Source organism: Sinohyriopsis cumingii, chromosome 15 (genome assembly GCF_028554795.1).
Source record: "Sinohyriopsis cumingii isolate HCF-2022 chromosome 15, ASM2855479v2, whole genome shotgun sequence".
Lineage (NCBI taxonomy): Eukaryota > Metazoa > Mollusca > Bivalvia > Unionida > Unionidae > Sinohyriopsis > Sinohyriopsis cumingii.
The window spans coordinates 60,441,144-60,566,963 of NC_142975.1; the positions used below are offsets into that span (position 1 = coordinate 60,441,144).

Sequence of the window (125,820 nt, forward strand, 5' to 3'; positions counted from 1 at the left end):
TTGTCTAAGATTCAGTAATAACCTTAGAGATACTTGATCTTAAAGTTCAGAGCATTTAATCAAGCTCGGTATTTGAAGTAACATGACGTGTGTGGCCTGTATCTGTATTCACAAAGGCTAGAAAGGGCCCTGGCCTTGTATTCTCGAGGCATTGTCATGTTTTCGCAAGGCCTGGTATTGTATTCTCAAGGATTAGAAAGGTATTCTCAACGCCTTGCCTTGTATTATCGAGGCATCATCGTGTATTCTCAAATCCTGGTATTGTATTCTCAAGAGCTAGACAGTTATTATCAAGGCTTTATATTGTATTCTCTAGGGCTTGGAAGACATTCTCAAGGCATGGCCACGTTATCTCAGGCCCTGGAATTTAATTCTCAAGGGCTATAAAGCAGTAGCGTGATAAAGGGGGAAGGGGAGATTCCCCGGCCGCCAAAGGTCTTGGGACGCGAAAACAGCTGATAATTTTTTCCCCGAAAATGACCACAATTGTGTGTTTCTAAATTTGTTATTCTTGAATCCCGACCTTTCAGCAAATTACATAATACATCTGTATCACAAGTTTTTGTAAACTCAGTTCTGCTGCTAGTGTGTGCTTCATGAACAAACTGCATCTCTATCCAACGGCGCCCACAACTCCCTGCTAGTCCTCCTTCGCATCACAGCGAGTGACAGAGATACAGACATCGAACAAAGCTATCGCCTGGGCACAAATCAGTAAACAATATACATCTTTGATTCCGTCAGACAACTAGTAGTAAGATTGATTGGAAGGGGTATGTGGGGGATATATTTTTTTAAAGGTTAATAAACATCGTTATTTTCAAATAACGCCGATTTCTTTAATATCAACATTGGCATTTTAAATGTGCATCAGCTCAATTTGCAGATATCTTTCAGTTGATGCCACTAAAACACTTGTGTGCTCATTAGTACTTTCAAGACTAGACTATTGTAACTCAGTTCTCTCTCTGGTTCATCTCAATATCTGCTCCAGAAACTTCAAAAAGTTCAAAGCACAGCTGCTCGGATCATACTTAGAGTACCACGATCAGAGCACACCTCCACGCTGCTCTGTACCCTACACTGGCAATCCATTCGATCCAGAATCAAACACAAAATTTGTTCTCTGTGCTACGTTTCACTGTCGGACTCTAGTGCAGCATACCTATCCGACCTCACCCACGTGTACACACCAGCAAGATACTTACGCTCCTCTTCTGACAATCGTTTATTCATTATTCCAAGTATGAAAACAAAGTCATATGGATAGCGTTCTTTTGCATACCAGGGCCCAGCAACGTGGAATGAATTGCCCACTGAACTTAGACACAAAGACACAGTGATCACATTCAAGAGGGCTCTCAAAACTCACTTATTTCGACTGCAAGAACAAACTTAAAGACCTAATAATGTTTCCTACCTTAAATATTTTCAGCATCTTTTTTTAATGTTTTCTAATTTCATGGTGTTTGTTTTTGTAATCATATCATTATATGTTTTTTTTTTTTTTATCTTATAGGTGTTGTCTAATGTTGTAAAGCGCTTAGAGCTTCTAAAGATTAGGCGCTATACAAAGTCCTCATTATTATTATTATTATTATTGTCGGTTGTGATTTGGTTTGAATCGTGTGTGTATTGCCAGTTCTGTATTGCATTCGGTAATGATCGACGACTTCAAACTTCGAAACGTTACAGCGGTTGTTGCTGAAGGATTGTGTTTCTCGAGTTAACTTCATTTGCATTATGTTTTATTAAAAAAAGAAAGATGACTTGTTGATGTGCTGGGGAAAAGGTTGTTTGGATTCGGCGAAAATTTTTCACATCTTTGTACTTTTACTATTGTAGAACAACATGCATTAGATTTCATTTTGGTTTTAAACCAGCGAAATTCGGGGCGCTGTTTTGATGGAAAAGTAAGTTTTAGTACTTATATTTAAAATGTGAATTAACTGCCTCTATTGTAAGGCGTCTTTTTAAATATGTAATTTGTAACATGAGTATTCACTTCGATTTGTGGGCATAGTATGGAAATGACATACATGCATAAAAATGGAACTTGATTGTTTTGTGTGAATGATAGAATTTACGTGCCAGGAAATGCTTGATTGTTTTGTGTGAATTATAGAATTCACATGCCAGAAAAAAAAGACCAAACGACATTACATTGCTGGAAAATCAGTGACGGCGAGGGCTCTTCTCCGGGCACCGCTGGGGGAGCTCACAGCACTAGCCACCTCCCTAAATCCCTCTCCTGACTTCGGCCTTTCGGGTCCTGTTTTCTTGCTCTTTGGACCATCATCGCTTTCCAGGGCGCCATTTACGCCACTGTCATTGTGTTCTCAAGGGCTGGAAAGATATTTTGAAGGCCTGACATTGTATTAAGCCCACTACCACCCCGCCAAAATAACAGTTCAGTTACTTTAGATACACGTTCGTCAATGAAATTATGAATGTTAGCACATGCGAGTAAGTCAGAGAAACAGACTCAGAAAATTGTGGTTTTCGGATATTTGCTTTACCATATGCATATTTTGTAAAACGGCATGACTTGCTATTTAGAACATTTACTGGGACCCTGTCCACATGAAAAATAGGTACGGAGATATGAATGTCTTTTGCATAAACAAATATAAACGAATTATGTTGTCGGTGCCAAAAATGTATACCAGCTTACATATTTTGTATGTGGAGTAGACAAAATGAATATTCTGACGGTATAGGTCAAACCGATAGGCCTAAACTTAACATTAACACTTCTACCATCTGATTTAAAATTCAGATCTCTGACGTAATGGAGAGACTAATAAGAATAATGTTATGTTGATTTTTCGATTCGCCAATAAAATTAGGGCGTTCCCATGTATCAAAGTGATATACATCCTTCGGAACAAAATGTTTCTAAAGATAACGCTCACTAACACGAAATGCGATTCTTTATCTGTTATGCTAGGTGGGCTGGGAATTCGAAAGGGCACCTGACAAGCCCTCTTATTGGTTTCTGTCAGATCTGCTAAATATAAGTACTGTATATACTCACTTAGACCTCAAGACCAACCACAAACATCATAGACCCAAAGTTGCCGTACCATAATGCAACGGCATATATGGCCTATGCAATTTGTTAGGAGTAATCAGTTGAACAAAAATCATAGGCCCTGATCAGCCGGCGCATGATGCAACGGCACATCAGGGTCCGTGTTTTTCAGATTGCTTTTGACTCAGCTAGGGCCAATAAAATCCCTGTATCGTGTAATATCAGTGTACAGATTCAAGGGCGCCAGCAGAAATCGTGAAAGGGGTTGGGGGGGGCACACATGTAGTTAGGCCAAACATATTTAGAGGTTTTGCCCTCCTCCTCTTACCCCCCCCCCCCCCCCAGTAGGTTTCTAGTGGCATCAAAACATGACTGAGAAATTAGTATCTAGATTGTTCGTATATCTTTAAGCGTGCAACAAGTCCAAGACTGACGCTAATTGCTACCAATTTCTAGCACTGGTATATATCTTTACTACTGTATTGTGTACTAGCACCTGATAGGCTATTGTAATTAATTTTATAGGGTTAGTGGGTTTCATGCTAGTTTAACTGCCCACGCGCACGTTTAAATTTACTGACAAGCGGATAGACAAAGAGAGAATTATGTTATATTCTGTTCATAGCAAAAGGTTTCCCTAATCAATGCGACAACACACACTGTTGCACGCAAACAAATTCTAAGGGAAATAACCACTTTTAAATGCAGAATAATGCTTCTAGAGTATGTTCCCTTCAACCTGAATTGGTCACTTTTGGCTTACTCATCATTTGTTAAGACATTAACTCCTATAGCTTTTTGTCATTTTCGCCTGAAAATCGAGTAGGAAACACATCTGAAAGCTATTTCTGAATAGACTCGAAAACACCAAATCCCCGGTCACCTTTCAATAACATACTGTCTAGTTGTGTTAGAAACATCGTTTTTCATTGGCTATTTGACTCGCGCATGAGCAGGAGGGTAAAAGGTGGATTTGTTTGGTTTTTTTTGGGGGGGGGGGGTTGTGGTGCTAAACGGAGCCATTATTTATTTCAAATGCCCATCTTATCCTACTTTTTGCAAAGGCTCATCTGTCTGTTTGCAGTTCATACCGGTTTGCTTTAGAGCTGAGACCAAAACGTCTAAAATCCGGACACAAAACTGGATTCTGGCCACGGGCGAATTTTCGGTTTAAAAATGTCGGGTCCAAAAATGAGATTTTTTAAATCTGTATTTTATAGTGCAACTAGATATTCCAGATTATTTGGTATCATTGTAGAGCTACATCTGTCTACCTTTCTATAATACCACCCACTTTAGTGTATAATGCATGACCATGACGCTACAGAGCTCGGCAATAGGCTACTACCTCCTGCACCGTTAAGTCGTCGCTAGGGGTTAATGGGTTAAAGGAGATGAATTAATGGGAAACAGAGGCCTACACAGCAAATAGAATACTTTTTTTTGTAGCACACTATTGGTAATCAGCTTTAAATAAGTTGTTATATCACACACACACACACACACATCAAGGCCAGTCACTGACCTTCTGGATTTTTTAAGCCCCCTCCCCCACAACACTTGAACTGACCAGGATCTGAATGTGCAATTTTCTCTTGACTTGAATTTTCGATAAAATCATTTGCATTCCTTTGATGTGTGCGACTGGTACTGGTTTCTATGCAATGTTTATATTATAAATTCCGTACAATATGACCACATAATTTTAACTCACTCAGATCTTAATTTCAAATGTTTTAAATCCATCGAGGCTACTCCACGAAACCTAAAAAGTCATTTTCAGAATTCCATAATAGCAGATGAAAGTTGTTAAAACCTCAATTATAATGCATATCACCACCACCATAGCAACAGTTAGCATTATCATCACCACCATGATTGCTATGTATGCCAACTCTAGCATCATTTTATCACTAATACCACTGCAACGACTATGACAACGATGTCGTCGAATATAGGTTCCAGCTCACGTGAGGGTTTTTTTCCTCAAAAATTGAAAAGATGCCCTCACAAAGCACTCTACAGGCTGACAATATGGTAGTCAATCAGTCGGTTGGTCATTATGACATACAGACATACAAATAAAGAGATAAATAGAGTCAGGAAAACATAAACACACAAAAGCACACATATAATTTAACCTTAACATTACGTCGATCTGATCCTTGGTCTGATTTGCGTATAATGACGTAATGTTTGAATATGATTTCACTATTAACGGCAGAGAAACGTTAAAAAATCGATAGTATATATATATATATATATAGAGAGAGAGAGAGAGAGAGAGAGAGAGAGAGAGAGAGATGTGTCCTATTAAACTAAGATAAGAAGAAATGACATTGTTTACTTTGATATTTACCACAAATGTTTCTATGTGGGTGATCGAGCATTGCGACTTCAGTGACCCAGATCAGCAGTATTATGATGTATTAGTAGATCGGAGTGGCATGTCCAGGTTAGGTCGATTTTCAATACTTATATTGGCTTGATGTAGGTGTACGGGTAATGTATAAGTCGATAGCAATCTATTCACTGTGGATGACACATTCTTGATTCGTGTTAGACCGTTTTCTCACACCAAGTGTTGTAATTGTATACAGAATGCACACGTCATTCCCTCGATTACATGGCATATCCAATTATTGACCTGAAATGCTAGTTTAGTAACTTGTGCGTAGTTGTGTCTGGACATTTTATACATACAGGCTGATATACAGTATACGTTAGATGATATACAAGTTTGCCCACTGGAGACTCCAGATCACCGATGAACAACTCCAATAACATTTTTTTTTTCTTTTTCTGGATAAATTGGAATTAGTTCATTATAATCGAGGTAAGTTGAAACTAAGTTGTCAGTTCTCATCCATTTTGCAAATGGTTCTGTTCGTTTAATTTCACGAAAAACGACGATCTTGCATAGCAGTGACATGTTCATAAAGTGATAAGATTCATCTGAAGTTCATTTGAGTTTCACAGAAATAAAAAAGATTTTTGATTTTGGAACCTGGTGAATCTTACTGTTGACTAGAGTTTGTATTATTATCAGTAAACAACTTAGTTAAAACTTACAAACATGACACAAAACACGAGAATAGCCTTTAAAGACACTCAAAGATCAAACATATAAAACAAATTAAACATACATAACAATAAAATACTGAAGAAACTTACACGTATTATTAATAGTGATTAAACTCCAACGGAGTAAGCTGATCTTGGAAAGTCAATTTCTCTAAATTGTCGAGGTAGCAACGACAAACTGAGCAGATCGAAATCTTCTGCGCCGTGACCCATCTGATACAGACAAACTAGAAAAGTTTAATTTCATGACAGTCAGATGTGTATATCAAGAGAGCATTAGTAAATATTGTTATAAGCCAGGGGTCTTTACTTGACCGAGCGTTGTCAAACCCTGGCGCGATTCCCACTAGAAGTCACAAGTTTACCCCAAATTTTCAAAGACTTCCATACAACTTCAGTTGTACATTTGAAACCCCGACGTGTCCGTTCTATACATAAATTTCACTCTAATCAACGCAAGACCACATATCTCACAATCTGACATATATCTATCAACCGCACATCTTGATGGTTTCTCTTCGGTAGGTTTACGTACCGCCAGCAGTTCACGCCGTAGAAACTATACAACTATCCCCTAACACAGGGACTATTTTAACTACGTCAACTTAGGCCAGTCAATGCATGGTTTCGAGGCAAATTTCGCCTATACAACTGCATCATATGAGCCACCATAGCGACATAAACAGTATCTGCTGAATCCCTTCTTATTTATTCATTTGTATAATTTACAGGCTTCCTACCGTAAATACGGCCACTGCAATCACACCATAAATGAACACCATTATATTTTAATAGGAACTACGGTACGACAGGACACTCATTCGGTTTTGACCTGAATTCACTCCTAGTAAACCATGGCATCATGGAAACTCACTAATACTTCGCACCGTGACGTTTGGTCATAGTAATTGGTTAATTATTTCGGGCTAAGGAATATTTCCATTGCACCGAATTCCAATAATCAGACAAGTAATCACAAAAGTCAAAGAATTCCTTTAAACGGGGTGCTATAACCAAATGCGCATACTCCAAATTTATTACAACATTTCTTATTTGAGCTTTAAAAATATGAGCAACAGGTAACAAACACACGCGCGTTATATTCTTCTTGTAAACAGGATCATGCAAATGGCGGTCGGGATCTACAAGATTTTAAATCCGTATAGGATCTCAACGCGTGGGTGTGTGTGGGCTAAGCCTCTGTAAATACCCATCATCCGATAAAAAATAAATTTTCAATAAAGCAGCCATCATAAAGAATCTTTCCTAGAGTAAGTTCTCTTTACAGTTAAACGGTTAAAAGTATGCACTGGAAATGTTACCAGCCTTATATATCTGCACGATGAAACAAAAGGCAGCAATATTTTTGAACATGGAAACATGGTAGAAATACCAAGATCAAAACAGCCAGGCATGCAAATATGGTATAAATAGCAAGGTCAAGAACAGGCAGGTGTCTAAATAGAGTCAGCCTGCAAATAGGCTACAAATAGCAAGTTCAAAGGCAGGCAGGCAAGTATGGCAGAACTACCAACATGAGCAACAGTTAGGCATGTGAGTTCGTACATCGAGACGACGAGGACCAGTTTAGTCATCCAATTTTGAGAGGGATCAACATTTACCGATCTCTGTAGCTAGCTTGAACTTGATTCAGTATAGAGACCCATGGACTTGTCGATTTACAAAACATCAAACGAGAAGAGCGAAGTTATTCAGTCAAGAATAGTGAATTTTAAACGATAACCGTAGCTTTGGATCACATCCATTGATCAAGTCTTGTGAATTGCTAGCAATGAAATTATAAAAACGATCCTTTAAATATGGGTCAAAAGTCAACGGTCACATTACCATCATACCACTGATGGAGACAGCGTCTGTAAAATAACTATAAGCACTGAGACATAAGTGTACCCATTTTTGTGAATGGTTTCTGCTATGAGAAGATACACATGCTGGGGTTAACAGTTCACGATCAAGGTCACATCGACGTCCAAATGAAACTGGTTTCTAAACTTCATAAACGGGTTGCTTTTTGGACAAGGAAGTAGCATATTTATGTTGGATCTAGAGGTCAAAATTCAGATCACTGCAACCCGTATACCAATGTTAACCTATGTCAGAAATGTCCTGCCATTAATATATGACTTGCAAGCGCAAAACTTAAGCACTAGGCGGTCAGTAGGCGTATCATGCACTTTTTGCGGTACTTTTCATCTCTAATTATTGTCAGCCCCGTACTAATATATAAGCGTAGTTAAATATATGATTTACGGCGTCACACCAAAGAAAATTTGTTGGAAATTTTATTCCTAATTTCTAAAAATAGTTGATCATTTTTTCCATTATTGATATTATCACTTCCCATTTTTTCACTTTATTACAGACTAGTTTGGATGTACGCATTGGAATACATAACGTACGATTTGAGAAAGCGTGTATTGATTTGACTGTTATGTATATTTGATTTAATTTATAACTGATTAAATTGTTTGTAAGTTTTAATATAAAAAATTTTCATTACTTATGAAAATAATGTAGTTCTGTTTATTAAGAACTCGATACTTTTCCAGAAAATAGTTTGACCTTGACTGTTCATTTTAGTAAACACATAAGGCCTGGTTCCCGACTTTAATTCAAAATTAGTAACAGTCACGTCAACAAGTTTTTTATTATTTATTTTTATTGTGGGAATAATAAGGTTGAGATCGAGGTTGTGTTGGATTCGTGACCCTCGACTTGTAAATGTTTTTAGTGAAGTAAACAACTTTGATTCTCGCAGTAAAGTGATTGGTTCTTATCAAGGACATACAGGGGCTAAGTGATTTTTTTAAATATGTCAACATGATCACGTGACCCATATCCGGACATCTATTTTGCGTAAAATTCAAGTTTTAAACCAAGCATTGTTTTAGAGAAATAATCTCAGTTGGGCTTGAAAACACTGAGACGTAAAGATTTTTCTTTTGTTGTGTCATTTTGGGAATTACATTTTAATGTTTATTCAGATTATTTGGATTCAAAAGGATTAATTCGTTTCTCTGGAAATATTTTTGAGTGCTCATACAGAATTCTAGAACAAAGACATTTCATACAAATTTTATTTGGATTTCCAAAACAGGAGGATTATTTCTTGTGTTTCTACAAGGAACTGTGAACAACAACATTAAACAGGATACAGCAAACGTCATCGCCTTCCATGTTGGATTCTTCGCCGGGTCTCGAACATGAAATCATTAGAACAGTTCATTATTAGGACTCTTAAAATTTTATTCGTGGATTATTCCTTGATTATTTTTGGATTTGATTCTTAAAACAGTAAGTTCTTGTTTTTTATTTCTTTCATTTTTTACAGTATTTTTCCAGGGAAATAAATGATTTGTTATATTTTTCAAAGCTTGTTGTTTTCACTCTTTCTTGTGTTACTGTTTATTCGATCCTAAACACGTAACATGACATACAGGAAGAATATAATATGAGAATATATATTTGCTTCTTTGGAAAATATTTTTTCAAGCAAACATGTTCATGTATGATCTATAATAATATCATCTGTATTGGATTCAGTAGCAAGATGGAAGCTTGTTGAAAACTGTCTCCCCTATTACAGAGAAATTTTAATAATCAATAATTTTGTCTACCGCTTCGAAGTCGATAAATCATATACAAATATGAAGGTATACTTGGTCAGGTCTAGTCTATGTAATCGTTGCAAAAATCATTTAATGACAAATATAGATGGACTATCTTTGTGAGGTTATGGCCTGTGTGTTGACTTAAAACAGTTTTGATAATGTTTTATGAAGGCTTGTCTAAATAGGGATAACATTGGTTTATGGGTTGCATAAATATGTGCGTATTAATATTGTCAAAATACATCGCATTGCGGGAAAATAATGACTTGATTGTAAGTCGAGCTGGTAATATGAAGACAACACAATGTCTGAGAGCTGTATATGTTAACATTCTAACAAAGTGCTAACCTGTTTCTACTGGTCATCACGTGAAATAACCTATTGTCAGACACATTACTTGGGAACAAGTCTTTGCCTAAGCTACTGCGTTTGGTTCTCAATCGGTTATGCTGAAAATTATCCACCCGATCAGCAACAAAACAATGCAACGGAATGTTATGTTTATCTCGATTCAGGTCATTTTTACGATTTTGAATGGATGGGTTATTAAATATTTCAATAAGAAACGTGTTCCACAGTTGAATTGTGGAAGGCAGAAATGATTTTTGATAGTGTCGCTCGGCACAAAGGAGGTCGAATGATCAAATAGAGTAGTATCATTGTTAAAAACAAGATGTTAAACTACCTCTTGTGCGTAATTTGGGGGGGGGGGAACATGGTACATTTTAAACATCTAAATTAATTTATGCTTATAGCGTCCATGATTATGGCTGTCCCACTCTGTTTCCTCATATAACAATGCCCGAGCCACACTCGTGGTAGCAACGGTTACTGTCTCATAGCCTCCGAATTGATTATTTCTCTCCAGTGATTCATTTTCTTGCTTATTATAGTTAATCCGGATACAATCAGCGTAGTCAAACACGGGAAGTATAAAAGAGTTATACATTTTGTCCAAGGACAAGTGATCCAGTCTATGTTTCAAAATTTCAAAATATGAACTTTCTAACAAGCCATGTCAGATATTTGCTTGGCATGCGCCATCACAAGACGGTACTATGCCTAAGTGTTTATGTTGAACACTTCTCTAATGTGTTTACTTGATAACTACAGTTTAGGATGGCTATTTTAATTTTTCTTTCGTGTTATTGGCATTGACTCTGATTTGTCTGGGTTTAAGGTCACTAACGAAAGACGGGACCAGGCCTGTAATTTTTGATTGTCCAAATGTACAATTTGGCTAGCCAGCCTCATTTGGATTTTCAACGATTACATATAGTTTAGTATCATGAGCGAATATTCTTAGTGGTGACTGTATATCATTCACGACATCATTGATATATACTGTTATTAATAATGGACCAAAGATCGATCCTTGAGATACTCGTGCATATCTAGATTGAAATTACGAAAATTCAGGGCAACTCTTTGTTTTTTCTTCACAACAGGTAGACCTAATGTTTTAACCGCAACAGTGAACTACCTTAAACACCGGTCTTCTTAAGTTTAAAAAGTAATCCAGAATGCCAAACACAATACAATGCTTTACTTATGTCAAAGAAAACAATTTTAACATCCTTTCCATGGTATAGAGCGTAACAAATCGTATTATAAATATATAATAACTGATTGTTGTTGAAAAGTCATTGGGTGTAAAGCCCGATTGACTACGTGAAATCAATTTTTTTTTAAACAATGTTATTATGCCAATGTTTGTAGACACATTTTTCAAACACCTTGGACACAATGCAATATTTGTTCTACATCGTCAATTACTGGGATCACATTTGACAATTTCCAAGAATCTGGAAATCTTGAGGTATTAGGAGAAATGTTACAAATCCAACACGTTGGATACTTAATTGTACATGCAACTGTTGTGAGTAACTTGGGATGCTCTAAGTCTTAACCACACGCCTTGGATTGATTTAAATCAATTAAACGCTATATATACGTCGTCTTCACAAATATTGATGCACGAGATAGCGGGGTAAAGTGTCTTGTTCAGCAAGCTGAATGATGTCATATTATCAATTTGTATTCTAAACTGTTCGCAAATGAAACCATTCAATAGGTTAGCTTTCTCTCCATCATCTGTCACATTAGCCCCGTTTATGAACAATGAATCAAACAATTTCTTAGTGGATTTTCCCCGGATGTCTTATTAGAGTTGCTCGAAAAGTTTTAATTTTGTCAGCCGAACGCTGATTGTGGAAAGTTTTAGATTCACGTGTTTCACTAATATTTTTTTTTTTTTTTTTTTTTTTTTTTTTTTTTAACGATATAGCAGTACGGTTGTGGGTTTTGCAAGAGTTTTGCTCGATCATACGCCGCCTTTTTCGTCTAATGAGTTTTATAATATCATTTTTCATACATGGCTGGTCTTTAGCAAGTATATTAACCGTCTTTTGTGGCATACGTTTACCTACTGCATCCCAAAGTCAACTTGTGAATTTAGTAACGACATCATTAATATCGTTATTTTCAAATATTTCATCCCACAGACCATTCGGTAAAAAAGTATGGTCTTCTTTATCATATAACCGTATCACTGTCTTATAATCTCACAACACTCGAATTTGGGATCGTACATTTTAAGGTGGCATATACTGGGCAATGGTATCTGACCCCGTTTAAATGAAATAGATCAAGAACACCAGCATTACTTACAAATTCGGGGTCTGGCATGACTAAATAAGTATATATTAACTCTCTAAGATAGTCCTAATATTTCTTTTAATCTGACAATTGGTTTATTAGGTATCATATGGATGTTTTTATTATGAGGACTAATGCCTGTACGTCGTCTTTAATACAACCAATACATTCCGTCATTTTTCATAATTAGCAATTTACTTCGTCATTTTTCATAACTGTCAATAGCTGATGTCACCTTTTATAGAATAAGCCGTCAGCTTTATAATTATCACTTGATTACGTTACCTTTCAAAAGAATCAATACATTCCGTCATCTTTTACTATTAGCATTATACTCAGCAATGCACACTCAGAAGTGAAATCATTCAAACTGTCGCTTAACAGCCGTAAGTTGTCAATAATATCAACGTAAACATTTATCACCTGTATTTCTGTATGTAAATTAACCTCCGGACAGAAGATTCATATACAGGTAAGTAGAGTTCAAAATAGATTTCAAAACTATAGAGTTATTTGACCCCTGACATCATAGTCTCAAAAGTATCAATACAAATCTCAAGAGTGTAACTTAAGTTTCAGTAGTCTTTAGTTTTAACTTAACTGTTGTCTTGAATATACACACTGCGCGCACGCATACTTATCGGGCATTGAAATAACACTTTAAGACAATTTGAAGAAAAAAAATGTATTAATTTATTGATTCAGCGATCTATATTGCAACCTAACACATAGAGAGGATAAAATTTCGGTTTTCCCAATCGACTGATTACGACCTAACGTCTAGGGCAGATGTCCTTTTTGTTATTTTTAGAAACAGGGAGGGGCTGGGTTTTTTTTTTCAAATTGCTTTTTATATCGTCGAATCGACTTCAAAGTTTTAATGATAAACATATAGGACACTGCGATAAATGGAGTGGCAATCCGTGCTTGGTGTTCATTTCTATAGGGCGGTGGACAGACAATTTTCCCAAGGTATGTGTTTTCATTAATTGTTTTTATTAAAAAAATACGCAAACGTACTGTTTTTGTTATAAAGTTTGTAATGAATCGTGTCAAAGAAAAACAGAAATTGTGAGACAAAAATATTTGCACATTTGATCCAATGAAGATCTTGTATTACTCACATACAGGTGAACATGTACCATATCTTCCAGGTAAACATGTACCATATCCTGATATTGGCATTACAGCATTAACACGGACCAATCAAGAAAATACAATATTGTTTGTCAGTGTAGAGTTAGTTTAGTAGCAAGGTGATATTATTTTTTAAACTAAAATAAATTTCTTGTGTAGTGCCGTTTAGTATTTTATTTTTAAGTTTCTCTGGACAGGTAACGTACGTATGACAGCATTGTTCATTTCATCTAACTTTCACTTTGCACGGAATTAGTAGGTAATACACAATAAGAATATTATCCGTATACACGCAAAGTTGTGTATATCGACAGCCTACATACAAAGTGTGCCTGGTAACAAAAGTCACGTTTAGTAGTGCCCGGTAACGTTAATATTCAGTTCACTTTAAACTACCCACGTTTGTCCTACAAAGTTTAGACTGTTTTACATGATTTATATTATATAAGGAAATATATCCTAACATCCAGATTTTAAAGAGACTACTTTACCAAGATCTTAAAGACTGCATTGTTGCAATTCCATTTTCCTAAAACTGGAACGTGTATTGCAGTGTTAAGTAATTACGTGTATATTAACTCTCTCTCTCTCTCTCTCTCTCTCTCTCTCTGATATACTTGGCATGCTACATACGTGGCTGATTTGCACGTAGTCTTCTTCTTTGGTCACATACACTACGCACAGAAGATGATTACAAGTTTTATATATATCAGCGCTCTTTCCCAGTGGCGTCACTCGGGTTGGTGTCACCCAGTGCGGTAGCTCATGGTGTCACCCCCATGGTCCTCCTTCCGTAACAGACCATACAGAATCCTTAGCAAAGTCATTTTGGTGTCACCCCCTCTGATGGTGTCATCCGGTGCAGTCCGCACCCTCCCCCCCCCCCGCATCCCCCTAGCGACGCCACTGCTGTGCCTGCTAGTCATGTATTTAACTATGATCGGTTATTCGCTTATGAAATCCGACTAGACCGAGCAGTGTGTGCTCTGTACAATTTTCAATTTTTCATTTTGGTGTCACCCCTCTGAGATGGTGTCACCCTGTGCGGTCCGCAGCCCCCGCACCCCCCCCCCCCCCCCAGCGACGCCACTGCTCATTCCGTTGCCTCGAATCACTCTATTCTGTACATTTCAACTAATCTGATTGTATGCTAAATGTATATGTCGTACTAGCGACGGTATATATATATATATATATATATATATATATATATATATATATATATATATGAGTTTCAGGTCATACTAATATAATGAAATATATTTGTTGAGATTATCATTTGTGTAATGAAGGGTGTGAACGTTGATCCATTATATCACTGTGCTTTAAACAACCAACTTGTCAAACTCACTTTGAGCAGTAAACAAGGTATCATGGCTCCATTCAAACAATCATTGCATGAGGGTTGTGATTACATTTTAATAATAATACAACAGGCTAATTGGATGGGCATGCTTCAGGCAGGCCGATGAATCAGCTCGACACCTGTAACGGTATTGACGGGCGATTGTCCATCAATATCAACATTTTTTTTTTTGGTGGGGGGTTATCGGACTATGCTTCGGGATCAACATGTTCGCTAAAACTGATATATTGTTGCAACAGCAGATGACTGAGCAGCGTCTTTTTTCTTTTCGATCTCCCCCGGCCATTCCACTCCCACCCCATCTTTTCATCATAAGCATTGAAATCATCAGAACGTGCCAAGATCCTTCGATTTTAAAAGCAATGGCTTTTCTATGTGCTCCGTTTTTCGTTCAGATCAATTTCTTTAATACATTCGAGTAATATCCTTTATCGTGCTAGCCGTTCTTGTTATATTTTCATTAGCATAGTCTTATATTGATTAATGACATTTTTACAACGATTAAAATAAAGGTGTGTCTCATTACGTTAGTCAACTACAGAACAAAGCTGACCATTCTCTAAAAGCACTGTTTATTTTAACACATAGACAGGGCCGACAAGGGGGGGGGGCTACCGGGGGTATATCCCTGGGGCCTCGGGCCGAACAACACTTTCTAATTTTATCAAAGAATTTTTTTTGAACAAGAACTAGGAGAAGCCCGGGTGTTTCTTACCCCAGGCCCCTGATAGCTCTCTACGGCCCTACACACAGACACGCGAGAAGCACTTCCATGAGCCTCAGTTAGAATTTTCAGATAGGGTTATTACGCAATTGTCAAGGTGAATAAGCAGAAAGCCCCACCCTTTGTTAACAATCCATGGCTTTTCAGACAATGAGCAGTCGCACTCCGACTCATGTGATTATAATTTATACAATTTTGTTTTTTAGCGAATCTTAAATAATAATGAAACCTGGCACAGATTTAAAAATAAAATAAAAGCATACGCATTCAATAATATATATTTAGAAATAAAGTCTATGCTACTTTCATTTTCTCTCATTGTTTTCTTGCTTTGCTTTGATGTTGGGCAGTTACCAATGGACCAAGATCTACAATGTTTAGAGGAATGTGTGAATATAAACCAGATTACACAGTTGGAAATACATTATTGGCAATATTTGACATTGGAAACATCTTGTAATATTTTGATGTTTAAGTCTGATATCTACCTTGTAATTATTGGTATCGTGTAAGTGTTGATATATCGTTCATCGTAAGACAACATGAGTTGCGAACTTAGCCACTGTAGCTATGTAGATTGGGTCTATAGGTAGATATAATGCTTTCAGAAAGTCCGGGTCAGGTCAAGTGTTGGAGGAAGGGGGATGGTCCAAAATTTCAGAAGAGCCCTGACTTCGCTCAAAAGGGCACTAAAGCAAAAAACTATGTGTCTGTTTACTCAAAGTGTGCATAATACCCAATAGATGTGCGCAAAAGAATAAAACTATGGTCAATTTCCAAGTGACAAGAGTGTGTACGTTTGTGTGTACGTTTTTTTTTTTATAGCGGGACGGGGAGGGGGCTCACCCCCACCCCCATTTGGTCCTGATTAGTCCAAGTTTCCTCTGACCTTTCCCATCCCATTTTTGATGTTTAGACATTTATGGTGGGGTGCACATAAATGTAAAAGTATCTATAAAAAAATGGCTTTGGAAGGGCCAGAGGAAGCTAGGACTACCTGGCCCACCGGACATGAAGAAGAAAGAAAAAACAACAAGAAGGCGGGAAAAAACTCGTTGGTGGGGCCCCGAGTGGCCGAGTGGTCTAAAGCGCTCTTTGTTACGGATCACTGCCATCTCACCTCTGTGTGCGTGGGTTCGAGTCTCGGATTCGGCTGATGTGGGTATGTGAGAAAGCTTGCCAGTAGCTTATCGTGGGTCGGTGGTTCTTTCCGGGGTTTTCCCGGGTTCTTCCTCCACTATTAATACTGGCCGCCATGTATAGCCTATCTTGTGCTGAAAATGGCGTTAAACCCTACAACAACAACAACTCGTTGCTGTCTTTGTGTGGTTGTGTCATGACTAATTGCTATTTGATGATTCTACCTAAATAAATTTATTTTTCTGTATCTTCTTTTTATTATTATCTTAAAGTATGACTGGTCATATTTTTTTTTATATATAAAAATCCCCGTTTTGAAAAACAGATGTATTCGGGTTACATGTAAACAAGTATACTCAGTCTATTTTTAGAGCACATGTTCATGCCTAATGGTGGTGATGATCATGATGCATTAGTTATATTTAGGTGTTCTTTGTTTTAATTGAAAGACAATTGTTTAATTTTCAGTACAGGTGCATTAAGGTGGTGTTGTGTGTCATTGTATTCTGGCGACAGAGAACAGTGAGTGGGGTATTTATATTGGTCCTGAAGTGAAATTGTAACCACTTTAACGCACAGGGGCTTGTATCGTTGCTTACAATTTACCTGTCATAAATGTACTATATAATAACTGTATGACAGGTAAATTGTAAGCAACGATACCAGCCCCTGTGACTTTGTTGTGTATAGTCCATCCTCTCCAAAAGTACCGGATACTCTTTGACAAGACTTTCATCGTGAGTTTATCTGTGAAGATATTTCAGAATAAGATTTCATTTATTGGATTTGGACACATTGTCTGCACAGTATAGGGGAAAAACTAAATGCGTGGCCGCCATATTTGTTCTTGGCTGTATCGATTTAGTAGGAAGGAAGGATTTTATATATCGACTTTAAATTGAAGTTTAATACTTCAGTTAATCGTTGATGAATAGCTAAGGTCATGTCTTATCAGCAACAATGAAATTAAATTTTAACTTTTCAGGTGCCCATCGTGGTCTCTTCATCGTGTATTATGGTCATATGATTGCAAACGAGCTATATAGAACTATGGTAATAATTTGTAATTGATAACCTTTTTTTTTAAAAATAAGATCACTTTGGTTATTATACCAGTAAGTAGATTGCCTTTTTCTCGCCTTACGACACTAGTAATGTCAGAAAAAAGGCGGAGAGCTACTTGTTAGTAACCTAGGTTACATCGTTGTAAACTATACAGACAGATGCTTCCCCGTAAGTTTACTAACAGATGATTTTCTGTCCATTTTACCTGGACGATGGGCAACCTGGCAACTTTCCCCTTTATGAGACCAGCACAGTTGACCATTTTGAACAAGGCACACTGAAGCAAAATAAATTACAAATAAAGATACTTAAAGAAAGCCTGATTTGAAGTATTTATGTTTTTAACATTATCTTGAGATTCAGTGAATTTATTTCTACTTCCAAACACCATATAAACTCGACTGTAATCAACCAGCATACAATAAATATGGCTGCTGATGACGTCATTCGGGATCTTTCTATAGGTATAAATAGTTGATAAGTATTTTTACCTATTTTTAATTACAATAATGTAATCCAGGTGCACATACTAATTTAAATTAATGTCCAGTTTCTGCAGTGCTGTTTTGAAGTCTTATAGCATGAAACGATGCATGATTTTTTTCTTATGCAAACATAAATTTTCAAGTATTATAAACATCATATGAATATGTTATGTTCTTAGTCTTAAAAAATCTTATAACTGTGAGAATTGTTCTACCTGACAACAATGTACTGCATAAAAGCAAAGTTAAATATAAATACTCATAATGAGAAATAGACACACACACACTTGCTTTTCTGTTTTTCTTGTCCATCTCTTGTCTGTTATGTTGAAAAGAAGTCACTTTTTCCTAAATTTAAAGTCTAATATTTTAAGCTTGACTCCTGACAGAGGGTCAGTATTACCCTGCATATTTTCCGAACAGTCAGTGGGGGAAAGCAAAGGGTCGATATGGGCAATATCAGGTCAGGTACGATGGAGAAATTAAGTCAGTCAGTGAAAGAATTGGACAAAAAATACTTTCTTTTAGCAATAAAAGTGAAAAGACAACTTGATCATTAATGAATTAGCATGATATATCTAATTATTTTGTGATAAGAAAAAATAATTTAGTCTTGTTATTAAGATGTCAACTCAGTTATTTACTAATTCTGGTCATCCCGAATTATTTATTTGTTGTTATACATGTAGTTTGATTCAAGTCTCTCTTCCTCAGACATACAGCTGGTAATACTGTCTGGTTCACTCAGACACCATTTTTTCACTGTCTGGTTTACCCAATCATTAGGTATCGCTGCCTGTTTTACTCGGGCATCAGGTATCACTGGCTGGTTTACCCAGACACCAGTTATCAGTTCCTGGTTTACTCAGAAACCAGGTATCAGTTCCTGGTTTACTCAGACACCAGGTATCACTGTCTGGTTTACTCAGACACCACATATCACTGCCTAGTTAATACTCAGACACCAGGTAGGCAGAATTATCAGAAGATATCAAAATGAAATAAAGTGGAACCAAAACAAGGCACAACAAAAATATAATAGAATCAAACCTATGTATGTATGTATGTATGTATGTGTGTGTGTGTGTGTGTGTGTGTGTGTGTGTGTGTGTGTAAGTATGTATGTATGTATGTGTTTTAACTTCATGAACTACATATTTTTCTTGAAGTACAAGGTGTCACTCAATGAATATACTTTCATTATGAAAATACACATTAAATTCATAGTAAATTTTTAATTTTTTAAATTTTTTTATCATCTTAGCTGAGCTAGTTGTCAGTTGTCAGTTTGTGATGAGGGACGTTATGGTGTCCTGGATATAATGGTAAATCAGAACCTGTCTTGAAAGACCTCCCCTTTTGCCCAACAAGCTCTCTCAAGACAGCTGGTCTCTCATAACAGGTCATAACACTATAAAATCAATAAATCTGTGCATGGAGATCATGGTCTCTCAAAACAGGTGGTCTGTCATAGCAGTGGTCTCTCAAGACAGGATTACTGTAATATGAAACATGAGTTAAAATATATTCAGGTTCTATGGAGATTTACCAGTGTCACTATGAGGGTATATGGAAGTTTATGGCATGTTATTGAAATTTAACACTACAGTTAGGTTACTTTGGGGCCTGGTGGAGATTTAACATTATGTCTGGGACACTATGGGGCCCTTTGAAAATTAAAGAAGCCTGGGACACTATGGGGCCTAAGAGAACATTTAACTTTATGACTTAATTGCAGACATGAACCACACTGAAATATCCCACAACTATGGATAATCACAGCAGTGTATCACTCTTTCATCAAGGTCACAGTTCATCAATTGCTGTTCCCAAATATGGTTTAGTTTGTTGTTGCTTCACTTGAACTTTTATGACATTATTGGCTTTATCAGGCAGAGGGCTTTTTTCCAAGGACACATTGAAGCAGCCAATGTGGGCTGCCCTGGGTGGTATCCCACCCCATGATCCATGGAATACAAATCAAACAATATACCATGGTTCCCTAACCAATGTGGCATTCAGCAGCCATACTAATGTGAACAAACTTGAAAACATCCATGAAAGAAGTCGGAGATTTATCTTTAGGGAATTTAAAGAGATAAACTTGCCACATCCAAAGGTTGAAGACAATCATACTTGAAGTTTTAGAATATTTAAGCAAGCAGTAGATTGCAACAAAGCAATTTACAAATGAAATCGGCCACATCCTGAATGCCTCTGGTCTACTAAAGTTGCATGATCCCAGGTGTCCATCAAGGGCAAAAGCTACAAATTCATTGCTTTATTGATTGTTATGGGTGAGCAATACACCTGTGCTGGATGAGCGATACACCTGTGCTGGGTGAGCGATACACCTGTGCTGGATGAGCGATACACCTGTGCTGCATGAGCGATACACCTGTGCTGGGTGAGCGATACACCTTTGCTGGATGAGCAATACACCTGTGCTGCATATCTATATGAGTCACCATACACAACCTATGATATGATACATTATCAGTACACTAACATATTGAAGGTTACGTCATCATTACATGGCTTGTCATTGGTAGAGTGGTGTCATTTCAGATGTGTTGACATATTGGTGGTTGTATTTCTAGGATGCAGATTATGGACAGACCTAAACTTATCATCTGGTCATAGGTCATTTTCTTCCTAGACACGATGACAAAATATTTCAAAAGATGATCTGCTGGTCATCAAATGGTATCTACCTTTTCAGCCATTTAAGACTCTTCCATGTGATACTGTAACATTACCCTTTTTAAGTAAGAGGGGTAACTAATTGGATTTTACTGGTGTTATCTAGAGGATGACCTCCCTTGATATTACAGCCTGGGGGAGTGAAAGAAGAATATAATTTCAACAGAGAACTGTGCGAAAATAGTGGGAAGAAATAAAGCAATACGAGCCCCCTTTGACAAGAAAGTAACAAATTTAATCAGAATAAATTAAGAACGGCAATTCCAATTGAAGTTAGATTATGTTAATAGAATTGAACAGGAGTATCCAGTTTAGATTTATTTCAACATCATAACGAGTGGTAAAAAGAGCACAATGTCCACAACCGATTTGCATCACCTTCCTTCCTTGACCGTATATCAATGTCCTCCTAGTTCATTGTCTTCCTAAGCTCTATGCTTTGTCCCTTCATGGACTTCCTGGTCCTTTTATTCTGACCTTGTCCCAGCTCTTTTTCCTTGAACTTCTGTCTTCAGACTGTTCCGTCTCTCTCCCAGAAAGTTTTTCCTTATTGCTGTTCTCTTTCAGAACTTGTGCATCTTAGCACTAAAACCTGTCTTTCTTATTACAAGATGGCCACCTGGTCCCTTTCTTGTTTAACAAGGAAAGCACTATTCTCTTTAGTCTTCCAAGGAGTCAAGACTACTTTCCTCTTTCAGGAAGTTTCAGGGGGCCCCGAGTGGCCGAGTGGTCTAAAGCGCTCTCCGTTACGGATCACTGCCATCTCACCTCTGTCTGCGTAGGTTCGAGTCTCAGATTCAGCCAATGTGGGTATGTGAGAAAGCTTGCCAGTAGCTTCTCGAGGGTCGGTGGTTCTTTCCAGTGTTTTCCCGGGTTCTTCCTCCACCATTAATACTGGCCGCCATGTATAGCCTATCGTGTGCTGAAAAATGGCGTTAAACCCTACAACAACAACACAACAAAATCAGGAAATTTCAGACTAAAAAATTTCGAATAAGGTCATAACTTTAAATTCTGATTGCTTCTAAAGTGTACGCCTTAATTTATTCTTCCCATCGTAGGCAGTGGTCCCTAATTTTTCCCAAAGAAATAATTCCTATCATCAGATTTAGACAGCTCAGAATCTGTGAATGATGGTGCATAACAATTTCCCTATGAAAAAATGATAAGTTGACATAAGTTCCTACCAAGTGGTTAGGGTTGGTAACTCAAATGTTTACTTTTTAAGGACCGTGTGAAGATACCCCGGTCAATTTCACTGAGTTGGAATGCTGCCCCTTTACACTGACATGGGGGGGGGGATGATTGAAGAAAGGTCGAAGTGACCCATCACAAAGACTTTCTGGCTTAAATGCGATAAAATTTTAATGCTTAATGCATTCAACTTCAGCGTTCATTGCAATTCAAAATTTGACACTTCACAAATAGATTAGATGAAGGACTATATTTGCTCACCATGCCCTTTGTTTTGTATTGCATGAATGCTTTAGAAGACCTTATTACCAATTTTATGTCTTTGTTAAAATTTGAAAGCCATTATGATGCTATCTTAAAAGCAGACAAAAAATGTGCCATTTCCTCATGCAAGGAAAAGTTTATATAGAACAGGTTCAAGTACAGGAGAGGAGAGGACCAACAGCTAAATTTTTCACATTGCATTGCCTGAAAATGCCAAGTAGATGCTATGACCACAAGAACTCATTTCTGTCAATTAAAAGGGAAAACTATTGACAACACCTACTCCCCTGGTACAGGTTAACACCGGGTGACTAACCATGATGTTTAAATTGGCCCCATTGTTAATTCTGTGCCATTTTGTTTTCCTATTCAATTATAACACATCTGAGCTTAAAGGAGATGTTCCAAACATCTTCCCCAATTTGTACGATTTAAGTATTCTACTGATCATTTAAAAGCCAATCATATACATGTATGAAGTTTCTTTGTTGCTTTTTATCAACTAGGGGCCACAAGAGGCCAAGTGGTTTAAGGTAGTCGCATTTACAGATCACTAACGTCTCACCTCTGTATGCTAGCGAGTTAAAGTCTCATGCTTGGCCAAATTTGGGTATGTGAGAAAGATTGTCAGTGGCTTCCATTTGGTTTCTGGTTCTTACAGGGATTTTACAGGTTTGTCCTCAACCAGATATACTGTCCACCATGTAATAACCAGTAGATGCAATTGAATGTAGCATATTTAACTGTGCAGGCATCCATACCTCAATAGCAAACTGAATCCTATGGCTGTTCTATGAGAAACAATTGGCACCAAACAATTAAAACCTACCATTCCATGATCACTGGTGCACTGCATTTGCATGGAAGAGAGGTTATGAGACAAACCAAAAACCTATCAGATCTTCTGTCCTTTTTTGTCCAGGTCCTTGTCTTAAAAATGTCCAGTGATGTTTGATCCTTGCCTTAAACATGTCCAGTGATGTTTGATCCTTGCCTTAAACATGTCAAGTGATATTTGATTCTTGCCTTAAACATGTCCAGTGATGTTTGATCCTTGCCTCAAACATGTCCAGTGATGTTTGATCCTTGCCCAAATGAAATCTATAATGGGTACTAACCTGGCTGAACAAGATCCCATCTGAACCACTCTCAAGGTCTTTATTGGTTCACCTTTCATATAAAACCTACTTCCTCACAGCATTATTGATCAACAGGCAGAATGAGCAAAATACATGCTGTAAGTTGACTATCAAGATGGGTCATTATCACTAATAACAGCCCCTGCTTTCATTGCCTTAAACAGGCTACTATTCATATCAAGGTCATCAAAAGGATCTAGTTTGAGCTCTGAAGTGGTTCTTAAGGAAGATGGGGCTATTATAAGATCACACCTCCTCTTACCCCTGACAGTTTGAAATGATGATATATCAACACAGACACTTTTATCCTGGATAAAGTGGGTTATTTGTTAAACATATTGAAAAAAGCCACACACCAATGAATATGCTTTGCAATTTAGCTCACAAAATTAGGACAGTCACCACAAACATTGTAAGTTAGTGAAACTACTCTCTCTTATTATCCATTCTGTGGGATGGAGATCTGAGTACAATTCTCCAGCTTTTATCCCAGAGATGTTTCATTCTAACAGGCTCAACCCGATCAGGTGGGAGCCATGGTGTAAAAGGTTACCTTCATGGGTCAATCAGCAGTTTCAAAATTATGCAGTTTCATGACTTGTGCTGGATTTTCAGGAGAGATATTTATTTTCCCTTTTGAAGCCACTCCCTGGCATTGATCCTATTTTCAAGTCAGGTATTCTTGAAGCTGTCCCATATACCTTAAGGTACTGAAGATCGTCTCTCTGGGCTAAAGAGAATCACCCTCCAGATTTTACCTATTCTCCTAAGGTATTATGATTGGGTAACATATTTAAAGAAGAAACCAAATTTTTTCTAGTAAAATATGTATCGTCGATGCTTACATGCTGGTACTCAATCATAATTACCCTCCTAGCTTCTTTGCAGTGATATCTATATAGAGAACAGCCTTCCACTCAAGTTGCAACTGAATAATTCATGGGATTTAGAACCAATCCATCTATATCAAAGGGCAATCACTCTAACTGCAATGCAGGTGTGCAGATAACTTTTAGCTTTTAGGGGGCGCTCACCAGTTATTATGTGCTTTTGAGAGAGTGACATATGTAAGGTGAAGTTGTTTGCATTTAAAACATGCACAATGGAGAGAATGGTGGCATACCTCTATGCTACATTAATATAATGTGGATGATATTTCTTTGGATATAGTACTTTGGAAATTGTACATGATTTAAACACATTGCTAACTAAACTGAATTCTCCCTTGTGCTAAAAAAATCAGCCTGAATTAGTCTGAAGTACATTATCCATAGCAGCTATTAAAATAGGGAAAATGAATTTTGCCAGACTAGACTAGACAATACCAGCTTCTGAAAGTGCAATGAATGAATTACCAAATATATAAAATATTAAAAAAGTTATCGGCTCTTTTTTATACAGTTAATCTCTGAAGTTCAGGAAGTGAAAATGACCAAGTGGAGCTAGCACTTTTTTTGAAAGGTGCACATCTGGAGTAAGGCCAATCTGTATACTCTGTAACCCATATTACACCCATCAATCATATACGAAAATAAAGGGAATTAAAGGTTCTTTGAATTATATATAGATATACAAGGTCTTTTTTAAATAGCCAGTATAACCAGTGAGGAAAGCTGGAGAAATTCTTTTTCTTTAAAATCCTAACCCTATGCAAAATAAGAAACTGTACTAGAAAATATTGGTTTCTTTTGTCATTGTGCTTACATTTGGTTGATTTTCATCTATTTTTTGCACAGTTTGGATAGTTTTTAGAATTTAAGAAACTTTCATTACTTATTATTAAAAGGTCAGATGTTTAATGATCATGATGATAATTCTAGCTAATCTCAACATAGCCTCAGTAAGAAATATGTTGCTGTTAACTGATGACACACCTGATTTTTCACAATAACTCCTAAAATAAAAAATAAAAAATCAATATATAAACCAAGTCTTTTGTTTAAACAATATCATTAAGTACAACTTAAATACTGCACACTATTAAATGTGAGAGAAAAGGTAATTGACATGCCTTTTTGTGATAATTGACTTGCCTTTGTGTGATAATTGACTTGCCTTTCTGTGATTTCACTTATATGAAACACCATTTAAAGACATGTGCCTACATTGTAAACATATACACTGATGGTATCTTATGTCCAAAATGGGTGTAGTTTGTGAAATTTTACATATGATTCTTCAGTAATCTTAGGTCAAAATAAAGTGTTTCTTGATCAATATTAAAGCATTGCTTTTATTTTTTGGTATTTCAGATCTAAAGGATCTGAATGAACTTGATGTATTCAAATCACAGATAGAACCTTTTAATGATGGAGCCAGCCAACAGAGCAGTAAATTTAGTAAAGATTGTTTGTTCTGCTTCCCATCTTATGATTGCCAGTATGGTGCTGTATCAAATACTCATTGTGGATTGTGAAACATTCCCGCTTTCACAATCAGCTCAAATGTACAATACATCAGATGGCAGATCGTGTTATATGTGTGCCGCAGGACAACATTTGGTGGCAGATTGTATTAGATCTGGCGAGGTGGCAAGATGTCAACCATGTGCAAAAGGTTTTTTCCAGACAGTTCAAAATGTTGCTCACACCTGCCAACAGTGTACCAAAGACTGTACTCAACAGAATCAGGAATTAATTGGAGTCTGTAATAGCACAACAGACAACATTTGCCAGTGTTCAAGTGGATATTTCAAGTTAAATGATGAAGGATTTTGTAAAAAGCATGGAACTTGTGCACCTGGACAGGTGGTAAAAAGTCCAGGTAAATTTAATACTGCAAAACTCATGAAATAAGACCACTGTCCTTGAATCAGTATAATAACACAGTTAAATAGGCTCGCTGGCCTTGAATTGATATACATGTGTTGTAATAACACAGTGAAGTAGGCCCATTGCCCTTGACTCAATAATAATAATAACAGTGAAATAGGCCCACTGTCCTTGAATCAATATAATAACACAGTGAAGTAACCCCACTGTCCTTGAATCAGTATAAATAACACAGTGAAGTAGGCCCACTGTCCTTGAATCACTATAATAACAGTGAAATAGGTCCACTGTCCTTGAATACTATAATAACACAGTGAAATAGGTCCACTGTCCTTGAACCACTATAATAACACAGTAACATATGTCCACTGGTCTTGAATCAATATAATAACACAGTGAAATAGGCCTACTGACCTTGAATCAGTATAATAACACAGCAAAATAGGACCACTAACCTTGAATCAGTATAAGAACACAATGATATAGGCCCACTGGCCTTGAATGAATATCATAGCACAGTGAAATAGAACCACTGTCCTTGAATCATTGTAACAACACAGTGAAATAGGCCCACTGGCTTTGAATCAATGTAATAACAGTGAAATAGGCCCACTGGCTTTGAATCAATGTAACAACACAGTGAAATAGGTCTACTGGCCTTGAATCAATATAATAACACAGTGAAATAGGTCCACTGGCCTTGAATCAATATAATAACACAACACTGGCTTTGAATCAATGTAATAACACAGTGAAATAGGTCCACTGGCTTTGAATCAATGTAATAACACAGTGAAATAGGTCCACTGGCTTTGAATCAATGTAATAACACAGTGAAATAGGTAAACTGGCTTTGAATCAATGTAATAACACAGTGAAATAGGTAAACTGGCTTTGAAGGCACTAAATATTCTCTAACTTAAAAACTCTTATTATTATCCAGAGCTCTAGATAAGAATTTAATATAGTGGGAATAAGTTTATCTCCTGGATTGGAACTAATTGTGTGTTTTAAATTTTGAATGCTGATTAATACAAACTTACAGGACTAAACTGAGTCTTAATCATCAAGATGCTAAACATATCTGTGAGAATACATCAGTTAGCTTAGTGACTGGGACTGTGTATTTGATTATGATTGTTTCTATTTCCATAGTTCTCAAGCATATCAAGGCCTATCAGTGTGAACATGCATTGAATGTATGGAAGTTTTCATTACAGTAAAGTTCACACTGATTGAATATGCAATCTAAAAAATGGATAGTGCTATGACAGGATCAGTACATGTGCAACTTTGGACTAAATGCCTAAAATTAAATTGTTTTGCATGATTTTAACATATTTAAATACCTTCTTTTATTGCAAATATACTTATCTATAACTCTAATTATCCCCAATCTGTAATGTTATTGATATTATGATAATCATTCTCTCTGTCTTTTAACATATCGACCATCAAGAATTTATGGTGGAACTTCAAGAAGCTTGTGTTTATTTTTTCCATGCAGAAAAGTGTGCAAGAGTGTATTATTTTGTGATTCCTCCCTGGGAGAAGGTCAGAGGTTAAATTTTAAAAAATGTTGATGATCTTTTTATTCTCCGCAATGAATGTGGAAGTGGTCATAATGTGTAACCCTTGTCCATTTGCATCATTTATTGGTTATTTTCCATTTATTTGTCAGAAACTTTGAATTTAAATATGTGTCAGTGAGTAATGAAGATATCAGCAAAAAGTAGGTTAGTGTGATTTAATTTTATTCGTTCTTGAGTGAATTTGGTTTAATGTTGCAGTTGGGTCAGTTTCTCAGGTATTTCATAGTTGTCCCAGAGATAAACATTTTGGCCTCTAGATGTATCATTTTCCTACCAAGATTAAGTTAGTGTGAACTATGATTTAACTTTGCACTTAAGTGACTTTGGTTGTGTATTTAGGTGTTTTACAGATATTATTGGCTAGAGGGTCATTCAGCTTGGTATGTACTTGTATATTCATCAGTAGAACATCATCTTACCAAAAGTAGACCACAGTGACCTATATTTAACACTTTAGTGAGTGGTTAAATTTTGCAGTTAGGTTGTTATCTTGGGTGTTACTAGTCACAGGAATGGAGCTTAGTCTGTGGATGTCTTGTTGTATGAGACACTATTTTACCAAAAAACAGGTCACTGTGCATGGGTTACTTCATTTGTGAATCTTGTTGGTGAAATAGTTATTGTTTTGAGTTGATCAATAATAAATGTTGAATTAGAAACTGAACTTACTACTGTTTCATTTTAGCAGGACCAGTGAAATTTAGGCATCCTCAATGTAAAAGTTTTTTTGTTGAGATCCTGTGGGTTAGTAATGCACATACAGATCAGGGTATTTATTGTTTACAGTTAGACTTCACTAATAAATGAGTGGATATAGTATTGATTATGAGCCAGAAGTTGATGAGTGGATATAGTATTGATTATGAGCCAGAAACTGATCTTTCTTCATAAATTAAATTGTCAGATCAATAAATTATCTTACCATGTGCATCAACATATTTGTAATATTTCCTGAGTAAACTTTTAAGTATATTTTGAGTAGGCTAAATAGCTAAGAAAGGTTTTGAATCTGAGATTTTACCGTGACTTTTTAATCTAGACATATAATTTCCTACACATTCACACACAGTTATTTATATTGAGGAAGGTGTTTGGAGTAATTTACCATCACTGATGTTGACTTCAACTTTTTCAGGTAACAAAGACAGGGACACCATCTGTGAAAGCTGTATAGAAGGAAAGACTTTTTCTGATAATGAATCAGCCACAGAAGGTTGTCTCCCCTGTACTAGGTGTGATGTCAAGGGACTTGATGAGCTGACTCCATGTACAATTAAGAGTGATGCACAATGTGGTAATTTGACAAATACACACATATTGATATCACATGATACTTAACTGGTTTTTGTTCATTTGTTTGTTTGCTTCTGCAGTTAATTTTCCAGAGAGGGTAGAGTCTACATGTAGGGGTCATAATATTGTCTTTTACTTCTTATCACCATGTCCTCATTATTTTGTGAGAAACCATTGGAATTATTGCCTATTATGTTGTGTATGCTTGCATTTGGTATTTATGGATGAATGTAATTTCACTGAACCCTTTATCTAGTGTCCATATGGTTCACTTGGTTGACATTAGGTATGTTGTTGGAGCTCATGTCACATGGCAGCAGAGCAATTATTTCAGTTCACATGGTTTTATTCACCCTCTTTTTTTAGAGTGACATCACGAGAGTCATGTGACACAAACATGGTTCCTTACAGACCAGATAAGCTGATCTCAAAAATATATCAACAGACACTGGTGATCAAAATTAAAATTTTCTCAAAATAGCAATGGTTACCTCATTACACCTGGTACTTTCTCCACTTTCATGTTTAAAAGGCTAACATTATTACACCCAAACATATTCATAGCTGAAAGGTCAACTGTTCATTTGGCATATATGTATCACTGATTTTTCACAACATATTGAGCAGGATTAGATGCATAAAATGAATGTATATACTCACCTACTGCTGCTTTATAAATACTTTTACGAGAATAATGGCAAAATGTATAGGAATGTTTGACTCCTGAATTTTGTCACTATGATAGCAAGAAGAAAGGGTCTTCCAGGTATGTGCCTACATACAAATTGAAACTGATGAAAACCATATGACATATATTCGGTTGAATAACTAACAAAATTTTAATTTTATGGGAAACATTATATAAGCGTAATGTTATTTGCTGTACTAACCTTATTACAAAATTTTAGTATATTTGTTAAAAAGAAATTGTGTAATATAATTTCAAGTGTGACTTGATACATGTGACTGTGAGAATTAGTGACACGTTATCAAACTCAGATCATCAATTCTAGATAAGATTCTCATCTAGAGACAAAATTGTAGTACTAATGGTAGTAGATTGTAAAAGTATAACATACAGACCCTTGGTTGCTCAAATGCACCATTCACCCAATTTTCACCTTGTTTGCATTTGCGTTATTTAGTGAGGCTGTGGCAATAATTATGTAACTACCCACATATGAGAGATATCAGTTTTTACATTGGTAGAAAAACGTTTTAGAATCACCTGGCATGAGGCCATTTAAGCTGTTTTTGTTGTTTTGCATTTAGTGCCATTTCTAAGTGCAAGATAGGATTATACATGGTGGCCAGTATAATTGGTGGAGTGGAGTAAGAACCCAGGAAATTTTCAGTAAGAACCACTGACCCATGGGGAGCTACTGGCAGCTTTCTTACATACCCATATTGGCCAAATCTGAGAGTTAAACCCAGATAGGCAGAATAGGTGAGATGGACATGATTGGTAAAAGTGGGCACTTCGGACCAGTCTCAGCCCCCACCCAGGCCCCCATTTCAACATACGACTTGTTATGTTGAGGTTGTGTGTTGATCGACATGCACTATTGTTTACTTGTTCTAAACCAGAAAAACCACAAGAATAACAACAGCAGCAATAATAATAATAATAATAATAATAATAATAACCACGTGACTCAAACTGGAGCAACTACAATGGTAAGTATTGCATATCCCCATGTTTTTTAACTACATATTCCAAACTAAACCTCATTCCTCCTCTTCCCAGGGCACTAATTCCTGCCCTTCTCAAGCCTCCAGAAAGTGATCTACACTAGGTCATAATACAAAATCTGTCACATATTTGATGTTCTTCTGCAATGACTGTCCCTCAACCACCCCAGGCATTCCCCACTCCTCCAGATGGTGATCCAGGGGTCATAATACAAAATCTGTCACATATTTGATGTCCTTCTGCAATGACTGTCCCTCAACCACCCCAGGCATTCCCCACTCCTCCAGATGGTGATCCAGGGGTCATAATACAAAATCTGTCACATATTTGATGTCCTTCTGCAATGACTGTCCCTCAACCACCCCAGGCATTCCCCACTCCTCCAGACAGTGATCCAGGGGTCATACTACAAAATCTTTCACACATTTTGATGGGTCTTCCTGCTGTGGCTTCCCATCACCACCAAACCTGCACTTTCTGTTCCTCCAGACAGTGAGCCAGGGGTCATAATCCAAAATATGTAGCATATTTTAATTGGTCTTCCCTCTATGAATGACTGCCCCCACCCATCCACAGCACATCCCACTTGTCCAGAAAGTGAGCCAGGGGTCATAATCCAAAATATGTCGCATATTTTAATTGGTCTTCTTGCTATGAATGACTGCCCCCACCCATCCACAGCACATCCCACTTGTCCAAAAAGTGATCCAGGGGTCATAATCCAAAATATGTCGCATATTTTAATTGGTCTTCCTGCTATGAATGACTGCCCCCATCCATCCATAGCACATCCCACTTGTCCAAAAAGTGATGCAGGGGTCATAATCCAAAATATGTCACATATTTTAATTGGTCTTCCTGCTATGAATGACTGCCCTCACCCATTCACAGCACATCCCACTTGTCCAGAAAGTGATCTAGGTGTTATAATGAAAACTATGTCACATATTTTGATTGGTATGCCAGCTTTGATACTGTACATCATGAAGTTTGGTCAGAAAATATTTTAACTGAAAGTTTTATATACTGGACATTTGACCCCTTCACAGGGACTTCAAGAGTGGAAACATAAGATGACATATCTGCAGCAGACAATACCAAAGAGTCAAGATCACTACAAAGTTTCATGAATTTCCAGCCAATAGCGTAGGAGAAGATATGGTTAAAAATAGACGAAAAGAGTGTACAGTATCACAATATTCTTTATCCTTTTTTAAAAAGCATGGGGTTAATGATAGGTGGTATTTTATAATACTGTTTGTAGTAGTAGTAGTGTGTGCTTGTGTGATTTGGATTGTTAACATAGCTTTAACAATTTTTCAGTCATATTACTATGATGTCTGCAGTGTGACAGTTTATAGTGATGTCTAGCACTGGGGCATTACCGCAGACATGTAGCATGATGTCCCGTCCAGTTACATTAACCTGACACCAGGCCGACCAGTCCTAACACTAACCTCTAAATGCTGAGCACCAAGCGAGGCAGCTGTTAGTACCATTTTTGTAAGTCTTTGATATGACTAAGCCAAGGATTGAACCCATGACCTCCTGCATCTGAGGCAGATGCTCTAACCACTATGCCACCAGAGCGGTCCAATATTAGTTGTAGTAGTAGTAGCAGCAGCAGCAGCAGTAGTAGTAATCACTCAACGTCTTTTACTTAACTTGTACCATATTGGATGGTTTATTTGCAAGAGTACTTTTAAGAGATCATCAGACATAATACACTTTTTCTGTCTTTTTACAGTGACCTCTAGTCCATCTGATGGATCACACAATATAGGTGCCATTGTAGGAGGTACTATCGGTTCTTTGGTTTTGGTAACCATCATAGTCTTGGCTGTAGTCTGGTACTTCAAAAGACATCGACAGAAATTGCAAAGCCCTGAAAATGGGTAAGTTTGTAAATTTGGTGAGGGTAACCATACTATAAAAGTTCTTCTTTGTTATTCCCCCTATATGTAATAGGATATGTCATACAGCATTTCATATTTTATGGTCTTTAATATAGTACAATGTGACCCGCTATAATGTGCCCTGTGATAACATGAATTCAGATATAACACGGTCATGGTGTGGCTCGCAAAATATCATATATTCATTTGAACATGAAAAAATATTTTTTGTTCAAAGCACGTGAAATAGTGTAAAAATAATTTATTATCATTTTTGGGAAGAGATTGCGTATGAATTCGAATATAATACGATCATGGCATGGTACCTGAAATTGTAAATACATGTACATGTATTTTTCTCGTACCTGGAAAAATATTTTTTTAAAGTATGAGAAATAGTGTGTTAAACATTTATTATCATCTTGGGGAAAAGTTCATGTATGAATTCAAATAGAATACAATTGTGGCATGGCTTCTGAAATTTAACAATTTCATCAGGTTCTTGAAGTGTTATGTCAAAATATTATCAGAAATGTTACTTATTGCTGATCCATGAGTAAAGCCAGTAAGTCGTCTTTGTGATTGTCTTCAATTAATTCTGTATACAATTGTTGCTCAAACAATAGCTGACATCTGTTTATTCTTTAACTGCATACACAACCAAGCAGCAGACAATGTGGTGGTTGATAAAAGATTCTCATAATTTAATAAACATCAAAAGACAAAAGCTGCCAACATGTTTGCTGGGCTTGGCAGTGTTATTAGATGCAATCAATTGACCAGTAAATAATGTCCGCTTTATTAGCTGGATCTGAAATTGAAAGGGTGTGAAATTGTACATGCATTCAGCTTGAAAAACTTTATAAAAGTGACTCATGACCATTGCAGGCCCACTGCACTTAGTTCTCAAGTTTTACATGTGTATGGTGTTTACCTATGAACTCGTTATTAATTTCCTATTTTTTTATATAAAAATATTTTACCATTATGGAAAAGCAAGTTCACAAACACAAGTCTTTCTCTGCCCAAGTGAAATTGTATGCCCTGGATCAACTAAAGATGGGCAAACAACAAACTCAGCTTGCCAGAGAACTAGGAGTTAGCGAGACTGGTTTATGCTTTAAAATGTTACCAGATTGCATGCTCGCAAGCAAGACTGATAGCCACAAATGAGAAGGCTTTAAGAAGGAAGGACTGAATCACTCTCTTGTTTTGCATCAACAAGTCTGGCAGCCACAACGTCAGACCTCTGATGATTGGAAAATTGAAGTTTCCCAGATGTTTTCATCATGTTAATATGAGGGCCCTTCCCTTTGAATACACTAATAGCAAGAATGCATGGATGAATAGCTCCATATTTTAAGACTGGTTCCATAAAATATTTGTCCCAGCTGTTTGGGTTCATTTGCAAAAACTCAAGCAGGAGGGAAAAGCTCTCCTCCTGCAGGATAATTTCCCTGCCCACCCACCAGCAGAAAATCTTGTCAGTTGTGATGGCAAGATTAAAGTCTCTTATCTCCCAAAGAATACTATGTCAGAAATCCAGCTGCTGGACCAAGGCATCATATCGTTATTTAAGCAAAACTATCATTGTGAAATGATCAAGCGGGTGGTAGCGGATAACAAATCCTCCTTCGACACATCACTGGCATCACTCAACTTGAAAGAAGTCTGTCACCTTGGCAGGAGAGCCTGGGATGCTATCTCTGCACATTGCACCGAATGATGCTGGATAAAGGGTCTTGGTCTTTTCTCTCATCTCACACAATGATAGTGATGACAATGAGCCTGAATTTATAGGATTCAATAAAAATGTTGTACATTTAGCCAAAGAAGCACTCAGAGAATATGAGCACAGTCATCATGATATCCTCAACTGGTATTCAGCAGATGACATCTGCCCCATATATGAGCACATCTCTGATGACAAAATTGTTGCAAATGTCAGCGGGAAGAATGAAACTCTGCACAATCAGATCCCAAAACCAGTGACACTAATGACAACAATGATGATGATGATGGCAATCCAAATCCCCCACCAAAAGTGTCAGAGGCAGTAGAGCACATAAAAGCCAGTTTGAGGTGGCTGCAAACTCAAGATGTGGACAGCATTATTCTCCAACTCAGAAGCACTCTCGACTTTTCTAGAAACCAACAGCTCATAGTAAAGAAGCAGACTGCACTTGACAGATTTTTTAAGAAATGATGACATTTAAAATATGGAGTCATGCAAACAGATTGACTTTGCACTTTGCTCAGTGATTAGTATAGTAGTTTTCACAAGTTTCTTTCATTTATATTCACAAAATCCTTAGTAAAAGTAATATATGCAAGCTGAAAGCGTTTGTTGATTGTTAAGTGTCCTAGCTGCAGTCATTCAGATGAATAGGCGTACATTAGTGTTGTATAATGGGAATTTACAATGGATAAACGTACACAGAAACACATATTAGAAAATTTTAGCAGGAAATTTGTTCAGACACTGTTCATAGACCCTGGAATGTAATGAACCATACATGTGCTTCATCTTTCTTAACCTAATTTTGCTGTTAATATTTCCCATTGAATTCATAATGACCTGTGACAAAATTATTGAATAGTTTAAGTATGTATACAGTTTTTGCAATGGAATTACATGTATTATGGATTAACTGCACACCATGTTGGTATGCTCTCAGACTGTAGGTAAATGGTGTTAATACTGTGTTAATGCTGTATATTAGACATTGAATTCAGACACAATGATCTGTGACAAAACTATCGAATAGTTAAAATCTGTGTGCAATTTTTCAATGAAAATACATGCATTATGGATGAGCCGCATGCCATGATGCCATGATAATAAACGATGTTGATACCCTATTCATGATATACATTAAACACGAATACATGTATATGTGCCAATGCGTTGTTCTCTGAAAAAAGTAAAATAATGTAAAACCCTGCATTAACGTGACCCTACTATTAATACGATCCAATTTCTTTTACCCCAATTATTACGTTATAGTGGGGTTCCACTGTATGTGATGCAGGCTATGACTATGTCTGTAAATATTTCTTCATAACTCTGAATATGTTCAAGGTATTTCAGCTAAGCATGGTTGTAGTAGTAGTAGTAGCACATTTTTGTCAGGCAAAATTTGTAGAGGTATTGTTTTATACTGAAAATTTTCCACATCTATAGTTTTTTTTTACATTGGAAACAAAGTGTATCATAATTAGTATATCAGTTGAGAGTGATTAACCCTTAGAGTCTCTACATAAGCATGGGACTTGGGGCCGTAGGAGTCTCTACATAGACAGGGGACAAAGGTACCCTAGGAATCTCAACATAAACATGGGACAAAGGGACCCTACGAGTCTCTACATAGACAGGGGACAAAGGTACCCTAGGAATCTCAACATAAACATGGGACAAAGGGACCCTACGAGTCTCTACATAGACAGGGGACAAAGGTACCCTAGGAATCTCAACATAAACATGGGACAAAGGGACCCTACGAGTCTCTACATAAACAGGGGACAAGGGGTTTATGTATATGACTCTTCCTTGTCTAACTAAATGGGGATATTAGAGTTCTTTTGACAAAGTTGAAATTGTCATACATGTAAATTTTGAGCAGTATAGTTTACCATTTTGTAACCAACCCTCATTACTCCTGTAAGTAAAGCAAGATCTCCAGAATTTATACATTACAGCTAAAAATGTTTTTATACAAAAGATTCAGTATACCTCATTACAGCTAGTAGATTCTGGGAATAAAAATGAATGGACCCAATATCAGTTATGTCCACACTCATATTAAAAGTGACTAAAATCTAATTGTATCATAATGTACAAATTGTAAGGATGTCAACCTGTCAGCTATATAAGTATGCTTGCCAGAGCCTTTTGGAAAATGTTTTGTTCACTCCACTTACTAGTATAGAAAGCTTGACTTAAATATTTCATTTCTGAGCTGTTTGGCATGTGCTATATGGAAACTTGTTGTAGTCAACACAGCACATACATATATGTACATTTACATTTTTTTTACTGCTGCCTTGCATCAGTTCAGTTCAATGCAGTAATGTAAGAAATTATAGATAATTTGAACTTGAGTGGTCTTAAATAAGTAATAGAAAAGTGTGAGAAGGAACAAGCTTTGTAAAATGCAACAATTAATTTATTTCTCTAGAATTGAAAGGGAAAATGTAGAAAAAAGGAACCTACAGTATTGCATATTAAATTCCAGATAATCCTTTAATTATAGACACAAGTCCTATTGATTAAAGTTCTGAATAAACTTTGGTGGAAATCCAAATTAAATCCAGTGCTGGAGGTGTTGATGTGCCTGTGATGGCCCATGTTGTGGTGATGTGCCAACTCTTTTTTTTTGGATCACAATAATACAATCCAAGAATTAAATCCTTATTTGAAATTTCATCATAAATTCAAATCTCTATTTCCAAGAATGTTTCATTTGAACAGCTCTTTGTATTTCTAGAGAAGAATCACTTGAATTAAATAATTTGAGTAAATAAATTCCAGTTCAAATGAATTTCTGGACACAACATTGATGCAATTGACTCTGTTGGGATCTTAAAGCATGAATAATTAATTTCTAAAAATAAATATTTTCTAATAGAAAATAACTTTCTGGAAGGCTCCAAATGTTTACAAGATAAAATATTAGTTACAATCAGAAGTCTGTTTTGAAAATTAAAATATAAAATGTGTAGCAAACAACAGCTACACATGACAATTCATGAGGATTTTCCAAAGTTCTAGACTCAGATTGAGATAATCAATGTTTACTACAAAAACCCAAATCAGGCCATTACCTTTGCTAACTATAAGTTATTGTTTCACTCAGTGTGCATTCTGTGTCCAAATATTTTTTGAAAACTTAAAAACATTAAGATCTCTGTGAAATTAAATTAAAAAAGACCTTGAAATTAAAAACAGATTTAGTTTGAAAAGATAATGTAATCTTTAATTTGCATAGATCTATGAGTGTTGAAATAAAATGATGTTGATGGTAAAATATCCATGACATTTTTAAAAAATCGCCAAGGCTGCGCTTTTGTAAGCTGTATAGTCTCTGCATGGAGTAGAATTACATGGTTCTCATCAGACAGTATATCAGCAGTGTTTCCTTTAACCCTCATTTGTGCATCAGAGACCCCATAATTTTTAATTTTACCCACTGTTTTGACACTAAGGTTTATTTTAAAAACAGCCTGACTCCAAGTTTTGACACCTATATAAGTTTTTACTCTCAATTTTGTACCCCTAGGGGAAACATTGAGGTCAGCTATGGTAAAAACTGCTCCAGTGGCCTACTGGTTAGAGCATCCGCCTCAGATGCAGGAAGTCGTGGGTTCGATCCCCGGCCATTAGTCATACCAAAGACTTACAAAAATGGTACAGTCAGCAGAGGTTAGTATTAGGATTGGTTGGCCTGGTGTCAGGATAATGTGACTGGGTGGGACATCATGCTACATGTCTGCAACATGATGCCCAATGCTAGACATCACTATAAAGTGCCACACTGCAGACATTGTATCAATATGACTGAAATTTTTTTAAAGCTACGTTAAAAGTCCAAATCACACACACACACACACAGCCATGGTAAAACAACTTGTATTACATACTTTTAGGATCAACATATCTGGCATGAAACATTTAACCCATGTCTTAATCCTTATTTATAAGATGCCTTCATTTAACCCATGTCTTAATCCTTATTTATAAGATGCCTTCATTTAACCCATGTCTTATTCCTTATTTATAAGATGCCTTCATTTAACCCATGTCTTAATCCTTATTTATAAGATGCCTTCATTTAACCCATGTCTTAATCCTTATTTAAAAGATGCCTTCATTTAACCCATGTCTTAATCCTTATTTATAAGATGCCTTCATTTAACCCATGTCTTAATCCTTATTTATAAGATGCCTTCATTTAACCCATGTCTTAATCCTTATTTATAAGATGCCTTCATTTAACCCATGTCTTAATCCTTATTTATAAGATGCCTTCATTTAACCCATGTCTTAATCCTTATTTATAAGATGCCTTCATTTAACCCATGTCTTAATCCTTATTTATAAGATGCCTTCATTTAACCCATGTCTTAATCCTTATTTATAAGATGCCTTCATTTAACCCATGTCTTAATCCTTATTTTTAAGATGCCTTCATTTAACCCATGTCTTAATCCTTATTTATAAGATGCCTTCATTTAACCCATGTCTTAATCCTTATTTATAAGATGCCTTCATTTAACCCATGTCTTAATCCTTATTAATAAGATGCCTTCATTTAACCCATGTCTTAATCTTATTTATAAGATGCCTTCATTTAACCCATGTCTTAATCCTTATTTTTAAGATGCCTTCATTTAACCCATGTCTTAATCCTTATTTTTAAGATGCCTTCATTTAACCCATGTCTTAATCCTTATTTATAAGATGCCTTCATTTAACGCATGTCTTAATCCTTATTTTAAGATGACTTCATTTAACGCATGTCTTAATCCTTATTTATAAGATGCCTTCATTTAACCCATGTCTTAATCCTTATTTATAAGATACCTTCATTTAACCCATGTCTTAATCCTTATTTATAAGATACCTTCATTTAACCCATGTCTTAATCCTTATTTATAAGATACCTTCATTTAACCCATGTCTTAATCCTTATTTATAAGATACTTTTATAAAGAGTGTTTCAAAGTAATTGGACCAGGACAAAGTTTTATTATTAAAGATGCCTAAATGTTTGGAACATTTGACGGTTTAAATTATTTTACTATTTACTTTTACATTTGGCTGCTTTTTGTACAATTTACTTCCAATTACAATTCTGTACATTTGGCTACTTTTTGTACAGTTCAACTTCTAAGTACAATTTTCTACATTTGACTGCTAATTGGACACTTTAGTTCTAAGTAAAGGTCTCTATATTTGACTGCTAGTTGTAGGCTTTACTTCGAGGTACAGGTCTATAGTTATATGCTCCTAACTACAATTCTCTGCATATGACTGTTTTTTCTGTCGTGCAGATAAGCATTTTCTGCGTTATATGTAAACTGGGGCTAAGTTTATTGTCATACACCCATTTTAATAATACATTGTAAATCTTTATCTAGTTTCTCCCAATAGTGCTGAAATCTTTCTTACTAACATATTAACATAGATAATGAAGAATGTTTCACACTTATTGATATATATATATATATATATATATATATATATATATATATATATATATATATATATATATATATATATATACCAGACAGAACAGAAAGTGCTATCCCTGGATTCTATAGAAGAATCTTGATAATAATAGGCAGAATTAATATTTAATACAAATAATACTATCATACAGGTTAGATAAATTTTAATTCATACTCTATATAGATTCAATCCCAAGTCTGCAGGTAAATGGCACCCATCAGCTTGCCTGCATACACAAGCCCATATTCCCTCACGACCAAGCACACATCTCCACAAAATGATGCTACTCAGTCTGTGTTATATGCACTCATGTGTATCAGACACGCTTGCATGACGACCTAGTAATTAATTCTCATGTATCCACAGTCATTTCGGATTTCTATGAAAGAAATCAAGGTATATAGAAATAATTATAGAGAATTATAAATATACACCAGATGGAATGGAAAGTGCTATCCCTGGATTCTATAGAAGAATACTTTTTAATAGTAGGCAGAATTAATATTTAATGCAAATTATACCATCATACAGGTTAGAGAATTTTTAATTCATGCTTTACGGAGATTTGAACCCAAGTCCATGAGTAAACAACACCCATCATCTTGCCTGCACACATGAGCCCATATTCCCTTATGACTAAACTCACATCACCAAAAAGTGATGCTTCTCAGTCGGTGTTATATGCACTCATGTGTAGCAGACACACTTGCATGACAACCTAGTAATTAATTATCATGTATCTACACAGTCATTCTGGATTCCTATGAGAGAGATCAAGGTATATAGAAAAAATTATGGAGAATTCTAAATATACACAAGAGATAGCACTTTCCATTCTGTCTGGTGTACCATTACAGTGAAAACAGCTATAATGTGATACAGTGATACTCATCACAATGAGATAGAGTGATATGCATCACAATGAGATACAGTGATACTCATCACAATGAGATACATTGATACTCATCACAATGAGATACATTGATACTCATCGCAATGAGATACAGTGATACTCATCACAATGAGATACAGTGATACTCATCACAATGAGATACAGTGATACTCATAACAATGAGATACAGTGAAAACCATCACAATGAGATGCATTGAAAACCATCACAATGAGATGCAGGGAAAACCATTACAGTGAAAACAGCCATAAAGAGAAACAATGATACAGACATGTTGCATGATGTCCCACCCAGTCACATTATCCTGACACCAGGCCAACCAGTTCTAACTCTAACCTCTTAATTCTGAGCATCTAGCAAGGCAGCTGTTATTACCATTTTTATATGTCTTTGGTATGACTCAGCCAGGGTTTGAACCAGTGACATCCTGCATCTGAGGCTAATGCTCTAAGCGCCAGGCCACCAGAGCGGTATCAGTTCAGATAGCATGTCAAGATTATTACATAATTTTAATGATAGTGGCAAGAAAGTACATGAGAAAATCATGCAGTTTTCTCAAACAAGACAGGAATATTCAAGTTTTTATCATGAACATGCAAGAAAAAGAGTGAATTATTTGTTGTGCAACAGTTGTTAAGTGGAAGGTTCATGTGAGTACACCATATGATGTAGAATTCAATTTGAAACACATGCATTTACAATACGGCCCATGCAACAAAGTAATTTCCAATTTGTCATGGGACCATGCTGGAAGAAAATATTGAGACCAATTTGACCATTAATTACTGATGATTCACTCTTTCAAATGTTGCTTTGTTATGCCACCTTGTTAAATGCCCCCTAGTCCTTGCTATATCACTGTGAGAAATGCCATGGCTCTGGTATACTACTGTGGGAAATGCCCTGGCTCTAGTAAACCACTGTGGGAAATGCCCTAGCTCTGGTATACCATTGTGGGAAATGCCCCAGCTCTGGTATACCACTGTGGGAAATGCCCCAGCTCTGCTATACCACTGTGGGAAATGCTCCGGCTCTGCTATACCACTGTGGGAAATGTTCTGGCTCTGCTATACCACTGTGGGAAATGCTCTGGCTCTGGCATACCACTGTGGGAAATGCCCTGGCTCTGGCATACCACTATGTGAAATGCCCTGGCTCTGGTATTCCACTGTAGGAAATGCCCTGGCTCTGGCATACCACTGTGGGAAATGCCCTGGCTCTGGCATACCACTGTGGGAAATGTCCACAAAGATTATCTAAATCTGTCTTGTCAATAAATTTCCTACTGTTTGAAAAAAACTACAATATAAATGCTAGATTTATCATATTTTGCCTGGCTAATGTGTTGGTCTTCAGTGAGTGAATACAACTTGTTTTCTTAAGTAGGATATTTAACATTCTGTATTTGGCACCATGCAAATAAAATGAGTGATAACCACACATATGGCTTGCTTTTAAAAAAATGGTCTACTTATCTGAAACATACAAATCTTTCATATTGCACTTGTTCTGTCACTGAGTATTTATGGAACCATCAAAGTGTGGACTATTGTGATACAAAATATATCGCAGAATAAGAGTAATATGAAATCATTACAGTATGGTGCTCAAGTGGTGCTACTAATCGATGATGTCATCAGCATGCATTGTACTATGTGACCTTGATTGTTTTGCATCCTGGCTGTTGGTTATTTCTATTCCCATTTCTGATAGCTCTTTGTTATCCTTCATATATTTTTCTCCCTGCTCAGCCTGCAGCCCTACTTGGATTTTTAAAAAATGGTCCCCTTTTTCAAACATACATATATTTTATAGTATTTAGGGAACCATCAAAATTCCTTGCTACTCATTCATGCAGATGAGAAGACATTGGAAGCTGTCCAAGAATTGTAGTGGCCGAGTGGTCTGAAGCACTCACCGTTATGGATCACTGCCGTCTCACCTCTGTGTGGTTCGAGTCTCGGATTTGGCCAATGTAATTATGTGGGAAAGCTTGCCAGTAGCTTCTCATGGGTCAGTAGTTCTTTCTGGGGTTTTCCCAGGTTCTTCCTCCACCATATATACTGGCCGCCATGCATAGCCTCTCATGTGCTGAAAAATGGTGTTAAACCCTACAACAACAACAACAACAACCAAAAATTTATATTAACATCTTTAAGATTCACTTAACTTTCTTTTCCCATTTTTTTTTTCACATTCCAAGAAAAGCTGAATTTTTAATTTAAAAACAGGAATAAGGTGAAATTTGCCATGTGCTATATTATTTGGAAATGCTTCTGTCAGTTTAACATATTTTTGACACAAATCTGCCAATAATTTTTTTCATGTCTCTTTTTTATGTTACCAAAAATGTTACAAAAATTTCAATTAAATTCACTTGTATAACATAGACATTGAATAGAATAATTATACAAGTTTACAAGCATTTTATTTTGAATAGCAAGATGCAGTCTGCATGTACTGTTGGAGGACTGAATATAGGTACAAGGGAGTTGTGGAAATCCACTGTGGGAAGTAGAATTTACACCTTAACACATTAACCCCTGGAGGGTTTTGTTGTTTTTGCCTGAAATTCAAGTAAGAAACACATTTTTGAAAGCTATTTCTGAATAAATCCTAACTGATCAACTTCCAGTTGATTTTCCAATAACATAATACCTAGCTTTGTTAGAAACATTGTTTTTCATTGACTATTTGGCTTATGCATGAGCAGAAAGATAAAAGTTTTCTTTTTTTTTTGTTGCTTAGCGGACCCATTATTTTTTTTATCGAGACCACTCTTTATTCCAAATGCCTATCTTATCCTACTTTTTACAAAGGTTCATCTGTCTGTTTGCAGTTCATACCAGTCTGCCTTAGATCTGAGACCAAAAAGACTAAAATCCGAACACAAAATAGGATTCCGACCACAGGTGAATTTTGGGTGGAAAAAAATCAGGTCCAGAAAATGAGTTATTTTTCCCTCTATATTTTGTAGTGCAACTAGAACTTCAGATTATTTGGTATCATTATAGAGCTACATCTGTCTACCTTTCTATAATACCACCCACTCTATTGTATCCTACATGACCTTGAAGCTACAGAGCTTGGCAGTAGGCTATTACCTTCTGCCATGTAAACTCGTCAGCAGGGGTTAATGTGTTAATGTAATTAGGCATTTGTTTACCTTGGCACAGTCTGTGAGAATCACACTCAGATGTTGTGGGTAATCACAGCTGGTGAAGTTACCACAGCTGTGGGAAGTTGCATGGGAGTCCAATGAGGTACAGTAGGAATTTACAATCCCACATATGGTGTACTGTATTGTATATTACAGACAGAATATGAAAACCCTTACCGATATTAATGATAAAGTTGGGAAATAGAATTGCAGATGAAACCGTGAAATTATCTTGTATACCTGCATATGAATCCAACTATAAACAGCACAGACGCAGATCTGCCATTGGATAATACACTGGTAGATCTGGGTCTGTCCAGTTTGTTAGGAGTAATTAGTAGAACAAATAACATAGACCCAGATCTGCTGCATTGTACTACAGCAGATAAGGATCTTTGTTGTTTGCAGTTTGAATCGGCTTATAAGTGAGTATATATGGTTTGTGTCTTATAATAAAAGTAAATTCTTATAAAGTTTAGTAACAAAAAATCAATTTGAGCTAATATTAGTTACAAATATATATATACAGTGTATGTGTGTGTGTATATATATATATATATATATATATATATATTTATTTCTTACAGCTCAGAGGGAGATCACTTTATAGGCCAACCAGGACCTACCACTTTGGATGGCATTAATTCTAATCCTTGCCCTCAAGAATTACCAGTTAAGGAGTACATGGATAAAGTTACCTGCATCAAAGATGATGAAACGGAACACATGAAATCAAATGAAGTCCTGTCTAATTCGAAAAAATCAAGTTATAGTGCATCAAGTCACAAAGGTTATTATTACATTATTTTTGCATTTTTATTGTTGAAAATTGTTTTCTTAAGTAGGATATTTAACATTCTGTATTTGGCACCATACAAATGATTTTTTTTTTGTTGCTGTAGGGTTTAACGCCATTTTTCAGCATGCGATAGGCTATACATGGCGGCCAGTATTAATGGTGGAGGAAGAAACCGGGAAATCCCCGGAAAGAACCACCGACCCTCGAGAAGCTACTGTCAAACTTTCTCACATATCCACATTGGCCGAATCCGAGACTCGAACCCACGCACACAGAGGTGAGATGGCAGTGATCTGTAACGGAGAGCGCTTTGGACCACTCGGCCACTCAGGGCCCCACCATACAAATGATATCTTCTTGATGAAATAGTTTGATGGCACACTTTACATTTGTTAGATGAATTCTACCTTGAACACATATAACTGTCTGACCTTTAATATCAAGAATACATGAGCTTTCAAAACTGGTAGATGATCCTTTTAAAGTAATATGCACATTTGCTGTTAGCTGCTGTTTGGAACAGTTCAGTTGTTATACTACAGATCAAGTAGCAACAGGTGTAGCGTACATTCAGTTTGTATCCATAGTGACAGGTCTAGGGTATATTCAGGCTATATGTATAGCAACAGGTCTAGGTTATATTAAGGTTGTGGATGTATCAGCAAGTCTGGGGTATATAGGTTATAACTGTAGTGGCAGTTCTATGATATATATTCAGGTTGTGTGTGACAGGTGTACGATACATTCAGGTTACATGTGTAGCAAGAGGTCTAGGGTATATTCAGGTTATATGTGTAGCAACAGGTCTAGGGTATATTCAGGTTATATGTGTAGTGACAGGTCTAGGGTATATTCAGGTTATATGTGTAGCAACAGGTCAAAGATATATTCAGGTTATATGTGTAGTGACAGGTCTTGGGTATATTCAGGTTGTATGTGTAGCAGCAGGTCTAAGGTATATTCAGGTTATATGTGTAGCAACAGGTCTAGGGTATATTCAGGTTATATGTGTAGCGACAGGTCTAGGATATATTCAGGTTATATGTGTAGTGACAGGTCTTGGGTATATTCAGGTTGTATGTGTAGCAACAGGTCTAGGGTATATTCAGGTTGTATGTATATCAACAGGTCTAGGGTATATTCAGGTTATATGTATAGCAACAGGTCTAGGGTATATTCAGGTTATATGTGTAGCGACAGGTCTAGGGTATATTCAGGTTATATATGTAGCAACAGGTCTAGGATATATTCAGGTTAAATGTATAGTGACAGGTCTTGGGTATATTCAGGTTGTATGTGTAGCAACAGGTCTAGAGTATATTCAGGTTGTATGTGTAGCAAAAGGTCCAGGGTATATTAATGTTATATGTGTAGCAACAGGTCTAGGGTATATTCAGGTTGTATGTGTAGCAACAGGTCTTGGGTATATTCAGGTTATATGTGTAATGACAGGTCTAGGATATATTCAGGTTGTATGTGTAGCAACAGGTCTAGGGTATATTCAGGTTATATGTGTAGCAACAGGTCTAGGGTATATTCAGGTTGTGTGTCTAGCAACAGGTCTAGGGTGTATTCAGGTTATATGTGTAGCAACAGGTCTAAGATATATTCAGGTTATATGTGTAGTGACAGGTCTAGGATATATTCAGGTTGTATGTGTAGCAATAGGTCTAGGGTATATTAATGTTATATGTGTAGCAACAGGTCTAGGGTATATTCAGGTTATATATGTAGTGACAGGTCTAGGGTATATTCAGGTTATATGTGTAGCAACAGGTCTAAGATATATTCAGGTTATATGTCTAGTGACAGGTCTAGGATATATTCAGGTTATATGTATAGCAACAGGTCTAGGGTATATTCAGGTTGTATGTGTAGCAACAGGTCTTGGGTATGTTCAGGTTATATGTGTAGTGACAGGTCTAGGATATATTCAGGTTATATGTGTAGCAACAGGTCTTGGGTATATTTAGGTTATATGTGTAGCAACAGGTCGTGGGTATATTTAGGTTATATGTGTAGCAACAGGTTCAGGGTATATTCAGGTTATATGTGTGGCAACAGGTCTTGGGTATATTTAGGTTATATGTGTAGCAACAGGTATTGGGTATATTTAGGTTATATGTGTAGCAACAGGTCCAGGGTATATTCAGGTTATATGTGTAGCAACAGGTCTAGGGTATATTCAGGTTGTATGTGTAGCGATAGGTCTAGGATATATTCAGGTTATATGTGTAGCAACAGGTCTAAGATATATTCAGGTTATATGTGTAGTGACAGGTCTAGGATATATTTAGGTTATAAGTATAGCAACAGGTCCAGGGTATATGCAGGTTATATGTGTAGCGACAGGTCTAAGGTATAATCAGGTTATATGTGTAGCAACAGGTCTAGGGTATATTCAGGTTGTATGTGTAGCGATAGGTCTAGGATATATTCAGGTTATATGTGTAGCAACAGGTCTAAGATATATTCAGGTTATATGTGTAGTGACAGGTCTAGGATATATTTAGGTTATAAGTATAGCAACAGGTTCAGGGTATATTCAGGTTATATGTGTGGCAACAGGTCTAAGGTATAATCAGGTTATATGTGTAGCAACAGGTCTAGGGTATATTCAGGTTGTGTGTGTAGCAACAGGTCTAGGGTGTATTCAGGTTATAAGTGTCTTGACAGGCCTAGGGTATATACAGGTTATATTTGTAGCAACAGGTCTAAGATATATTCAGGTTATATGTGTAGCAACAGGTCTAAGATATATTCAGGTTATATATCTAGTGACAGGTCTACGGTATATTCAGGTTAAATGTGTAGCAAGAGGTCTAGGGTATATTCAGGTTATATGTGTAGCAACAGGTCTAAGATATATTCAGGTTATATGTGTAGTGACAGGTCTAGGATATATTCAGGTTATATGTATAGCAACAGGTCTAGGGTATATTCAGGTTGTATGTATAGCAACAGGTCTTGGATATATTCAGGTTATATGTGTAGCAACAGGTCTTGGGTATATTTAGGTTGTATGAGTAGCAAAAGGTCCAGGGTATATTCAGGTTATATGTGTAGCAACAGGTCTAGGGTATATTCAGGTTGTATGTGTAGCGACAGGTCTAAAATATATTCAGGTTATATGTGTAGCAACAGGTCTAAGATATATTCAGGTTATATGTGTAGTGACAGGTCTAAGATATATTCAGGTTATATGTGTAGCAACAGGTCAAGGGTATATGCAGGTTATATGTGTAGCAACAGGTCTAGGATATATTCAGGTTATATGTGTGGCAACAGGTCTAGGGTATATTCAGGTTATATGTGTAGCAACAGGTCTAGGGTATATTCAGGTTGTGTGTGTAGCAACAGGTCTAGGCTGTATTCAGGTTATATGTGTAGTGACAGGTCTAGGGTATATTCAGGTTATATGTGTAGCAACAGGTCAAGGGTATATTCAGGTTATATGTGTAGCAACAGGTCTAGGGTATATTCAGGTTATATGTGGAGCAACAGGTCTAGGGTATATTCAGGTTATATGTGTAGTGACAGGTCTAGGATATATTCAGGTTATATGTATAGGAACAGGTCTAGGGTATATTCAGGTTATATGTGTAGCAACAGGTCTAGGATATATTCAGGTTGTATGTGTAGCAACAGGTCTAGGGTATATTCAGGTTATATGTGTAGCAACAGGTCTAGGGTATATTCACGTTATATGTGTAGCAACAGGTCTTGGGTATATTCAGGTTATATGTGTAGCAACAGGTATAGGATATATGCAGGTTATATGTGTAGCGACAGGTCTAAGGTATAATCAGGTTATATGTGTAGCAACAGGTCTAGGGTATATTCAGGTTGTGTGTGTAGCAACAGGTCTAGGGTGTATTCAGGTTATAAGTGTCTTGACAGGCCTAGGGTATATACAGGTTATATTTGTAGCAACAGGTCTAAGATATATTCAGGTTATATGTGTAGCAACAGGTCTAAGATATATTCAGGTTATATATCTAGTGACAGGTCTAGGGTATATTCAGGTTGTATGTGTAGCAACAGGTCTAGGATATATTCAGGTTATATGTGTAGCAACAGGTCTAAGATATATTCAGGTTACATGTGTAGTGACAGGTCTAAGATATATTCAGGTTATATGTGTAGCAAAAGGTCAAGGGTATATGCAGGTTATATGTGTAGCAACAGGTCTAGGATATATTCAGGTTATATGTGTAGCAACAGGTCTAGGGTATATTCAGGTTATATGTGTAGCAACAGGTCTTGGGTATATACAGGTTGTGTGTGTAGCAACAGGTCTAGGGTGTATTCAGGTTATATGTGTAGTGACAGGTCTAGGGTATATTCAGGTTATATGTGTAGCAACAGGTCCATGGTATATTCAGGTTATATGTGTAGCAACAGGTCTATGGTATATTCAGGTTATATGTGGAGCAACAGGTCTAGGGTATATTCAGGTTATATGTGTAGTGACAGGTCTAGGATATATTCAGGTTATATGTATAGCAACAGGTCAAGGGTATATTCAGGTTATATGTATAGCAACAGGTCTTGGGTATATTCAGGTTATATGTGTAGCAACAGGTATAGGATATATGCAGGTTATATGTGTAGCGACAGGTCTAAGGTATAATCAGGTTATATGTGTACCAACAGGTCTAGGGTATGTTCAGGTTGTGTGTGTAGCAACAGGTCCAGGGTGTATTCAGGTTATATGTGTCTTGACAAGTCTAGGGTATAGACAGGTTATATTTGTAGCAACAGGTCTAAGATATATCCAGGTTATATGTGTAGCAACAGGTCTAAGATATATTCAGGTTATATATCTAGTGACAGGTCTAGGATATATTCAGGTTATATGTATAGCAACAGGTCTAGGGTATATTCAGGTTATATGTGTAGCAACAGTTCTAGGGTATATTCAGGTTATATGTGTAGCAACAGGTCTTGGGTATAATCAGGTTATATGTGTAGCAACAGGTCTAGGATATATGCAGGTTATATGTGTAGCGACAGGTCTAAGGTATAATCAGGTTATATGTGTAGCAACAGGTCCAGGGTATATTCAGGTTGTTTGTGTAGCAACAAGTCTAAGATATATGCAGGTTATATGTGTCTTGACAGGTCTAGGATATATACAGGTTATATATGTAGCAACAGGTCGAAGATATGTTCAGGTTATATGTGTAGCAACAGGTCTAAGATATATTCAGGTTATATGTCTAGTGACATGTCTAGGATATATTCAGGTTATATGTATAGCAACAGGTCTAGGGTATATTCAGGTTTTATGTGTAGCATCAGGTCTTGGGTATATTCAGGTTATATGTGTAGTGACAGGTCTAGGATATATTCAATTTATATGTGTAGCAACAGGTCTTGGGTATATTTAGGTTATATGTGTAGCAAGAGGTCTTGGGTATATTTAGGTTATATGTGTAGCAACAGGTCCAGGGTATATTCAGGTTATATGTGTAGCAACAGGTCTTGGGTATATTTAGGTTATATGTGTAGCAACAGGTCTTGGGTATATTTAGGTTATATGTGTAGCAACAGGTCCAGGGTATATTCAGGTTATATGTGTAGCAACAGGTGTAGGGTACATTCAGGTTGTACGTGTAGCGATAGGTTTAGGATATATTAAGGTTATATGTGTAGCAACAGATCTAAGATATATTCAGGTTATATGTGTAGTGTCATGTCTTGGATATATTTAGGTTATAAGTGTAGCAACAGGTCCAGGGCATATGCAGGTTATATGTGTAGGGACAGGTCTGGGGTATATTCAGATTATATGTGTAGCAACAGGTCAAGGGTATATGGAGGTCATATGTGTAGCAAGAGGTCTAGGGTATATTCAGGTTATATGTGTAGCAACAGGTCTAGGGTATATTCAGGTTATATGTGTAGCAACAGGTCTAGGGTATATTCAGGTTGTGTGTGTAGCAACAGGTCTAGGGTGTATTCAGGTTATATGTGTAGTGACAGGTCTAGGGTATATTCAGGTTATATGTGTAGCAACAGGTCCAGGGTATATTCAGGTTATATATGTAGCAACAGGTCTAGGGTATATTCAGGTTCAATGTGGAGCAACAGGCCTAGGGTATGTTCAATTTATATGTGTAGTGACAGGTCTAGGATATATTCAGGTTATATGTATAGCAACAGGTCTAGGGTATATTCAGGTTATATTTGTAGTGACAGTTCTAGGATATATTCAGGTTGTATGTGTAGCTACAGGTGTATGGTATATTCAGGTTATATGTTTAGCAACAGGTCTAGGGTATATTCAGGTTATATGTGTAGCAACAGGTCTTGGGTATATTCAGGTTATATGTGTAGCAACAGGTCTAGGATATATGCAGGTTATGTGTGTAGCGACAGGTCTAAGGTATAATCAGGTTATATGTGTAGCAACAGGTCTAGGGTATATTCAGGTTGTGTGTCTAGCCTCAGGTCTAGGGTGTATTCATGTTATATGTGTCTTGACAGCACTAGGGTATATACAGGTTATATGTGTAGCTACAGGTCTAAGATATATTCAGGTTATATGTCTAGTGACAGGTCTAGGATATATTCAGGTTATATGTATAGCGACAGGTCTAAGGTATAATCAGGTTATATGTGTAGCAACAGGTCTAGGGTAGATTGAGGTTGTGTGTGTAGCAACAGGTCTTGGGTGTATTCAGGTTATATGTGTAGCAACAGGTCTTGGGGGTATTTAAGTTATCTGTGTAGCAACAGGTCTTTGGTATATTTGGGTTATATGTGTAGGAACAGGTCCAGGGTATATTCAGGTTATATGTGTAGCAACAGGTCTTGGGTATATTTAGGTTATATGTGTAGCAACAGGTCCAGGGTATATTAATGTTATATGTGTAGTTACAGGTCTAAGATATATTGAGGTTATATGTGTAGCAAGATGTCAAGGGTATATGCAGGTTATATATGTAGTGGCAGGTCTAGGGTATATTCAGGTTATATGTGTAGCAACAGGTCTAGGGTATATTCAGGTTGTGTGTGTATCAACAGGTCTGGTGTGGTCAGGTTATATGTGTAGTGACAGGTCTAGGTTATATTCAGGTTATATGTGTAGCAACAGGTCCAGGGTATATTCAGGTTATATGTGTAGCAACAGGTCTAGGGTATATTCAGGGTATATGTGTAGTGACAGGTCTAAGATATATTCAGGTTATATGTATAGCAACAGGTCTAGGGTATATTCAGGTTATATGTGTAGTGACAAGTCTAGGATATATTCAGGTTGTATGTGTAGCAACAGGTCTAGGGTATATTCAGGTTATATGTGTAGCAACAGGTCTAGGTGATCTTCAGGTTATATGTATAACAACAGGTCTAGGATATATGCAGGTTATATGTGTAGAGACAGGTCTAAGGTATATTCAGGTTATATGTGTAGCAACAGGTCTAGGGTATGTTCAGGTTATATGTGTAGCAACAGGTCTAGGGTATATTCAGATTATATGTGTAGAAACAGGTCTAGGGTATATTCAGGTTATATGTACAGCAACAGGTCTGGAATATATGCAGGTTATATGTGTAGTGACAGGTCTAAGGTATATTCAGGTTATATGTGTAGCAACAGGTCCAGGGTATATTCAGGTTATATGTGTAGCAACAGGTCTAGGGTATATTCAGGTTATATGTGGAGCAACAGGTCTAAGGTATATTCAGGTTATATGTGTAGTGACAGGTGTAGGATATATTCAGGTTATATGTATAGCAACAGGTCTAGGTTATATTCAGGTTATATGTGTAGTGAAAGGTCTAGGATATAATGAGGTTGTATGTGTAGCAACGGGTCCAGGGTATGTTCAGGTTATATGTGTAGCAACAGGTCTAGGGTATATTCAGGTTATATGTGGAGCAACAGGTCTAGGGTATAATCAATTTATATGTGTAGTGACAGGTCTAGGATATATTCAGGTTATATGTATAGCAATAGGTCTAGGGTATATTCAGGTTATATGTGTAGTGACAGTTCTAGGATATATTCAGGTTGTATGTGTTGCTACAGGTGTAGGGTATATTCAGGTTATATGTGTAGCAACAGGTCTAGGGTATATTCAGGTTATATGTGTAGCAACAGGTCTTGGGTATATTCAGGTTATCTGTGTAGCAACAGGTCTAGGATATATGCAGGTTATATGTGTAGCAACAGGTCTAAGGTATAATCAGGTTATATGTGTAGCAACAGGTCTAGGGTATATTCAGGTTGTGTGTTTAGCAACAGGTCTAGGGTGTATTCAGGTTATATGTGTCTTGACAGGTCTAGGGTATATACAGGTTATATGTGTAGCTATATTTCTAAGGTATATTCAGGTTATATGTGTAGCAACAGGTCTAAGATATATTCAGGTTATATGTCTAGTGACAGGTCTAGGATATATTCAGGTTATATGTATAGCAACAGGTCTAGGGTATATTCAGGTTGTATGTGTAGCAACAGGTCTTGGGTATATTCAGGTTATATGTGTAGTGACAGGTCTAGGATATATTCAGGTTATATGTATAGCAACAGGTCTTGGGTATATTTAGGTTATATGTGTAGCAACAGGTCCAGGGTATATTCAGGTTATATGTGTAGCAACAGGTGTTGGGTATATTTAGGTTAGATGTGTAGCAACAGGTCTTGGGGATATTTAGGTTATATGTTTAGCAACAGTTCCAGGGTATATTCAGGTTATATGTGTAGCAACAGGTCTAGGGTATATTCAGGTTGTATGTGTAGCGATAGGTCTAGGATATATTCAGGTTATATGTGTAGGAACAGGTCTAAGATATATTCAGGTTATATGTGTAGTGACAGGTCTAGGATATATTTAGGTTATAAGTGTAGCAACAGGTCCAGGGTATATGCAGGTTATATGTGTAGCGACAGGTCTAGGGTATATTCAGGTTATATGTGTAGCAACAGGTCTAGGGTGTATTCAGGTTATATGTGTAGGACAGGTCTAGGGTTTATTCAGGTTATATGTGGAGCAAGAGGTCTAGGGTATATTCAGTTTATATGTGTAGTGACAGGTCTAGGATATATTCAGGTTATATGTATAGCAACAGGTCTAGGGTATATTCAGGTTGTGTGTGTAGCAACAGGTCTAAGATATATGCAGGTTATATGTGTCTTGACAGGTCTAGGGTATATATAGGTTATATGTGTAGCAACAGGTCTAAGATATATTCAGGTTATATGTGTAGCAACAGGTCTAAGATATATTCAGGTTATATGTCTAGTGACAGGTCTAGGATATATTCAGGTTATATGTATAGCGACAGGTCTAAGGTATAATCAGGTTATATGTGTAGCAACAGGTCTAGGGTAGATTGAGGTTGTGTGTGTAGCAACAGGTCTTGGGTGTATTCAGGTTATATGTGTAGCAACAGGTCTTGGGGGTATTTAAGTTATCTGTGTAGCAACAGGTCTTTGGTATATTTGGGTTATATGTGTAGCAACGGGTCCAGGGTATATTCAGGTTATATGTGTAGCAACAGGTCTTGGGTATATTTAGGTTATATGTGTAGCAACAGGTCCAGGGTATATTAATGTTATATGTGTAGTTACAGGTCTAAGATATATTGAGGTTATATGTGTAGCAAGATGTCAAGGGTATATGCAGGTTATATATGTAGTGGCAGGTCTAGGGTATATTCAGGCTATATGTGTAGCAGCAGGTCTAGGGTATATTCAGGTTGTGTGTGTATCAACAGGTCTGGTGTGGTCAGGTTATATGTGTAGTGACAGGTCTAGGGTATATTCAGGTTATATGTGTAGCAACAGGTCCAGGGTATATTCAGGTTATATGTGTAGCAACAGGTCTAGGGTATATTCAGGTTATATGTGTAGTGACAGGTCTAAGATATATTCAGGTTATATGTATAGCAACAGGTCTAGGGTATATTCAGGTTATATGCGTAGTGACTAGTCTAGGATATATTCAGGTTGTATGTGTAGCAACAGGTCTAGGGTATATTCAGGTTATATGTGTAGCAACAGGTCTAGGCGATATTCAGGTTATATGTATAGCAACAGGTCTAGGATATATGCAGGGTATATGTGTAGAGACAGGTCTAAGGTATATTCAGGTTATATGTGTAGCAACAGGTCTAGGGTATGTTCAGGTTATATGTGTAGCAACAGGTCTAGGGTATATTCAGATTATATGTGTAGCAACAGGTCTAGGGTATATTCAGGTTATATGTACAGCAACAGGTCTGGGATATATGCAGGTTATATGTGTAGTGACAGGTCTAAGGTATATTCAGGTTATATGTGTGGCAACAGGTCCAGGGTATATTCAGGTTATATGTGTAGCAACAGGTCTAGGGTATATTCAGGTTATATGTGGAGCAACAGGTCTAAGGTATATTCAGGTTATATGTGTAGTGACAGGTGTAGGATATATTCAGGTTATATGTATAGCAACAGGTCTAGGTTATATTCAGGTTATATGTGTAGTGAAAGGTCTAGGATATAATGAGGTTGTATATGTAGCAACGGGTCCAGGGTATATTCAGGTTATATGTGTAGCAACAGGTCTAGGGTATATTCAGGTTATATGTGGAGCAACAGGTCTAGGGTATAATCAATTTATATGTGTAGTGACAGGTCTAGGATATATTCAGGTTATATGTATAGCAATAGGTCTAGGGTATATTCAGGTTATATGTGTAGTGACAGTTCTAGGATATATTCAGGTTGTATGTGTAGCTACAGGTGTAGGGTATATTCAGGTTATATGTTTAGCAACAGGTCTAGGGTATATTCAGGTTATATGTGTAGCAACAGGTCTTGGGTATATTCAGGTTATCTGTGTAGCAACAGGTCTAGGATATATGCAGGTTATATGTGTAGAGACAGGTCTAAGGTATAATCAGGTTATATGTGTAGCAACAGGTCTAGGGTATATTCAGGTTGTGTGTTTAGCAACAGGTCTAGGGTGTATTCAGGTTATATGTGTCTTGACAGGTCTTGGGTATATACAGGTTATATGTGTAGCTACATTTCTAAGGTATATTCAGGTCATATGTGTAGCAACAGGTCTAAGATATATTCAGGTTATATGTCTAGTGACAGGTCTAGGATATATTCAGGTTATATGTATAGCAACAGGTCTGGGGTATATTCAGGTTGTATGTGTAGCAACAGATCTTGGGTATATTCAGGTTATATGTGTAGTGACAGGTCTAGGATATATTCAGGTTATATGTATAGCAACAGGTCTTGGGTATATTTAGGTTATATGTGTAGCAACAGGTCCAGGGTATATTCAGGTTATATGTGTAGCAACAGGTGTTGGGTATATTTAGGTTAGATGTGTAGGAACAGGTCTTGGGGATATTTAGGTTATATGTTTAGCAACAGGTCCAGGGTATCTTCAGGTTATATGTGTAGCAACAGGTCTAGGGTATATTCAGGTTATATGTGTAGCGATACGTCTAGGATATATTCAGGTTATATGTGTAGGAACAGGTCTAAGATATATTCAGGTTATATGTGTAGTGACAGGTCTAGGATATCTTTAGGTTATAAGTGTAGCAACAGGTCCAGGGTATATGCAGGTTATATGTGTAGCGACAGGTCTAGGGTATATTCAGGTTATATGTGTAGCCACAGGTCTAGGGTATATTCAGGTTATATGTGTAGCAACAGGTCTAGGGTATATTCAGGTTGTATGTGTAGCAATAGGTCTAGGATATATTCAGGTTATATGTGTAGCAACAGGTCTGAGATATGTTCAGGTTATATGTGTAGTGACAGGTCTAGGATATATTTAGGGTATAAGTGTAGCAACAGGTCCAGGGTATATGCACGTTATATGTGTAGCAACAGGTCTAGGGTATATTCAGGTTATATGTGTAGCAACAGGTCTAGGGTATATTCAGGTTGTGTGTGTAGCAACTGGTCTAGGGTGTATTCAGGTTATATGTGTAGGACAGGTCTAGGGTATATTCAGGTTATATGTGTAGCAACAGGTCCAGGGTATATTCAGGTTATATGTGTAGCAACAGGTCTAGGGTATATTCAGGTTATATGTGGAGCAACAGGTCTAGGGTATATTCAATTTATATGTGTAGTGACAGGTCTAGGATATATTCAGGTTATATGTATAGCAACAGGTCTAGGGTATATTCAGGTTGTGTGTGTAGCAACAGGTCTAAGATATATGCAGGTTATATGTGTCTTGACAGGTCTAGGGTATATACAGGTTATATGTGTAGCAACAGGTCTAAGATATGTTCAGGTTATATGTGTAGCAACAGGTCTAAGATATATTCAGGTTATATGTCTAGTGACAGGTCTAGGATATATTCAGGTTATATGTATAGCGACAGGTCTAAGGTATCATCAGGTTATATGTGTAGCAACAGGTGTAGGGTAGATTGAGGTTGTGTGTGTAGCAACAGGTCTTGGGTGTATTCAGGTTATATGTGGAGTAACAGGTCTTGGGGGTATTTAAGTTATCTGTGTAGCAACAGGTCTTTGGTATATTTGGGTGATATGTGTAGCAACAGGTCCAGGGTATATTCAGGTTATATGTGTAGCAACGGGTCTTGGGTATATTTAGGTTATGTGTGTAGCAACAGGTCCACGGTATATTAATGTTATATGTGTAGTTACAGGTCTAGGATATATTGAGGTTATATGTGTAGCAAGATGTCAAGGGTATATGCAGGTTATATGTGTAGTGGCAGGTCTAGGGTATATTCAGGTTATATGTGTAGCAACAGGTCTAGGGTATATTCAGGGTGTGTGTGTATCAACAGGTCTGGTGTGGTCAGGTTATATGTGTAGTGACAGGTCTAGGGTATATTCATGTTATATGTGTAGCAACAGGTCCAGGGTGTATTCAGGTTATATGTGTAGCAACAGGTCTAGGGTATGTTCGGGTTATATGTGTAGCAACAGGTCTAAGATATATTCAGGTTATATGTATAGCAACAGGTCTAGGGTATATTCAGGTTATATGTGTAGTGACAAGTCTAGGATATATTCAGGTTGTATGTGTAGCAACAGGTCTTGGGTATATTCAGGTTATCTGTGTAGCAACAGGTCTAGGATATATGCAGGTTATATGTGTAGAGACAGGTCTAAGGTATAATCAGGTTATATGTGTAGCAACAGGTCTAGGGTATATTCAGGTTGTGTGTTTAGCAACAGGTCTAGGGTGTATTCAGGTTATATGTGTCTTGACAGGTCTTGGGTATATACAGGTTATATGTGTAGCTACATTTCTAAGGTATATTCAGGTCATATGTGTAGCAACAGGTCTAAGATATATTCAGGTTATATGTCTAGTGACAGGTCTAGGATATATTCAGGTTATATGTATAGCAACAGGTCTTGGGTATATTCAGGTTGTATGTGTAGCAACAGATCTTGGGTATATTCAGGTTATATGTGTAGTGACAGGTCTAGGATATATTCAGGTTATATGTATAGCAACAGGTCTTGGGTATATTTAGGTTATATGTGTAGCAACAGGTCCAGGGTATATTCAGGTTATATGTGTAGCAACAGGTGTTGGGTATATTTAGGTTAGATGTGTAGGAACAGGTCTTGGGGATATTTAGGTTATATGTTTAGCAACAGGTCCAGGGTATATTCAGGTTATATGTGTAGCAACAGGTCTAGGGTATATTCAGGTTATATGTGTAGCGATACGTCTAGGATATATTCAGGTTATATGTGTAGGAACAGGTCTAAGATATATTCAGGTTATATGTGTAGTGACAGGTCTAGGATATATTTAGGTTATAAGTGTAGCAACAGGTCCAGGGTATATGCAGGTTATATGTGTAGCGACAGGTCTAGGGTATATTCAGGTTATATGTGTAGCCACAGGTCTAGGGTATATTCAGGTTATATGTGTAGCAACAGGTCTAGGGTATATTCAGGTTGTATGTGTAGCAATAGGTCTAGGATATATTCAGGTTATATGTGTAGCAACAGGTCTGAGATATGTTCAGGTTATATGTGTAGTGACAGGTCTAGGATATATTTAGGGTATAAGTGTAGCAACAGGTCCAGGGTATATGCAGGTTATATGTGTAGCAACAGGTCTAGGGTATATTCAGGTTATATGTGTAGCAACAGGTCTAGGGTATATTCAGGTTGTGTGTGTAGCAACTGGTCTAGGGTGTATTCAGGTTATATGTGTAGGACAGGTCTAGGGTATATTCGGGTTATATGTGTAGCAACAGGTCCAGGGTATATTCAGGTTATATGTGTAGCAACAGGTCTAGGGTATATTCAGGTTATATGTGGAGCAACAGGTCTAGGGTATATTCAATTTATATGTGTAGTGACAGGTCTAGGATATATTCAGGTTATATGTATAGCAACAGGTCTAGGGTATATTCAGGTTGTGTGTGTAGCAACAGGTCTAAGATATATGCAGGTTATATGTGTCTTGACAGGTCTAGGGTATATACAGGTTATATGTGTAGCAACAGGTCTAAGATATATTCAGGTTATATGTGTAGCAACAGGTCTAAGATATATTCAGGTTATATGTCTAGTGACAGGTCTAGGATATATTCAGGTTATATGTATAGCGACAGGTCTAAGGTATCATCAGGTTATATGTGTAGCAACAGGTGTAGGGTAGATTGAGGTTGTGTGTGTAGCAACAGGTCTTGGGTGTATTCAGGTTATATGTGGAGTAACAGGTCTTGGGGGTATTTAAGTTATCTGTGTAGCAACAGGTCTTTGGTATATTTGGGTTATATGTGTAGCAACAGGTGCAGGGTATATTCAGGTTATATGTGTAGCAACGGGTCTTGGGTATATTTAGGTTATGTGTGTAGCAACAGGTCCACGGTATATTAATGTTATATGTGTAGTTACAGGTCTAGGATATATTGAGGTTATATGTGTAGCAAGATGTCAAGGGTATATGCAGGTTATATGTGTAGTGGCAGGTCTAGGGTATATTCAGGTTATATGTGTAGCAACAGGTCTAGGGTATATTCAGGTTGTGTGTGTATCAACAGGTCTGGTGTGGTCAGGTTATATGTGTAGTGACAGGTCTATGGTATATTCATGTTATATGTGTAGCAACAGGTCCAGGGTGTATTCAGGTTATATGTGTAGCAACAGGTCTAGGGTATGTTCGGGTTATATGTGTAGCAACAGGTCTAAGATATATTCAGGTTATATGTATAGCAACAGGTCTAGGGTATATTCAGGTTATATGTGTAGTGACAAGTCTAGAATATATTCAGGTTGTATATGTAGCAACAGGTCTAGGGTATATTCAGGTTATATGTGTAGCAACAGGTCTAGGTGATATTCAGGTTATATGTATAGCAACAGGTCTAGGATATATGCAGGTTATATGTGTAGAGACAGGTCTAAGGTATATTCAGGTTATATGTGTAGCAACAGGTCTAGGGTATGTTCAGGTTATATGTGTAGCAACAGGTCTAGGGTATATTCAGATTATATGTGTAGCAACAGGTCTAGGGTATATTCAGGTTATATGTACAGCAACAGGTCTGGGATATATGCAGGTTATATGTGTAGTGACTGGTCTAAGGTATATTCAGGTTATATGTGTAGCAACAGGTCTAAGATATATTCAGGTTATATGTGTAGCAACAGGTCTAAGATATATTCAGGTTATATGTCTAGTGACAGGACTAGGATATATTCAGGTTATATGTATAGTGACAGGTCTAAGGTATAATCAGGTTATATGTGTAGCAACAGGTCTAGGGTAGATTGAGGTTGTGTGTGTAGCAACAGGTCTGGGTGTATTCAGGTTATATGTGTAGCAACAGGTCTTGGGGTATTTCAGTTATCTGTGTAGCAACAGGTCTTTGGTATATTTGGGTTATATGTGTAGCAACAGGTCCAGGGTATATTCAGGTTATATGTGTAGCAACAGGTCTTGGGTATATTTAGGTTATATGTGTAGCAACAGGTCCAGGGTATATTAATGTTATATGTGTAGTTACAGGTCTAAGATATATTGAGGTTATATGTGTAGCAAGATGTCAAGGGTATATGCAGGTTATATGTGTAGTGGCAGGTCTAGGGTATATTCAGGTTATATGTGTAGCAACAGGTTTAGGGTATATTCAGGTTGTGTGTGTATCAACAGGTCTGGTGTGGTCAGGTTATATGTGTAGTGACAGGTCTTGGGTATATTCAGGTTATATGTGTAGCAACAGGTCCAGGGTATATTCAGGTTATATGTGTAGCAACAGGTCTAGGGTATATTCAGGTTATATGTATAGCAACATTTCTAGGGTATATTCAGGTTATATGTGTAGTGACAAGTCTAGGATATATTCAGGTTATATGTGTAGCAACAGGTCTAGGTGATATTCAGGTTATATTTATAGCAACAGGTCTAGGGTATATTCAGGTTATATGTGTAGCAACAGGTCTTGGGTATATCCAGGTGATCTGTGTAGCAACAGGTCTAGGATATATGCAGGTTATATGTGTAGCAACAGGTCTAAGATATAATCAGGTTATATGTGTAGCAACAGGTCTAGGGTATATTCAGGTTATATGTGTAGGAGCACATCTAGGTTATATTCAGGTTATATGTGTAGCAACAGGTCTAAGGTATATTCAGGTTGTGTGTGTAGCAACAAGTCTAGGGTGTATTCAGGTTATATGTGTAGTAACAGGTCTAGGGTATATTCAGGTTATATGTGTATCAACAGGTCCAGATTATATTCACGTTATATGTGTAGCAATAGGTGTTGGGTATATTTAGGTTAGATGTGTAGCAACAGGTCCAGGGTATATTCAGGTTATATGTGTAGCAACAGGTCTAGGGTATATTCAGGTTATATGTGTTGTGACAGGTGTAGGATATATTCAGGTTATATGTATAGCAACAGGTCTAGGTTATATTCACGTTATATGTGTAGTGAAAGGTCTAGGATATAATGAGGTTGTATGTGTAGCAACGGGTCCAGGGTATATTCAGGTTATATGTGTAGCAACAGGTCTAGGGTATATTCAGGTTATATGTGGAGCAACAGGTCTAGGGTATAATCAATTTATATGTGTAGTGACAGGTCTAGGATATATTCAGGTTATATGTATAGCAATAGGTCTAGGGTATATTCAGGTTATATGTGTAGTGACAGTTCTAGGATATATTCAGGTTGTATGTGTAGCTACAGGTGTAGGGTATATTCAGGTTATATGTTTAGCAACAGGTCTAGGGTATATTCAGGTTATATGTGTAGCAACAGGTCTTGGGTATATTCAGGTTATCTGTGTAGCAACAGGTCTAGGATATATGCAGGTTATATGTGTAGCGACAGGTCTAAGGTATAATCAGGTTATATGTGTAGCAACAGGTCTAGGGTATATTCAGGTTGTGTGTTTAGCAACAGGTCTAGGGTGTATTCAGGTTATATGTGTCTTGAGAGGTCTTGAGTATATACAGGTTATATGTGTAGCTACATTTCTAAGGTATATTCAGGTTATATGTGTAGCAACAGGTCTAAGATATATTCAGGTTATATGTCTAGTGACAGGTCTAGGATATATTCAGGTTATATGTATAGCAACAGGTCTAGGGTATATTGAGGTTGTATGTGTAGCAACAGATCTTGGGTATATTCAGGTTATATGTGTAGTAACAGGTCTAGGATATATTCAGGTTATATGTATAGCAACAGGTGTTGGGTATATTTAGGTTATATGTGTAGCAACAGGTCCAGGGTATATTCAGGTTATATGTGTAGCAACAGGTGTTGGGTATATTTAGGTTAGATGTGTAGGAACAGGTCTTGGGGATATTTAGGTTATATGTTTAGCAACAGGTCCAGGGTATATTCAGGTTATATGTGTAGCAACAGGTGTTGGGTATATTTAGGTTAGATGTGTAGCAACAGGTCTTTGGGATATTTAGGTTATATGTGTAGCAACAGGTCCAGGGTATATTCAGGTTATATGTGTAGCAACAGGTCTAGGGTATATTCAGGTTGTATGTATGGCGACAGTTCTAGGATATATTCAGGTTATATGTGTAGCAACAGGTCTTAGATATATTCAGGTTGTATGTGTAGTGACAGCTCTAAGATATATTCAGGTTATATGTGTAGCAACAGGTCAAGGGTATATGCAGGTTATATGTGTAACAACATGTCTAGGGTACATTCAGGTTATATGTGTAGCGACAGGTCTAGGGTATGTTTAGGTTATATGTGTATCAATAAGTGTAGGGTATATTCAGGTTGTGTGTGTATCAACAGGTCTGGTGTGGTCAGGTTATATGTGTAGTGACAGGTCTAGGGTATATTCAGGTTATATGTGTAGGAACAGGTCTAGGGTATGTTCAGGTTATATGTGTAGCAACAGGTCTAGGGTATATTCAGATTATATGTTTAGCAACAGGTCTAGGGTATATTCAGGTTATATGTACAGCAACAGGTCTATGATATATGCAGGTTATATGTGTAGTGACAGGTCTAAGGTATATTCAGGTTATATGTGTAGCAACAGGTCCAAGGTATATTCAGGTTATATGTGTAACAACACGTCTAAGGTATATTCAGGTTATATGTGGAGCAACAGGTCTAAGGTATTTTCAGGTTATATGTGTAGTGACAGGTCTAGGATATATTCAGGTTATATTTATAGCAACAGGTCTAGGTTATATTCAGGTTATATGTGTAGTAAAAGGTCTAGGATATAATGAGGTTGTATGTGTAGCATTGGGTCCAGGGTATATTCAGGTTATATGTGTAGCAACAGGTCTAGGGTAGATTCAGGTTATATGTGGAGGAAGAGGTCTAGGGTATAATCAATTTGTATGTGTAGTGACAGGTCTAGGATATATTCAGGTTATATGTATAGCAATAGGTCTAGGGTATATTCAGGTTATATGTGTAGTGACAGTTCTAGGATATATTCAGGTTGGATGTGTAGCAACAGGTGTAGGGTATATTCAGGTTATATGTTTAGCAACAGGTCTAGGGTATATTCAGGTTATATGTGTAGCAACAGGTCTTGGGTATATTCAGGTTATCTGTGTAGCAACAGGTCTAGGATATATGCAGGTTATATGTGTAGTGACAGGTCTAAGATATAATCAGGTTATATGTGTAGCAACAGGTCTAGGGTATATTCAGGTTATATGTGTAGGAGCACATCTAGGTTATATTCAGGTTATATGTGTAGCAACAGGTCTAAGGTATATTCAGGTTGTGTGTGTAGCAACAAGTCTAGGGTGTATTCAGGTTATATGTGTAGTAACAGGTCTAGGGTATATTCAGGTTATATGTGTATCAACAGGTGCAGGGTATATTCACGTTATATGTGTAGCAACAGGTCTAGGGTATATTCAGGTTATATGTGGAGCAACACTTCTAGGGTATATTCAGGTTGGATGTATAGCAACAGTTCTAGGATATATTCAGGTTATATGTGTAGCAACAGGTCTTAGATATATTCAGGTTGTATGTGTAGCAACAGGTCAAGGGTATATGCAGGTTATATGTGTAGCAACAGGTCTAGGGTATATTCAGGTTATATGTGTAGCGACACGTCTAGGGTATGTTTAGGTTATATGTGTAGCAATATGTCTAGGGTATATTCAGGTTGTGTGTGTAGCAACAGGTCTAGGGTGTATTCAGGTTATATGTGTAGTGACAGGTCTAGGGTATGTTCAGATTATATGTGTAGCAACAGGTCCAGGGTATATTCAGGTTATATGTGTAGCAACAGGTCTACGGTATATTCAGGTTATATGTGTAGTGACAGGTCTAGGATATATTCAGGTTATATGTATAGCAACATGTCTAGGGTATATTCAGGTTAGATGTTTAGTGACAGGTCTTGGATATATTCAGTTTGTGTGTGTAGCAACAGGTCTAGGGTATATTCAGGTTATATGTGTAGCAACAGTTCTAGGGTATATTCAGGTTATATGTGTAGCAACAGCTCTTGGGTATATTCAGGTTATATGTGTAGCAACAGGTCTAGGATATATGCAGGTTATATGTGTAGTGAAAGGTCTAAGGTATAATCAGGTTAGATGTGTAGCACCAGGTCTAGGGGAGATTGAGGTTGTGTTTGTAGCAACCGGTCTGGGGTGTATTCAGGTTATATGTGTAGCAACAGGTCTTGGGGGTATTTAGGTTATATGTGTAGCAACAGGTCTTTGGTATATTTGGGTTATATGTGTAGCAACAGGTCCAGGGTATATTCAGGTTATATGTGTAGCAACAGGTCTTGGGTATATTTAAGTTATATGTGTAGCGACATGTCCAGGGTATATTAATGTTATATGTGTAGTGACAGGCCTAAGATATATTTAGGTTATATGTGTAGCAAGATGTAAAGGGTATATGCAGGTTATATGTGTAGTGACAGGTCTAGGGTATATTCAGGTTATATGTGTAGCAACAGGTCTAGGGTATATTCAGGTTGTGTGTGTATCAACAGATCTGGTGTGGTCAGGTTATATGTGTAGTGACAGGTCTAGGGTATATTCAGGTTGTATGTGTAGCAACATGTCCAGGGTATATTCAGATTATATGTGTAGCAACAGGTCTAGGGTATATTCAGGTTATATGTGTAGTGACAGGTCTAAGATATATTCAGGTTATATATATAGGAACAGGTCTAGGGTATATTCAGGGTATATGTGTAGTGACAAGTCTAGGATATATTCAGGTTGTATGTGTAGCAACAGGTCTAGGGTATATTCAGGTTATGTGTGTAGCAACATTTCTAGGTTATATTCAGGTTATATGTATAGCAACAGGTCTAGGATATCTGCCGGTTATATGTGTAGCGACAAGTCTAAGGTATATTCAGGTTATATGTGTACCAACAGGTCTACGGTATGTTCAGGTTATATGTGTAGCAACAGGTCTAGTTTATATTCAGGTTATATGTGTAGGAACACGTCTAGGGTATATTCTGGTTATATGTATAGCAACAGGTCTGGGATATATGCAGGTTATATGTGTGGCGACAGGTCTAAGGTATATTCAGGTTATATGTGTAGCAACAGGTCCAGGGTATATTCAGGTTATATGTGTAGCAACAGGTCTAGGGTATATTCAGGTTATATGTGGAGCAACAGGTCTAGGGTATATTCAGGTTATATGTGCAGTGACAGGTCTAGGATATATTGAGGTTATATGTATAGCAACAGGTCTAGGGTATATTCAGGTTATATGTGTAGTGACAGGTCTAGGATATATTGAGGTTGTATGTGTAGGAACGGGTCTAGGGTTTATTCAGGTTATATGTGTAGCAACAGTTCTAGGGTATATTCAGGTTATATGTGTAGCAACAGGTCTTGGGTATATTTAGGTTATATGTGTAGCAACAGGTCCAGGGTATATTAATGTTATATGTCTAGTGACAGGCCTAAGATATATTTAGGTCATATGTGTAGCAAGATGTCAAGGGTATATGCAGGTTATATGTGTAGTGACACGTCTAGGGTATATTCTGGTTATATGTGTAGCAACAGGTCTAGGGTATATTCAGGTTGTGTGTGTATCAACAGGTCTGGGGTATATTCAGGTTATATGTACAGCAACAGGTCTGGGATATATGCTGGTTATATGTGTAGTGACAGGTCTAAGGTATATTCAGGTTATATGTGTAGCAACAGGTCCAGGGTATATTCAGGTTATATGTGTAACAACAGGTCTAGGGTATATTCAGGTTATATGTGGAGCAACAGGTCTAAGGTGTCTTCAGGTTATATGTGTAGTGACAGGTCTAGGATATATTCAGGTTATATGTGTAACAACAGGTCTAGGGTATATTCAGGTTATATGTGGAGCAACAGGTCTAAGGTATTTTGAGGTTATATGTGTAGTGACAGGTCTAGGATATATTCAGGTTATATGTATAGCAACAGGTCTAGGTTATATTCACGTTATATGTGTAGTGAAAGGTCTAGGATATAATGAGGTTGTATGTGTAGCAACGGGTCCAGGGTATATTCAGGTTATATGTGTAGCAACAGGTGTAGGGTAGATTCAGGTTATATGTGGAGCAACAGGTCTAGGGTATAATCAAATTATATGTGTAGTGACAGGTCTAGGATATATTCAGGTTATATGTATAGCAATAGGTCTAGGGTATATTCAGGTTATATGTGTAGTGACAGTTCTAGGATATATTCAGGTTGTATGTGTAGCTACAGGTGTATGGTATATTCAGGTTATATGTTTAGCAACAGGTCTAGGGTATATTCAGGTTATATGTGTAGCAACAGCTCTTGGGTATATTCAGGTTATCTGTGTAGCAACAGGTCTAGGATATATGCAGGGTATATGTGTAGCGACAGGTCTAAGGTATAATCAGGTTATATGTGTAGCAACAGGTCTAGGGTGTATTCAGGTTGTGTGTGTAGCAACAGGTCTAGGGTGTATTCAGGTTATATGTGTCTTGACAGGTCTAGGGTATATACAGGTTATATGTGTAGCTACAGGTCTAAGATGTATTCAGGTTATATGTGTAGCAACAGGTCTAAGATATATTCAGGTATATGTCTAGTGACAGGTCTAGGATATATTCAGGTTACATGTATAGCAACAGGTCTAGGGTATATTCAGGTTGTATGTGTAGCAACAGGTCTTGGGTATATTCAGGTTATATGTGTAGTGACAGGTCTAGGATATATTCAGGTTATATGTATAGCAACAGGTCTTGGGTATATTTAGGTTATATGTGTAGCAACACGTCCAGGGTATATTCAGGTTATATGTGTAGCAACAGGTGTTGGGTATATTTAGGTTAGATGTGTAGCAACAGGTCTTGGGGATATTTAGGTTATATGTGTAGCAACAGGTCCAGGGTATATTCAGGTTATATGTGTAGCAACAGGTCTAGGGTATATTCAGGTTGTATGTGTAGCGATAGGTCTAGGATATATTCAGGTTATATGTGTAGGAACAGGTCTAAGATATATTCAGGTTATATGTGTAGTGACAGGTCTAGGATATATTTAGGTTATAAGTGTAGCAACAGGTCCAGGGTATATGCAGTTTATATGTGTAGTGACAGGTCTAGGGTATATTCATGTTATATGTGTAGCAACAGGTCTAGGGTATATTCAGGTTATATGTGTAGCAACAGGTCTAGGGTATATTCAGGTTGTGTGTGTAGCAACAGGTCTTGGGTGTATTCAGGTTATATGGGTAGCAACAGGTCTAAGATAGATTCAGGTTATATGTGTAGTGACAGGTCTAGGAGATATTCAGGTTATATGTATAGCAACAGGTGTTGGGTATATTCAGGTTGTATGTGTTGCAACAGGTCTTGGGCATATTTAGGTTGTCTGTGTAGCAACAGGTCTTGGGTATATTTAGGTTGTATGTGTAGCAACAGGTCTTGGGTATATTTAGGTTGTATGTGTAGCAACAGGTCCAGGGTATATTCAGGTTATATGTGTAGCAACAGGTCTATGGTATAATTAGGTTGTATGTGTAGCGACCGGTCTAGGATATATTCAGGTTATATGTGTAGCAACAGGTCTAAGATATATTCAGGTTTTATGTGTAGTGACATGTCTAAGATATATTCAGGTTATATGTGTAGCAACAGTTCTAAGATATATTCAGGTTATATGTCTAGTGACAGGTCTAGGATATATTCAGGTTATATGTATAGCAACAGGTGTTGGGTATATTCAGGTTGTATGTGTTGCAACATGTCTTGGGCATATTCAGTTTATATTTGTAGTGACAGGTCTAGGATATATTCAGGTTGTATGTGTAGCAACAGGTCCAGGGTATATTCAGGTTATATGTGTAGCAACAGGTCTATGGTATAATCAGGTTGTATGTGTAGCGACCGGTCTAGGATATATTCAGGTTATATGTGTAGCAACAGGTCTAAGATATATTCAGGTTTTATGTGTAGTGACAGGTCTAAGATATATTCAGGTTATATGTGTAGCAACAGGTCGAGGGTATATGCAGGTTATATGTGTAGCAACAGGTCTAGGGTATATTCAGGTTATATGTGTAGGAGCACATCTAGGTTGTATTCAGGTTATATGTGTAGCAACAGGTCTCGGATATATTCAGGTTGTGTTTGTACCAACAAGTCTAGGGTGTATTCAGGTTATATGTGTAGTAACAGGTCTAGGGTATATTGAGGTTATATGTGTAGCAACAGGTCCAGGGTATATTCACGTTATATGTGTAGCAACAGGTCTAGGGTATATTCAGGTTATATGTGGAGCAACAGTTCTAAGGTATATTCAGGTTGTATGTATAGCGACAGGTCAAGGGTATATGCAGGTTATATGTGTAGGAACATGTCTAGGGTATATTCAGGTTATATGTGTAGCAACAGGTCCAGGGTATATTCACGTTATATGTGTAGCAACAAGTCTAGGGTGTATTCAGGTTATATGTGTAGTAACAGGTCTAGGGTATATTCAGGTTATATGTGTAGCAACAGGTCAAGGGTATATGCAGGTTATATGTGTAGGAACATGTCTAGGGTATATTCAGGTTATCTGTGTAGCGACAGGTCTAGGGTATGTTTAGGTTATATGTGTATCAATAGGTCTAGGGTATATTCAGGTTGTGTGTGTAGCAACAGGTCTAGGGTGTATTCAGGTTATATGTGTAGTGACAGGTCTAGGGTATGTTCAGGTTATATGTGTAGCAACAGGTCCAGGGTATATTCAGGTTATATGTGTAACAACAGGTCTAGGGTATATTCAGGTTTTTTGTGTAGCAATAGGTCTAGGATATATTCAGGTTATATGTGTAGCAACAGGTCTGAGATATATTCAGGTTATATGTGTAGCAACAGGTCTAAGATATATTCAGGTTATATGTCTTGTGACAGGTCTAGGATATATTCAGGTTATATGTATAGCAACAGGTCTAGGGTATATTCAGGTTTTATGTGTAACATCAGGTCTTGGGTATATTCACGTTATATGTGTAGCAACAAGTCTAGGGTGTATTCAGGTTATATGTGTAGTAACAGGTCTAGGGTATATTCAGGTTATATGTGTAGCAACAGGTCTAGGGTATATTCAGGTTGTATGTGTAGCGATAGGTCTAGGATATGTTCAGGTTATATGTGTAGCAACAGGTCTAAGAGATATTCAGGTTGTATGTGTAGTGACAGGTCTAGGATATACTTAGGTTATAAGTGTAGCAACAGCTCCAGGGTATATGCAGGTTATATGTGTAGCGACAGGTCTACGGTATATTCAGGTTATATGTGTAGCAACAGGTCTAGGGTATATTCAGGTTATATGTGTATCAACAGGTCTAGGGTATATTCAGGTTGTGTGTCTAGCAACAGGTGTAGGGTATATACAGGTTATATATATAGCAACAGGTCTGGGATATATGCAGGTTATATGTGTAGCGACAGGTCTAAGGTATATTCAGGTTATATGTGTTGCAACAGGTCCCGGGTATATTCAGGTTATATGTGTAGCAGCAGGTCTAGGGTATATTCAGGTTATATGTGGAGCAACAGGTTTAGGGTATATTCAGGTTATATGTGCAGTGACAGGTCTAGGATATATTGAGGTTATATGTATAGCAACAGGTCTAGGGTATATTCAGGTTATATGTGTAGTGTCAGGTCTAGGATATATTGAGGTTGTATTTGTAGCAACGGGTTTAGTGTATATTCAGGTTATATGTGTAGCAAGAGTTCTAGGGTATATTCAGGTTATCTGTGTAGCAACAGGTCTTGGGTATAATCAGATTATATGTGTAGCAACAGGTCTGGGATATATGCAGGTTATATGTGTAGCGACAGGTCTAAGGTATAATCAAGATATCTGTGTAGCAACAGGTCCAGGGTATATTCAGGTTGTGTGTGTAGCAACAGGTCTAAGATATATGCAGGTTATATGTGTCTTCACAGGTCTAGGGTATATACAGGTTATATGTGTAGCAACAGGTCTAAGATATATTCAGGTTATATGTGTAGCATCAGGTCTAAGATATATTCAGGTTATATGTCTAGTGACAGGTCTAGGATATATTCAGGTTATATGTATAGCAACAGGTCTAGGGTATATTCAGGTTTTATGTGTAGCATCAGGTCTTGGGTATATTCAGGTTATATGTGTAGTGACAGGTCTAGGATATATTCATTTTATATGTGTAGCAATAGGTCTTGGGTATATTTAGGTTATATGTGTAGCAATAGGTCTTGGGTATATTTAGGTTATATGTGTATCAACAGGTCCAGGGTATATTCAGGTTATATGTGTAGCAACAGGTCTTGGATATATTTAGGTTATATGTGTCGCAACAGGTCTTGGGTATATTTAGGTTATATGTGTAGCAACAGGTCCAGGTTATATTCAGGTTATATGTGTAGCAACAGGTCTGGGGTACATTCAGGTTGTATGTGTAGCGATAGGTTTAGGATACATTAAGGTTATATGTGTAGCAACAGATCTAAGTTATATTCAGGTTATATGTGTAGTGTCATGTCTAGGATATATTTAGGTGAGAAGTGTATCAACAGGTCCAGAGTATATGCAGGTTGCATGTGTGGGGACAGGTCTGGGGTATATTCAGGTTGTATGTGTAGCAGCAGGTCAAGGGTATATGCAGGTTATATGTGTCGCAAGAGGTCTATGGTATATTCAGGTTATATGTGTAGCAACAGGTCTAGGGTATATTCAGGTTATATGTGTAGCGACAGGTCTAGGGTATATTCAGGTTGTGTGTGTAGCAACAGGTCTAGGGTGTATTCAGGTTATATGTATAGTGATAGGTCTAGGGTATATTCAGGTTATATGTGTAGCTACAGGTCCAGGGTATATTCAGGTTATATGTGTAGCAACAGGTCTAGGGTATATTCAGGTTATATGTGGAGCAACTGTTCTAGGGTATATTCAGTTTATATGTGTAGTGACAGGTCTAGGATATATTCAGGTTATATATGTATAGCAACAGGTCTAGGGTATATTCAGGTTATATGTGTAGTGACAGTTCTAGGATATATTCAGGTTGTATGTGTAGCAACAGGTCTAGGGTATATTCAGGTTATATGTGTAGGAACAGGTCTTGGGTATATTCAGGTTATATGTGTAGCAACAGGTCTAGGATATATGCAGGTTATATGTGTAGCGACAGGTCTAAGGTATAATCAGGTTATATGTGTAGCAACAGGTCTAGGGTTTATTCAGGTTGTGTGTGTTGCAACAGGTCTAGGGTGTATTCATGTTATATGTGTCTTGACAGCTCTAGGGTATATACAGGTTATATGTGTAGCTACAGGTCTAAGATATATTCAGGTTATATGTGTAGCAACAGGTCTAAGATATATTCAGGTTATATGTCTAGTGACAGGTCTAGGATATATTCAGGTTATATGTATGGCAACAGGTCTAGATTATATTCAGGTTGTATGAGTAGCAACAGGTCTTGGGTATATTCAGGTTATATGTGTAGTGACAGGTCTAGGATATATTCAGGTTATATGTGTAGCAACAGGTCTTGGGTATATTTAGGTTATATGTGTAGCAACAGGTCTTGGGTATATTTAGGTTATATGTGTATCAACAGGTCCAGGGTATATTCAGGTTATATGTGTAGCAACAGGTCTTGGGTATATTTAGGTTAGATGTGTAGCAACAGGTCCTTTGTATATTTAGGTTATATGTGTAGCAACAGGTCCAGGGTATATTCAGGTTATATATGTAGCAACAGGGCTAGGGTATATTCAGGTTGTATGTGTAGCGATAGGTCTAGGATATATTCAGGTTATATGTGTAGGAACAGGTCTAAGATATATTCAGGTTATATGCGTAGTGATAGGTCTAGGATATATTTAGGTTATAAGTGTAGCAACAGGTCCAGGGTATATGCAGGTTATATGTGTAGCGACAGGTCTAGGGTATATTCAGGTTATATGTGTAGCAACAGGTCTAGCGTATATTTAGGTTATATGTGTAGCAACAGTTCTAGGGTATATTCATGTTGTATGTGTAGCAACAGGTCTAGGGTGTATTCAGGTTATATGTGTAGCAACAGGTCTAAGATATATTCAGGTTATATGTGTAGTGACAGGTCTAGGATATATTCAGGTTATATGTATAGCAACAGGTCTCAGGTATATTCAGGTTGTATGTGTTGCAACAGGTCTTGGGATATTCAGGTTATATGTGTAGTGACAGGTCTAGGATATATTCAGGTTGTATGTGTAGCAACAGGTCTTGGGTATATTTAGGTTGCATGTGTAGCGACCGGTCTAGGATATATTCAGGTTATATGTGTAGCAACATATCTAAGATATATTCAGGTTATATGTGTAGTGACAGGTCTAAGATATATTCTGGTTATATGTGTAGCAACAGGTCAAGGGTATATGCAGGTTGTATGTGTAGCAACAGGTCTGGGGTATATTCAGGTTATATGTGTAGGAACAGGTCTAGGTTATATTCAGGTTATATGTCTAGCAACAGGTCTAGGGTATATTCAAGTTGTGTGTGTAGCAACAAGTCTAGGGTGTATTCAGGTTATATGTGTAGTGAGAGGTCTAGGGTATATTCAGGTTATATGTGTAGCAACAGGTCCAGGGTATATTCAGGTTATATGTGTAGCAACTTGTCTAGGGTATATTCAGGTTATATGTGGAGCAACAGGTCTAGGGTATATTCAGGTTATATGTGTAGTGACAGGTCTCGGATATATTCAGGTTATATGTATAGCAACAGGTCTAGGGTATATTCAGGTTATATGTGTAGTGACAGGTCTAGGTTATATTCAGGTTGTATGTGTAGCAACAGGTCTAGGGTATATTCAGGTTATATGTGTAGCAACAGGTCTAGGGTATATTCAGGTTATATGTGTAGCAACAGGTCTTTGGTATATTCAGGTTATATGTGTAGCAACATGTCTAGGATATATGCAGGTTATGTGTATAGTGACAGGTCTAAGGTATAATCAGGTTATATGTGTAGCAACAGGTCTAGGGTATATTCAGGTTGTGCGTATAGCAACAATTCTAGGGTGTATTCAGGATATATGTGTAGCAACAGGTCTTGGGTATATTTAGGTTATATGTGTAGCAACAGGTCTTTGGTATATTTGGGTTATATGTGTAGCAACAGGTCCATGGTATATAGAGGTTATATGTGTAGCAACAGGTTTAGGATATATTCAGGTGGTATGTGTAGCAACAGGTCTTGGGTATATTTAGGTTTTATGTGTAGCAACATGTCCAGGGTATATTAATGTTATATGTGTAGTGACAGGTCTAAGATATATTCAGGTTATATGTGTAGCAACAGGTCTAAGATGTATTCAGGTTATATGTCTAGTGACAGGTCTAGGATATATTCAGGTTATATGTATAGCAACAGGTCTAGGGTATATTGAGGTTTTATGTGTTGCATCAGGTCTTGGGTATATTCAGGTTATATGTGTAGTGACAGGTCTAGGATATATTCATTTTATATGTGTAGCAACAGGTCTTGGGTATATTTAGGTTATATGTGTATCAACAGGTCCAGGGTATATTCAGGTTATATGTGTAGCAACAGGTCTTGGGTATATTTAGGTTATATGTGTAGGAACGGGTCTTGGGTATATTTTGGTTATATGTGTAGCAACAGGTCCGGGGTATATTCAGGTTATATGTGTAGCAACAGGTCTAGGGTACATTCATGTTGTATGTGTAGCGATATGTTTAGGATATATTAACGTTATATGTGTAGCAACAGATCTAAGATATATTCAGGTTATATGTGTAGTGTCATGTCTAGGATATATTTAGGTTATAAGTGTAGCAACAGGTCCAGGGTATATGCAGGTTATATGTGTAGGGACAGGTCTGGGGTATATTCAGGTTATATGTGTAGCAACAGGTCAAGGGTATATGCAGGTTATATGTGTAGCAAGAGGTCTAGAGTATATTCAGGTTATATGTGTAGCAACAGGTCTAAGGTATATTCAGGTTACATGTGTAGCAATAGGTCTAGGGTATATTCAGGTTGTGTGTGTAGCAGCAGGTCTAGGGTGTATTCAGGTTATATGTGTAGTGACAGGTCTAGGATATATTCAGGTTATATGTATAGCAACAGGTCTAGGGTATATTCAGGTTATATGTGTAGTGACAGGTCTAGGGTATATTCAGGTTATATGTGTAGTGACAGTTCTAGGATATATTCAGGTTGTATGTGTTGCAACAGGTCTAGGGTATATTCAGGTTATATGTGTAGGAACAGGTCTAGGGTATATTCAAGTTATATGGATAGCAACAGGTCTGGGATATATGCAGGTTATATGTGTCGCGACAGGTCTAAGGTATATTCAGGTTATATGTTTTGCAACAGGTCCAGGGTATATTCAGGTTATATGTGTAGCAACAGGTCTAGGGTATATTCAGGTTATATGTGGAGCAACAGGTCTAGGGTATATTCAGGTTATATGTGCAGTGACAGGTCTAGGATATACTGAGGTTATATGTATAGCAACAGGTCTAGGGTATATTCAGGTTATATGTGTAGTGACAGGTCTGGGATATATTGAGGTTGTATCTGTAGCAACGGGTTTAGCGTATATTCAGGTTATATGTGTAGCAACAGTTCTAGGGTATATTCAGGTTATATGTGTAGCAACAGGTCTTGGGTATAATCAGGTTATATGTGTAGCAACAGGTCTGGGATATATGCAGGTTATATGTGTAGTGACAGGTCTAAGGTATAATCAGGTTATCTGTGTAGCAACAGGTCCAGGGTATATTCAGGTTGTGTGTGTAGCAACAGGTCTAAGATATATGCAGGTTATATGTGTCTTCACAGGTCTAGGGTATATACAGGTTATATGTGTAGCAACAGGTCTAAGATATATTCAGGTTATATGTGTAGCAACAGGTCTAAGATATATTCAGGTTATATGTCTAGTGACAGGTCTAGGATATATTCAGGTTATATGTATAGGAATAGGTCTAGGGTATATTCAGGTTTTATGTGTAGCATCAGGTCTTGGGTATATTCAGGTTCTATGTGTAGTGACAGGTCTAGGATATATTCATTTTATATGTGTAGCAATAGGTCTTGGGTATATTTAGGTTATATGTGTAGCAAGAGGTCTTGGGTATATTTAGGTTATATGTGTATCAACAGGTCCAGGGTATATTCATGTTATATGTGTAGCAACAGGTCTTGGGTATATTTAGGTTATATGTGTAGCAACAGGTCTTGGGTATATTTAGGTTATATGTGTAGCAACAGGTCCAGGGTATGTTCAGGTTATATGTGTAGCAACAGGTCTAGGGTACATTCAGGTTGTATGTGTAGCGATAGGTTTAGGATATATTAAGGTTATATGTGTAGCAACAGATCTAAGATATATTCAGGTTATATGTGTAGTGTCATGTCTAGGATATATTTAGGTTAGAAGTGTAGCAACAGGTCCAGGGTATATGCAGGTTATATGTGTAGCAAGAGGTCTAGGGTATATTCAGGTTATATGTGTAGCAGCAGGTCTAGGGTATGTTCAGGTTATTTGTGTTGCAACAGGTCTAGGGTATATTCAGGTTGTGTGTGTAGCAACAGGTCTAGGGTGTATTCAGGTTATATGTGTAGTGATAGGTCTAGGGTATATTCAGGTTATGTGTGTAGCAACCGGTCCAGGGTATATTCAGGTTATATGTGTAGCAACCGGTCTAGGGTATATTCAGGTTATATGTGGAGCAACAGGTCTAGGGTATATTCAGTTTATATGTGTAGTGACAGGTCTAGGATATATTCAGGTTATATGTATAGCAACAGGTCTAGGGTAAATTCAGGTTATATGTGTAGTGACAGCTCTAGGATATATTCAGGTTGAATGTGTAGCAACAGGTCTAGGGTATATTCAGGTTATATGTGTAGGAACATGTCTTGGGTATATTCAGGTTATATGTGTAGCAACAGGTCTAGGATATATGCAGGTTATATGTGTAGCTACAGGTCTAAGGTATAATCAGGTTATATGTGTAGCAACAGGTCTAGGGTATATTCAGGTTGTGTGTGTTGCAACAGGTCTAGGGTGTATTCATGTTATATGTGTCTTGACAGCTCTAGGGTATATACAGGTTATATGTGTAGCTACAGGTCTAAGATATATTCAGGTTATATGTGTAGCAACAGGTCTAAGATATATTCAGGTTATATGTCTAGTGACAGTTCTAGGATATATTCAGGTTATATGTATGGCAACAGGTCTAGATTATATTCAGGTTGTATGAGTAGCAACAGGTCTTGGGTATATTCAGGTTATATGTGTAGTGACAGGTCTAGGATATATTCAGGTTATATGTGTAGCAACAGGTCTTGGGTATATTTAGGTTATATGTGTAGCAACAGGTCTTGGGTATATTTAGGTTATATGTGTATCAACAGGTCCAGGGTATATTCAGGTTATATGTGTAGCAACAGGTCTTGGGTATATTTAGGTTAGATGTGTAGCAACAGGTCCTTTGTATATTTAGGTTATATGTGTAGCAACAGGTCCAGGGTATATTCAGGTTATATATGTAGCAACAGGGCTAGGGTATATTCAGGTTGTATGTGTAGCGATAGGTCTAGGATATATTCAGGTTATATGTGTAGGAACAGGTCTAAGATATATTCAGGTTATATGCGTAGTGATAGGTCTAGGATATATTTAGGTTATAAGTGTAGCAACAGGTCCAGGGTATATGCAGGTTATATGTGTAGCGACAGGTCTAGGGTATATTCAGGTTATATGTGTAGCAACAGGTCTAGCGTATATTTAGGTTATATGTGTAGCAACAGTTCTAGGGTATATTCATGTTGTATGTGTAGCAACAGGTCTAGGGTGTATTCAGGTTATATGTGTAGCAACAGGTCTAAGATATATTCAGGTTATATGTGTAGTGACAGGTCTAGGATATATTCAGGTTATATGTATAGCAACAGGTCTCAGGTATATTCAGGTTGTATGTGTTGCAACAGGTCTTGGGATATTCAGGTTATATGTGTAGTGACAGGTCTAGGATATATTCAGGTTGTATGTGTAGCAACAGGTCTTGGGTATATTTAGGTTGCATGTGTAGCGACCGGTCTAGGATATATTCAGGTTATATGTGTAGCAACATATCTAAGATATATTCAGGTTATATGTGTAGTGACAGGTCTAAGATATATTCAGGTTATATGTGTAGCAACAGGTCAAGGGTATATGCAGGTTGTATGTGTAGCAACAGGTCTGGGGTATATTCAGGTTATATGTGTAGGAACAGGTCTAGGTTATATTCAGGTTATATGTCTAGCAACAGGTCTAGGGTATATTCAAGTTGTGTGTGTAGCAACAAGTCTAGGGTGTATTCAGGTTATATGTGTAGTGAGAGGTCTAGGGTATATTCAGGTTATATGTGTAGCAACAGGTCCAGGGTATATTCAGGTTATATGTGTAGCAACTTGTCTAGGGTATATTCAGGTTATATGTGGAGCAACAGGTCTAGGGTATATTCAGGTTATATGTGTAGTGACAGGTCTCGGATATATTCAGGTTATATGTATAGCAACAGGTCTAGGGTATATTCAGGTTATATGTGTAGTGACAGGTCTAGGTTATATTCAGGTTGTATGTGTAGCAACAGGTCTAGGGTATATTCAGGTTATATGTGTAGCAACAGGTCTAGGGTATATTCAGGTTATATGTGTAGCAACAGGTCTTTGGTATATTCAGGTTATATGTGTAGCAACATGTCTAGGATATATGCAGGTTATGTGTATAGTGACAGGTCTAAGGTATAATCAGGTTATATGTGTAGCAACAGGTCTAGGGTATATTCAGGTTGTGCGTATAGCAACAATTCTAGGGTGTATTCAGGATATATGTGTAGCAACAGGTCTTGGGTATATTTAGGTTATATGTGTAGCAACAGGTCTTTGGTATATTTGGGTTATATGTGTAGCAACAGGTCCATGGTATATAGAGGTTATATGTGTAGCAACAGGTTTAGGATATATTCAGGTGGTATGTGTAGCAACAGGTCTTGGGTATATTTAGGTTTTATGTGTAGCAACATGTCCAGGGTATATTAATGTTATATGTGTAGTGACAGGTCTAAGATATATTCAGGTTATATGTGTAGCAACAGGTCTAAGATGTATTCAGGTTATATGTCTAGTGACAGGTCTAGGATATATTCAGGTTATATGTATAGCAACAGGTCTAGGGTATATTAAGGTTTTATGTGTTGCATCAGGTCTTGGGTATATTCAGGTTATATGTGTAGTGACAGGTCTAGGATATATTCATTTTATATGTGTAGCAACAGGTCTTGGGTATATTTAGGTTATATGTGTATCAACAGGTCCAGGGTATATTCAGGTTATATGTGTAGCAACAGGTCTTGGGTATATTTAGGTTATATGTGTAGGAACGGGTCTTGGGTATATTTAGGTTATATGTGTAGCAACAGGTCCGGGGTATATTCAGGTTATATGTGTAGCAACAGGTCTAGGGTACATTCATGTTGTATGTGTAGCGATATGTTTAGGATATATTAACGTTATATGTGTAGCAACAGATCTAAGATATATTTAGGTTATATGTGTAGTGTCATGTCTAGGATATATTTAGGTTATAAGTGTAGCAACAGGTCCAGGGTATATGCAGGTTATATGTGTAGGGACAGGTCTGGGGTATATTCAGGTTATATGTGTAGCAACAGGTCAAGGGTATATGCAGGTTATATGTGTAGCAAGAGGTCTAGAGTATATTCAGGTTATATGTGTAGCAACAGGTCTAAGGTATATTCAGGTTACATGTGTAGCAATAGGTCTAGGGTATATTCAGGTTGTGTGTGTAGCAGCAGGTCTAGGGTGTATTCAGGTTATATGTGTAGTGACAGGTCTAGGATATATTCAGGTTATATGTATAGCAACAGGTCTAGGGTATATTCAGGTTATATGTGTAGTGACAGGTCTAGGGTATATTCAGGTTATATGTGTAGTGACAGTTCTAGGATATATTCAGGTTGTATGTGTAGCAACAGGTCTAGGGTATATTCAGGTTATATGTGTAGGAACAGGTCTAGGGTATATTCAAGTTATATGGATAGCAACAGGTCTGGGATATATGCAGGTTATATGTGTCGCGACAGGTCTAAGGTATATTCAGGTTATATGTTTTGCAACAGGTCCAGGGTATATTCAGGTTATATGTGTAGCAACAGGTCTAGGGTATATTCAGGTTATATGTGGAGCAACAGGTCTAGGGTATATTCAGGTTATATGTGCAGTGACAGGTCTAGGATATACTGAGGTTATATGTATAGCAACAGGTCTAGGGTATATTCAGGTTATATGTGTAGTGACAGGTCTGGGATATATTGAGGTTGTATCTGTAGCAACGGGTTTAGCGTATATTCAGGTTATATGTGTAGCAACAGTTCTAGGGTATATTCAGGTTATATGTGTAGCAACAGGTCTTGGGTATAATCAGGTTATATGTGTAGCAACAGGTCTGGGATATATGCAGGTTATATGTGTAGTGACAGGTCTAAGGTATAATCAGGTTATCTGTGTAGCAACAGGTCCAGGGTATATTCAGGTTGTGTGTGTTGCAACAGGTCTAAGATATATGCAGGTTATATGTGTCTTCACAGGTCTAGGGTATATACAGGTTATATGTGTAGCAACAGGTCTAAGATATATTCAGGTTATATGTGTAGCAACAGGTCTAAGATATATTCAGGTTATATGTCTAGTGACAGGTCTAGGATATATTCAGGTTATATGTATAGGAATAGGTCTAGGGTATATTCAGGTTTTATGTGTAGCATCAGGTCTTGGGTATATTCAGGTTCTATGTGTAGTGACAGGTCTAGGATATATTCATTTTATATGTGTAGCAATAGGTCTTGGGTATATTTAGGTTATATGTGTAGCAAGAGGTCTTGGGTATATTTAGGTTATATGTGTATCAACAGGTCCAGGGTATATTCATGTTATATGTGTAGCAACAGGTCTTGGGTATATTTAGGTTATATGTGTAGCAACAGGTCTTGGGTATATTTAGGTTATATGTGTAGCAACAGGTCCAGGGTATGTTCAGGTTATATGTGTAGCAACAGGTCTAGGGTACATTCAGGTTGTATGTGTAGCGATAGGTTTAGGATATATTAAGGTTATATGTGTAGCAACAGATCTAAGATATATTCAGGTTATATGTGTAGTGTCATGTCTAGGATATATTTAGGTTAGAAGTGTAGCAACAGGTCCAGGGTATATGCAGGTTATATGTGTAGCAAGAGGTCTAGGGTATATTCAGGTTATATGTGTAGCAGCAGGTCTAGGGTATGTTCAGGTTATTTGTGTTGCAACAGGTCTAGGGTATATTCAGGTTGTGTGTGTAGCAACAGGTCTAGGGTGTATTCAGGTTATATGTGTAGTGATAGGTCTAGGGTATATTGAGGTTATGTGTGTAGCAACCGGTCCAGGGTATATTCAGGTTATATGTGTAGCAACCGGTCTAGGGTATATTCAGGTTATATGTGGAGCAACAGGTCTAGGGTATATTCAGTTTATATGTGTAGTGACAGGTCTAGGATATATTCAGGTTATATGTATAGCAACAGGTCTAGGGTAAATTCAGGTTATATGTGTAGTGACAGCTCTAGGATATATTCAGGTTGAATGTGTAGCAACAGGTCTAGGGTATATTCAGGTTATATGTGTAGGAACATGTCTTGGGTATATTCAGGTTATATGTGTAGCAACAGGTCTAGGATATATGCAGGTTATATGTGTAGCTACAGGTCTAAGGTATAATCAGGTTATATGTGTAGCAACAGGTCTAGGGTATATTCAGGTTGTGTGTGTAGCAACAGGTCTACTGTGTATTCATGTTATATGTGTCTTGACAGCTCTAGGGTATATACAGGTTATATGTGTAGCTACAGGTCTAAGATATATTCAGGTTATATGTGTAGCAACAGGTCTAAGATATATTCAGGTTATATGTCTAGTGACAGGTCTAGGACATATTCAGGTTATATGTATGGCAACAGGTCTAGATTATATTCAGGTTGTATGTGTAGCAACAGGTCTTGGGTATATTCAGGTTATATGTGTAGTGACAGGTCTACGATATATTCAGGTTATATGTGTAGCAACAGGTCTTGGGTATATTTAGGTTAGATGTGTAGCAACACTTCTTGGGTATATTTAGGTTATATGTGTAGCAACAGGTCCAGGGTATATTCAGGTTATATGTGTAGCAACAGGGTTAGGGTATATTCAGGTTGTATGTGTAGCGATAGATCTAGGATATATTCAGGTTATATGTGTAGGAACAGGTCTAAGATATATTCAGGTTATGTGCGTAGTGATAGGTCTAGGATATATTTAGGTTATAATTGTAGCAACAGGTCCATGGTATATGCAGGTTATATCTGTAGCGACAGGTCTAGGGTATATGCAGGTTATATGTGTAGCAACAGGTCTAGGGTATATTTAGGTTATATGTGTAGCAACAGGTCTAGGGTATATTCAGGTTATATGTGTAGGAACAGGTCTAGGGTATATTCAGGTTATATGTATAGCAACAGGTCTGGGATATATGCAGGTTATATGTGTAGCGTCAGGTCTAAGGTATATTCAGGTTATATGTGTAGCAACAGGTCCAGGGTATATTCAGGTTATATGTGTAGCAACAGGTCTAGGGTATATTCAGGTTATATGTCGAGCAACAGGTCTAGGGTATATTCAGGTTATATGTGCAGTGACAGGTCTAGGATATATTGAGGTTATATGTATAGCAACAGGTCTAGGGTATATTCGGGTTACATGTGTAGTGACAGGTCTAGGATATATTGAGGTTGTATGTGTAGCAATGGGTTTAGCGTATATTCAGGTTATATGTGTAGCAACAGTTCTAGGGTATATTCAGGTTATATGTGTAGCAACAGGTCTTGGGTATAATCAGGTTATATGTGTAGCAACAGGTCCAGGGTATATTCAGGTTGTGTGTGTAGCATCAGGTCTAAGATATATGCAGGTTATATGTGTCTTCACAGGTCTAGGGTATATACAGGTTATATGTGTAGCAACAGGTCTAAGATATATTCAGGTTATATGTGTAGCAACAGGTCTAAGATATATTCAGGTTATATGTGTAGCAACAGGTCTAGGGTATATTCAGGTTTTATGTGTATCATCAGGTCTTGGGTATATTCAGGTTATATGTGTAGTGACAGGTCTAGGATATATTCATTTTATATGTGTAGCAATATGTCTTGGGTATATTTAGGTTATATGTGTAGCAAGAGGTCTTGGGTATATTTAGGTTATATGTGTATCAACAGGTCCAGGGTATATTCAGGTTATATGTGTAGCAACAGGTTTTGGGTATATTTAGGTTATATGTGTAGCAACAGGTCTTGGGTATATTTAGGTTATATGTGTAGCAACAGGTCCAGGGTATATTCAGGTTATATGTGTAGCAACAGGTCTGGGGTACATTCAGGTTGTATGTGTAGCGATAGGTTTGGGATATATTAAGGTTATATGTGTAGCAACAGATCTAAGATATATTCAGGTAATATGTGTAGTGTCATGTCTAGGATATATTTAGGTTAGAAGTGTAGCAACAGGTCCAGGGTATATGCAGGTTATATGTGTAGGGACAGGTCTGGGGTATATTCAGGTTATATGTGTAGCAACAGGTCAAGGGTATATGCAGGTTATATGTGTAGCAAGAGGTCTAGCGTATATTCAGGTTATATGTGTAGCAACAGGTCTAGGGTATATTCAGGTTATTTGTGTAGCAACAGGTCTAGGGTATATTCAGGTTGTGTGTGTAGCAACAGGTCTAGGGTGTATTCAGGTTATATGTGTAGTGATAGGTCTAGGGTATATTCAGGTTATATGTGTAGCAACAATTCCAGGGTATATTCAGGTTATATGTGTAGCAGCAGGTCTAGGGTATATTCAGGTTATATGTGGAGCAACAGGTCTAGGGTTGATTCAGTTTATATGTGTAGTGACAGGTCTAGGATATATTCAAGTTATATGTATAGCAACAGGTCTAGGGTATATTCAGGTTATATGTGTAGTGACAGTTCTAGGATATATTCAGGTTGTATGTGTAGCAACAGGTCTAGGGTATATTCAGGTTATATGTGTAGGAACAGGTCTTGGGTATATTCAGGTCATATGCGTAGCAACAGGTCTAGGATATATGCAGGTTATATGTGTAGCGACAGGTCTAAGGTATAATCAGGTTATATGTGTAGCAACAGGTCTAGGGTATATTCAGGTTGTGTGTGTAGCAACAGGTCTACGGTGTATTCATGTTATATGTGTCTTGACAGCTCTAGGGTATATACAGGTTATATGTGTAGCTACAGGTCTAAGATATATTCAGGTTATATGTGTAGCAACAGGTCTAAGATATATTCCGGTTATATGTCTAGTGACAGGTCTAGGATATATTCAGGTTATATGTATGGTAACAGGTCTAGATTATATTCAGGTTGTATGTGTAGCAACAGGTCTTGGGTATATTCAGGTTATATGTGTAGTGACAGGTCTAGGATATATTCAGGTTATATGTGTAGCAACAGGTCTTGGGTATATTTAGGTTATATGTGTAGCAACAGGTCTTGGGTATATTTAGGTTATATGTGTATCAACAGGTCCAGGGTATATTCAGGTTATATGTGTAGCAACAGGTCTTGGGTATATTTAGGTTAGATGTGTAGCAAAAGGTCTTGGGTATATTTAGGTTATATGTGTAGCAACAGGTCCAGGGTATATTCAGGTTATATGTGTAGCAACAGGGCTAGGGTATATTCAGGTTGTATGTGTAGCGATTGGTCTAGGATATATTCAGGTTATATGTGTAGGAACAGGTCTAAGATATATTCAGGTTATGTGCGTAGTGATAGGTCTAGGATATATTTAGGTTATAATTGTAGCAACAGGTCCAGGGTATATGCAGGTTATATGTGTAGCGACAGGTCTAGGGTATATTCAGGTTATATGTGTAGCAACAGGTCTAGGGTATATTTAGGTTATATGTCTAGCAACAGGTCTAGGGTATATTCATGTTGTATGTGTTGCAACAGGTCTATGGTGTATTCAGGTTATATGTGTAGCAACAGGTCTAAGATATATTCAGGTTATATGTGTAGTGACAGGTCTAGGATATATTCAGGTTATATGTATAGCAACAGGTCTCAGGTATATTCAGGTTGTATGTGTTGCAACAGGTCTTGGGCATATTGAGGTTATATGTGTAGTGACAGGTCTAGGATATATTCAGGTTGTATGTGTAGCAACAGGTCTTGGGTATATTTAGGTTGTATGTGTACCGACCGGTCTAGGATATATTCAGGTTATATGTGTAGCAACAGGTCTAAGATATATTCAGGTTATATGTGTAGTGACAGGTCTAAGATACATTCAGGTTATATGTGTAGCAACAGGTGATGGGTATATGCAGGTTGTATGTGTAGCAACAGGTCTAGGGGATATTCAGGTTATATGTGTAGGAACAGGTCTAAGTTATATTCAGGTTATATGTGTAGCAACAGGTCTAGGGTATATTCAAGTTGTGTGTGTAGCAAGAAGTCTAGGGTGTATTCAGGTTATATGTGTAGTGACTGGTCTAGGGTATATTCAGGTTATATGTGTACGAACAGGTCCAGGGTATATTCAGGTTATATGTGTAGCAACTTGTCTAGGGTATATTCAGGTTATATGTGTAGTGACAGGTCTAGGATATATTCGGGTTATATGTATAGCAACAGGTCTAGGGTATATTCAGGTTATATGTGTAGTGACAGGTCTTGGATATATTCAGGTTGTATGTGTAGCAACAGGTCTAGGGTATATTCAGGTTATATGTGTAGCAACAGGTCTAGGGTATATTCAGGTTATATGTGTAGCAACAGGTCTTTGGTATATTCAGGTTAAATGTGTAGCAACATGTCTAGGATATATGCAGGTTATGTGTGTAGTGACAGGTCTAAGGTATAATCAGGTTATATGTGTAGCAACAGGTCTAGGGTATATTCAGGTTGTGCGTATAGCAACAATTCTAGGGTGTATTCAGGTTATATCTGTAGCAACAGGTCTTGGGTATATTTAGGTTATATGTGTAGCAACAGGTCTTTGGTATATTTGGGTTATATGTGTAGCAACAGGTCCATGGTATATAGAGGTTATATGTGTAGCAACAGGTTTAATATATATTCAGGTGGTATGTGTAGCAACAGGTCTTGGGTATATTTAGGTTGTATGTGTAGCAACATGTCCAGGGTATATTAATGTTATATGTGTAGTGACAGGTCTAAGATATATTCAGGTTATATGTGTAGCAACAGGTCTAAGATATATTCAGGTTATATGTCTAGTGACAGGTCTAGGATATATTCAGGTTATATGTATAGCAACAGGTCTAGGGTATATTAAGGTTTGATGTGTTGCATCAGGTCTTGGGTATATTCAGGTTATATGTGTTGTGACAGGTCTAGGATATATTCATTTTATATGTGTAGCAACAGGTCTTGGGTATATTTAGGTTATATGTGTATCAACAGGTCCAGGGTATATTCAGGTTATATGTGTAGCAACAGGTCTTGGGTATATTTAGGTTATATGTGTAGGAGCAGGTCTTGGGCATATTTAGGTTATATGTGTAGCAACAGGTCCAGGGTATATTCAGGTTATATGTGTAGCAACAGGTCTAGGGTACATTCATGTTGTATGTGTAGCGATATGTTTAGGATATATTAACGTTATATGTGTAGCAACAGATCTAAGATATATTCAGGTTATATGTGTAGTGTCATGTCTAGGATATATTTAGGTTATAAGTGTAGCAACAGGTCCAGGGTATATGCAGGTTATATGTGTAGGGACAGGTCTGGGGTATATTCAGGTTATATGTGTAGCAACAGGTCAAGGGTATATGCAGGTTATATGTGTAGCAAGAGGTCTAGAGTATATTCAGGTTATATGTGTAGCAACAGGTCTAGGGTATATTCAGGTTACATGTGTAGCAATAGGTCTAGGGTATATTCAGGTTGTGTGTGTAGCAGCAGGTCTAGGGTGTATTCAGGTTATATGTGTAGTGACAGGTCTAGGATATATTCAGGTTATATGTATAGCAACAGGTCTAGGGTATATTCAGGTTATATGTGTGGTGACAGTTCTAGGATATATTCGGGTTGTATGTGTAGCAACAGGTCTAGGGTATATTCAGGTTATATGTGTAGGAACAGGTCTATGGTATATTCAGGTTATATGTGTAGCAACAGGTCTAGGTTATATTCAGGTTATATGTATAGCAACAGGCCTAGGAAATATGCAGGTTATATGTGTAGCGACGGGTCTAAGGTATATTCAGATTATATGTGTACCAACAGATCTAGGGTATGTTCAGGTTATATGTGTAGCAACAGGTCTAGGGTATATTCAGGTTATATGTGTAGGAACAGGTCTAGGGTATATTCAAGTTATATGGATAGCAACAGGTCTGGGATATATGCAGGTTATATGTGTCGCGACAGGTCTAAGTTATATTCAGGTTATATGTTTTGCAACAGGTCCAGGGTATATTCAGGTTATATGTGTAGCAACAGGTCTAGGGTATATTCAGGTTATATGTGTAGCAACAGGTCTAGGGTATATTCAGGTTATATGTGCAGTGACAGGTCTAGGATATACTGAGGTTATATGTATAGCAACAGGTCTAGGGTATATTCAGGTTATATGTGTAGTGACAGGTCTGGGATATATTGAGGTTGTATCTGTAGCAACGGGTTTAGCGTATATTCAGGTTATATGTGTAGCAACAGTTCTAGGGTATATTCAGGTTATATGTGTAGCAACAGGTCTTGGGTATAATCAGGTTATATGTGTAGCAACAGGTCTGGGATATATGCAGGTTATATGTGTAGTGACAGGTCTAAGGTATAATCAGGTTATCTGTGTAGCAACAGGTCCAGGGTATATTCAGGTTGTGTGTGTAGCAACAGGTCTAAGATATATGCAGGTTATATGTGTCTTCACAGGTCTAGGGTATATACAGGTTATATGTGTAGCAACAGGTCTAAGATATATTCAGGTTATATGTGTTGCAACAGGTCTAAGATATATTCAGGTTATATGTCTAGTGACAGGTCTAGGATATATTCAGGTTATATGTATAGCAATAGGTCTAGGGTATATTCAGGTTTTATGTGTAGCATCAGGTCTTGGGTATATTCAGGTTCTATGTGTAGTGACAGGTCTAGGATATATTCATTTTATATGTGTAGCAATAGGTCTTGGGTATATTTAGGTTATATGTGTAGCAAGAGGTCTTGGGTATATTTAGGTTATATGTGTATCAACAGGTCCAGGGTATATTCTTGTTATATGTGTAGCAACAGGTCTTGGGTATATTTAGGTTATATGTGTAGCAACAGGTCTTGGGTATATTTAGGTTATATGTGTAGCAACAGGTACAGGGTATGTTCAGGTTATATGTGTAGCAACAGGTCTAGGGTACATTCAGGTTGTATGTGTAGCGATAGGTTTAGGATATATTAAGGTTATATGTGTAGCAACAGATCTAAGATATATTCAGGTTATATGTGTAGTGTCATGTCTAGGATATATTTAGGTTAGAAGTGTAGCAACAGGTCCAGGGTATATGCAGGTTATATGTGTAGCAAGAGGTCTAGGGTATATTCAGGTTATATGTGTAGCAGCAGGTCTAGGGTATGTTCAGGTTATTTGTGTTGCAACAGGTCTAGGGTATATTCAGGTTGTGTGTGTAGCAACAGGTCTAGGGTGTATTCAGGTTATATGTGTAGTGATAGGTCTAGGGTATATTCAGGTTATGTGTGTAGCAACAGGTCCAGGGTATATTCAGGTTATATGTGTAGCAACCGGTCTAGGGTATATTCAGGTTATATGTGGAGCAACAGGTCTAGGGTATATTCAGTTTATATGTGTAGTGACAGGTCTAGGATATATTCAGGTTATATGTATAGCAACAGGTCTAGGGTAAATTCAGGTTATATGTGTAGTGACAGCTCTAGGATATATTCAGGTTGAATGTGTAGCAACAGGTCTAGGGTATATTCAGGTTATATGTGTAGGAACATGTCTTGGGTATATTCAGGTTATATGTGTAGCAACAGGTCTAGGATATATGCAGGTTATATGTGTAGCTACAGGTCTAAGGTATAATCAGGTTATATGTGTAGCAACAGGTCTAGGGTATATTCAGGTTGTGTGTGTAGCAACAGGTCTACTGTGTATTCATGTTATATGTGTCTTGACAGCTCTTGGGTATATACAGGTTATATGTGTAGCTACAGGTCTAAGATATATTCAGGTTATATGTGTAGCAACAGGTCTAAGATATATTCAGGTTATATGTCTAGTGACAGGTCTAGGATATATTCAGGTTATATGTATGGCAACAGGTCTAGATTATATTCAGGTTGTATGTGTAGCAACAGGTCTTGGGTATATTCAGGTTATATGTGTAGTGACAGGTCTACGATATATTCAGGTTATATGTCTAGCAACAGGTCTTGGGTATATTTAGGTTAGATGTGTAGCAACACTTCTTGGGTATATTTAGGTTATATGTGTAGCAACAGGTCCAGGGTATATTCAGGTTATATGTGTAGCAACAGGTCTAAGATATATTCAGGTTATGTGCGTAGTGATAGGTCTAGGATATATTTAGGTTATAATTGTAGCAACAGGTCCATGGTATATGCAGGTTATATCTGTAGCGACAGGTCTAGGGTATATTCAGGTTATATGTGTAGCAACAGGTCTAGGGTATATTTAGGTTATATGTGTAGCAACAGGTCTAGGGTATATTCAGGTTATATGTGTAGGAACAGGTCTAGGGTATATTCAGGTTATATGTATAGCAACAGGTCTGGGATATATGCAGGTTATATGTGTAGCGTCAGGTCTAAGGTATATTCAGGTTATATGTGTAGCAACAGGTCCAGGGTATATTCAGGTTATATGTGTAGCAACAGGTCTAGGGTATATTCAGGTTATATGTCGAGCAACAGGTCTAGGGTATATTCAGGTTATATGTGCAGTGACAGGTCTAGGATATATTGAGGTTATATGTATAGCAACAGGTCTAGGGTATATTCAGGTTACATGTGTAGTGACAGGTCTAGGATATATTGAGGTTGTATGTGTAGCAATGGGTTTAGCGTATATTCAGGTTATATGTGTAGCAACAGTTCTAGGGTATATTCAGGTTATATGTGTAGCAACAGGTCTTGGGTATAATCAGGTTATATGTGTAGCAACAGGTCCAGGGTATATTCAGGTTGTGTGTGTAGCAACAGGTCTAAGATATATGCAGGTTATATGTGTCTTCACAGGTCTAGGGTATATACAGGTTATATGTGTAGCAACAGGTCTAAGATATATTCAGGTTATATGTGTAGCAACAGGTCTAAGATATATTCAGGTTATATGTGTAGCAACAGGTCTAGGGTATATTCAGGTTTTATGTGTAGCATCAGGTCTTGGGTATATTCAGGTTATATGTGCAGTGACATGTCTAGGATATATTCATTTTATATGTGTAGCAATATGTCTTTGGTATATTTAGGTTATATGTGTAGCAAGAGGTCTTGGGTATATTTAGGTTATATGTGTATCAACAGGTCCAGGGTATATTCAGGTTATATGTGTAGCAACAGGTCTTGGGTATATTTAGGTTATATGTGTAGCAACAGGTCTTGGGTATATTTAGGTTATATGTGTAGCAACAGGTCCAGGGTATATTCAGGTTATATGTGTAGCAACAGGTCTGGGGTACCTTCAGGTTGTATGTGTAGCGATAGGTTTGGGATATATTAAGGTTATATGTGTAGCAACAGATCTAAGATATATTCAGGTAATATGTGTAGTGTCATGTCTAAGATATATTTAGGTTAGAAGTGTAGCAACAGGTCCAGGGTATATGCAGGTTATATGTGTAGGGACAGGTCTGGGGTATATTCAGGTTATATGTGTAGCAACAGGTCAAGGGTATATGCAGGTTATATGTGTAGCAAGAGGTCTAGCGTATATTCAGGTTATATGTGTAGCAACAGGTCTAGGGTATATTCAGGTTATTTGTGTAGCAACAGGTCTAGGGTATATTCAGGTTGTGTGTGTAGCAACAGGTCTAGGGTGTATTCAGGTTATATGTGTAGTGATAGGTCTAGGGTATATTCAGGTTATATGTGTAGCAACAGGTCCAGGGTATATTCAGGTTATATGTGTAGCAGCAGGTCTAGGGTATATTCAGGTTATATGTGGAGCAACAGGTCTAGGGTAGATTCAGTTTATATGTGTAGTGACAGGTCTAGGATATATTCAAGTTATATGTATAGCAACAGGTCTAGGGTATATTCAGGTTATATGTGTAGTGACTGTTCTAGGATATATTCAGGTTGTATGTGTAGCAACAGGTCTAGGGTATATTCAGGTTATATGTGTAGGAACAGGCCTTGGTTATATTCAGGTCATATGCATAGCAACAGGTCTAGGATATATGCAGGTTATATGTGTAGCGACAGGTCTAAGGTATAATCAGGTTATATGTGTAGCAACAGGTCTAGGGTATATTCAGGTTGTGTGTGTAGCAACAGGTCTACGGTGTATTCATGTTATATGTGTCTTGACAGCTCTAGGGTATATACAGGTTATATGTGTAGCTACAGGTCTAAGATATATTCAGGTTATATGTGTAGCAACAGGTACAAGATATATTCAGGTTATATGTCTAGTGACAGGTCTAGGATATATTCAGGTTATATGTATGGTAACAGGTCTAGATTATATTCAGGTTGTATGTGTAGCAACAGGTCTTGGGTATATGCAGGTTATATGTGTAGTGACAGGTCTAGGATATATTCAGGTTATATGTGTAGCAACAGGTCTTGGGTATATTTAGGTTATATGTGTAGCAACAGGTCTTGGGTATATTTAGGTTATATGTGTATCAACAGGTCCAGGGTATATTCAGGTTATATGTGTAGCAACAGGTCTTGGGTATATTTAGGTTAGATGTGTAGCAAAAGGTCTTGGGTATATTTAGGTTATATGTGTAGCAACAGGTCCATGGTATATTCAGGTTATATGTGTAGCAACAGGGCTAGGGTATATTCAGGTTGTATGTGTAGCGATTGGTCTAGGATATATTCAGGTTATATGTGTAGGAACAGGTCTAAGATATATTCAGGTTATGTGCGTAGTGATAGGTCTAGGATATATTTAGGTTATAATTGTAGCAACAGGTCCAGGGTATATGCAGGTTATATGTGTAGCGACAGGTCTAGGGTATATTCAGGTTATATGTGTAGCAATAGGTCTAGGGTATATTTAGGTTATATGTGTAGCAACAGGTCTAGGGTATATTCATGTTGTATGTGTTGCAACAGGTCTAGGGTGTATTCAGGTTATATGTGTAGCAACAGGTCTAAGATATATTCAGGTTATATGTGTAGTGACAGGTCTAGGATATATTCAGGTTATATGTATAGCAACAGGTCTCAGGTATATTCAGGTTGTATGTATTGCAACAGGTCTTGGGCATATTGAGGTTATATGTGTAGTGACAGGTCTAGGATATATTCAGGTTGTATGTGTAGCAACAGGTCTTGGGTATATTTAGGTTGTATGTGTAGCGACCGGTCTAGGATATATTCAGGTTATATGTGTAGCAACAGGTCTAAGATATATTCAGGTTATATGTGTAGTGACAGGTCTAAGATATATTCAGGTTATATGTGTAGCAACAGGTGATGGGTATATGCAGGTTGTATGTGTAGCAACAGGTCTAGGGTATATTCAGGTTATATGTGTAGGAACAGGTCTAGGTTATATTCAGGTTATATGTGTAGCAACAGGTCTAGGGTATATTCAAGTTGTGTGTGTAGCAAGAAGTCTAGGGTGTATTCAGGTTATATGTGTAGTGACTGGTCTAGGGTATATTCAGGTTATATGTGTACGAACAGGTCCAGGGTATATTCAGGTTATATGTGTAGCAACTTGTCTAGGGTATATTCAGGTTATATGTGTAGTGACAGGTCTAGGATATATTCGGGTTATATGTATAGCAACAGGTCTAGGGTATATTCAGGTTATATGTGTAGTGACAGGTCTTGGATATATTCAGGTTGTATGTGTAGCAACAGGTCTAGGGTATATTCAGGTTATATGTGTAGCAACAGGTCTAGGGTATATTCAGGTTATATGTGTAGCAACAGGTCTTTGGTATATTCAGGTTAAATGTGTAGCAACATGTCTTGGATATATGCAGGTTATGTGTGTAGTGACAGGTCTAAGGTATAATCAGGTTATATGTGTAGCAACAGGTCTAGGGTATATTCAGGTTGTGCGTATAGCAACAATTCTAGGGTGTATTCAGGTTATATGTGTAGCAACAGGTCTTGGGTATATTTAGGTTATATGTGTAGCAACAGGTCTTTGGTATATTTGGGTTATATGTGTAGCAACAGGTCCATGGTATATAGATGTTATATGTGTAGCAATAGGTTTAGGATATATTCAGGTGGTATGTGTAGCAACAGGTCTTGGGTATATTTAGGTTATATGTGTAGCAACAGGTCCAGGGTATATTAATGTTATATGTGTAGTGACAGGTCTAAGATATATTCATGTTATATGTGTAGCAACATATCAAGGGTATATGCAGGTTATATGTGTAGCGACAGGTCTAGGGTGTATTCAGGTTATATGTGTAGCAACAGGTCTAGCTTATATTGAGTTTGTGTGTGTAGCAACAGGTCTAGGGTGTATTCAGGTTATATGTGTAGTGACAGGTCTAGGGTATATTCAGGTTATATGTGTAATGATTGGCCTAGGATATGTTCAGGTTATATGTATAGCAACAGGTCTAGGGTATATTCATGTTGTATGTGTAGTGACAAGTCTAGGATGTATTCAGGTTGTATGTGTAGCAACAGGTCTAGGGTATATTCAGGTTATATGTGTAGCAATAGGTCTAGGGTATATTCAGGTTATATGTGTAGTGACAGGTCTAGGATATATTCGGGTTATATGTATAGCAACAGGTCTAGGGTATGTTCAGGTTATATGTGTGGTGACAGGTCTTGGATATATTCAGGTTGTATGTGTAGCAACAGGTCTAGGGTATATTCAGGTTATATGTGTAGCAACAGGTCTAGGGTATATTCAGGTTATATGTGTAGCAACAGGTCTTTGGTATATTCAGGTTAAATGTGTAGCAACATGTCTAGGATATATGCAGGTTATGTGTGTAGTGACAGGTCTAAGGTATAATCAGGTTATATGTGTAGCAACAGGTCTAGGGTATATTCAGGTTGTGCGTATAGCAACAATTCTAGGGTGTATTCAGGTTATATGTGTAGCAACAGGTCTTGGGTATATTTAGGTTATATGTGTAGCAACAGGTCTTTGGTATATTTGGGTTATATGTGTAGCAACAGGTCCATGGTATATAGAGGTTATATGTGTAGCATTAGGTTTAGGATATATTCAGGTGGTATGTGTAGCAACAGGTCTTGGGTATATTTAGGTTATGTGTGTAGCAACAGGTCCAGGGTATATTAATGTTATATGTGTAGTGACAGGTCTAAGATATATTCATGTTATATGTGTAGCAACATATCAAGGGTAAATGCAGGTTATATGTGTAGCGACAGGTCTAGGGTATATTCAGGTTATATGTGTAGCAACAGGTCTAGCTTATATTGAGTTTGTGTGTGTAGCAACAGGTCTAGGGTGTTTTCAGGTTATATGTGTAGTGACAGGTCTAGGGTATATTCAGGTTATATGTGTAATGATTGGCCTAGGATATGTTCAGGTTATATGTATAGCAACAGGTCTAGGGTATATTCATGTTATATGTGTAGTGACAAGTCTAGGATATATTCAGGTTGTATGTGTAGCAACAGGTCTAGGGTATATTCAGGTTATATGTGTAGCAATAGGTCTAGGGTATATTCAGGTTATATGTGTAGCAACAGATCTAGGATATATGCAGGTTATATGTGTAGCGACAGGTCTAAGGTATATTCAGGTTATATGTGTAGCAACAGGTCTAGTATATATTCAGGTTATATGTGTAGCAACAGGTCTAGGGTATATTCAGGTTGTGTGTGTAGCAACAGGTCTGGGGTATATTCAGGTTATATGTGTAGTGACATGTCTAGGGTATATTCAGGTTATATGTGTAGCAACAGGTCTATGATATATTCAGGTTATATGTGTACCAACAGGTCTTGGGTATATTTAGGTTATATGTGTAGTAACAGGTCTTGGGTATATTTAGGTTATATGTGTAGCAACAGGTCCAGGGTTTATTTAGGTTATATGTGTCGCAACAGGTCTAGGGTATATTCAGGTTGTGTGTGTAGCAACAGGTCTTGGGTATATTTAGGTTATATGTGTAGCAACAGGTCCAGGGTATATTGATGTTATATGTGTAGCAACAGGTCTAAGGTATATTCAGGTTTAATGTGTAGCAACAGGTCTTGGGTATATTCAGGTTGTATGTGTAGCAACAGGTCTTGGGTATATTCAGGTTATATGTGCAGCGACATGTCTAGGATATATTCAGGTTATATGTGTAGCAACAGGTGTAAGATATTTTCAGGTTATATGTGTAGTGACAGGTCTGGGATATATTCAGGTTATATGTGTAGCAACAGGTCTAGGGTGTATTCAGGTTATATGTGTAGCAACAGGTCCAGGGTATATTCAGGTTATATGTGTAGCAACAGGTCTAGGATATATGAAGGTTATATGTGTAGCGACAGGTCTAAGGTATATTCAGGTTGTATGTATAGCAACAGGTCTAGGGTATGTTCAGGTTACATATGTAGCAACAGGTCTATTGTATATTCATTTTGTGTGTGTAGCAACAGGTCTAGGGTGTATTCAGGTTGTATGTGTAGCAACATATCTAGGGTGTATTCAGGTTATATGTGTAGCAACAGGTCTAGGGTATATTCAGGTTGTATGTGTAGCAACAGGTCTAGGGTATATTCAGGTTATATATGTAGCGACAGGTCTTGGGTATATTCAGGTTGTATGTGTAGTAACAGGTCTAGAGTTTGTAACGACAATACCTAGGTTATATTGAGGTTGTGTATGTAGCAACAAGTCCGGGGTATATTCAGCTTGTATTGATAGCAATAGATGTACTAAATATTCAGTTTATATTCGTTGTGACAATGTGTAGGGTATATTCTGGTTGTATTTGTAGTGACAGATCTATTGCATATTCAGGTTGTATTCATATTGACCAGATATAGGGCATATTCAGGTTGTATTTGTAGTGACCGTGTGTATGGTATATTCAGGTTGTATTTGTAGTGATAGTGTGTAGGGTATAATTATTCAGGTTGTATTTGTAGTGACAGTGTGTAGGGTATATTCAGGTTGCATTCATATTGGCCAGATGTAGGGTATATTGAGATTGCTAAATCAGTGTAAAATTAGATTAGGAAACGTCCTATGTAAAAGCTCTATTTCTGACATCACTTCCATTTTAAGCTAGCAACACCAAAGAATGGAAATTTATGGTGTAGATATTTTGCTAATTTTTCATATCAGTAATAATCCATTTGATTTTTTTTTTCTGTTTGATTTCTATTTGAATCAGTTCTTATGATCTTGACTAGGTCTCAATGAAAATAAGTAAAACTATTCAGATCCTGTGATGGTTTGAATTGCATGCTTGTTTACTTGACAAATGCAAGTAGTCTTGTTAGGCAAAATTATTTTTCAAAATACCTGTCCCATGGACAAAGTGTTTTTTAAGACTGGTGACTGAAATGTTATTGTTCATTTCTTCTTCAAGTACATTACCAGATCATACAATTTTAGAACATCTATTACCATGCAAATCCAGCCCTCCCATGATAAAAGGTATGTTAATAATGTTTTTGCAATAAATGTATTGAATTGTCATCTGCCTGTTGAGATCTATGTCAGACAAGGGTTGTCTTCCATGGATAGAGAAATTGGTGCCAGATTCCATCAGTTACTACTTACACTCATGCTGGCCAGCACACTCTCGCAAGAGACTCCACAGATACCTTCATTTTGTGCCTTTTCACCAGTTTGAGGAATCCTTTGGAGATTTCTCATCACAGGAAGTATACTCTATAACATCATAAGTAAATTATGTACCTCAGTTGTCTGCTTCATCACATAATGAGCTAATTCAGGTGCCAACGTAGTTTCCTACCCAAATGGTTAGTAGTATACTGCAGTTCATTTTGTCAGTTGTGTTTGGTAAATGATCATTTATTCCTAGTAATTTGATTTTTTCTGTAATTTCTCTCTCTGTAGTGTTATCTTAAATTACAGTGTGCTCTTCACTGTAGGTTTAGAGGAACAAATAAAAAACTGGGCAGTCAGAGCCCTTTCACTGAACTGAAATAGTTACAAGGTATGCACCTTTCCACCAACCCCTCTGATTTCCAAGGTATAGCAGAAAGTGACTGAATCGAACAAACTGTGATTGCTTCCATCAAGTAGGGAAATCATGGATCAGAGATTCCCAGGAAAATACTGCCATGTTTTTGCTTGCAGAAATAATCATGAGAAAAGATTTTCTTGTTCAATCAAGTACTGCATATCCTATTGTACTTTGCTTTTCTCAATAAAGTCATTAGAAATTTGATTCATCTTCAAAAAAGTGGGGGACAGAATTGCCCAGGTGAAAGGCCCCTCACTTTGAAAGCTTAAGAAGGGAAATGAAGAGCTTTCTAGTGGTGCAAGAAGAATAAATATCTCCCTTTGAAAGTACCACAAATAACTAACTTTCTGTGCTTTTTCAAATAGAAGTCAGTTCTGATCTTAAGCAATACCATTCCATAATTTCAGTCAGACTTCATCTTGGTGGAAAGGATGACATAGGCCAGACAAAGACATTTTTTGACCTTCTAAACAATTTAGATTTGTCCTGCCCAAAGCCTGAAGTTGGCTGTCTGTGCAACATGGAACACACCATGAATTGTGATGCAGTGAAAACAAAAGAACCTTCTATTCCAGAACATAGATGACTCACCTTTTTTTATTAAATGTGCTTCCTAGCCACAAGGAGAATCAGTTTAATTCATACCTTGTATGTTGACCTATACTATCTGCAGTTTTGTTACAATGGTCCGGTTTTGTCATGATGGGCAAGTTTCACTTATGATGGTTGCTGGTAAATTCATTGCTAATAACAGGCATTCAGTCATGCAAAGCGAGTCTTTTGTCTTGAAACTGCTGTCTTCATTAGATCGCTCTAGCACAAGGCATATGTAGGACCTTCTCAGAGCATTGAAGTGATACCCTGTTATGGCATTGAAGTACCAGAATGATGGATGAATCAGAAGACGGACGTCTTGATTGTTCTTACTACTCAATGTAGGAGGGGATGGATGACATTTCTGTTCTGGCTCTCTCATCCTGGATCTTTGGTGTTTTCAAATCAGCCTGCAATGAACTATCTCAAACACAGATCAATTTCTTGTATGTATGTGCTCATAAAACTAATGCGGTCACAAGAAGCTTGGTATTCAAGTGCCACTGCTTCTTGTCAAGTATATCACTGCTTCCTGACATGCATACCACTGCTTCCTGACAGGCATAGCACTACTTCCTGTCTAGCATAGCACTGCACCCTGACAAGTATAGCACTGCTCCCTGACAAGTATAGCACTGCTCCCTGATGAGCACAGCACTGCTACTTGATGAGCATAGCACTGCTTCCTTATAAACATTATTCAAATTATAGGGTAGAAACTAGAGACAACATTCTCCAACTTTTACCCCGATACCTTTCATGGCAAGGTGCTCAGTTGAGTGTGGTTGAACATATATCAGCAGTACAACAAGCTAGCTACTCAGGTCACTCCGCAGCTTCATAGCAATATGGAATTATTTGGCTGGATTAGCAGGATGAAAATTGTTTCTTTCTAAACCATGCTTATTAGTTTACCTGTGCTAACTCTTATTGGTTTTCATATGTGACTCAATGCTAGTTTACTTGCTGACCCTGAAACAAGTAATTCTACTGTTGAAATGAAAATGGAAATCAGAATGAATGCATATGAAATATAGAACAAAAAAATGAATGCATTTTAAAGAAAATGTAAAGCAAAATGCAGAACTTAGAATGATGAATGATTTATTAAATGAATTTGAAAATGCATTTTTTTAGGCTTCAACTAAATTTCTATGGTTGAAAGCCTTTTCACATGGAAATCCAGATGTATTATCCAGAAAATATTTTCACCCCTTACAATCTGTGACATTGTGCTTGTCAGGGCCAGTATAAAAACCAACTACCAGCAATGGGATGAGATAGTCACCATTGCTTGTATCTTATTACAACTCGGTTGTCTTGAAGTAAGTAAAAGAAAAATGAGAACAAACAAGCAAGTTTTCTAAAATTCAATAAATAATTTATTTCCTTGAATAAAAAGTGAAAATTTTAAAAAGAACTTCTATTATTGTTAGTTAAATCCCAAAAAATCCTAAAATTTCTGTCTTAACTCCAAAAGTGTAGAGTATTCAGAATGAATTCCAGTGGTGTTCTGAATGAATTCTGATACTGAATGTATTGATGTGACTTGTGTATGGTGTAGTGTTGATTTGCTAATGGTCTTGATGTATCGCAATGATATATAATCCAAAATATCCGTTAATGAATTCACAATTATTTCCAAACTGGTCTTAAAGTAAAGCCAATGAATAATTTAAATAAATGAATTAGATTCTCTCAGCTGAACATAATTTGATTCATCTAAGTTTGATGTTAAGATATGGAATAATTATTTCTGAAATAAACAACTTAATGTACCTCTCCACCTGATCTCTTTCACAATAACTATTTTCTTGAAATACTCTGTCATCTTAATGGAATTTTCCATCAAAGTTATAAACAGAGACAGGTTTGTTTACTTAAATTTGAGTAAACTTCCTGGGAAATGGCAGGTAGACCATCTTTTACCAAAGTGAATAACAATGTCTTGAATTCAAACTTAAGTAAACATGTTTATCTGCAAGTAATAATGATCTTATTAAATAATTTATAATCATAGACAAGTATTATCTATGTAGTATACTCTTTACAAAGCAAACCAAAAACATATGAGTAGTCAGGTAGGCCTCTACCCCAAGTTACTGACTAAGGTAAACCACACACTACAAATTAAATATACATAACAATCTCCATAATCTTTATTTAAACAAAATGAAATAAAATAAAATTTGCTGAAAAATTATTAGCCCCAAATTTGTAGACTTAGTGCAGTTGCAGTTATAATTTTTGTAAATTGAATGTTTTCTTTGGCATTTGGTGTATTTGCTATTTCATTAAAACATGCTTTTAATAAGAAAAGATACTAAGGCATAGTTATCTCCCTTTATAGTATCAATCTTGAAAATGGGAAACAACTTCAGTAAATGCATATCCAGTTTGTTGCTAAACTGAAGGAAATGATAGATGAAAGCAATAAAGACTCAGTATGATTGCATGACAAGATGAATGATGAAATGCCAACTTGAATGTGAGGTAGTGGATGTTATGCTGATGTGAGGTAGTGGATGTTATGCTGATGTGAGGTAGTGGATGTTATGCTGATGTGAGGTAGTGGATATTGTGCTGATGTGAGGTGGTGGATGGTATGTTGATGTGCTATGAATCAGGTAAGTATTACTGAAAAAATATTTTACTCCAAAAATTGCTTTTTTTTTGGCAATACATAATTTTCTTTGGACATCATACGAGAAGTAAACTTGTAATCTAGCTGTTTTTGTTATGATACCATTATATGTAAATATTCACAGAGTTGTTTAATATTTTTAGGAAACAAAAACACCATGCAAGTGGTTTGGAAGCTTAAAAAAAGTAGCTTTAAAAATTGTTACCACTTGAAAGATAATGAATTTACAGTACCATCAACAAAATTGGATGGGAAGAAATTAGAATTAAACTACATCATACATTAAAACATGACAGATTAAGGTTTAGCTTGATTCCTTGGAAACCTTTCCAGATATTAAGATGATACCAGCGCTTGTTCAGCCATATGTCACGTCTCAAAGTGCAGTTTCGAAAATCATCGCATGAACAAATGGATCACATTGACCTAGTAGTACTTTTCATGCCAAACTGACAGTGATGAATATTGTAGAATACAATTTTAAAGATTTCGAGCAAAATCAATTTTGTTTGTTTATCATATTTGTTATTTGTTGACTTTTGAACTAATGTCTCCTTTAAATATTTAAGTTATTTCATTTTCAGGCATCCATTTGTCAGTATTGAGAAAACTGTCCAATGATCTCTTGTCTGCCAACTGGAAATTCTTCTTCAGGGAATTATCAGGTAATCTATCTTATGACCTTTCATTGCATCAAGTAATGACTGATTGCATTCATAGTGGCTGGATGTGATTGCTTTGGTTTGGAGAGTGTTGGTTTTGTTTAATGACAATACCCTTCAGACTCCATACATGCTTCGTTTTGTCTGACCTGGCTCTAAGGTCATATGAGCATATGACAGAGTCCTTTGTGAATTGTGTATCATTCATTGTGTGGTGTCCATCCATCAACAGTTACTTGTTACAATCACTGGAAGTCATGTATCATGTTTTAATCCAGTTTTGAATATGCATTTATAGACGGTCTGCAGCAGACCTAAAAACCTCAAGAAAAACCCTAAGAACCTCAAAAAGCCTAAAATATCTGAAGAAAACTTAAATATAAGAACAAACCTATAAATTGAAAACAATGAGGAATGGATCTACCCTGACCCCACAAAAACCGCTCTTTTGCACATTTGTTTTGTTAGCAGTCAGGAAGAGGCTTGAATTATGCAATTTAAATACACCCAGTAATTTTTTTATTTTTTTAAAATTTTTTAATTGTCCCTGTAATAGGTTGACAATCGGGTTGGGGAACCATCCCAAGGTCACCTTACAGATGATATAGCCTAGGGACAATAAATACAAGGTAAGACACCCAGTCATTTTATTTTATCATTCATTTGATTGACCCATAATGGCATATTGTTGTAAACATCTTTAGAATGAGCAACAGTTGTATCCTTTATTAAGATATTTTTAACTAATGCACCTGGCCTGAAATCATGTTTTGAACTAAGTGAGCAGCCATGCATGAAATCCAAACCAGAAGATGCATTGCCAGCATGGCAGAAGTAGTACATAGAGGTAGTACATCATTCTAATGGCTAAAAATAATGTTACACTGCAGTGTATGACAACTTTTGGACCAGAATCACTAGATGTGAAATTTCAGTATGTCTGATCACCAGCATAAAATGGGTACAGACTTCTGACATGTACCTTTGGTAATTGTTAGCACTGACCTATAGATATGTAAACATGGATTAACCCCCTTTGTATTCAAGAGAAGTATTGTTAATTATTATCTCAACTTTTAATTTACTACTCAGGGACATGTGTAATTGAAACAATCAGCAGGAACATGTATTTCCATTCTCTGGTTTGTCTGGGTTATGTTTTTATTTCAGAGTAAAGTCAAAGTGACTTGAGTTAAAATTTAGTCAGGAATGAATTACCATAGTTAGGAAAAGATTGGGAATATGTATTGTCACTGCCTTTTTTAATTCACTTGAAGATATATGGAATATCACAATTATAGGTTACTGCATTTGTATGGGAAAATATGAATGAGTTTTTGGATGGAATACTGCATGACCTTGGGAGTGCAGTATATCTATCTGACAAAACGAGTTCATATTTTCCCATACAAATGTAGTAACCTTTTATTATATGCTCATTTTCTTATTCTACCTAAGGCTTACTTATATAAACAAAAAACACTACACGAAACAAAGTAACTGAATGTATGCCATATTCCAAACTTAAATACACAAGCGCAGGTTCGGGGCCCCGAGTGGTCTAAAGCGCTCTTCGTTACGGATCACTGCCATCTCACCTCTGTCTGCGGCGGTTCGAGTCTAAGATTCAGCCAATGTGGGTATGTGAGAAAGCTTGCCAGTAGCTTCTCGAGGGTCGGTGGTTCTTTCCGGGGTTTTCCCGGGTTCTTCCTCCACCATTAATACTGGCCGCCATGTATAGCCTATCGTGTGCTGAAAAATGGCGTTAAACCCCACAACAACAACAACAACAACAAGCGCAGGTTCATTATTACAGAACAACAACATTATTACTGCGCACATAACTCTGCCCAGATAAATTTAAACTTAGTCATGCACTAGACATAAGTTTCAAAAGAAAATGGCATTTTTGTCTACTTAAAATTATTATTTGGAGTCATATTGTGAATGAATGCGCATTGCAACAACTTTTCCATTTGATCTGGAATGAATAGATTTTGGTATTTGTGTAAATTCTATGAAATTTTATGATTAAGGACTGGAATTATCTGTGCAAATTGTGCATAAAGTACATAGGATTGAAGTAGCCAGGGAGATGTGTGTTGACATTTGCAAGTGTGTTTGTTCTGTCATTGACTATTTGAAATCGTAATGTGGGAAACATATGAAGTCTTTCAATTGCAATTATCAAAAAGACGCTATTGAATTTAATATTTATTTCATTTTGAGTGCATTAAGGAGGATGTAGTTGCACTTGGAATAGAGTCAAAATTACAGTACAATTTCATAATGTGTAATCAAGTTTGAGAACTCATGACATGGCTCATGTAATTCGGATTTTCAGCACTAAGAAAGTACATTTTGAGGAAATTCAGGCTGTAAAAATGTAAGGATATTTTTTGCCATTCTTATTACCAGCTAAAGGAGACAGTTTATGCTTTGTAACTTGCATATTATTTGTAGGTACCCAGAAATCTTATGAAATCTGGCATCTATCGGCAAAGTCTGAAACATCGTATAAAAAATGTTAACGTGGAATGTAGCAAAGCAGCTGGTATGTGGCAGTCCACGAAACATTGGCTTTAGTTCATTCAGAAACAAATTTAATCAACCAAAACATAAAGCACCTGCTACATGAGTGTACATGAGTTGTTTACAAAGTAGTTCCTAATACACTATTGCCACATGTGTTCTGCACATGAGTGCAATATGAAGGTGTGCAATATCGTAAAATACTGAACAATTCTGACAATGTAAAGTTAATGGAGAAAGAAAATGAGCATATAATAACATGTATTTTAGTTTAAGGCACTGTAAAAATGTTTTATATTTTGACATGTTTGCAAATTCCCCTTTGTTGAGAAAACTGCTGATCTCCAGATGATGGATATTTTGACTAAATGCTGATTTTAGATTTGGAATTTTGGTCAGCTCCTGGCATAATATTTTCGGGTTATGGGTGGGGAAATATAAATGTTATTATGAGATTCCAGTGAATCCAGAAAATGGTAATATCACTCCTTAAAAATGCATATTTCAAAACACATGGAGCATAGCTGGTAGCAACAGCAAAACTGGATAAAAGAGAGGAAATCAGGCTCTTGAAAAGCATATGAAGGAGAAGCTTCAAGAGCTTAAATTAACATATAAAGAAAATGTATAGGTCCTAGGACATGATATTGTATATAGTAAATAAATAGGACATTGGCTAAATGTTTAAGTTTCTTTAATGGATTATTTGCTGGCAGTGTAAGGGATGACATTTTTTTTACTTTATTTTTATTTTCATTTTGTTCAGAAAAAACTCAAAAGTATACTTTATCAAAATTTTTTTAAAATGTTGTGCTCACCGTGGAAAAAATATTGTAACTACTTTGTATCTTAAACTTCATAAAAATTAAAAACATTAAAAAACCTAAAATAAACTTCAAATTTTAAAATTTTATTTCACTTCTAACCTTGTTTATATCATTAGAATCTTAACAATGATAATGAGTGAGTCCTGTGCTTGAGTTGATCCTGAAACTGATTAGCTGCAGCTGTTACCATTCTGACAGCCAAGTATCCAATTTGGATCAAATTTGAAATATAAGCTTATCTCATCAAGATGTCAGCATAGTTCCATTGGAGTGAGATTCATGAAAATCAGCGAGATGATCTTCCATCAGATTAGTTGAGCTTCTTACCATGGAAGAGACTATTTCTGATCTGATTTTAGTCAAATTTTGTAAATAACTTAATATCACATGTATGTATGTGTGTATGTGTGTGTGTGACCTTTGTAAACTCTTATACATGCTGCACATGTCTGACAGATTTTATATTTTTGATAATTTAAAAAATGCTCCTGTTTGGACATTTGTACCATATTTCATGTATTTTTTCATACCCTTGAATTTTTTGTACACAATCCAGTTATCAAAATAATAATTATTTAAATGTATCATATTTTTTTATACATATCACTTTGTACTTTTGGAAGAATCCATTAAATTATTGAACATATAATTTCTACTAAAAAGATTAACGTTTGCAAAAAAGATTGAAAATTCTGTATTTCCATTTTGTTTTTATAAAAATTAATAATTAATTGTTGGGTTGATGATGCATCATTAATTAAAGCTCTCTTATTGTCATTACAATATATACTGGTGTTTATTAACAAATGGACAAAGGACTTCACAGACCATACCTTTAAATATTATCATTAATTAGTTCTCCTTATTAAGTCTGTCATTGTAACAAAACACCACATGCATTTTAAAATGAGTTCAGACACCCTTTGATGTTTCCTTATCCAACAAAAATTATATCTCAGTACATGCTACAGTGAAGACCACAGACCATTGATCAACTAGTCTTATTGTTTCATTATAGTCATACAAAAGTAAAATATAAAAACCTTGTCATTTTCTCTCATAAATTTGAAAGTCACGGACTCTGTTAAATTGATTTGTATTTATACTTATACTATCATTTAAGTGCTTGTACTGTTTTGACTTGGATATAATCAACATTTTATTGCAAATCTATTCTACAATATACCCTTCTATTGTTATCTTTATTGGCGAGTTCGAATAACAAGTAATGCATATGATCGCTTGTCCTTATAACAAGTAATGCGTATGATCGCTTGTCCTGCTGTATGGACAATGGCTTCAATAGCACATTGACAGATTTTCATTTCCCTAAAGAGAGCCTCATTTCCCTACTGGCAGCCTCACTGATTTGACCTCTTCTGTTGATTCTTGCCCTCTATCTGGTTTCAACTGGAATAACCAAAGCGCTAAGTATGTTTAATTACCCTGTAAATAACACTGCATAGCGTTGTGGTTGTTGTGACAATGTATATCAGAATTAAAAAAAAAAAATTGATTTTTTGATTTAAGGGTGTTAATTGATAATGGAATATAGTAGAGTCATAGTACATGATGATTATCACAATTGTCAGGTAACTTTGTTTTTTAAAATACAGTCTTTTGTCTCTTTGCAAAAGCTACCAATAAAAACGTACCTGGATACGGTCTTGTACACTGACACAATTTTGTTTCATCTCTCCCTCTCGCACACAGACACACATGCTCACGCACAAGAACTAGAATGTGATTTCAAGTTCTTTATGTTTTTATTGTGATTTGCTAATGAGGTTATTGTCGATGTAAGAATACAAGTTGCACTTAATTTCTTGACAATGTGGATGCGTATCATTGCATACAAGCAACGCTTTGATAATCATTGGCTATGTTTTGGGATGAAATTGCTATTAAAAAATATTAATTTCATTCTGAAGGAAAATCTTACTGTTGAAAAATAAAAATTCCTCAGTTAGCTCAGTCATCTTAATACAGTTTTAAATATTTATGAAAAATGCTTCGAACCCTTTAGAGAGAAGGTGTACCATATATACTCACTTATAAGTCGAGTCCAGCTGCAGCAATCAAGAACTTGATCTGCCATTGCATAATGTTTAGGCAGATCAGGGTCTGTGTTGTTTGTTCTACTGATTACTCCTAACAAACTGCATGGACCCAGATCTACTGGTGCATTATGCTGTAACTTATAAGTTGAGTCCAGCTGCAGCAATCAAGAACTTGATCTGCCATAGCATAATGTGTAGGCAGATCAGGGTCTGTGTTGTTTGTTCTACTGATTGCTCCTAACAAACTGCATAGACCCAGATCTGCTGGTGCATTATGCAATGGCAGATCTGAGTGGGTTGGACTCAACTTATCAGGTATGTGTTCATTGCATATCACGTGGAAGGCATAGGACAAGTTTTTGAAAATTTGAAACACCAGGACTGACAAAATTGTTCTTCTGCCTGACTGCTTTTGGTGTATGTTGTAAATAAGTCAGAATATAGGAATATCTTCTATGGGTCCTTTTTGTAGATCTTCTGTCATCAACTGATGAACCTTAAGGAGTGGTCCAAATAGTTGTTGTTAAAATTAAAAAAGAAAACAAAAGCACTTAAATAAAGATTTCTTTAGAGAATTGGAAAAGGTAATTGTGAACAGCACATTTTTTTCTAACATCAAAACATTTCCATTTCCATTTTCAAATGTTTTAATTTTAAACACTTTTAGTATTCTGTGCCAAAGTTCAATATTTTGGAGAGAAATTGGTTCACACAGACAAGGTGATTTCATCTTCTACCTCTTTGAATAAAAATATGGCCAATCTAGCATCGTGCCTGCCAACCTGTGGTATTTATGTTATTTATGTACAGGTTTAATGACATGTCAGCACAAATTCATTGACATAATACTGAGTTAAAGTGGAGTGAAAGCATTTCAGAAGAAAATGTAAGAAAGATAAATCTTTTCAAAAATAAAAATAAAAGATGTACTACTGCAGTATAAAAAGAGACACAGTAAAAGTGTTAAATTCTTAAGGTTTGAAAATTAGTGAGATCTGAGTGCATATTAATAAAGTCACTTGCACATAATTGGCAGAACATGTTACAACTGAAGGTTATATTTCTGATTTAATTTCTATGTGTTTTGTGGTTTAACACCATTTTTCAGAGCAAGATAGGCTATACATGGTAGCCAGTATAACTGGTGAAAGAAGAACCCAGGAAGACCCTGGTAAGAACTAGCAACCCACAGGAAGCTACTGGCAAGCATTCTCACATACCCATATTGGCTGAGACTGAGACTCAGATCCCTGTAGACACAGGTGAGATGGCAGTGATCCATTTTGGTGAGCGCTTTACATCACTCGACCATTAGGGGGTCCAAAGTCATACATGCAGTTAGACTACGCTATTACTCATGACGGCATCTCTTTATTAGTAAGTGACATGATCATGAAAATTGATAGTATCCTTGGACACCATAATTTACAAATGTCAGCAGCTTGTTTAAACCGAGGTTAAATCCTACAGTCAGTACCAATGTAGCAGCAAAAATGAACCAACTCAGACAGAGGTGAGATAGCAGTGATTAGTAAATGTGAGTACATTAGACCTCTCGGCTGCCTGGGGCACATAATCTTATTTTGATTAAACATGGAAGGAATATTGTATCATCAAGCTATCAGATGAGTTGGATAATCAGATCACAAATCACCCAAAAATAATGAGGTACTCTTGCATCTGATTGATGGAACATGTTTGCCACTCAGGAAATTATATTTTTGATCTGATTATCATGCATCTGGGTGATTGAGGTTTTTAAAACTCTTGTGGCTTTATTTTGGACCTGATTTTGATTAAACTTCATTACTTTGCTAATGTCATGAAGATGGATGGGTTTTATTATGAGTGAGATGTAGTAATGAAGTGACCTTACAGCTGATTCCCTTAACATGACACCAATCAAGAGACAGGATTATAATCAGATTTCATAATTAGGCTTACATCATCAAGCTCTCAGATGAGCATGATTAGGAGTGAAACCCATAAATAGTAATAAGGTCATGTTGCATCTGATTGGCTGAGCTTGTCAACACTCTAAGCAACTTTATTTCTGATCAGATTTTAGTCAGACTTTTTAAATAGTTTATGTCATCAAGATATTATCCAATTAAACATGATATAAATAACATCATTAACATTGATAATCAGGTTGTAAATATAATAGTTGTTGTCATTACATGTTATAGTCACTTCTATCCTTTAGTATGATAAATGATTTTGGATGTAACCAGATTTGCATGTATATTTTTGTCTCTTTAATTTCATATCATGTGAAATATTTGAATTTCTTCTTTATTTTATTTACTTCCAGTTGAAGAAAATCGTATACAGCAGGTTGAAAATGACCACGTTAAGAATGTTCAGGAGCAAATATACCAGCTTTTTCTTTATCTGAACCAGAAAGGCAACTTGGCAAAAAGTAGTATAATGGTGGCCCTTGTGAATGTAAATAGAAATGACCTGGCTGCAAAATATAGTGAAGAGGAATTTTCTGATAGTTGAAGTGGACAAAATAACAGCAGAAAGGTGTTTATGGATTGCAAGTGCATTTTGCTCCATACTCTTAACTTCATTTCACTATCAGTTGTGGGGTATTGAGTGTCATGAGGTGCCAGTTGTTGTAGGGTACTGATTGTTGCAGGGTTCCAGTTTTCACAGTTTTATAGATGCTTCTAACTGAATTTTAAGGACTCGTATCAATGATCATTCTATACTGGAAAACATGAAGACCCTCATCACATATCGATGATTTTCCTATGGAAAACATGAAGACCCTCATCTCATATCAATGATTGTCCAATGGAAACATGAAGAACTTCATCTCATATCGATGATTGTCCAATGGAAACATGAAGAACTTCATCTCATATCAATGATTGTCCTATGGAAAACATGAAGAACCTCATCTCTTATCAATGATTGTCCTATGGAAAACATGAAGACCCTCATCTCATATCAATGATTGTCCAATGGAAACATGAAGAACTTCATCTCATATCGATGATTGTCCAATGGAAACATGAAGAACTTCATCTCATATCAATGATTGTCCTATGGAAAACATGAAGAACTTCATCTCATATCAATGATTGTCCAATGGAAACATGAAGAACTTCATCTCATATCGATGATTGTCCAATGGAAACATGAAGAACTTCATCTCATATCAATGATTGTCCTACGAGAAAACATGAAGACCCTCATCTCATATCAATGAATTTACATACCAAAGTAAATGAGTAAATTCACAGTATTTTGGTTTTTATTACAACTTATTGCAGTGTCCCCAATTCATTTTAAAGTTGTCTCTGACTTACTTTGTAGCTTCATTAAATTAGGCATAGGAAGCAGTGCAACCTATTTAAAACTGCACAGCAGTGGCATAATAGGCAGTGCAAACTACTTAAAACTGCACAGCAGTTTGAACACTTTTTTAGGTTTTTGTGGAGACAGATGAAGTTAAGTCTGACCATGTAAGTATATTTCATAAATTATGAGGTCATTTCTGTGCAAGTCTTTTTCTCTCTTAATGTACTTTTGTTTTGTTTTGCCAAGATATTAGGTCTTAGGTTGGTCCTGTCTGAAAGGGTATGGCTTAAATAGAATGTGCCTAATCACAAAACACAAAAGGAAATAGCAGAAAAGAGCAAAAATTAACTAGGAATCAACTAACATGAACAAAAACTGAACAAATTGCAATTGAAAATTAGCATAAAAGAACCGATTGTAAAGTTAGTTATCTTTAAGGTCTTACCTTCCGCAGATGTATGTAGTAATGGGCAAGAGTTATTGCCCTTTGTCTATTGATATAGACATGGAAAGACAACTATTTGTCTTATAGTAGGGTTGGAATTGTAAGGCAGCAGGCTAATAATCCTAAAGGAATGTGATTGGGGAATGTATTCAAATGAGAAACTGTTGTTACTAGTATTAAATAAGGTGTTTAATTATGAAAATTATAACTAATTCTCATGAAGTTAGTAAAGTATTTTGCTTTCAGTAATTCTTTAATGTCATTGACTGAAGCAGAGATTGAATGAACTGACTGGAAATTCTAAAATGATTATTAATTATATGCATTTTTTTTGCCCTGATTGCATGTTGAATTTTGTTTTGAAAACTGCATTGAACTTTTAGGTGATTTTCAAAAGGGTTCACCAGAGTGATACAATACCAGCACCATTTAGTTGCTTGTAATGAACTGAATTTGATCGGTTTGAAATGGTAAGATAATGTTATTTGGTACATTGTGTTTTATGACTACTGTAGCCTCTAGCTCACATACTAAGATACCTGCATGTTACTGGTTGTCATTTACTAAAAATTGGTTGATAGTAAAGGATTTCAACCTCACTATAATGAGGGTCAGTTTTGTTAGAATCATTTTAGAATATACTCCAGGTGCAAATAGGTCAAAACACTTTACAGTTTTGTGCCTTCCCTAAAATGCCAGTAATTGTGTTCTCATGCAAATATAAATGTGGATTGCAAATACAGAAATAAATAAAAATAAGTTTGCATGTTTTGGGGTAGCTTCAGATAAGGAAAGCCATATCACAGTGTAATGTAATCTGATGATATACAAATAGGTTTTCTATGTAGGCACATATTGATAAAGTATTTTCTAGTTATGTTAACTGTAAAGCTAGCCTTTATATCAAATGTGTCTGTACATATACTATACATACTGGCTTAGAAGTTGAGTAGACTGAAAATGGCACAGACCCAAATCTGCTGGCACATTATGTGATGGCAGCTCTGGGCCAGTGCAGTTTGTTAGGAATAATTGGTAGAACAATGACATAGGCTGTGATCTGCCATAATTTTGCATTGTGCTGGCAGATCAGGGTCTATTTTGTTTGGAATTGACTTAAAACTGAGTATATACAGTAGTTGTTTCTCTGCATATGTCTGAATGCCGTTTGTTATATTTCCGATTTTTTTATGTGTCTTGGAAATCCAGTAAATATTGAAGTATTCAAACTATGTAATTTTGTGTTAGGATATATACACATGTGCATCCACATTTAGTACTCCTGTAACATTAAATTCTTCAGTGATATTCTTTATGCCTGTGTGTTCTGTGATATTTACATTTCTTTTGTAGGATATTTCATGACTTTGTTATTTAAAAATTGTTTTAAGTCTGATGTGTGTAGTGTTTGTCAGTTTATCAGAGGTCTTTCAGGGAAAATAGCTTTTAAACTAATTATGTTACCAAATTTTAATAAATGATGATGATGATTACGGTTTATATTAAGTTCTGTACAAGAAGTAACCATTTTGATTGGATGAATTTGTTTGTATCGTACTAATTCAGCCAATGTGTGTGACTTTTACTGTGAGATTTACCAGTCAGTACTATTGAGTCCACCAGGAGATTTAGTGATCTTAGGAAAAATGCACTCTTGGTCAAGACATATTGAATAATTCTTTATTCTCATACAGTAAGTAAAATGGTCACTGATGATAATGTTGTTGCTACAAAATTTGAGATATGAGTCCTTTCTTTGTACCTATATTCACTCTCTGCTCAATATTACCATGCTGTATTAAATACCCCATATCATGGAGCACTAATTGCGAATTCCACAAGATTGACCTTTTTATGTGAATCAATATGGGCATATTGTGATCCATAGTAAGAAATATATTCAGAATAATATAAAATTGTAATAATAATATTTCTTGTGTGCCAAATGAATGTACATCTAAATATTTTTTTTTATTATTATTATTATGTTGGTCATTAACTCAAGTCTAAAGGCTGTAAAACAAATTGTGTGTCTGTGCGTGCACTATATTTGTTTGCTGAAATATTTTGTTGTTTTTTACTATATCTTTATATATATATCTGTTATGGTATATTTTTGTATTTCATGTTACTCTTAATTGTATACATCTTTCAAGTCAACATAACATTTCTATAATTTCTATTGTGTTAGTCCAGATTAATTGTATGGTACTATCATATTGTATAAGATTTGCATAATTTAAAGCATGTATGGTACATGTACTGTATATACTTACTTGTAAGTCATGCCCATCAGCAAACAACATAGACCCTGATCTGCTGTCACGTAATTCATTGGTAGGTCATGTTTTGTGTTTTTGTTCTATTGATCATTTCTAACAAACTACATGTAAATAGACCCAGATTTGCTGTAACATCATGACACAATTAATGTTTTATTTGCTGTGCATTTGATTCAAATTTAGTTGCCACCAAGGTTGAAAAGGTCATGCTGTAAATTGTTTTCATAAACATTATTTTTGTATTTATGCTATGTACCACACCTTATGCTGTGCTTGTCCAAAGTTCCTACTGAAATGGATTTTTTTAAGTGTTGTGTTTTGTTATAAATGCTGCACTGCAGAAACATCAGAATTTCATGTGCTGTATGAGTAATTCAGGGTGCTTTTTTACTACAGGCATTATTCTTTTGGAAATCCTTTTTGTTTGACTTGGATATTTATATGCATAATGTATGTACTAAACACCTGACTCTGATAATATGCAAATAATAATAATAATATGCTGACAGAGTGCAAACATGTTTTCTGTGCAGTTAGAAAATGCTTTAAACTTTTGGACTCAAACACTTCTTTCCTGCTGTGCCATTGTTTTCAGACAGCAAAACGTGTACAATCCCTGCAACTGAAGAGAAAATTAAATTGATTATCAGGGTAGATGCAAGTAAATTCAAATTATAGACTGAGTATGTTTTTATATCAGATCCTCAAATTACACTTTTTACGTCAGTTGTTTCTGCTAGTCGTCATTTACTTCGAGTATATACCCTGAAACAAGCAATCTTGCCGAAGCTACATTTAATTTGCATTCCATTTGTGTTCCATTTGCATTTAATTTGTGTTTTGTTTTTAATTATGTTTATGTTTTAGTTTCATCGTTTGTTTTGTTTATGGTCTCAGAAGTGCATTTTGATCACTTCAGTCTGTTGTTTCCTTTTGTTGTTACTGGTTTGGAATAAAATGTAAATGGAAACTGGTATTCCATTTTTGAGAATGTTAGAGGGAGAGAACTACAGCTTTCTTTTCTTGTCTTGTTAGAAGCCTTCTTCAATGAAATAGCAGATACATAAAATGGAAAAGGTATAATTGTATTTACAATAAATTGAAATATAACTACATTCAAGAAAAAAATACAGTTGTAGAGTGTTTGTCAGCAAATATTATTTCTTACTTCATTTCTGTAAAATAAAAATAATACAGCTATAGACAACGATGATGTGCTGATGTCATCACATCAACTGTGGTTGTTTTTGTATGTCTGCTTTTGCTAAAACAATGACACAGCTAATGTAAGGGCTGAAATTGTGTCAATCAATGGAAATAATCTTATCTTGAATTATCATGAAAAACGGGGTGTTCACTCGTGCAAATTTAATGGCAGCTTGAAGATAATTGATTTTCAAATCCAGTTATAATCATGCAATGCATTCAAATTTCATTCTGTTTCTTTTTTATCATTCATTGTTATGACTTCTGCAGTGAGCAGTTGTGCTGTTTTTTGTTTTCAAAATGTGCATCTAAGATCTCAATTTACACATGACAGCACTTGTGCTATAATATTTATAAGCTTAATAAATTAATATCAGATTTCATTTGATTTTTCTTTACACTAGACCTTAATCAGTATGAAGTGTTTTTCAAGTTTATATGTTGTTTTTTGAAGAGGCTGCTTAATATATTGCTACAACTCAGATGAGTTAAGTATTCATGAATGATAGGTGTATGTTGAATGATAGGTGTATGTTGAATGATAGGTGTATGTTGAATGATAGGTGTATGTTAAATGATAGCTGCATATTGAATGATAGGTGTATGTTGAATGATAGGTGTATGTTGAATGATAGGTGAATGTTGAATGATAGGTGTATGTTGAATGAAAGGCATACATTATATGCTAAAGCAAAGATGTTAAAGCACAACAATGTATAGTTGAGAAATGGACAGGTGTATATGACTAGATTCGATGAGCATTTCATCACAGTGCCAAGGAATATCAACTTCAATAGGTTATGAGAAATCACACAATCATCAAATATCAAAGTCAAATTGGTATTTTCGCTGTCATTTACAGCACCGCCTGAGAATTTCTAAGCATCTGTCAGATGTACCAATGGTACACCTTCTATACAGTAAAATGGGAAAGCTAGTGTATGCCATTTTTGAAGAATGTGGACAGTGTGAATGTCACTATGCCACATAATCTGAAAGTCCTTAAAATTTGCATCAATAAAAGCTGAATGATCAAGACATTTTCTTGGACAGCTGAGGAAGGAACTTTATGAATCTGAAGACAGAGTCACAACACAGAGATTCTGGGAATCCATTCATTCCATAGTGCAGTAACACAGGACTTGATCAATAGACTTCCATTTGAAAATATGCTGATTTAGACAGTGGCTTGTTTATCACCTGTAGATTTGATAAAGATTCTGTAACAGCAGATATTTCAGCAATGCACCTACATATTGAAGAGAATGTTGTTACTAACTTTGTTGATGAGAGGAAGGTATATTAGAGAATGAACTGCAAAAATAGGAATTAGTTGATCAGTACCTGAAACAGGTGTTAATAGAGCTTTGATGCTGCCTCATGGCAGCTCTAATGTAGAAAGAAGTCTCAGTGAAATGAACACCCATTATGGTTGTAAAGGACAGAGTGGGTTTGAGTCTTGGACTTGGCCAAGGTATGTGAGACAGCTTGCCAGTAAATTCCTGTGGGTCAGTGGTTCTTCCAATTGTTTTCCCTAGTTCTTCCTCCACCAGTTAAACTGGCTGCCATGTATAGCCTATCATGTGCTGAAAAACAACATTCATCTACGACAACAACAACAACAACAACAAAGGACAGAAATAACATTGGGAAGAAAACTTGGATTGGAATCAGAACAGTATAAGACACTATTAAGTTTAGTGATTCTGAGTTCAGCCAGCTGGGCAGATAAATATCCAAAAAACGGGGAGGAATTCATGTATTAAAAAGGCTGATTTCTTCCTATGATACAAACGTCTTGAGAAATGGCATCTGTATAATTGATGTTTAACTGTATTTATTTTACACCAGTTTGAGTTGACACTAACTGGGGCTAAATGTACCTTACAACAACATATTACAAAACGGTACCTTGTATATAGTCTGTTTCTAAAATCAGATATAATAAATAAATAAGCTACCTAGAGAGACATATTCTATTTTAGAGATGGTCTTTGTACAGTTTCATTCATTTCAACCAATTGCAAATTGCATTGGAAGCAGACATTACATTCTCATCTTGTCATTTGCAGCAAAAACCATATTCAATCATAAATATAGGCTCTTAATTATTATTATTTTTTAGATACAAGTATATAGCCCTTGTTTTGATTATTCATGAGCTTTGAGAATACTGCTCTGAAATATGTTTTCTTCTACAAGTGTTTGCCTGGGTCATGTCAAAGGCAGTGACAGCTATGCTCAGTCCAAATGAGTAGTAAGTAGTAGTACATCATTGCTTAGCACATGAAGTGGCTGTTCATAGTATTTTCTGTCTCATCCATTCTACCATGTCCAAGTTGCCACTATTATTTCATTAAAGCTATTGATATAAAACATTAATTTGTGTGAATTTTGGAATGAGGGATGTTTTTTGAGCAGAAAGTGGGTTTCTGTGACATATTTTCCAGGTTTTATTCAACTTATAAATGGTGAACAAGCTATCCCAATACATTTTCATTTGTTGCCAATAGATATGCACTTGGGGTGCATCATGGAATGAAACAGCATTGTCGCACTAAGCTGATTCACTCTGACATAGTTTCCAGGATTTATTCGCTATTGCTGAATATTAGTACATTTGCTCTAAATTTCAGCAGCATTTCACTTTCAACCATCAATGTCATTCTAATATTGCATTATGGGATGGACATGTGTTGTAAATCCCAAAGAAATGAGTTCATGATTTAATTGTATTTTACTACATTAAATCAAAATGGGATCAGTAATGCAGTCTTGTGATAACAAACTGAGCGAATCAGATGCAAGATCACAGGATTCATATGTGTGGATTTTTTTTTAAGTTGTGTGAGATTTTGGTCACATAAGCCTGTATTCCAAGTTTGATCATAATTGGTTCAAAGATATTGATTCTAGAGTTGTAACAAGCTCAGATAAATAGATCAAGATAAAGCTCAGCCAATCAGATCAAGATCAAGCTCAGCCAATAAAATCAGGATCAAGCTTAGCCAATCAGACCAAGGATCAAGCTCAGCCAATCAGATCAAGGAAAAAGCTCGGCCAAGCAGATCAAGATCAAGCTCAGCCAATCAAATCAAGATCAGGCTCATTATTATGCTCTTTCTGAAATCCATATTCCATGTTTCATCAAAATTGGATCAGAAATATGACCCTGAGAGTAGTGACAAGCTTAGGAAATCAGATGCAAGATTATTTCATTAATATGCTTGGATCTTGATCATAATATAATTTTTCTCAAATCTTTGTGATTTGAGCATATGTTCCAAGTCAGATCATAAAAAGATCATGGTTTCCACATAATAACAAGCTCAGCCAATCAGAGTCAAAATCAACTCATTAGTACACATGAGTCTAGCTCATTATCAGTCTCTTGCAAAACATTTATGACATAAGCTTATATTCTAAGTTCGATCAAAATTGCATCAGAAATATGGATTTCAGAGTATGAACAATCAGACAGATTTAAGATCAACTTATTACTATGTATGTATCACACACATTATCAATCTTGAATGAGATATTGATTATAGAACTTATTACTATGTATGTATCACACTCATTATCAATCTTGAATGAGATATTGATTATAGAACTTATTACTATGTATGTATCACACTCATTATCAATCTTGAATGAGATATTGATTATAGAACTTATTACTATGTATGTATCACACTCATTATCAATCTTGAATGAGATATTGATTATAGAACTTATTACTATGTATGTATCACACTCATTATCAATCTTGAATGAGATATTGATTATAGAACTTATTACTATGTATGTATCACACTCATTATCAATCTTGAATGAGATATTGATTATAGAACTTATTACTATGTATGTATCACACTCATTATCAATCTTGAATGAGATATTGATTATAGAACTTATTACTATGTATGTATCACACTCATTATCAATCTTGAATGAGATATTGATTATAGAACTTATTACTACGTATGTATCACACTCATTATCAATCTTGAATGAGATATTGATTATAGAACTTATTACTACGTATGTATCACACTCATTATCAATCTTGAATGAGATATTGATTATAGAACTTATTACTACGTATGTATCACACTCATTATCAATCTTGAATGAGATATTGATTATAGAACTTATTACTACGTATGTATCACACTCATTATCAATCTTGAATGAGATATTGATTATAGAACTTATTACTACGTATGTATCACACTCATTATCAATCTTGAATGAGATATTGATTATAGAACTTATTACTATGTATGTATCACACTCATTATCAATCTTGAATGAGATATTGATTATAGAACTTATTACTACGTATGTATCACACTCATTATCAATCTTGAATGAGATATTGATTATAGAACTTATTACTATGTATGTATCACACTCATTATCAATCTTGAATGAGATATTGATTATAGAACTTATTACTATGTATGTATCACACTCATTATCAATCTTGAATGAGATATTGATTATAGAACTTATTACTATGTATGTATCACACTCATTATCAATCTTGAATGAGATATTGATTATAGAACTTATTACTACGTATGTATCACACTCATTATCAATCTTGAATGAGATATTGATTATAGAACTTATTACTATGTATGTATCACACTCATTATCAATCTTGAATGAGATATTGATTATAGAACTTATTACTACGTATGTATCACACTCATTATCAATCTTGAATGAGATATTGATTATAGAAGCCTATGTTTCTGGATTATAGAAGACTATGTTTCAACTCTAATCATAACTAGATTTGAGAATGAATAAATTGGATATGAAAATGTGGTCTCCAGAGAAGTAACAAGCTCAACTAATTAGATACAAGATCATATCATGTCATTAGCATGCATGCAGCTCTGTCATTAGCAAACTCATAGATCGTGGTGACATAAGCTGTATTGGCATTTGTAATAACCAGAATTGTCAATGAATATCAACATTTTCAAAAAGCATTTTATTAGAATAAAAACAACATATATATTAGAATACGTTTTCGGAGCTTGTGCTGTGATCTCCTAAATATTTGCTTTTAAATCTGAAATGTTTGATGTTATTGGTAAGGGACATGCGGGGCATATTATTTAGCAATAAATTAAACTTTTATTAGTTTGAAAATATAGAAAAAAATCAGAAAATAAGGGGGACTCGTGAGAGAGAAAATAATAGTTAATAATGGGCTATGTCTAAAGTTGAACCAGATTTTGAATGGAAAATTTCTGTATGAATTTTATCTGGTACAGTAATATTCTTATTGGTTATATAGCAGACTATATTGGGGGTGGGGTGGAGGTGATAATTTGAAATATTGTACTAGTGACATACACATTTTATACTCTGAAATATATAATTGCTATCTCTGTTATCAGATGGACTCAAAAAGTATATTTCTTTCTCAGACTGTTCTTCCACAATGAAGTAAGTAGAATTAGCTGTAAACTTGTTAGCTTGTGTCTTCCAGTTAGTAAAAGCCAATTAACTTGGTGAAAGTCTTGCAAATAAACCTTTTGATCCCATGTTTAAAGTACACCTCTTCAGTTCCATATTCTTTAATATGTCCCATACCAAATATTTGTTGTATTCAGTAAATATCATATCAGATTCATGTGGACTTTGTTATTATTACTTGTTGCTTTACTCAACATTTCATCAATTGTATTCAGTAAAAATTATATCAAATTCATGTGGACTTTTTTATTATTTCTTGTTACTTTGCTCAACATTTCATCAATTGTATTCAGTAAATATCATATCAATATTTGTTGGTTCCTTTGTATGCATACCCCTATAGCAACAACTAAATAAACTATTGAGTAAAAATAGTGTAGCCTATTTTAACAGCATGTAAAGTCTGAAATGTAGTCATGCTGTGAATATAGATATCATTAATATTTCTGCCTTTTCTTTTCTTAAACTTCTGTGATTTTTTTTCTAAGTTTTTTCTAGTTCATGTATATTAGAATGTTTGTACCATTTGTGACATTATCTTATTTAGTGATTTAACCTTTAAATTTACCTTGGTTTTATTTTGAACAATTTGTTCACTTCCTTTAATTTATTTTGTATTAAAATTATAGTCTTTTTTAAACATTTATTCAAGGTACTTTGAAGTGTCTTTTTTCAAATTACCATCAAGATTGTTCTTCTGTTTGTCTCTTCTTGTCCAAGTTACATACAAGTTATTTGCAAGTTACAGTATCTTCAAGTCATTTGCAAGTTATCATTGAGCTATGTTATGTTTCCTTCTAAGTACTTTTTAAAGCTATTTTCAAGTTTCCTTCAAGTTATTTTGGACTTAAAGTTTTACCTACAAATGTCTTAAATAGTTATTGATTTTTATAGTAACTAGGTTCTAGTTTTTTTAGAACTTGTTGCTTAAAAGTTGCCAAGCAAGCACTTAATGCTGAAATTGATAACCCAAATCTAAAAGAAGAAACCAATACAAAAGTGTATGTTTCTGTTGTTAAAGCGGTCTTATTTTCAGCCTTACTATAATTCATTCAAGTTATCAATTGTATGAAATTTACTCATCAGAGATGTTATTCCTTGTATATGAAAATGTCCTTGATACGTTAGCAAATCTAGATTTACAAAACATTCACTTGCATTCAAGATCCAGTTTAGAAAGCTCAATGAATTTTTTTGTTACAAAGTTATGAACTTAGAAGAGCATAACTAATTGGCCATTTAACATAAAAGGAAAGTAACGTCAGAGAAAATATTAATATCAGTCACAATTAAAGAAAAGTTACCATTAGGTAAATATTAAAGGTGCTGTTGAAGAGGTGTTAGTTTAATACAGCTATTGATATAATAGCAACAATTCTTGAGCTAACAATAAATAATTATGTAAAAGGGTTACCAATCAGTACAGGAGGTACTGGCAGTGTTGATAGAGGTTGTGGCATTGGAAATTGGTTGGTTGGTTGGTTGGCTGGATGATTGTGGATTTTATGGTGCAACAGCACTGTAAGACTATATAGCACCACAAAAATGGTTATACATGTATGATAAAAAGTATGTATCAAAAAGGTTTATTACCCAAAAGTGATAAAAGTACAAAAATACAACAATGACTTGGTGAAAATATAAGAAGGTTACCGATTAACAGGGAATGTACATGGTGTGTATAAAGTTAATTTGATATAAAAAAAGATAAACTTGGGTCATTAACAGTAAAAATGTGACAATAGAAATACTGAATAATGGATAATATATTCGTAACAATCTGCAATATTGAATAATGGATCTTACTTCAGTAACAAAAGTCAGGATTCTTTCCACCAAATATGGTAAAATTCTTTTGAGCAGTTTTTGAACTTTTTTGGGGTTATTTCTGCTTTTAGATGAAACCAAATTTGATGACAGATCAGCATCATTTGTACAAATCTGAAAGACCTCCATTTCAAGATGCTGTCAGCTAAGTTAGTTTGAAACAGTTGTTTTATTTAGAAAAAGAGAAAATAGCAATTGCTGACAGTGGATGCAGGGCCATAGCACAACCTCATTTGATCTTGCATGCAGCTTAATTACAAAAAGTAAGGCCCAGCAAATGTACAAAATGACTGGTATTAAGCAATTTTCTATTGCAACATATTCTGCAGCTATATAGACCATTACAAAATTTTTGTATAGCCTAGTGTAGATCTATGCATTTACTTTTTAGGTTATGCATTTTCATTGTTCTGCAAAACATGGCATCTACTTTGGATCTTTAATTCATGAACTACAAATTGGCCTTTTGCTTCCAAGAAGTTTGTTCGTTAAATCTTTCAAGTGTATGTTTTGTTTCCAAGGAGAATGATTGTGCATTAAATCTTTAAATTTGTTTTGTTGCAATCATAAAATCCCTGAGAATTGGTTCCACTGAGAAAATAAAAGGTTAATTCACATTATGTTTTCTGTTGTCACTGAATAGTTACAAATAAATAAAACTATTATCTCACATTTGACAGCATTCCTGTTACCTTATTAACACATGACCAATCAACCCCTATGACCTTGACTGCTGACCTTAAAGCCCCCTTTCAGCTTTTAAAGCCTATGGCCCTCTTTTAAATAAATATGTACCTAATCTAACTGTAACAAATGGATTAGAAATAGAAGACATTAACGTTTCATACAGTTCTCATTTTTGTAAAAACCCAAATGCTAGTCAACCAATCCAGTGACCTTCACCCTTGGATCCATCATCCTCAAATATGGCGGATGCACACAAGTAAATATAGTGTAAAGTCACGTGCCTATCCATAAACCTATAATGTAAGTTTATTTTCTCTAACCTTCTAGTTTGACCTTGATAATTCATCTTTTGATATCTGTAGCAATATCATATATCCCACATTGATAATATTTCTTATGTCAGATGACAATTCATCCAATTCACAAATGCTGCCAGAAAACTGTTTCCAATGACCTTGTTCTTCGACCTTTCTGGCTTTCAATATCAATCAGTAAGGATGTTCTTTACTCCTACTGAAGTTATGAGTCAAGTCTGATGATATGTACTGACGAAAACAGGAGATATCAGCCTTTAAAAAACTTTAAACAAAATGCTTGTGCCAGGTATCAGACAACAGATAAATATTGTGACCATTGTGTCTTTACTACAACATTTTTCATGCATGACAAACACCAGTGGGTGGCTATGTAGTTTAATAGTTGGTGGGGCAGGGCAGGGCAGGGCAGGGCAAATGATCTCCTTCACTTTCTCAAACTTGTGCACTTTTCAGTGATAAACAGAAAGTTGTGACGTTAGGTTAAGGGCAAATAAACTACCTACATCCTTCTCAAAACTGAACTTACCTGACTGAAAAGAATTTCCAGGAATCTAAGTTGAGACTTTCTTTTTTAAATTGTTGATTACTGAAACTTTCTCTGATATTCTTTGAGAAACTCAAACCTGTGTTACAAATGTGTACAAGATAACATCAAGTACCTCTTTATCTTGTCATGACCACCGACCTTGAACATATTGTCATGAATAGAAAATCATTCAATTTGTATTAGGAAATATCAAGATATACTCATGTGCTATGTTTGGTCAAATGTATAATTAGTATTGTATTGAAAAATAATGAGTTACCATTCATTCAATTTATTCATCAGGTATGTCCACGAATTTTCCTGTCAGTACAGTAAAACAACTATTCAAGACCTTTGATCTTAATATCAATGTGATAGTGCTGATCTTCATTGGAATGTAACTAAATAGAAAGTCTGGTCAAATTTCACTTGTATATGCACAAGTCACTATGTTCATGTGCTCAAACTTACAAGTAATGACCTATGACTTGACCACAAGGTCACATTGGTCTGGTTGTCTCAACTCCAGCAGAAGTGCATGGTGGTCAGATCTGTGCCATGGTCATTCAAAATCAATTAGATATTGCAAGTAGTAATGAAAACCTCAAATTCGATGGAGTCATTTGTGCAAGAGGAATAGAGATAACAATATTTTCAAGACATTCACTGTGGTGCTATGTTGGAGGTACATGAACATCGCTATCCGTCAGAACCAGCTACATAATGGTGTATAGATGATAACCCCATGTAGCGCTGGAATTCGTCGTTGATCTGTTCGATTTGATAACTGCCCTTAGGTATACTCACAACATTCCAGTCTGGGGTTCCATTGTATATATATATATATATATATATATATATATATATATATATATATATATATATATATATATATATGCAAATACCAGTGAATTATTTGCTTGCAACTCACCGAACGAATTTGATCTAATATTTGGTCAACTATGATACACTCGTAATTGTGCTAGTGCTATTTCTTTTACTGAAATCGAAGTTGGAAAGTTAACACTGAACTCTGGATTGGTTGAGCTTGCTGATATCATCGCGGTTTTTGACGGAGTTGTATTAGCGACGATCTGTTGCAGTAATTCTTGCGATGACGACATTATTATTATTATTTAAACCCTGATTCTAAATCCCGATTTTTTTCTCCTAATTCTCCATCTTTAATTAATGTCGATGATTTCATCATTTCTACATCTCAGTATTGAATAGGGTTTTCTATATTTTCGTTAAATGTCTCGTTGTAAATTTTAATTATTTCTGTGAACTCGCTATCTGATATTATTCCATCAATGAGATATGATGAAATCAACAATGATAATTTGGAATATGCTAACATCGCCGCATGCAGTTTTATTGTATACTCATGCAGTTTTGTATTGGTGCATTTATATTTTTTTGCGATGATATTAAGAATACCAGCAAGTGTGTGTGTGTGTGTGTGTGTGTGTGTGTGTGTGTGTGTGTGGATTTTTAATGTAGCTTTAACAATTTTTCAGTCATATCGCTACGATGTATGCAGTGTGACAGTTTATAGTGATGTCTAACACTGGGGCATCATGACACAGACATGTAGCATGATATCCCACCCAGTCACATTATCCTGACATCAGGCCGACCAGTCCTAACACTAACCTCTCAATACCGAGCGCCAAGCGAGGCAGCTGTTAGTACCATTTTTGTAAGTCTTTGATATCACTCGACGGGGGATCGAACCCATTACCTCCCGCATCCGAGGCGGACGCTCTAACCACTAGGCCACCGGAGCGGTCACCAGCAACTGTTGCTGCAGCTGAAACAAATTATTAGGACTGCTTGCGATGTTATTGTTATTGTTGATATCAATACGCCTGTTTCAGTGATAACAACGGACGCCGAATACACAATTATGTCAACGACAACTACACGTCTGCGACATTCTTTTTACTTTTGCTGTATATTCGTCAACACTACTTTTCAGCTTGATTTGCTACTCACATACTTGATTGTATCTGTAATGTTGAATGTTGACTGGGGAGTTCATTACATTTTAAGTAGGTGATAGTTTAGCGATTAATTCAAGGCAGTAGTACAACCAGTCTAAGTCTTTTTCTTCGGGTTCCACCACAAACGTTTCATTGTAGTTTTGTTTCTACATCTCTATCATAGATCCAGAGGATCCAGTTAGTGGATAACGCCGTGAAGTTGTGGTAGATAACATAAATGTCGTAGTGCCGAGTATTGAAAATCTGTGTATACCGGTAACCTCAGCGCGCTGTTTGATGGATTTATTGAGTGGTGACCATAATAATGATTCACACGCTACAGTATATATTACACTGTCGATGTTCTTTTTCGATTTCGGAGAGTTTAATGCCGATAACTGATTGCTATCCAAAAAAATCGCCAACGATTCCATTTATTTGTTTGCGAAAATTTGTAAACTTGTTTATGTGATTAGAATATTCAGATCTAAATGTGGTCATTCCATCATTTATTGTCATTAACGAGTTTATCATCGAAATGTTGCTATCATCGACTTATTTCTTTTTTGCAGCGTCATCGTTTGATTCTGGTTCTCCAAGACCAGTAATTTTATTATTAGACATATTGAGAGAACCAGGTATTGTATCACCGGCGGTTAGTAAACGATCATTGATATAGTTCTGATCGTGTTGTTGTTGCTGTATACGTATCTTTTTGTTGCCATATCATCGTCTGATTTTGGTCCTCTCACATTAATAATTGTATTTCTGCTCATGTTGAGATCGCCATACATAATATCTCCAATTCTTCTGATGCGTCCAGTAATCTCTCACATGAGTGTTAAAATCGATTCCTCCGAGTTTTTAATTTTACCATTTTTAGAAAACACCACTAAGTTATCTTCGGTCGCATCTGGAACCCGCATAATAATATCTGTCAACGAGATATTGCTCGTCTTTAATCGTCTTTGTTTATCCTGAAAAGCA

The 125,820-nt window shown here is 36.4% G+C and overlaps 1 protein-coding gene across 3 annotated transcripts; it reads left to right on the forward strand.

Moving 5' to 3' along the window:
- The first annotated feature begins 13,310 nt into the window (after positions 1-13,310).
- Positions 13,311-114,373, forward strand: LOC149781902 (tumor necrosis factor receptor superfamily member 5-like). 3 transcript variants are annotated; one of them, XM_089936098.1, is made up of 7 exons: positions 13,311-13,380; positions 25,878-26,388; positions 29,124-29,282; positions 32,722-32,869; positions 44,759-44,961; positions 101,251-101,331; positions 109,062-114,373. In XM_089936098.1, the coding sequence occupies exons 2-7, from the start codon at positions 25,932-25,934 to the stop codon at positions 109,250-109,252; spliced, it is 1,239 nt and encodes a 412-aa protein (XP_089792224.1). In that variant the 5' UTR covers positions 13,311-13,380; positions 25,878-25,931; the 3' UTR covers positions 109,253-114,373. The 3 variants fall into 3 exon arrangements, with proteins under 3 accessions (XP_089792224.1, XP_089792225.1, XP_089792226.1); XM_089936099.1 differs by lacking the exon at positions 13,311-13,380 and adding an exon at positions 17,160-17,297; XM_089936100.1 differs by lacking the exon at positions 13,311-13,380 and adding an exon at positions 17,348-17,512.
- The last annotated feature ends 11,447 nt before the right edge of the window (positions 114,374-125,820 follow it).

Bases quoted from the DNA above. Each gene is read 5' to 3' on its own strand.
- LOC149781902 (XM_089936098.1), top strand. From the start codon at position 25,932: ATGATGGAGCCAGCCAACAGAGCAGTAAATTTAGTAAAGATTGTTTGT. The intron at 29,283-32,721 runs GTAATTTGACAA...GTCTTTTTACAG, and splicing joins TAAGAGTGATGCACAATGTG to TGACCTCTAGTCCATCTGAT. The intron at 32,870-44,758 runs GTAAGTTTGTAA...TATTTCTTACAG, and splicing joins TTGCAAAGCCCTGAAAATGG to CTCAGAGGGAGATCACTTTA.